At 37.9% G+C, this 144,179-nt stretch overlaps 3 protein-coding genes across 3 annotated transcripts in view; 1 reads left to right on the top strand and 2 right to left on the bottom strand.

The window, feature by feature from the left end:
- Window positions 1-8,140: 8,140 nt before the first annotated feature.
- On the bottom strand, window positions 8,141-27,431 carry LOC139745295 (uncharacterized). Its single transcript, XM_071655693.1, has 5 exons — window positions 26,163-27,431; window positions 21,802-21,844; window positions 10,603-10,801; window positions 9,346-9,599; window positions 8,141-8,658 (listed from the first exon to the last, which is right to left on the bottom strand). The coding sequence occupies exons 1-5, from the start codon at window positions 27,110-27,112 to the stop codon at window positions 8,425-8,427; spliced, it is 1,680 nt and encodes a 559-aa protein (XP_071511794.1). The 5' UTR covers window positions 27,113-27,431; the 3' UTR covers window positions 8,141-8,424.
- A 15,320-nt stretch (window positions 27,432-42,751) lies between these two features.
- LOC139745302 (vinculin-like) lies at window positions 42,752-124,599 on the top strand. Its single transcript, XM_071655699.1, has 23 exons — window positions 42,752-42,943; window positions 70,501-70,608; window positions 72,106-72,277; window positions 82,943-83,088; window positions 85,138-85,309; window positions 87,332-87,556; window positions 88,763-88,908; window positions 91,374-91,566; window positions 92,536-92,681; window positions 93,452-93,544; window positions 94,874-94,943; window positions 95,879-96,096; window positions 98,145-98,256; window positions 100,250-100,447; window positions 101,247-101,338; window positions 101,793-101,915; window positions 111,007-111,138; window positions 114,197-114,293; window positions 115,232-115,350; window positions 116,013-116,128; window positions 117,176-117,299; window positions 123,368-123,458; window positions 124,359-124,599. Exons 1-23 carry the CDS (start codon window positions 42,887-42,889, stop codon window positions 124,526-124,528), a joined length of 3,120 nt encoding a protein of 1,039 aa, XP_071511800.1. The 5' UTR covers window positions 42,752-42,886; the 3' UTR covers window positions 124,529-124,599.
- Window positions 124,600-133,900: 9,301 nt separating this feature from the next.
- Window positions 133,901-144,179, bottom strand: part of LOC139745294 (recombining binding protein suppressor of hairless-like) — a 23,955-nt gene continuing 13,676 nt past the window's right edge. Inside the window, exons 5-11 of the mRNA XM_071655692.1 lie at window positions 143,268-143,442; window positions 142,244-142,381; window positions 140,430-140,542; window positions 139,489-139,629; window positions 137,555-137,710; window positions 136,770-136,873; window positions 133,901-134,950 (exon numbers count right to left, since the gene is read on the bottom strand). Of these exons, the coding sequence (XP_071511793.1) occupies window positions 134,632-134,950; window positions 136,770-136,873; window positions 137,555-137,710; window positions 139,489-139,629; window positions 140,430-140,542; window positions 142,244-142,381; window positions 143,268-143,442 (1,146 nt within the window). The 3' untranslated portion in view covers window positions 133,901-134,631. The remainder of the gene's footprint in view (window positions 134,951-136,769; window positions 136,874-137,554; window positions 137,711-139,488; window positions 139,630-140,429; window positions 140,543-142,243; window positions 142,382-143,267; window positions 143,443-144,179) is intronic.

The following is a 144,179-nucleotide window of genomic DNA, read 5'->3' as shown; positions in this document are numbered from 1 at the left end:
ATAGCCCAGTCTTTTTAGGGTTAAGGAATGGTATACATTTATCAAAACATCCATTTGAAATGCAGTCTTATAGGCAATTCCTCTTCTGTTTAAATCGTATGTGACCCGCTACAACGAAAGGATCCGAAAGTCGGGGGAGGGCAATTTTCTGAAAATGACATGACATTATTTCCTTACTCTTCCACTTTAATTTCATGTATAGCACAACTCATAAAAGTACTCGGTTGCGGAGATATTGATGATTTTATTAAATAAGTGCATGTCAAGTAGTTGAGGAAATCAGTTTCAAGAAAAACGCCTTGAAAGTTTTCCTTCCGACACTTACATTATCAAGGGGAGGTGAGACAGTTTTCACCGCTTGACATTAGAAGATATGCTCCTAGCAACCTCCACGATGTTCATTCAAGCTTTGCGCCAGCGGTCTAGACACAACCAATCAAAAATCAGGATGCCACCCACGGACCAATAAGATACTCCCTCGTTGCTAATTGCAGAGTCTAGTTGCAGCGCTAAATCCAAATCTTCTGACACATTTCTGTTACATTCTGTTACGCAGATGATAGACAAAACATCAGACTACAAAATTATGCCAAAAACAGATATCCTATTGTTTTGACCAGTTTTGATGATGTGACTGTAAAGTCGATTTTTTTCGGCTCAGCCGTCAGCGACTTTAGGATCCTTTTGTTGTAGCGGGTCACATACGATTTAAACAGAAGAGGAATTCATGCCTATAAGACTGCATTTCAAATGGATGTTTTGATAAATGTATACCATTCCTTAAGTCTAACAAGCATGTGAAGAATTGACAAAAGTGTGTTTATTTTATTACCTGCTCTCCCAGTTTGACCGTGGTTCTCTTCTACTTAGACTCAATGTAATCATGCAAAAGCATAAAAAATACAGAACAACTTTAATGTGAAAGACAGAATACAGCTATGAATGACCTGTAGCAGGAATAAAATGACTTTGTAGTTTTCTCTGACTACAATGATGGCTTAGATTTGAGCACTCACATACAAAAGGCTTTGTTTTCAGTCCCCTTTTTTTGACAGAAGTTGATTTCTTCTGAAGGTCACTTGTTGGGGTGTATCTTTGATGTAACTGACTTAGGCATTCCTCTTACATCACTCCACCAGGCACACTGAAGGGGCGCCCTCTTTGTTGGCTTGGACTGTTGATAACTCACCTCAGTGCTCTGTCTCTGGTGAACTTTTTATTTCAAAAATGTTTTATATCAAACATTGTGAATACTGTAAATAATGTTTCTATTGTAAAAAATAGTGATGTGAATATTTTACCAATAAATTATGGCTGCTTTATGTGTTATAAGAGTATTGGTTTGATTTTGATGAGATAAAAACATGCCATGTACCAGTATGTTTGGGTTGATAAAAGAGCAACATGAGCCGGTTCATAGATGTGATTTGTGCATGGATGATGTGCGAAACAAAAGGTCATTTGAAAATGACTGTGAAATTGCCATCAACTTCTAAAATGGAAAGAGTCCTCAAGCAAGTTCTATCTAGAATGTTATGTTATGTTTCACATTTCTTTGAATATACAATGTACAGCGCGCTTCTGTTATAGCAAACACGGTTATAACAAACTTCCGGTTACAACGAAGTAGAAATTCAGGCGTCAGCATTAATCGCTCTATGTTTTTATTGTTTATTTGTTCGGTTGTAGCAAAATTTCGCTATAACCTAAGAAAACTGCCTGTCCCAAGAACTTCATTATAACAGGAGTCCACTGTACGTAAGGGTGAAAGTGATTCATCTGCAATGTGTAAACAAAAGTGCTCCATACATTTCACTGACAATGGGTGCGTTTATCAACTCCTTTTCTCGGCAGAAACAGGTTATCCAAACAGCTTTCAAGGAATTTTTACGAGTTGATAAACGCAAAGCTGTTTTGATAGCCCTTTAGGAAAGCCTTTTACGAAAGGGTGCGTTTATCAACTCTCCTTTCTCGGCAGAAACAGGTTATCCAAACAGCTTTCAAGGAATTTTCACGAGTTGATAAACGCAAAGCTGTTTTGATAGCCCTTTAGGAAAGCCTTTTCGATAGCCCAAAATTTGTGACGATCCAAACAGGTTTCCTAAACAGGTTATCAGATACCTGTTTGTAAAAGCCTTTCGAGTTGATAAACGCAAAGCTGTTTTGAAAGCCCTTTAGATCGCCCTATCACTGCGGTTACGCAACCATGCGTTTCGGGTTTCTGAAAAGACGCGCGCCACGTAAAGTGCACACAAGTACGTGTACACAGGTGTATACATACAGCTGTGTGTAATGCACGCATATGCTTGGAACAAGGTGTTTCTCTCACCAACAAGGTTTGAGAAATAGAGTAACAACAGTCTCATTCCCTTCGATCCCATGTCTCATGCCGCCACTCAGAAATATTTGAAGTATGTGCTAAACAGGAGCTTCCTAACAGATAGGACGACAATTGATTCATGTGGCATTGTATCATGACTCGTCACTCTCAAAGGAAGATATGTCTTTATGATGGTAATTACTTTCGCCGTCCCGTCTGAGAAAACAAGCGGCACATTAATAGTACAGGCAGTCAGGGCTTTGGAAAGGGCTCTCGAAAGGGCTATGGAAAGGGCTATCGAAAGGGCTATCAAAAGTTGATAAACGCAGCCGACGAAAACAAGCGGCATATCAATAGTACAGGGAGTGGACAGGGCTTTCGAAAGGGCTATGGAAAGGGCTATGGAAAGGGCTTTCGAAAGGGCTTTCGAAAGTCGTTTAAACTGGGGAAAGTTGATAAACACAGCCAATGATTACAAAGACGCTATTTGAGTGCTTCGTGACAAGGCCTTTCCATGTTATTTGAAAGTCTGTGGTTCAGGGATCGTTTGGGACATGCACTAACCATACATTGGCTTGTTGAAAAAGTTGTGATGTTTGATTATGTGGCTGAGAACTTGAGAGTGTAAGATGTCTACTGGAAATGTATCAATCACACTGATTTGAAAACTGTTTGCAGATGAATAAAATGGCTCGTAATAAATGTATAAACACACACACACACACACACACACCATTGAGGGAATTGGTATTAATTACCCACATTAGGTATTTTTGGAACAGTCTTTGGACTGATTCAAAGGTAGTACATGTATAGGTTATTTGTATTACTAAATCCCAAACAAAATAAATTGTAATGTGTATTATCGATACAGAATCCAAGACTGATTCTAAACAGATACATGCACACAGAAACAGACACTGAATACAATTATTTCAGTATTTTGTCATTTTTTTTATTATCAAAGCTTGTTTTCTCTTACTGTTGTTTATGATGACAAAAACCATGAAATTCAAATATTTGATAATATCCAAGGCAGAGAGATCCATACACTCATTATGTTGAGTTCTTCAATGTACAATATGAATATACAATATTTGACAGCGGTCTAACCCAAACCATTCATTCTGTACAGAGGTAACACTTCTCTGGTTCAATTCATTCGTTACGGAGACAAACATCGCAGGAACATCATTAGAGGCATCGTATTTCATCGTAATTAAAGGGTGACTGTTAGAAAAGGTAGTCAACAAATCTGAATTATCATTAGAACTACGGCAATTTCTATCAAATGATCATAACTTGTCTCCTCAAATTCCAAACAGTCATAATGACTTTGTAATTTTAATGGAAATATGCCTCTGGCCACGATAGGGTTCAAATAAAGCTGAATTTCATTTCATTGATCAGGGCAAAACTGATGACTTAGAGAATCACCTTACAAACCTAAAAGCTGCTCATATTCAATACATTTTCAAATTCCATTTAGAAATGATGTTAACTTTCAAGTTTTACAGACGAGAGATCCCACCAAGAATCTTCTCACTCCCAAATCAAGAGTTGACACTTAACACAAGACAATGCTGGCAGCAACGATGATGGTTGGCACAAAACTTGTCACACAGTGACAATTTTTCTTGCCAAAAATTCTCGGGCTCGTCAAGGAAAATATGACAAGTCTGACCAGTCTCTGAAAACTGACCAATAGAGACAGACCATTGCAGGGACATTGGTCCTAATGGAGGCTGCTGACCCAAACACACACACACACACATACACACATCCACTCTGAATATAACTAAGCATTTGTACAATTTCAGATGTCCTGTGAAGTCACAATATCTATTATGACATCACAATGTCTTATGACATCACAATATGCAGCCGTATGAAAATATGCGAACACCTAGACAGAATTATTGCTTGATGACGTAATACTGTGACTGTACAGCTGATAGCAGTGCTTTAGAGAAATAGACATCTACTTTGATAGGCACTTTGTTTCTCCCTGGAACTTGATAAATTTGACTCATTTTACCCCGTTTTTGGCATCTCACCATGAGCGGTAATGTGTAGGACACTGCAAGCAATAGCATGATTCAACATAGCTGGATTTGTCTCGCAATTTTACAACAGCATTTTTTCCGACGGATCCAAATTTAAAAGGGGAGGAATACACGATTAGTGACAGACAGTGACTAATAATCTGACACCATCCAGTATGTGTGTGTGTCTCTCTGTAGAATGAAATAACCTCCAAGCCAACACAATTCAAAATTAAAATATTTTGAAATGTTTGGTTATTAAGTGTAGCAACACTTCAAGAGTAATAACTGAACACATGACATAGAAAGTGGGTCAAAGGTGACAAGTCTGCTCAATATTCATGATAGAATTGTAAAAAAATCTCACTCCCTTACAAAATCAATTTCTAGGACATGGTTGTGGGAAATTAAATTATTTCCAGAATTCTCTGACAATCCAAATTCAATACGCCTCATACAAAGCAATTATCAAAGACAATAAGTGTCGGCTTACTGAAGATTAAAAAATTACCCAATAATACAAAGTTTAAAAATTACCTAATAATCTGTGGACAAATCATAGTGCCTTAATACAGACCAGGAAAACAATTAAGAGCTGGTACTCCTAATCACAAAACAGAATTCATATACACAGATTCTCATAGAGAAAAATAATATTGGTACCTTTGAATTCATTTCATGGTTCTACACAGCATGAGTTTGATGTTCACTGAGATACTTTACAGCCATTAAATTGAGGTACAGGGGAACCTCGTTATAAAGAGGTCGAATAAAACAAAACCCTCTTATATCTATTGATTTTGAAGGTCTCATACCTTTCTCTGTGTTTGCACTCTGATAAAGAGAGAAGCCTGATATAACAAGGTAATTGTCATGTTTTGGGTCCTTGTTATAACAAGACTTCCCTGTACACTGGAATCTTGTTTTAAAGAGGCCATATCAAAACCTTACAAGGTGATTTTCTACGTCCAAAATCATTCTCCTTCTTTGTTTTTGTACCCAGATACTGTGACAAACCAGAAATAACTATAAGGTAACAGGGTTACGTTTTTCAGGTCCTTGTTATAATGGGTGCATGTAACGAGCATACAGGTGCACAAGTTATACAGCTCATGAGTTCGACACTAAGCTAACAAGGCCCATGAGACTGACACATTAAGCCCCGTGTTGTATCTGTCGAACTCGTGGGCTGTTTTTACCTAGTATCGAACTCATGGGCTTTATTTGCCTAGTGTCAAACTATTGGGCTGTATGACTTGTGGGTGTCGGGTCTCGTGGAATGACCCTGTTATAAAAGGTCCCCTGGTACATTCTACCATTGTAAAGTTGAGACAACCTCCAGACTAAATTCACTGCCAATATTCCTTCAGTCCCTATCCTGAGTGACATGGAACAAGGCACTTTTTCAATCTTCACCTTTCATAATCTCATCTATAGCGATTTTGCTTTTTCTACAACATTAACCAAATGGCCAAGATACTGTACGAGCTGAAATTTTCGCAGTGGTTTTATTTTCACGAATTTCGCGAATCGCCTTTGAACCGCGAAAATAACAACGCACGAATAAGTAAGTTCAGTTAGACCCTCGCAACCGCGAAATTAACACCATGCAAAAATATCCTTCAAGTAGCAATTCGCAAAAATATTTGTACGCGAAAATTTCAGCTTGTACAGTACATGTACATTGACAGTACAGATATGAGGTGTTGATTTACTAGTATAATTATTATTATAACCATTATTATTTCTTTAATTTAGAGTTTCTTTTTGCAGTTACATCATTGACAGCTTAGACTGGAAACTAAACAGATACAATAATTGTATGCCTTCCTTATAGTATCATGGAAAGTACAAAAACATCAAAACCTAAATTTACTTTGCAAATTCAAAAAATAGTGCACCATGGGATATTCTTACAAAACTAACTGTGTTTTAATCAGTCTTCTTTTCAGACATTTGTAAGCTCTGTGAATTGTATAACTGAAGTATCCAAAATGAATCAAGAAGAAGGTTGAGAAGAGGAATATAAAAAGAAATGGGTTTATTAGAATGATCATTGTAATTTACGCTTTATTTATAACATTCCTCATAGGAATTCTGCAGGGGGGTAGCAAAAAGACGTAAACAGTCAATAACAAGTTGAATATTACATTTGTAAAAGCTGTTTTAAATATGGATTGATTAATATAACCCTCAGAAATTTCGTCCCGCATGAGATGATTGCTAGACCAAACAGCTGACATGTATCTCTCTCTCTTTCCTAGTTGAAATGTTTACATAACTGGCAATTTGTACACAAAAATGTCGAATGAAATAATGAGGATGTACACTATACAAAGGAAAAAGAAGATTGGTAATTATGTTATCTTGGTTCAATCTCTGACAAGAATTCATCGTTAAATAAGGGTGAAATACCTGAAATTGAGCAAATACAATTGTAGTTGAATGTCATCATAAATGTCGATAATATCAAATGCATTATTCAATGAACTGATGGCAGAAATATCCTGGAGCCATGACTCTGACTGAAACAATCACGACATTCTTTGCATTCTTTGCATTCTTTGCATTCTCTGAACATGAAAACTCTCGACTCGTCCCTTGGGTTAAACGTGACAAAAAAACGCTGGACACAAAACAAACAGATTTGCACAAATTTGGCACCCTTATTAAATGCACACATCACACTAGAATCCAAGGCCCAAGTCTCGTCTCAAATAACGGGTCAAATGAGACGACGGAATTCTCAAGTTTGCAAACTGACTCATTTCACTCTCTCCCTTCCATTGCAAGAAAAACAGCTTTGAATGACTTTTGACTGCGTAATATTTGCTACACACCCATGGCTAAGTATAGTTATCTCATCAGTAATATATCAAAACCTGTACAAATGTTTTTGTATTCAATGTGAAAATATGCAAAACAAACAGATCTTATGTACACATAAAGTTCATAAACAGTTAAATCAGGTAAATCATGATAGATCATTAAAATATGAATCTTCTTTTCCATGATTGAGTCAGACAAGTGGTGTTTAAAGCATGAGACAAGTCCAACATTTAAATCTGTCCTGTTAGAGTTCTGTTAGAGGAACTCAGATTTCTGCTTTCCTTATATGACAATGCTGCCAGACCCACTTTGGCTCATGCAGGAATTGTGTTGAAAGAGCGCCCTCTGCTGGTCAGAGCACTGTAGCCAATACCAAGTTTAATTCATGAGTTTGTAATGTTCATTGAGATGAGGAGACACTGTAGTCTTTCCACCAATGATGGCGCTCTCCAAAAACATGATGGACAGTCAAGATCTCCCCCTTTGCATCCATTGGCGCGATGAGTTTCGGCTGAGTGTGATAAAAGGCTTGCACTGAAACTTAAACATATGGAAGATGTCACCTAGAGACGGCAGTAGCTTTGTGAGGACATGATTTCCCTGTGGGAAGTCTACACACATCACACTGTACTGCAGAATGCGACTCCTGACCGCTGGGTTTGATGCATTGTAAGACTGTGAGATGAGCAACTGAGTGAAGGAAACACCAATGGAGATGTACTAATGGGAGCAGCCATACTCTGTCCTGATGGATCAGCACTCCACCAACAGAGATGTAATAATGGGAGCAGCCACACTCTGTCCTGATGGATTAGCACTCCACCAACAGAGATGTAATAATGGGAGCAGCCACACTCTGTCCTGATGGATTAGCACTCCACCGGTGAAATCTGAGAAATGATGAAACAGTTGTGAGATTTGTGTACACCAACTCCTCTGAGAATCCAACGGAATACTCTCTTGATTTAAAACATTCTTTCCAGTGAGTCCATATGAAATCTGACTATTCAAAAAATGCCGAATCTTGACTTGACTTGCTTCCGGGCACTCAATGATAACATTCCAGGCTGGACTCCCAATGTGGCAAACTGTAACATCATATAGTCTCTCTTCATGCATTTCATTAAAAAAACACATACACATGATCCATCTCTATGTGGTTTGATAATTAGTAATCTAGATAAAACTCTTAGAAACATCTGTATCTAGGAGTCCAGCCCTCTGTGATTGTCACATAAAGGCAGTGACTTGTGGAGTTCTGGTCGGGCTGCAGAACTGAAGGGCCGAGGAGCCAACAGCCTGGGGGGAGTCCAGGGGGAGGAGAGAGGTGGTCACTGTATGGCCAGAGTCCTTGACCGGTGACGTGTCCAGTATGGAGCCACTCAGACTAAAGGTGGTCAGGGGAGATGTTGTCATGGGAACGTCCAAGCTGCTCAGGTCATTGAAGGTATCCAGGAGATTGTCCTGTATAAGAAGAAGAAAAAATGATTTTTTGAAAATTAATTTTTGTGTTGAGTTGTTTTCATCACATCTGAGTGACAAATCACCCTTTATCGATGGAAATACACACCAATAATTCAGTGGTTAGTGTAATAACCATAGTAGCAATCATAAAGAATGTGAAATGAAGTTGTGAGAAACTTATCTCATATTACTGTAAACATGGAAATACAGCTGTGTTAATTGATACATTAATTTTTGCAGATTTTGCATATTACTTTTGGTTAGCACAAATTGAATACATGTGAAAATATCTTCCAGATTTTTCTAAGCACATTTTTAATGGGTTGGATTGTGCACTTTGTCTGTAATTATGGTACACGGTAGTAGGTGTGACTGCATGAGTGCGTGTGTAAATGTGTACTAGTATTTCTAACAGTATTATTGAGCATGTGTGCATATAATTATGCTAATATTTTGTGCAGGCCGTACATTGAAATGGATCGTCCCCCTTCGAAACATCACTTGCTAGTTAAATTCATGTTTAAATTTTACGGCACTCTGGTCGTACATCGCTTTTCACAAATCAGAATATAAATTCACATTTGACAACTGCATAGCCCAAATTTAAAAGCCCACAAATTGGTAATTTTTGGAGCTGCTCGGTGCGACAAATTATTCACTAGAAGATGAGATTTACAAAAATAGTACCTGTAAGCCCAAATCCCCATCGAGCTGAGTCAGGGTAGGATCCAGCATGTTGAGGGAGGTGTTAAAGTAATACTGCTCCGTCAGTCCGCTGCTGGAGTCCTCCGCCTTGATATCGGATGATGTCAAGGTGGTGGTGGTTGCCGTGGTGATGATACTCTGGAGTGGAGGCGGAGCTTGGGGTGGAGATGATGGTTTGGGAGAAGGTTTGGGAGATGACGAACACCTCGAGAGAGCCTCAATCTTGTCAAACTCTTCTGCAGAGAGAAAGGATCACAGAAAGTTTGAATAAAAAACTCCACAATAACTGAGCAGCATAATTGATGTCGGGACATCACCTTAAGGGAACAAAAAGAAGTGAAAAGTTTGAAGTCCAGTTAATTCACCCCTTTTGGTTCTTACTAACATATCAAATCCTAGTTCTATTGGTGCACACGATGATAGCTAGGCAGGTTTCTTATCTTGGCATGTTTTAATCAATACTCAGGGGATATTACGGGGCATATTACCATCAACAAAATTACCCAGGAGGTTATTCATCATAACAAGTTAGTACATCTGTATAGTAGAAACATAAGGCATTATTTTCTTCTTTTGTTCTCTTTCACAGCTAAAGAGATTAATGGAGTAAAATCAAGTCTTCATCCATCCTGCCACCAGACCCCATTGCCATCACAATATGGACAGACAAAGAAAGCACAAATACCAATTGAAAACAGAGAAGACAATGATAGGAGACTTCATAGCCTTCAAGTCTTTTTGACACCAATTAAAGAAACTGAATATTTTGTTGGTAAAAATAGAAAAAAAAAACCTTTCTGTTCATTTCAGAAAATGAAAATTTGACTTGTAAGCCTTTTGGTTTTCTAGTACTCTTACTACTTACCCTGTATTACTCCAGCTACAAGTATTACACGTATGATGCTTTGAATGAACATTGTGAAACATTATCATCTCAAAACTGATTTTTTTTTTTTTTTTTTTTTTAATCATGAACTTGTTGTTTATGCTTACGATATTGTCCTAAAGGACCATAATGTCACTTGCGCCTGGACCCTCCCCCCCCCCTTTTTTAACTTTTCAATATCGTACCCTTTTTTCTTCTTTCTTTTCTCCCCCCTTTTTTTTATGGTATTATTATGGAGTACTGTGATTTTTGATCGTATTCATTTTTGTTCTACAATTGTTATGAAAATCAGTAAAGATTAAAAATAAATACAAAGAAGGAAATTCTGACCACTGAAGTGACCTCTAACTGACCTGGTTTGGCCATGCTCCTCTTGATTCCCAGGGGGTCTTTCTTGGTCCACTTACAGACCTCTTCCTCCATCTTGGCCTGTTTCTCAGGATTCAAGGCCCACAGACATCCCTTCCTGGTGGAGCCGTTGCCATTGGTGGGTGTAGGCTTCTCTATCTTGGCAAAACACTTGTTGAGTGACAGGTTGTGTCTGACTGAATTCTAGCGGGGAGAAAATAAACAGAACAAATGTGGAAAATTTTCATTTAGTGCTCATTGCTATACTGTAAAACATGATATATTCGCGGCATGAAATTTTCGTGAATTGGAGCCGACAGCCCTTTTCGTGGCATGAAATTTTCACGAATTGCCACTGGTGTTCAATGCATGTAGTGTAGACAAAAACTTTCGCGTGCATTTTAATTTCGCGAATTTTGGCGCTCGCGAAATTCGCGAAATTAAAATGCACGCGAAAATTCCTCGTTTTACAGTATATCAGTCAGTGTATGTGATGTGCCATATCAGAAACAAAGACAAAATCTTAAACTTAATGGAAGGTACATAATACAATGGACATATTACCTTGGGTACATGTACATATATGTTTTTCAAAATGATTATTTTCAACACCCAATCAATCAATTACAATGTAAATCAAAAAAAGAAAAAGAAATAAAAACAAATCAGCAATGTTTAAAGAACACTGAAACTACAAACATGTATGTGACACAAGTATTATTTTCTTTTTTTTCACAAGATTATGTAATGTCAAAGAAATGGAACTTCACTTCTTTGCTTATTGAACATTTTTTGTTGGTTACAGCATTTCCAAGAATGGTTTACAGAGAGAGAAAAAAAGATATGCAAGAATCTTGAAGCTTTTTTTACCCCTGTTCCACACATGTAGTCAAGATCAGATGGTTGATTTGTTTATTTTATAGAAAGAGTGCATCAGAATGAACTGTGAGACTCAAACCAAGCAGGCAGTAGGGAACCAGTGAAAATCAGTTTTATGACTCAAGGGGATTGTGCATTGTTAAACCAGAATTGACATGATAAAGAATATTACAGGATTAATATTTTCTCATACTTAGCATTCACAATTATATGGGATCCATACAGAAAACTTTGATAGTCAGATTCAACATTTTTACTTCAACTGCATATCCCATTTCTGCAAAAATTCTTGTTATCTGCAGGGTGTAATATAACCCCTGCACAGTATGTGTAATATACATTTGGGCAAAGTTCAGTATTCTCACCTAATCTTGTAAGAAGTCAAGTGTAAAATCAACACAAAAGACTGTGAGAGAAGAGACTAGAATCGACCAGGGTTGAATACAATGTTTAATCAGGGCCACCTGTCCCTATACAATGTACAATCACTCCTATTGGTTGAATGAACCCACCTAGCCAGGTGCCTGGTAATACATGTTATGCACTTAACAATGGGCTGAAAGGTCTATGAGGTTACTACCATACCACTGGATACCTTCAATCCTGGCCTGAATAGGATCAAGAGATTAATGGCGTTAAGCCTCTAATTGAATACAGATCTGTCACATTCTTTGCTTCAAGACATTCTCAACTCTATGAATTGTGTGGCCTAGGGTAATCTGCTTTGTGTCAATGATATTATGGTCGAGTTAACCCAGAGACTTGGAAAACTACAAGCCCCTCCCCCTCTCATGAATGGAACAGTCCACTACTGTTTACAATGTCTTTACAACCAGGCACAATGGAAAATGACTTGTACTTTGGACTAGGCAGAAGGGAAGTTGACACAAATAGCAATTGAAATCCTGACAGGTAAGAAGTAACTCCATTTCCAAACTCAAAATGTGAATAAAGCACCAATCGCATTTTGGCATTTTATCATCTGTGGACTTTGCTTTCTACTGATGTGTAGCATACAAATGTAGGTATGTTGGTATTGGTATAACAAATGATATGTTACACTGTCTTTAGTGGAACTAAACAGCTTGGAGATGTGCCATTTACCAGGGAATATAAGGTGTGCTTTAGCATGCTTGGTTTGTGAGTAAAGAGACAAAATCAGGCTTTGGCATGAAAAATGAATGAATGTTAGATACACGGTATTTGTGTATCACTTTTTGATACTATTAGAAGCGTCATTCTGGTGTCCATGTGCAATGGATGAAATCTAAGGACACAAATTTCAGATATTTTTGTTTTTGTTGGATGTGGGTACACCCTGTGTCTTTACTGTATTGTAGTGCATGTTGCACAATGCGAATTTTTAGAGCAATGCTGAACACTAGCAGCAGTCTGACGGTCCCAGACCGGTAAAAATCACTGGAAGGCCAGTAAACTTTTCAGGGATTGCCAAATTTACTGGTCCGAAATGACCAGTAAAACAAGCAAGCAAGCAAACAACAACAAATAAATAAAAGAATAAACAAATGACATAATTGTTGGGCTGATTAAAAAAGATCAGGACTATTTTATTCTTTTTAACTGACTGATTATAAACTGCCCTAAATCAACATAAATATGCAGCAAATTAAATCACTGTTAATCAACTCAATGTCACAAGAATTTCATGAAGTTGAGGGACAAATAATTTTAGGTTTGGACCAGTAAAAAATGGAAGACTGGTTATCTTCTGGTCACACTGAGACCAGCTTGACCGGTAGGAAAAAAAGGGGGGGGGGTAGTGTGCAGGTATTTGGTTAGAGTAATTCAATTTAGTTTCGTCATTTGTAGATTTCTTTTTCACAATAGTTATCTATGATACAGTAGCTTCCCTTGTATAGATCTACAATGTATTGTGTATTATGAGTTACATGGTTTAAATGGAAGTAGGGCACTCCTTGCCCCCCCCCCCCAAAAAAAAACAAAACAACAACAACAACAACACACACACACACACAAACAAACAAACAAACAAGCACTAGGACAGAAGCTCTGGAATAAATGCTGAAAAAGTTTATTTGGTTTTTTTTTACATTTTGTGCTGCTTGCAGAGTACCAACTGTGAGTACCGGTACCAACTTCATTAAAGGGAAAGGCTACAGTTGTAGTAACTGATCAGTGGGAATCAGTGGAAATGCTGGGAGATGATTGTTCAAATCCTTATGGGATTCATTCAAGAGTTCATTGTATATCTATTGTTGTGTGAAAATGATTTGCTTCAGAATGGTCTCATATTCAAGTAATGTGCAGTTATGGGCAAGTCCAAGATATCGCGCACCTTACGTATGGGACATTCAGAGATTTCAAACCTCTGAAAAGTAATGAAGGAGCACTTGGATTTTACTGTTTATCATCAGGAGGACTGGTAGCCTTGAGAAGAATATTGTGTTTAAGTTTGATGTCATTTGACCTTGGGTTGATTATTTTATTAAGAAAAATATGGCAACTTACGTATGGGACCAGAGAAAAACTGGATTTTTCAAAATAAAGTTTGAATTGAAAATTCTCTGAAAGTACCTTACTGATCACGTTCTGTTTAATAGTGAAGAAAGGTACAATACTGAAGTATCTTTCAGCAAAGTTTCACTGCAAAAGAATGGCGCATATTTTCATGAAGTTGGTTTAATTAACGAAAGTACACCTTACGTATGGGACATGGCTCAACTTACGTATGGGACATTTGTCTTTAGTGTACAAGTGTATTCATGGGAATAACATTAAATTTCCCCATAGTGTCATATTCAGTTCCACAAATCATACTACTACATGTAACAAATGAAATAGACTTCTAAGTGGGTACTTTCCCAGTTCAGATACGTAACAAAAGCTAAAATAAGACAAATAAAAGTAATTACCAATTTACAATTTAATGTCTTAGTTTGGATTCCATCAGGCATTAACACTGTCCTCATGATGTCTACACATACAGATACAGTATATCTGACACTCTATTTCTAGCCCATTTGTAATACTCTGGTCAATATTTTTTATCAAATGAAAAAAAAAAAAGTGCAAATTCTAGCTTGCGACCTTGATGTAGCATATTAATATGCACATGTACCATGACTAATTTGTAGTTTTGATAATTTCAACTGTAAAATCAAATGTCATGTACAGTGTAATTTGCAAATACAGTTTGAAGTGGGTACTTTCAGTAGTTCTAGGCTTACCTTGCCAATTGTCCAAGTTTTTACAGAGCTTTGTAATTGTTTGAAATGCAGCACAAAACACGACAACAACAAGAGTAATTCATTTTGCTCTGTAATCATCATGTTTTGTGAATGTGAATTATAGCTTCTGCAAAATCAATCAAATTTTAATGAAACTTTTAGATTTTAAAAGCCGTGGTAGAACAAAGAGATATAAGAATGTATGGGCATTTCCACGGTAACTCACGTTACATTTTGAACTCAAAATTAGGTCGTTGAGATCAATATCCTTAAAACCTAATTAGTGATATGAGTTACTATATGTAAATGAGTATCATGCACCTCCATCCTACCTCACAGCAACATTACATCCACAGACTCTTACGAGAACTATGAGAAAAAACACTACAAATGTCGGTAACTCACGTTACATAATTTGGACATGCAAAAATTTGGCATGTCTTATATTCAAAAGTTTCCTCAAACAAGAAACAGAGAGATTTTAAAGTCTATTGTGTCAAAGTCATGGACTAACAACATACATCATCGAGTATGGTAAAGATTCAAATTGTCTTACATTCTCCAGGTATCGTCATGTGAAGCGGTAACTCACGTTACGGTAACTCACGTTACAGTTTGTCCACATGATCACAAGACGATTTTTTGTCTTAATAATCCAAGAAAACTTACCAAGACAACTTTTTTTCCCAAACAAACTCCATGAATAAAGAATCTAAATTGATTTGAACATTGATCTGACAGTAATTAATCCCATTTTATCCATGAGATTACCAAAAGGCAGGAAACTTTACATTTAGAATACCAACTTGAAGATAAATTTCGTTTTTAATTGAGTCATTTTCCAAGCTTTCATTTGTACTGAGACAAAAATTGTATTCAACAAAATGATATGAAACAGAGTCTATTACATTAAATTACTCTCTTTTCCAGTTAACAAATGCATCAGAAATTGAGGATTTAAGTGAGAATTTGATTTGATTGTTTTTTTCATTTTACTAGATTTAAATGGATTTCAGGCTATCTAGATAAAACAAGTCATCCATAAACTATTCCATTTAATACACTGAGTCATGAGACTAGAGACCTGTACATGTAGTCTGTGGAGAGTTTAAAGGTTCAGAAATGAATATTTCAATAAATCTTTTAACTTTTAAACAATGCAATTTATATTCCAATTATTTGATAATTGTTTGAATTACTCAATGTGAATAATCAATTGTTTGTATGTTTGATTTGTTTACAAATTCTTATACTAAACTGGTACAGAAATTAGACATGAATTACAGAAACTGCAGATAAATTTTAGTTATCTGCTACCAGTATTGATCAGTTTAATAAAACATGTTCATAAATGTTTTTAAAGCCTTAAAAAACAATGGCTTTGGTCTATGAAATGTCAAGTAGCCATTATTTAAATTGTACATACATGTAAAAAGTATACCAGTACTTTCTAGAGTAATCAAGCAGACTGAAGCAGTAAATCCCAATGAAAAACATGAATAGTAAATATTTTGTGATCAGGAGGCTAACTATTAATATCACAAAATGTTAATAGTTTGCTTTAAGGTACATGACTGTCCAGCTCTTAAAGAAAATTTCTGATAATGAGGTTCACATTCAACAAGTTTTTGGTAATAGATCAGCATGTAAAGTAAATTATAGTAAACATCGAAAAGTTTCATTGTAGGATTTTGCAACAATAAAGCTAAAACCTCAGAGTAGAATAGTATAAAACACATAAGCGTGTCAAATTCACAATGTTCAGTTCGCAAAAATCTCAGAAAAAAACAGCAGGAAGCGAGCTCCAATCTTAAAATTCTGTTCACATGTAAATGTTTCAGCCTCATAAACAATGGCTTTGGTCTATACAGGTAGGTATAAACTATGAAATGTCAAATAGAAATCACTTGAATTACAAAAACAAGAACTTTTCAAGAGTAATCATGCAGTGATTATCCCAATCAGGAGGCTATTAATAGTTATCACAGAATTTTGATAATTTGCTGGAACAAGGTCCATGCAGCTTTAGAGGAAATGCCTTTTAACAACTTTCGTAACAGATCAGTATACATGCACTGTAATATTAAATAGTAAATATGGAACCTGTTGAAGCACATGTGATGAACATGTGTAATTAATACATTGTACATATAGACCAGTTGGTTTGGTGATAGAGAGAGACCAAGAGAATAACAATCTACTGGAAATAGAATCTTAATACAAGAGTTCAGTAATCATGTACTCATTGGTTACTTACAATCACAACCTTCATATCATTTCTTGGTATTAAAGAAAAATCATGTCGGTAACTCACGTTACATTGTGGTAAGTCACGTTACATGGTAACTCACGTTACAATTTTAAGACCTCTGTTTTGAGAATTTGAAGCAAAGACTATAAGTCCCATCATATTTCTTGGATGTGTGCTGCATAGTTATTTGATAATCCACAATACCATGTCTCAGTTGGGCATAGTAAAATTGCTAGGTTAAAAAGTTCATGTTTCGGTAACTCACGTTACAGCAGCTTCTTGAGCTATGTAAGAGCACGCTGGTGTCCAAAGTACATATCTTATATCGAGGTCTCCACTTTATTTAGTGCTAGATTAATATATTTTTGATTTGTAAAACCAAACAAAGTTTGATTTGAGCCTCAAATATAAAAAATAATCACAAAGAGCAACAAAAATGCATTTTTAGGGATTTTTAGGTCAAAAAATGCTTTCTGGTTTCAAAAGGTATAATAATGCACAAAAGGGAACTTTTCTTAAAGGTAAAGTTTGTTTCACACACTTCAAACTATGGCTAACAAAGCAAGATTATCAGTTGTCCTGAAATATGCGGGTAAAATTTTGGTGGTCATGTCGCACAACTCACGGAAATGCCCGTATACATGTGCCAATGCTGGTTTTTTTTTTTAATTGCTTGGTTTCAGGTCTATGAAACCAAAGACGACAAAATTTATGTTTATACTTTGTACATAAATATTGTACATATTGTGTAGTGATACAGGAAAGATTATCATTTGTACATTCAAATCTTTGAAAATGTAATTCTAGATTTGAAACATTTAGTAACTCAGTGATCTGAAACTTACAATTTTGATAAATTCTAATAACCTGATTTGATCATACACTACCAGATTGTAATGCATCATGTTGATAACTGTGTAGATGTGGGGTACAAAGTAAGTACATTGTATGAGTTGATGAAGGTGTCTCAGAGCACATCTGTCTCTTCAAACACAATATAGAAAAGAAAATTGAATTCCCTATTTGTTTGTGTAATTTGTGTTTTTAGCACTCCAACCACAGAACCAGTATTGATATTGTGGTTCACGGCAAATGTAAACTATAGTCTTCATTTTACAGGATTTACAGAAATCATGTTCATGACCTTGATACATAAAAGTCATGACTTATTCTGAAGGTGTGCAGTTGAAATATTATACATCATATCAAAATAAAAAGTATTCTCATAGGGTTTTTCCTTTGCTATCAACTCAAGTAATGACAAAGTTACCTGCTGTCACCTTCAGTGATTTTTCTTTTCAGTAAGACCTGTAATGTTGTCATTGATGAGCACCCTGCACCACAAGCACAATTGTTTTGATTTTCCTTTTGAGGCTGTACAGCCTGTAGTACATGCTGAACAGTGTACTGCACCTAAAATGACACTCAGAGAATCCCATTCTCTAGGACAAAGTAATTTTGTACAGAGGTAGAGTTGAAAATGATAACTGAATTAAGAAAATGTCCAATATCAAAATGTTAAAAGGAGGAATGTTAATTGAAGACCAGCTGCACAGCCTGTAATGAAAATAAGAAATTATAAATATTCTTTATTTTCCTTTCTTAATCATAGAATGACTCAATAATGTTGTTTTTACACTCTCCCTGAGGTCAACTAAGTAAGAGAGGTAGATATAGAACATATCCTTCAGAGTAGGTGCAAAGATAACCATTAACCAAACAAATGTAAGGACATATAGCGTCCATATCAAAAGGCGGTTTTCCCATTCACTTTGCATGTAATGTCCCATACGTAAGGCATTTGTCCCATACGTAAGCAAACTTTAATTAGTTATAAGATGAAGGACTAATTAAATTTCCACATTTAGTTTTGCTAATCTGGAGTTAAAATGAATAAATTAGAACTTCTTAAAGTATGATTGGTCAATGTTAGAAATCTTCAGAATAAACTTAAAAAAACATACTCAAATCCTTACGTATGGGACACTCCATTCTGGGAAAGAGCATAATTTGCATAATTAATGTGCTGACCTTGTCTTACCAATTGGAAATTATACTAGCTCATACAGGGGTCATGTCCATAAAGGAACTAGGTCAAGGACAAATTCAACTGATTTTAGATGAATATTTTTAATTTGTCCCATACGTAAGGTTTGTTTTTAATTTATGCAAATTAAGGCCATATTTCTTGTGTAAATTTGCATAATTAAATATTTTCTTTGCTGGAAATATATAATTTAACTCTTTGGCTACAACATGATATGAATAACTTTTTGATTAAATCAAGATGAATTTTGAGCATCTGAGGGGACATTATCTTGGACTTGCCCTTTAATGCTTCCAGGTTAGCGTCCCTGGTCAGTGACAGAGCATTAATCTGCACATTACTTGAATATGAGACCGTTCTGAAGCAAATAATTTTCACACAACAATAGATATACAATGAACTCTTAAATGAATCCCACAAGAATTGGAACAATCATCTCCCAGCATTCCCACTGATTCCCACTGATCAGTCACTAGCCTTCCCCTTTAAACTGCTGCTAACCTCTATGGTGGTTCTTTTACAGGAAATAATTGCATAGTGATTATACATGACCCTGAAAATGAAGGGATCAATTAGAATGCTTTCATCAATATTTTAAACTAACAGCTCCCCATGTATTCAGTATCAGCCCAGCTCTTGTTGATTGACTTTTCATATTAAAGAGGCAATGCATACACTTGTACCTTTAAACACTATCCCATCGTTCCCATTGCTCAATACACAATGTGCTCTGCATGAGTGAACACACATTTCTATCCACCTGTAACAACAAATTGCCCCTTATCATAAGCCTACCACTATACCCCAATCTCGTGATGAAATGCAGACCGTGTTAAAGTAGGGCATACAGGGCAGGGTCATTGGGGGCTGGTGTGGGATGTGGGTGTGGTCTTGACTCATGATGACATTGATTGGTTGCTAGGAGGAGCCTCAAGATAGTGAACCCCTCCCTCTTCCTATGTACCTCACATGTACACTCACAAACAAACACAAATCCAGCATAACATGAACATCTTAATTGTGAATTACGTGTAATTGTACAAATGCATTTTATACGTGAAAAAATGTCTATCTTTCATAATAACCATTTAAAATGTTTCAAAATAATACAGTAAATGGAAACAGACAGTGAATATCACACTATTCTCAAGGCACCAACTCAATACAGCCAAATTCACTTTAAACTTGGTTCATGGATGAAAATATGCATGACATTGGCATGAAGGCGCATATACCCCGGTCACACAGCACTCCACGTCTAAATCACGTACAAAAAGTTGTGAAAATTTGGTGGACGTGGTCGTAAGTGGTAATTTTTTGGTCAATTTTGGTTTTGCTGTGCTTTGTACGGGGTATGGCCGTTGGTGGCTGTTCCACTGCTGAAGCATTGCCTAAGCACGGCTAACCACGTCCAGCCACGTGTACATGTATGTACGCAGAAAAATCAATTTGTCAGTGATAAGCTGCTAAACACATGCTATTTCCAGTGATATCAACGCCTAACATGTGTCAGATGACCATGCTCTGCCCGCTAAATTTTTGCGTCTTACCACGTCTCCCCAAGTTTTAGTCACTGCCGAACACGGATTATCACGCGTGTTTCACGAGTGTTGCACGTCTTTATGTGTGCCACCCATGGTCGTCCGCAGAGTAAAATTTTGAGCAGTTCAAAACTTTCTACCGCGTCCGACGCCGTTCCCATTTTTCCCCACGTCCTGCCACGTCTATAAATCGACCGTAATTGTAGCTCGTCTTAAACTCGACATCAACGCGAACAACATCCTCTGCTTCACGGGAGACCACTTTTAGACGGGTTTTGGCCATGATTAAGCCGTACAGCGCTGTGTGACCGGGGCTTTAGATGTACAGTGTACATAAATTGTAGCATTATGCATTCACCATTAAATGTACAATGTATGTTCCCAAACAGATCCCATAGATCGGGCACACAACTAGAAAAGCACTCTGAGAGCACAGACCTCCGCTAAACAGCTCAGTACCACCCATACACGCATGATCCCAGTTGCTACGAATGTAGGCCATGTGTTTACCTTATCGGCTTCCTGCTATGCGGCGTCTCATGCAGAGCACGCGCTTAAGTGAGCGTATGCAAGCCTCAAATACGCGCAGCTTGAACTCCAAATTCACTGACCCTATTTGCCAAAGATCAAAGAAAAATCCTAAAGTTAAAAAAAAATTATGTGATAACTACCAAAATCCATCACCTGTTCCTTGTGTTTCATGAAAATGTGTTTCCACATATTTTTAGTTACTTACAAGCATACAGACAAACGCAAACATACAAACCAATGCCCACAGACATTTAACCTCTTTGGTGGAGGTTATGGTGTAAGATGTCAGATTTGTATACAATATTAAACCTAAAGACTAAACCAAGTGGACTGTTTCCTTTGACGATTCTTGCTACATGATATGGCAGATGAAAGGCAACAAAATTGTAAGTGAGGCCTTTGTTACTCAGTGAGTAGGCATTTACACATATGGTTGAGCTCCACCTCACTTTTTATCAATACAGTGTCAGGTCTGCATTATGTAAATCAGCCCCCTGTTACATCCAATCATCACAGGGAAGCAACTTCATTCTGTGAGAGAAATATTACTCACTTTGAATGAAAACCTTCCATAGGTCTGAAACATAGACTAGCTAATGACTCTTACATCCAAACACTATTGTAGCTGTGTGTCTGCTGATTGTCCCACTTGAGTTCAGTGATGATGGGATGTGATGTAAACACACCAAAGCCATATATGATTTTATACAAGTTTGCTCTATGATTACAAATGAACAAAGTCTTACCTTCCACCCATCAGGAGCTGTCTTGAAGTATGGAAAGTATTCGCTGTAATAGAAGAGAAAGAAAGAAAAACAGGGATGTTTAGAAGTGAAAATAAAGTGCATTGCATACAATTGTAGGTACAATGGCAAATTTGGCTGGGGGGGGGGTGGCAATGAGATCTTTGTTCTGCATATTAAAAGAAATAACTGAGTAAAGTGTTTATTACAGTAGGGAAATTGAATGAGCTACAGTAGGTTACAAAGAGACATCGTGCGTACGCATGCATCATTATGATGAAAATTTCCATTATACTGTACTGTACTTCAGTGAAATTCTGTTGGTAACCCGTTGAGGACAGTTTGATTTTGCTACAAGTACAACACACATTTCCCATTGGATGCTTGCCCGAGTATACTCTGGACTCGTCCTCAACAGGTTATTAATACAATATGGGGGTGTGTCAGTCAGACCTACAATTGTACCAGTACCGACAACAGAATGATTTCCTCAATACTTGAAACCATTTCTCCAGTGACTAAATTCCAACTCATTGTCTAAGGAGGACATCAGCTGGTATTTGGGGAGAAAAAGTGACTTACTATGAGTAAGCCAGGCCACACCCCCTTGGCTAGCTACCAAGGTAGGGAGTCATTCATAGACTGAGCCTACTCTCAGCTGCTTACTCAATGGTCAATACTTAGTCTTCAACCTAGACTCCATGTGAAGACACATAACTTAGTGACAATGCAGAGTAAAACATCTTTGCAGTGCTGCACACTGGCACTGGTCCAACAGTCCCTGCTTCCCTGACCAGTAAAAATCACCATCAGGACCGGTTACATTTTCAGGAATGGACCAGTAACAATGGAAAAATTGGCTTACTACTGGTCCAACAGACACGTCAGACAAGTAGGAAAAAAATAGTTGCGTGCAGCCCTGATCAATGTCTGAACTGTTCTACAAGAAAACAATTGTCACAGTGAAACCTGTGCATGTCGAAACTCTTTGCAAGAGAAAAGCATATTAGCTTGTACTTGATAAACTTGAGTAGACTGTACACTGTACCTTACAACTACAGTGTACGTACACTGTAGCTAGACAACAGTCTGAGTATGTAAAAAAGAAAGAAAAAAATGGCTTATCAAAGCAAAGTTTAAACACATGTTGTGTCTTTCAGAGTGAGGCCTAGCTGATAGTGCACTAAATTGATTTGACCTGTTATCATTTGAATAGTACAGCTACATGATACATTGTATATTGATAGATTTAATAAACACTACATTTTTTGTACATCATCTCATTCAGTTTGGATTTAACAAAAGACAAAATTTGGCAAAGATAGATAGAGTTAGAGAGAGTTAAGGTTGATAGGTGAGGTTTACCACAGAATTAAAACTGAACTGGGTTGAAAACAGCAGTGAATAAAAGTTTTTTCCTAAATAAAGTTAAATTTTATCAAGATACCAAATCCTCTTCACTCTAACCACAAAAAAAAGAAAATCAAGAAAATCAAGAAGAAAATCTATTCAAACAGTATAAGACACTCAAGAAAGATCAGCTTGGTGAAATCATGTTGCGAATCAGAAACAGAAATGGCAAAAATATAAAGATTATGGGAACAAACATGAAACCAGTCCTATCCTCAAAATTCTTCTTTTTGATATATGTGGATGAAGTGTATCAAATATTTTCATAAAGACTTAATGAGTGAAACTTTAATGTACATCATTGTATGACTGTGTTAATTCAAAAGTGCTCAGCTGGAAACTTTGTTGAACAATGTCTTAACTGATCTTCTTCTTTTACTGTCCAAAACCCAGGCTAAGAAGGGGCCAACCTGACAGCAGGGACAAAACATGATATGGGTATCTTCCTCTAAGGCCTAGAAACAAAGACTAGTCCTTACATGGTTCACTTCTCTCAACAAACAGACTGAACTCCTTTCTTGTTATTTCAAACCACACTACAACAAAGGATGAGATCCTGTTCCCCTGACTGGGTGTATTGATTGGGAGTGGTTTCTTTGAAGTGACAAACGCCTTCAGTGTTATGTAATGAACAATGCACTTGTCCGGCCAGCCAGGACAAAGAGGGCAGGTGGACCGGACTCAGCTATGACAGAAATCCAGAAAATGACCAAACAATGCTCCTAGCAGCTTTTGTACAATCTCAACTTTTCTACTCAAAGCCTAGCTGGGAGTGCAAAAGTGGGCATTAACTCTTAACGTGCCATGGTCGCCGAACGGCGACCTTAGTCCTGACGTGCCATGGTCGCCGATCGGCGACTAAAAAGAGCAAGAAAAGCATTGATCATTTAAGTTCTTGTGGTACTGTAATGTGTTACACCAAGCAACTGCCAATGATATGTACTGGTAGCTGATTAGTATAGCCATCGTTTTTACTAAAAATATGAGCATGCTTATATTGGAAAGTTTTGAGTAAATACACGATTTTTCAGCTAGTTGTATTTTTTTCACGTCGGGAAAATCCGCAGCGGGCGCACCCTCTGCGAGATGTGTATGGGTCAAAAGTCTCATAGGTAAACCACGCATGTGTATGCTATTGAATCTGCGTGTATTGTCTATGCGGTTCCACTCGCATTGTTCCGCTTGGACGCTGTCCTGCGGGAAGCTGCTTTGATTTTGTCCCTCACAGAGGGTCAGCTTAGGTTCGTCGGTCAAGTCTTTCATCCTTTTGTTTTGGTGAATGTAACTAATTGTCCCCACACTAGCAAAGGAATTGCGCGTGGACAAAGGCCTGCCGATTTCAATAGAGTACGCCCGCCCGCAGTCCGCTTAGACAAAAGGAGGATTAGCAGGTTCTTCCTTCTCAGGTGGACAAAAGACACTATTCCAGGGCCCGGGACTATTGCTTTAGTTGCAAATACAGGATCTGGGACTAAAGGACTCAGATTTGGGAATGAATTACTGAGGCAAAAAGAGAAATTGCCAAGACAAAATAAACTGTTAGTATCTTTGGAATCATACAATTCTAGAAGACAATTCTGTTATCATTTGAAAGAGGAGATGTTGCTCTAAAACTTTCTCACAGAGTCAAGGGAGCGTTCCATTGAAGAAAAAACACGACTGACTCTTTTTTTCCATACTACACGAAAATCTTCAATAATTTTTTTTGATGTATCAATTATTTCTGCAATATTTCAGGTTCAGATAGATATTGTGGCAAACTGACTGCATGACACGAAAGAACAAACATTTCTTGATTATGTTGTGTAGAACTCAATTCAAAAAAGTCAATAGTTTCAGAGATATGGCGGTTTTAAATTCCATTGTTAGTCCAGTTTCGAAACGTTCTGGCGTTAGGTAAAAACCTCTGGCACGTTAGGGGTTTTGGGCCTGGCACATTAAGAGTTAAGTTAATTATGCAATTCAGCGGAAGGATTGTAATAAAGCATTGTATTACGTTTGTAAGTTATTTGCATTTCCTAGTTGCAGTAATTCATGGTGCTGTATCTTGTACATCGCAAAAGCAGAAGTGGCTTGTCCTACAACTTGTATAATGTAATATTTTCCATACAATAACAATAATCCATATGTGGTGTGTGCACCCTGTCTTTGAAATCGTACAATTTGTACAATTTAGTTTTCCATTTGTTGATCCATTTGTTTGTATTCTTACATAAATGATGAATGAATTCCAAGATTAATGTTCACCACTTCTACTCAGAAAACAAAGGAAACCTCTGGGATGAGTTCTGTTGTTCGGTCAAATAAGGTAGTGTCAAAACAAAGACAAAAAAAAGTTGGAAACTTTTTACATGATGTACCTGACTCCATGGCAATTGATGTAAGAAAATTGCATAAAAAATATTACTATCAAAAAACAGAGACACATTTTAGATTATGTAGTTTATATCTTGATGGTTAAAAGTTTATCTAGATGATGGAATTACTTTCAATAACAAAATGAAGATTCTGTATATAGAACTCTAAAGATACACTGTACAAACTACAATGTGAAGGTGGGACACTGTAGGCCTACCAAAGATTTTTTCTTTGACAGGAAGTTCATGAAGTAACTTACTCTTTGAAAATGAAATTCTTCTTCACATGTTTTCCTTTTTTGTGTGTTTTGCAAGATGTGGATGTCAGAAAACCAATCTGGGTTTTATACAATTGTAAAGAACACGCACTGCTAGTATAAAGTCTAAAAGATGCAATCTGTGATGACAGGAGGTTCCTGGTTAGTTTCAGTCACAAAAGAGCCATTGCAGTCACATTCAAGTACACGTAAGAATTACCACAAAAATCCACAAGAGTAGAAGGAGGTAGACTTCGTACTTCTTGACATTGTATAAGATCACATTACAGAAGTAAAGAAAACATGTTGGAATGAATTGAATTTGTTTGTAGGAACTTACCACATGAACTGATAAATCTCACTGACAGGCAAACAGCCTGTCTGACTGTTCTTCAAAGCCATCGTGATGAGGCAGCTGTAAGAGTAGGCAGGTTTAGGGTAGATCTTCTCCGTCTTAGTTTTTGGGCTTGCTGGCTCAGCGTCGCTCTTTTTCACCTTCAGCGCTGAATTAAGACTTGACAGTGAGCCTGTTTGCACATTACCGTTGGCGAGGTGCAACTGCTGTTGCTGGAGTTGTGTGATGAAAGTTTGAGTGGCAAGCTCGTTAAAGTTTGACAGATTGATTTGTTGAAGGTCAGATTGCTGCAACGTTCCATTCTGGAAGGTGAGATTCTGGTTGTCAGATGTTGCTGTCGAAAGGATGAGAGGCGACTCCTGGTGCAGTTGTTGCTGTTGCGTATTGAGAGACAAAATGGGAGCTTGGGAAATGATGTTGCCTATATTGGCAAGACCCAAGTTCTCAGCGGAGGACGAGGCAATCTGGGCCTGAAGCTCTGGCAGGCTGTTTACGATCATCTGGAGACTTGCCTGTGCAGAGTTCGGGTCGAGCTGCAGATGAGTGGTCGTCGAAACAGGCAGTCCCGTTTGCGGATCGACAAGCAGATCTAAGCTGTTTACTTGATTATCTACACTATCCATGGCTGAAATTTGACTCAAGTCCACAGTGTTCGACGTCATTGTCAAGACGGACGTCGAGTTAATGTCCTGCGCAGTCGTTTGAACTCCCTGCTCTTGGAAGTAGTTTGGGAGTGATCCCAGGTCCGCGAAGTCGGTCGAGTCCGCTAAACCCGTTGACTGCTGAACGAGGTCTGTCCGTGGCTGCGGAGAAAATCGTGCGGAATCTGAGCGCAGTATCTCTGCCATTTCGCTCTGTACCTCGCTCTCAAAAACATCGTTCACCGACAGGTCGGTCACAGAAGAATTGCAATGCCAAAAGTCAATATCTGCCATATTTGAACATTTAAATAGACCAAACGCAATTACAACATGTCCGATATAACATCCACAATGACGACAGCTACAGATCACGATCGGAGCGAGAGTAGAAAATGTCGTGTAGTCCGACCTATTAGAAATTCATACAATAACAACCCTATAACGACATACAAACTGTACATACGTTACGTGTGCGCATAGGTTGTTGTAGTCCCACACGGAAGATAAGAATTCACCTGTAGAAAACCACTGTATAACAGCGAAACAGACCTTTTTCAGCTCGCAAAATATTACTGATCCAAGGAATAAACTGTTTTTCACGCGAATAAATTATATCCAGTGAAAGATATGGAGCCTTCTTGATGCAATGAGCTGTAATTAGCACTCAAAACAAATCGCCTTGGACTCCGGAGGATGGGCCCGTAGTAAGTTGTAGTAGAATTCCGTTGACTGAGCCTTGAACAAAGACGGATGGGAATTTAAATAGCCTCGCGCTGATTGGTCAGATAGGTACCACGTGATAGAGCTCATAAATGGCGCGCGCTGATAGGTCAATGTTCCTCGTCGTCAAAGCAAGCATTATGCATGCAGATAAAAATTTCCGAAACTCTTCTACGAAATAGTTGTTAGGATACTAAATTTAAATCGTTATAATGCCTTTGCAAATTACATTCCGTGTCATTTTGTTGATGATATGCTTAGTTTTAGGCGTAATACATATACACTGTGTAAATCAACAGCTGTCTGCTCCTTAGTAGAGAGGGTTTTGCAAATAAGTTGGGTTGTTTTTTTCTATAGTGCCGAAGATAAAATCACCCCTTTGTTGAATGTGGACGATCTCTTTGTCCTGACGTTGGACGTGTGGGGTGTGGTTATTTGTCCAGTGGATGTTACGTTGTGCCAAGACTACGTTCAAATGTGTGGTCTCGGTTTTTATAGGACACGACTCGGTGTTCCATTGACGGGATTAGCCCAGGGTTGAGCGGGCGAGCGAGACTCGGCGTGTCAGCTGATCTTCACAAACACACGTGTCTAGTCTAGACGAAAGAAACGTCAGAATAGTTGAGAACAAAATCAAGTCGTTTATGAATTGTGCCATTGAAGAGCATGTATTGTAGTGTGCAATGTCAGTGTACCAATTTACAGTTTTTGAGGTGGATAGTTTCTTTCTTTATTCATCAAGATTGCACTATACCGACGATAAAAAGCGAGTAACCGCAAGAAGAGAGAAAAAAAACAACAACTAAAGTTTTAATTTTTGCAAACCTTGTTCAAAGGAGAAACAACTCTATGTCTGTTCATCTTTTCAAAACGATATGTTTCCTTTCTCATCATTATATGTCTCTTTCGTTGTTCACCCTTTATGAATATCTTGTTTATGTCAATCTCCTTCTTGGTTGCTGTATCACCTGTTGACGTCTGGTCATTTCGATATATTTCAGTCTCTTTGGATGAGTGTGGGCCTATGAAGTATGATGGTTGTTGTTGGGTGTTTTTTTTTTTTTGTGCCACTGGTAGGGCTTACTCAAAGTGACACTGGCTTAGATTAAACCTCTATGTTTTGGATATTTTCAGTCCTTTTATTCCCCATGTTCTTTTTAATATAGTATATAGGTCTACCAGGTGTCTATGCAATTATATATCTGCACAGATATAGATCGGTCAACAAATAGGTAGACATTTGTTCGTCTATATAGGCCTATACACTAATTCTCATGCAAACATAGGATGCTTTTAACCACCTGTTAAGAAAAAAGTTTCTATGTGACACCCACAAACAAGAAAAAGAACAATATCTACCGAATATGGAATATCTCCTCCGTTAAAAGCTATGCAAACACATTTCCTTTCTTTTCGCTCGCTCCCTTCTTCATTTTTTTTATTTCTTTTAGAATGTTATTGACATCTTTATCATTAGGGCCTATGTCAGCATCATTACTATGCACGGTTATTTTCCTTATCACTGTAAACCATTGCCTTAACTAGCCCTATTTTTTCCCATTGTACAAAGACAAGAAGCTTGTGAAAAAAAAAGAGAGAAGATATTAATTATCTCGTCCAAACTGATCTAGCGTCACGTAGGGGCCTATGTGATGATGTCACAATGCAATTTGCGTGTAGCAGGTGTTGAACTTGACTTTGATAGTACAAGTTGACCCTCACGATTGAAGTGTAGGTAATTAGCCTATACTGGACACTCAGGCCTACTCCTTTTGTTGCGTGGTAGTATAGCGCCTACTTACATCATCATCATCTTCTTCTTCTTCTTTTTTTTTTTTTTGCTTATTTCGATTATCATGCTTCACTACTAATATGCAGCACACGGGCTCTATCCTGCACAATTCTAATTGTCGAAACGAAAAAGTCTTTCTCTTTATGACGGGTTCATTAGTGTGTAGTTTTTGACCAGGATGGTAATGGTCAATCAGTGGTGTCGCGCCGTTGGTTGGCATTTACAGAATATTTCTAGGTACCAGTAATACATCTAAAAGAAAACAGCAAATTTCGCTAGTAATGTCAGGAATTCTTAGTTGCTCGTCGGTGATTATGAATGTGCGGTCTTTCCCGCAGACTAGCCGAGACGGATTGTTGTGACGGGGTACCTGGGTGACGGAGCGGCGAGCTGGCCGGCTGAATGAAGTGACGTGATGGTCGCGTGGCTCGTCAGCTGGCCGGCCCCGCCTCCCACACGTGGCTTCATACATAGCTGGAAAAAGGCGGGAAAATGGATCTCGATGAATCTTTGGAGGGCCGTTAACGTTTGTCTCAGGAATTTATGCTAAATTAATGAAAGTAGAACTAGAGTCATAAAAATAACAAAGCGGGTGTTCAATTCAACTGCTATTTCTGACTGTTTAATGACGGTGAATAGTTTAAACAAAACAGACGTGAAATGAAATAGAAAGAGTACAGATCCGCGAGTGAAAGATTATTTTGATAACAGCAACCCTGGATACAGTAAGTCGTCGGTGTGCGAGTAAGGCAATTGGCGTGAGACCAAGGCGAAATCCTGTGCACAGTCTTATGATTGCAAATGATAGTATTTATACTCATTCATTAAGGGTCTCTATTAACCATTATCATCAGGCCTATATTTCAGGCATACCGGTATTCATTAGTGTTAATCCACGACCCTGAGTGAAATTCAACAATGCATTCTATAATTAGCCTATGTATCGTAACAAACCAATAGACCACCAGACACATACATACACCATGCCATTAGAAATGTGCATGGGCCTGTATTCAAAGAACTTTTTATACGAAAACACAGGTATCCATTTTATCAATTCGAGATATTGAGATTTTATATCATGAAAATCACTATAAGATGATAATAAAAATAGGGTGGTACTGAGGTATAGGCCCTATATTCATGCATCTTCAAAATATTATCAACGGGTGAAGAGTTATCAAAAAAAAATGATATTTTTGATGAAGACTTTACTTGAGAAAAAATGAAAATGGCGTTTGTCTGTTTTTGCTTATGATTGTCATTAAAATTGTTCATGTTTGTGCAGTATACAGGTATTCCCATAACCACTGAGGAAGAGCTGTGATTATGCTATATGTTCACTTTCCACTAAATCATCAAATTATGTTCATGTTTGCGGAGTCAACTAGCAGTCATAATTGGCACCTATATTCAAACATGATCATTATTCATGAGTTTTGTGCCCTTTCGAATTCTTCATCACAAATGTTCATCTCAGATTTTGATTTGAGATATGTTTTTTTTTTCTTCTGATAAACATAAAGTTTTTTGATATTGGCCTAAAAGATATGTTTTATTTATGTTGAAGGATGAGCTGTCATGATGATAATTGTTTTAAAAAAAGAAAGAAATATTGTTCATTTTATTGAAAATTGACACATGTGATTAATGTGAAGTGCAGGTGTGATTTTTTTTTTTTGGTTTAGATCAAAATTAATATGTAGGTGATAGTATCGGCATTTTTTTAATGGCTAGCTGTGTAATGACATGTTAACAGTGAATTTTCCCTCTTTTCCTCATTTCTTCTCTTTTCGTTTTCTTTTCTTTTGATAAAGTAATCTGAGTATTGATGGGCTGGTACCCTCACTGATTTTATTATCAGTTGTAACAGTTATGATTTTTCATTAAGTGTTGAGTAGTATTGCCATGTTGACAGGATATTTTTCATTCCTCCTTTTTTTTTTCGTTTTTTTTTAAAGCAATTTCAGAATTGATTGAGCTGGTACCCTCATAGATTGATCACTTCTTGTGATTTACCACATGGATTGTGACCACTGTAATATTACATTTTGCTCTTTCTGGATTATCAAGTCTTTATATCATTGTTTGTACAGAGCACCGAAATAATCTGTCTGTTTTTATAACTATCCATGATTGTAAAACATGTGCAATTCAGCCTTTGGCTGCCAGGCATGATTTTTGATAAAACCTTTTCAATTCAATTCAATTCAATTCAATTCCTCCCAATTTCCATTTCTCCTTCCAGGCATCACTTTACCGTGGTAACAATTTCGTCTATACTTTTGATGTGGTAATGTATAAGACACTGTTTTTTCTGAATTAAGGAAAATGAATAACTGAATAACAAAACGTAATACTTTATCCTTTTATGTAACTGAATCCACAACACATATTACTGCTCGTACCTTCCTAATATTGGGATCGTATACATTTCGTGATTTTTTTTTTCTTTTTACCCTATAGGCTATATACAAACGGCAAACGAAAGAAAGAGAAAATTAGCGGGAATTGTCGACGTAGGTCCTATACATATAAAAACACGTCCTTTTCGACGCAATTGGACCAAGATGCAGTGAACATTTTCACACTTGAAGGAGAGAATATAAAAAAGAGTGAATTTAGAATGAAATTGGAGTGCATTTTGAGTGAAAATGTACATTTTCACTCGTTTTAGAGTGACGTCATTGATCACTCCAAAATCTTCGAGTGATCCCTGAGGTCACTCCAAAATGAGTGAAAATGAAAATTTTCACTCGAAATTCACTCTTTTTTGTATTCACTCCTTCAAGAGTGAATATTTTCACTCGATTTTTTTAGAGAGTATATGTACCAAGCCGTAACTGGAGAGCAACCCTCACTACCTGATCCAGAGGGGGCACAACGATGGGCGCGCGCCCACTCTTTGGTTTCGTTAAAACAAAAGAAATAAAAAGAAAAATGGGAATGCATGCGCCCCCCTTTGCAAAGGCACGTCCCCTTTCCTGATCCCCACGGAATTTCTGGATACGCCCCTGACGCCCTTGTGAATCGATATCTAGGACATTCTCCGATCCGTGCAAAACATTCTCCACTAACCAAGACATTTCCTGAATGGCATACTAGTATAGTTTATATCGGATATTCTAAAAAACCACATTCCCTGATACAGGACAAGACGTACCATCACAACCCCGGACGCGTCCAACCCTGGAAGTTCAGTCGACATGACACTGTAGTCGACCCATTGGCGCTCACATAGCTGAATGTTTAGGAACAAAACAAACAAAATGTTATCTCACACAAAATAAGAACTATATATAAGCACACACACACACACACACACACAAACATAACAAAAATGTGAACAAGACCAAAAACAAGATAGGATTTCACATCGGGATGCGAATTATCCGCGTCATTTTACGTGATCAGACCGAATTAGTACGAGTGTTGTTTGTTTGTTCTGACCAAGGCTACTATAGCGATATCAGATGCATGGATTGTGTTCAACCTTTGATCTCAGCGGCTGTGGCAGGAATTGAGTATATGAATATAAGAACGACCCAAGTCCAATTTTTTGCCAAATTCAGTTTGACATGGGAAATTGTAGCTTATATATGCATGGACTCATCTTGTGTGTAAATGATAAGTCCTAATTACCCCCGGAAGTGCCTGAAATAAATGAGTTAAATCTTATATGAATGTAAGAATGAAGGACTTGGGTCATTCTTACATTCATATTATAGCGCCCTCTCTCGTCCTTCTCTCATCTCTATAGCAGAATATCATGTATATGAATCAAAGAACGACCCAAGTCCATATGAATCAAAGAACGACCCAAGTCCATCACACAAAATGGCGTCTCCACAATTAATGTTAATGTTAATTGTCATAATAATGTATGTTCTAATTTGTATATACAATGTTGCCTTCCCATCACAGTTAAATAGAATATTATTGGAAAAACAAAAAAAAAAAGATATGAAGTTTTTTTTTAGTTTACTCGAAATGGTCTTCCATGGACTTGGGTCGTTCTTATATTCACATACTCAAATATCTATGAAATGACTTTCACTGTGGGCCCTCAACATATTTTATCCATCTCTTTCACTTTCATGATGTCTTTACAACATAATACAGAAGTTTAGATGACATTTTAACATTGATGGAAGGGCCACCGGAAAAGAAAAAAAAACACGATCAAAACGGTTGCTAAATAAATAAAATTGATGTATTTCGTGTATTCCTTTCTATCGTATTATATTCCTTTTCTAATGTGATTTACTTTTATTTCTCGCCCATGCCCTTTAGTATTGTAACACCTTTATTCTGTAGTGGTGATGTTATTCTTCGATGGCGTACGATAGGCGGTGTTACATTGGTAAAGTTTCTCGACACTCGACGACAGCACACAGATGAGACCAAGAGACCAGTTCTTATTACAAAGTATACAATTCCGGGCTCTTTATTTAGTCACAGGAATAATATTCCAGGCGAGGATACAAGATTCAATATTTGGTATAATAGGTGCTCCCTATCCGACGGCCATATATTGCCCCTAAAGAGGGATGGCAAGGGAGACCAACGCTTTGTGTCTTTACCCGAAGAGGGTGAAAGAGAGAACTCCTTTCCAAAAGCACATGGTCACTTTTATAGTACATCTATACTCAAAGGAGGGGCTTAATCTAGATAATATTCAAATATTCAAAACAGAGGGATTCAGATTATAATAAAACAAAGGTGTAGGTTGATAATGACCACTGTCAATCCATGGGTCACTGACACCAGTGACTCACATTTTACATGATGGGGATGATGGAAGAGAAACTTAGCACCGATAGACAGTGGGGAGACAAGTTATCCAGAAATGTTTATGGGAGAGGTTAGGCTCCTAGGGAGGTAGGGCGTGTGGACTGACCACAGGATGTGATGACCAGTCGGGTTGGACAAAATTCTGGGAATAACAATGAAGGAGTTTTCCCTCATGTCTGTAGTGGTTGAAGCTCGGGTTTGTAGCAACAACACTCCTACATTTGATATATTACAGTATGTATAAGGCCCTATATATCAGTTTCTCTCTGTAGCCTATGGATACATTTCATACAACATGGAGGGGGGGGGGGGGGTGTTACAGTGAAAAATACCGGTATAGGCAACATTGGGTTTATTGCAAATCAATGAATGATCAGGCACTCACACACCACCGCTGTCGCACACACACACAAACACACACGCAACATATCCTGTCATTATTATGTGTACGGGGCCGCGCAACGAGGGAGGGGGGGGGGGGGTAAAAAGGGAGAAATCAAAAATATAATGAGAAATTACAACAAAACCCATGATAAACCCAAAATTATGTCCAGAGAAACATTTTGATGCAAACTTAAGTAAGTCGTCAAAAAAAAAAGGACAAAAATGGCAAAAAATAATATAATGTATGGGAAAAACAAAACAACTCGTGGGCCAAATTAAAAAAAAAAAAATCTCTTCACGGATTTCAATCTGTTCATGTATCACTGAACTCAACTGCAAAACATTATTCATAATGGGGATTATATAGGTTGCAACTTATTTGGATGGTTTTCAATTCACGTACATAGGCTTAGACGACACGGTTGCTTCGAATGTCACTCTCTCCTTGTGGTGTAATGAATGAAACTGCTCCCCTGATTTTAAGTCACGCGGTTTGTGCATTGAGGAATGCCCATGAAAGCGAATAGAATTGCCATGTAACTGAGAGAGACAAAAAAAAATCGAAAACAAAGACAAAAACCGACGACAATCATAATATGTTACGTCACGACTTCACTACTCTTTGAACACAATCATCAATGCATGATTATCGAAGTTCAAACTGGTACACAAACAATCAGCCATAGTTGGCATGTTTATATTATCAGAACAACCTCTGTTTAAAAAAAAAATGTGGTTTGTTGTTTTGAGGATAATTGATATATATATATATATATATATATATATATATATATATATGATAAAAACCTAAAATGGCATTAGACTGAATTAGGTTTTTATCAATATCCTCAAAACGTAAATCATTGTGTTATAAGGAAAACTTGTGACTGATCAGTAGTTTTTAATGTTTATATCTTGTCAGTGACAACCAGGCTAGTCCACAAAGGTGACAGAAATTATCTTGCACCCTATTAAACTTTGTAATCCTCCATTTTATTAAGTGAGGAGTTTGTTTGCAAAAACCGATAAGTCCATATTTGCCAAATGGAGATATTTGCGATTAAAGGTCAAGAAAAATAAAGAGAATAATAAGAAATTTTTTGCTTCTTTTGACCATAACTTCAAAAATATACCTTTATAAGTAACGACCAATATATCATTTAAAAGGTATTATTTTGTACTTTATGACAGAGATCGTACTTTAAAATCTTCAAAAATGGACTTATCGGTTTTTGCAAACAAACCCTTCATTATATACAGGGCTCGACACTAACGGTGGCCCGGTGGCCCTGGGCCACCAAAATTGAAAGTCGGGCCACCAAATTTTTCTTTGAAAAGTACGTCAATTAATTCGTAACTTCTTGCGCCGGAAATTAGCAGTTATATTTGATTAAAGGATGGATGAAAAGGACTGAATGAGTGCCTGAGAGTGAGTGTTGCGAGTTTGTTGAGGTTTATTTATGAGTAGATGTATGTCCAACTTCCAATATTCTTACTATGACTGGATAAAACTTAGATATTTGACTCATTAAAAAAAAACAGGACTTTTAATGTTTTTTTATTGTTTTTTTTCCGGGGCCACCAAATTTTTCTCTCGGACCACCAAAAATTTGAAATTGAGGATTTTGGTGGCCCCATTGGGCCACCAAGCAAAAAAGTTAGTGTCGAGCCCTGATATATATATATATATATATATATATATATATATATATATATATATGAAGGGTTTGTTTGCAAAAACCGATAAGTCAATTTTTGAAGATTTTATAGTACGATTTCTGTCATAAAGTACAAAATAATACCTTTTAAATGATATATTGGTCACTACATATAAAGGTATATTTTTGAAGTTATGGTCAAAAGAAGCAAACATTTTCTTATTATTCTCTTTATTTTTCTTGACCTTTAATCGCAAATATCTCCATTTGGCAAATATGGACTTATCGGTTTTTGCAAACAAACTCTTCATATATATATATATATATATATATATATATATATATATATATATATAATTCATACTTAAAAAGGAGATATCTCCTTTGATAGGACTGTCAACAGCAAGTTGCATTCAAAAGTGTTGGACCTCTACAAGCTCCCAACAGTAAGGATTTACTAAATGAATCCTCCTCTCCCCTGGCACATTTTTAAACTCTCAGAAGGTGGTAATTCTGTGTGCTGTTATACACTTTGTAGACTTTTGTTAATGCATTGTCTCTTTCTCTCTCTCTCTCTCTGTTTACCCGAGTTAGACTTTGAATATTGAGCACTAGTCTCACCGCAAGATGGCGTCATGAATACTGATATTTGGAATCGTCATGACGATCAGCAAAGTGACTGATTTCATTATGAAATCAATAAGAAACGGCGACAAGGCTGTAATGGTTCCGTCGCAAGATGGCGCTAGAGCGCATGCAGCTCTGTGCAGAATGTGCAGTCTTTGGAACTACTAGTATAGACCATATACCGCAGATTTTGTACCTTCGTCAAGAATGTAATAAGGTTCGTTATACTCCGAAGATTCGTTATTCCGAAACGCACAAATAATCCCTGCAACTATAAGTGTTCGTTAATCCGAAAATTTAATATAACCAGTTGTTTCAATCTCTTTTGTAGTGTTGTTCCAAAGGCTCATTAATTCGAAAAATGAAATAAGGCTGAGTCGTGTGAAAGTGAAAAGAAGCTTAAAGGACAAGTTCACCTTCATAAACATAAGGATTGAGAAAATGCAACAATATTAGTAGAACACATCAGTGAAAGTTTGAGGAAAATTGGACAATCGATGCAAAAGTTATGAATTTTTAAAATTTTTGAGTTGGAACCGCTGGATGAGGAGACTACTACAGCTTGTGAGTCATATGCGTACAACAGGATAAAGAAAATGTAAAGAAAATTCAACATATTTTCACTTTTTTTCGCATAATAAAAGAGCACTTGACTTGTCTCTTTCTAAAAGCAGGGGGAATAATATTACCCCTAACATATGTCGGTAACGAGTCAAGGGAGTATGTACTTTTTTCAAAAGATGGAATTTTGTGAAATTCTCTTTATATTTTCCTTATATTGTTGTACGCATGTGACATCTAAGTTATTCATACACTGCAGTAGTCTTCTCATCCAGCGGGTACTACACAAAAACTTCAAAAATTCATAACTTTTGAACGGGTTGTCCGATTTTCCTCAAACTTTCAATGACGTGTTCTCCTAATATTGCTACATTCTCTCAATCCTTATGTTTATGAGGGTAAACTTGTCCTTTAATAATGAACATTACTGTAACCCAGCAAGTTTTTTTTTTGTGTTGATGTTTTGCGTTTATATAAGAATGACTGACCAAAAAAAAAAAGCCTTAAATGAAATGATCGTGTAACGTGGAGGGAGTTAATGCAGCAAAACATCTAACAATCTAAAACAATCGGCAATCAAACAATCCATTCCGAAGTTGTGGGTGTTTAATTGCTGCCATTGCAGCACGATTTAACAAAGACAATGACGTATGAAGAAAATCAAAGAAATTATTTTCATTTTCTAGCATAATGACAGAGCACTTGAATTGCCTCTTTCAAAAAGCGGGAGGAATAACTTTCCCCTTAACATAATGTTAGTGGTAAGTCGTGAACCCTGGTTGTTGTTGTTGTTGTTTTTTTGTTTCATTGTGGCATTATAGTTACTTCTTTATCAGACAAGCAAAATAGTATTGGCGTCACCAATAATGAGAACTGCTGCTGCTGCTGCTGCTGCAGGTACGTGATAGACTTGGTTCTGGATGATGTACGGGCCAGGGATAGAACAAACAGAGTAATGGTCTCAATTTGAAGAGTTTGTTCGCAAAAACCGATAAGTCCATATTTTGTCAAATGGGGATATTTGCGATTAAAGGTCAAGAAAAATAAAGAGAATAATAAAAAAATGTTTGCTTCTTTCGACCATAACTTCAAAAATGTACCTTTATAGAGTGACCAATATTATTATCATTTGAAAGGTATTATTTTGTACTTTAGATAGAAACCGTATTTCAAAGTCTTCAAAAATGGACTTATCGGTTTTTGCGAACAAACTCTTCATTTGCTTGTTTGCTATACAGGACATCCCTGTATGGGTGTCACCAGCGATGAGAGTGATTTATAATTCAGAATGTGCAGTCATTAACAAACTTGGTTACAATACCAGAATTACATATAGTAAAAGGTGTTTTATGGCCTCCTCTTGCTGTGTACGCCTATACACTGATCACAAGTTTGAGAAGCAGAATTTTCATTATTTTGTGAGTGCGGCAAGGAATTCCGTTGAACACTAGATTGTCGAGTGAAACCTACACGAAAGAATTCACCTTTTGTTATAATAATTGAGCATGAATTAGTGTAAGTTCAATCTGCCGAGTTTTTGGACGAAAACCAAACTGCTCTTTGGTAATCAAGCCATTGATTATAGGACCCCTACTAAATATATACCATAATTTTGATCACCAAAGACTCCGGCGATTTCAGCAGTGTGCACGAAGGGGATTAATTTGGGCGATCTTAAAGGACAAGTTCACCTTCATAAACATATAAGGATTGAGAGAATGTAGCAATATTAGTAGAACACATCATTGAAAGTTTGAGGAAAATCAGACAATCCGTTCAAAAGTTATGAATTTTTGAAGTTTTTGTGCAGTACCCGCTGGATGAGAAGACTACTGCAGTATATGAATAACTTAGATGTCACATGCGTACAACAATATAAGGAAAATATAAAGAGAATTTCACAAAATTCCATCTTTTGAAAAAAGTACACACTCCCCTGACTCGTTACCGATAAATGTTATGGGTAATATTATTCCCCCTGCCTTTAGAAAGAGGCAAGTCAATTGCTCTTTTATTATGCGAAAAAAGTGAAAATATGTTGAATTTTCTTTTATATTTTCTTTATACTGTTGTACGCATATGACTCACAAGCTGTAGTAGTCTCCTCATCCAGCGGTTCCAACACAAAAATTTAAAAAATTCATAACTTTTGCATCGATTGTCCAATTTTCCTAAAACTTTCACTGATGTGTTCTATACTAATATTGTTGCATTTTCTCAATCCTTATGTTTATGAAGGTGAACTTGTCCTTTAATATCAATTTTTGTATAACGCAGTTTGGATCACCACTTCTGGAGTAGGTAATATCAGTATCTCTGGAAAAGATCCATTTGAGAAACGTGTCATTCCCATTATCAAACGAGACTTTATCAACTTAACTTGTATATGAAATGCAGGCCCTAAAACTCAGAATTCCATTCTCGCCAGCAGGTTCTTTTGAAGAAGGCATGCTTGATTCACCCCACAGTGTAACTTAATGACGTGTGTGATAAGTGAAATGTATAGGCTATATTATTATGTGTACTATAGTACATGGTAAAGCCTTACGGGAAATTTCATATCCAATGTATATACTACTAGTATGATAAATTTCAAATCATCAAAATGATTGGCATTGTCAATGTTATTTTTGTATCATGTTATACGGGATATGATGGCAAAATGACTGATTTTTTTCCCCCCAGTCATATTATTCAAAGAACACTCCATGATTTTCAGATCATAATATTCAAAGTTGCTGGCAATTCATCTGCTATATAATCAATTCTTTTTCGAAGTTCTCTGTGTAAATATGACAGGTTTAAGTTGGTAACTTCCGTGTTTTATATTTCATCATCCATTAGGCCAGTTGCTTTGCGGTATAAAATATGGCAAATAATTATGATTTATATTGTTGTTGTTCATTTTCCATCTGTGAAGATGGCTGGATAGCCCATATTCAGCTACACTAAGCTGGTATTCCATGGGGTCCAGTTGGATGTGGGGTGGGACCACTTCACCGGGTTAGACACCCTGCTCTTTGCGATGAATGAATGAAGCGGGATCTTTTACATGCATGAGCTGTGACTCTCTCATATACACGGGACCTCCATTTTATGTCCTATCCGAGGGACAACAGGATAACTGTTAATAATGTTAAACAGGACAACAGGATAATAAAATGATGAGTTGTTTTTCCTTTTGCGGACGGCAATTTCCCTTTACTGTCAATAACAGAAACCCGGAAAATGATCTGATATTACGGTGTGATATCAGGGCATGGGATCTGATGGCATTCGGCAAGAATCAATCTATGAGGAGTGTGATATGACACACGGACATGGTTCTTCCTCATTCGTTATCAATAGGGGAGAACACACACACACACACACACACACACACACACACTAGATGAATATAGAAAGCTCTCCGCCCTATATATAACGTGTGTTGATTAAATAAAATTTCTAATTTCTGATAAAAATGATTATATTTGGTATAGATTTCATTTAAGTAAGGGTATAAATGTTTGCAAGTGAATCCATGAAGTCATTTGGGTTGAAATTTGCAGGATTGTCGATAAACCCAGCTACACGTATATCGTTTTTATGGTCCTTTTGCATAATTTCACATGCAGAATATGGAGTTAATATCTAATGAAAGATATGCATAATTTCTGCTTTTCTACATAACATTGAATGTCATAATGGTCCATAGCTGTATACGGCAGACAAATCTGTAAAAAAAAACCCCAACTAACAACCAATAACCAATTAGTTAATTAGCATCGTCAGACCCCCAAGATTCTCTGACTATACTGTGGATTTATGATCTGCTACCTCTACATCTTTCTGCATTATTTTTCAAACTTGTTGGCCAGCGATAGGTTCTACAATTTAAGCTATTCAAATTATAGTATACTGACAACATTTTGCATTGTAAGAATATACTACAGGGGCGGATCCAGGAATTCTGTAAAAGGGGGGGGGGGGCGTGACTAATATTTCTGGTGCCACTTCCGGGTTTCATTTCATTGTTTTTCTTTTTATTTCTTTTGTTTTTTTAACGAAAAATAAAGGGGGGGGGGGGGCGTGCGCCGGTTGCGCCCCCCTCTGGATCCGCCACAGTACTACAACAACATAATCATCTGAATCACGTTCGGGAGGTAAGAAGAAAAATCTGCAGGTAAAGAGGAAGAAAAAGTTAACAGATTTTCACTTTGAGCTGTATAACATATTTTGTTTTACATTTTTTTAATCATAATTTCTGAAAAAAAAGAATGATTCTAGATTTCTACTGATGATGATAACGAACTAGGCCCTACTTCTATAAAGTGCACATTAAGAATTTAAGTGCGCATATTATCTATGGGCTTTGGGAAGGGAATAGGATAGATGAGAGATGACAGTTTGGTTGTCAACAATATTAATTTCAATTTATTTTTCACAAATCATTCACATACATGTAACACAAACCCCTTGTAGGGACAATTACCAACAATCATTCGATAACCGTAAATCATTGTGTTATAAGGAAAACTTGTGACTGATCAGTAGTTTTTAATGTTTATATCTTGTCAGTGACAACCAGGCTAGTCCACAAAGGTGACAGAAATTATCTTGCACCCTATTAAACTTTGTAATCCTCCATTTTATTAAGTGAGGAGTTTGTTAAAAAAACCCGATAAGTCCATATTTGCCAAATGGAGATATTTGCGATTAAAGGTCAAGAAAAATAAAGAGAATAATAAGAAAATTTTTGCTTCTTTTGACCATAACTTCAAAAATGTACCTTTATATGTAGTGACCAACATATCATTTAAAAGGTTTAATTTTGTACTTTATGACAGAGACCGTACTTCAAAATCTTCAAAAATTGACTAATATGTTTTTGCGAACAAACTCTTCAACTTCTAATTTGCACTCATATGCAGTGTCTACAGAGTTTAAGTGCAACTATGCATCATAAAAAGTAATAGCACATGTATTCACCTAGAGATATTAAAACTGAAATGAAAGTTGAAAGAAAGGAAAGAAATCATTAAAGAAAGAATCAATGACAGGCAGAATGGAGTAGGTAGGCAAGGAGAAGAATGAGTCTGTTAAAAAGACTAGCAAAGGTCTATTGGGTGCAATAGGAGGGTGGGGTTTTGGAATGTGGGCACTGCGGGGTCAGTACAGCATTACAGTGTGTGCATCCCGCATCTATCTAGGCGTGCACCAGATATTGGGAGGTCGTTACACAAACTGTGCGTAGCTCGGGCGCCGCGCGGAGCATGTGTGTGTACTAGCATGGAGGTAGCTTCTACCTCCATGGTACTAGTGTGTGTGTAATAGTACAGTGTATGCAGTGTATACAGTGCATAAACTTCTTCATCTTACTGCATCAGCGCTTGGCCGTTTCTATGTCCGTGGTGTGAGGTGGAGGAGGCATAAAATAAGTGGATTGTCTGCTGTTGATTTTCGTGAACGTTTTTACCACCGTGCTTGCAGTCACATTTGTGAAAATCCTCGGAATATTTCATCCCGTTTGGTGCATTCCTGGTGACTGCCATGCCTGTGTTCCACACAAAAACCATCGAGGCTATTCTAGATCCTGTGGCCCAGCAGGTAAAGTGTGAAGTTATTTTTGTGACTCACCAAGTGTGTGTGCTCACCCTACCCCGGAGTGTTCCCGTGTGTGAACAGGGGACGACCGTCGTCTAGTCCTATGGAGGAGAGCAACACTCTTTGACTTCACATTCAAATATTGAAATATTGCCATTTAGGCTACATTGGGTTCAAATTCATTTTTCTCCAGTCCTTTTCCTGTTTGGCAAATTGACAAAAATAAAGATCATGCACATACCGGTATATATCAAGTTTTTACTATTCTAGATCTAGAAAATCTAGATCTAGATACGGTGTAGTAGATGAATTGCTCTTTTGACCAGATGAAATGGTGTTTAATTTGTCATTGAATTTAGACATGATACTTTGCAATGCTGAGAAAATGAATTGAATAGATTGAAGTATATTAATGATTCTTGTCTTTTTTTAACGACGATGCATCAAGTTGTGTTGTCTCATTGCCAAACAAAGTCCAGAAAGAAAGGAGCAAAACACAGTGAAGAAACAAACAAAAACATCCAATCCCATGATAGACTGTCAGCCCTCCATACCCGTGTATGTTCTCTAGTATTGTTAGAGTCTTGTGATAGACGATCAACAGTAATTATGGACCTCCGCCAGGGGAGAAGGTTATGTTTTCGTTACTTTTGGTTTGTTTGTTTGTTTGTCCGTGTGCAAAATACATATATGTACTTGTAATTAAACTCGAAAAGTAGTTGACAGGTTTGGATGAAACTTACAGGAAAGGTTGAGAATGGCACAAGTACCAGTAACATAAACGATTAACTTTCGGTAGTGATCCGAGAATTTTGGTGGAATTTATGAAGGATTTTTGATATTTTGACGGGTAGGGTCAATGAACTTGGGAGTTGAAGCTGCGCATTTTTGGGTTTTTCAAACGCGCACTAAAGTGCTTGCTCTAGTTTCTGCTAGGGCTATGTGCGCCGTGCTGGTGAGGGTTTATGACATAACAAAGGCTTCTATTTTGGGAAATTGGGCGATTTGTCAGCATCTATACAATTTTACCTAGATGGATAGAAATCGCTGATCTCTATGGAAGAGCCCAAAGAACTTTCCCCCAGTGGAAGAGAGAAGGAAAATCTCTTTGGGAAGAGCCAGATCATCAGTGGAAAGTTATAGCTGCTTGGCAGAGGTCTGCGCACTAAGTCAGAGTGCTTTTCTAGTTTATAAATGTATAAAAAGTGATTTGTATACCAAGACCGACAAGGGTCAATGTTACGTTCACCCATATCCATGGAAACATACCTTTGCGGAAATTAAATTCCACTGTAAGCTTGTCTAAAAGTTGGAACTCCTCTCCTGGTCTTTTGCAAAGGAGAAGAATAACAAACAAACAAACAAACAAACAAACAACAACTACACAAAAACAAAGAAACTTATGTGGTCCCAACTGTGAGAGTTTTGCAATGTGCTACTACAAAATTGTACTACCATTTAATGTGTAGTGTGCGGAGCTACCAAGTCTCACGCATTCTGCGTTAGACTCAAGCATTTAGGGGCAATCTCACGAACTCACACATCGGGCCAAGTCTGCAACTTGGGCCTATAATTATGAGTATAGCTCAAAAGATTAAAGTGATAGTTGCAAATGAAGGTACATGTATATTTCCCTTTTGTCTTTCAAAATACGGTAAGTAGAAAATAGTCACGTAAGTACGCACCTGATCGCACCATTAAGAGCTAAAAATTAAAAAAGCTCCCTACCGTGGGAGGCCACAGGGGGGAAAAACCCCTCCCACACCCTCGCTCGCGCGCACGTTCGCGTGCCAAGATGCCGAGTCATGAAAATCTCACTCATAAATTTTTTTTGAACTTGGCATCCCTGAGTGTGCACTATACTCTACTACTCAGCGCAGGACAAGTTGAAAGTGACACTGCAGTGGTAGTCACTTTGAGCAAGTTTACAAAAGTACTTGTGATTTTGGTTGTAGAAATTGCGCAGAGATGTAGGCCTATGTATAGGCATGAAATGCAAAATTTTGCAATTTGGCAAGTATAGGTATAAAGGTACAATTGTATCACAGATATTTCCTTATAATTTCTTTGTTCAATTTTCTTAAGGATCAACAAAACTCACTTTCAAAATGTTAGCTCTGCATAGAATAGTTTCACTTTTTAGTTTGAAGACTCATGTCTGTTTTGCCTATTCAATCATTGAAAGTATTTGGAAATTTAATTTCGATTCATCCATAAATGTACCACAAATATCATGTTACAAAGATAGAAAGAAAAAGTGATAGCTGCAGTTTTGTGGTTTACGCCAACGATGGCATGATAGTTGATACTAACTTGAAAACAACCCAATTAGTGCTGTGGACTTTCCAGAAGTGAAATAACTTCTAAAGAGGTTGTGACATGAACTACTTTGTATAACTTGTTCTGACACACTGTTTCCCATTCAACCGGACACAACTCAGTTGAGACTAGATAGGTTGTCATGGTAAGCAATCATCTTTGTGGTGGATCCAGAGCGGGGGGCACTGGGCGCACACCCCCTCTTTATTGTTAAAACAAACGAAATGAAAAGGAAAAAAAAAGTGGGGGGGGGGGGGGAGAGTGCTCCTGCGCCCCCCTTTAGTTTTGTAAAGGCGCCTCCCCTGTACGGAAATCCTGGATCCGCCCCTGCATCTCCTACTTCTGCGGTTTAGATTTAATTCTATGTCATTTTCATTTTGTTTTTTCTGTTTCATGCAAGCTGTGACAAAGAAACGAGGAAAAAATCAACATGCTTGACACTACAAACATGCCGTCCAAGGGAAAATATTGACGAGTTTGGTTTGCTCACTGAGTGGAATGATCTACCAAGCTGTGTAGCTCATTATAAACTCGGTCAAGAAAAGTCCAATTTCCCCTTTGAATAGGATATTTCTCAACAGCCTCTGAGTAGGGCCACACACTGTATGACTCAAAGCAAACACACTGGTCGATTTTGTCTTTGGGATAAGTTGCATGCCATATCCCTTTGATAAGAAAGAAGGAGAAGAAGGATAAGATATATTCTTGTTTGATACCTCTAAGATTTATGAAATATGTTTGATACGTCTGTATTGTCTGGGGCAAATTGTCTGTTGTATAGGACCCCATATTTTTTCTCTCTTCTTTCTTTAAAGTATGAGAAGAAGAAGAAGAAGAAGTAGAAAAGAAGATCTTTATCAAAAGGGACATGCCACATACTTGAGTTCCTAAAAGAATCCCATTTTCTTTGATACCTTTTATGGCTATAGATACCTTCATTGATAACATTGTTCCATTAATTAGATGTGACTATTAGTCTTCATAGTGCTTCAAAAGTTCAACTACTCTGAAACCAAAACACTTTCTGTCAGCTCTTTACTCAAGGACTCATTTCAAAGGATGCGAGAGAGAGAGAGAGAGAGAGAGAGAGGAAGTGTGGTTTTGAAAAGCTTTTGAAACCTTGTTCATAAAGTTGTTGTCCCCGCCGAACGAGTTTTAGCAGGGGACTATGAAACGGGCTCCGTACGTGTGTGTGTCCGTCTGTCCGTCTGTCCGTCCGTCCGTCTGTGTGTCTGTGTGTGCGTCCGTGTGTGATCAAAATGTTCAAAATGCTACTCCTTCGCCATTTCTAACCCGATTTTGATTCCGTTTGCTTTATATGATAGCACTACATGGGAGCTTTGAAACTTATATACAGAATTTCAGTTGTGACCTTTGACCTTTACCTTTGACCTATATTGTACATTTTGCTTCAAAATGCTACTCCTTCGCCATTTCTAACCCGATTTTGATTCCGTTTGCTTTATATGATGGCACTAGGTGAGGGCTTCAAAACTTGTACACAGAATTTTGACCTTTGACTTCTTTGACCTTTGACCTTGATTTTTGACCTATTATTGTACATTGCCTACCAAATGCTACTCCTTCGCCATTTCTAACCCGATTTTGATTCCGTTTGCTTTATGTGATGGCACTAGGTGAGGGCTTCAAAACATCTACACAGAATTTTGACCTTTGACTTCTTTGACCTTTGACCTTGATTTTTGACCTACATTGTATATTGTACATTGCCTACCAAATGCTAGTACTCCTTCGCCATTTCTAACCCGATTTTGATTCAGTTTGCTTTATGTGATGGCACTAGGTGAGGGCTTCAAAACTTCTACACAGAATTTTGACCTTTGACTTCTTTGACCTTTGACCTTGATTTTTGACCTGTATTGTACATTTTGCTACAAAATGCTACTCCTTCGCCATTTGTAACCCAATTTCAATTCTGTTTGCTTTCAGTGATGGCACTAGGTGAGGGCTTCAAAACTTCTACACAGAATTTTGACCTTGGACTTCTTTGACCTCTGACCTTGATTTTTGACCTGTATTGTACATTTTGCTACCAAATGCTACTCCTTCGCCATTTCTAACCCGATTTCGATTCCGTTTGCTTTATGTGTCAATGGCACTAGGTGAGGGCTTCTAAACTTCTACACAGAATTTTGACCTTTGACTTCTTTGACCTTTGACCTTGATTTTTTACCTATATTGTACATTGGCTACAAAATGCTACTCCTTCGCCATTTCTAACCTGATTTCGATTCCGTTTGCTTTATGTGATGGCACGAGGTGAGGGCTTCAAAACTTCTACATAGAATTTTGACCTTTGACTTCTTTGACCTTTGACCTTGATCTTTTTACCTATATTGTACATTTTGCTACTAAATGCTACTTCCGGCGGGGACATATATTACGCACCGCGTAATTTCTACTTTTCCTTGTTGTCTGTAGTACAAGGAAAAAGTTTTCTGCCTCATCTTGCTGACTTCTCTCTCTCTCTCTCTCTCTCAGAAAGCATGAGACAGAAAGAAGAATGGCTATTGATACAAACATGACCACAATAAAGGACACACTCCGTGTGGCAAACAACAAATCAATTTGTATAATAATTGAGTCTGTAGTGTAATTTTTTAGTTCAGTTTTCAGACATTTTTATAGTCATGTATCCTTTTCATTTACATCCAAGCCTCACCCTCACATCTCATTATGGTAGCAAAAAATTAATGGTAAAAAAAAAAGCACTTTCAAACCTCTCTGAGATGCAGAATTTATGAAAATTTTGATGGTTGCCATCAACTAAGTAAAGTTATTAACTTATGGTGCTAAAGACCAGTTCTGAATTAAAAACTCTCAAGAAAAATGGTTGCAGCTCATTGTGTCATTAATACCTTTTGGTGCAGATTGTACACAGTGTTTTGGATTTATTGATAGACAATGCAGGCCAGAGTTTGTAAATAGGCCAGAGTTAGCTGATGCCATTTGAATGAAACATTATCTGCATACATTGTAGCTTTATTCCCAGCAAAGCACCTCGACTGATGGTGTGTGTGACCTGTATAGATGCAATCACTATTCTCAGCACCAGGTCGAGATATGATATTATGTCGTTGGCATAGTGTGTGACATTAAATCAATGTAATCTCTACTCTTATGGATAAATGCCAGGTTGTGACACATTACACTGGTGTAGTGTGTATGACCTGGTCTAAAGATGTAGTCTCTACTCTATACACCAGGATGTGATATTATATTACTCTAGTCTCTCTCTCTACTCTCATGCCAGCCTTTTATAGCTTATTTTTAAAAAGCCAGCTAGCTTTGGGAGACTGTGTATACACGTACATCGCCAAGGTTGCTGTGACTTGCATTACTAAGTATACATATCGACTATGATGAATTTGGGAATCCCTCTAACAAATCGTGTACATATGTGACCCTGCACCTCAAAACAAACAAAAAGTCGCCAGACATGAATTTTTAGTTAAGACCATATTCTGAAAGAGCAGACTTTAAGCTTTAAAATGATGTATAACTCAAATCAAATGGACTCTCCAAACCTATCTAAATATTGGAAAGGAAGCTCAAACTCAGGAAAAGTGTGAACTGAGAAAAGAGGCTCTTAAGTACAATGTCTATTCAAGCGCTTAATCTTTACCAAACCGTGCTGGCTGTGCGATGAATGGGACAAAAAACAGGAAGTAAACCACCAGAGTAACAACAATGAAGGGATTATCAGATTAAACTGAAATTAAGCATGCCTCATAAACACATTCTGTCCATAATTAACGCCAACTTTCAAAGCAGTAGCACTATCATTTCAAAAGTTATTAGAGTTGAAAGTGAAGAGGGTGGACAAGGTTTTTCAGAAATGAAAAAGGGATTCTAAAGACACACCTAATCACACTATTCTACGAAAAATATTCGAGATAAACTGCTAAAAAGACACACTTACTCTGCCCGTTTTATGATGCCAAATTTTAGCATAATGTAAAAGAAGACCCGCTCTTTCAGAAAATATGAAAAAGTCAAGTTCGGCTAGGTTGACCCATTTCACTTATTTTCAGTCCTCACGCAAAATCAGTGTGTGCGACTTTATGTTCGTTTTGAGGTGCACAGTCACATACTCTTTATACACAGCACACACACAGCCGAATTTAATCTCAACATGAGTTGAACATTACCGGATATTGTAAACTGCTTTCCCGAGCACATTTTTGCTGAGTGATAGGCAATGTGTTCTAGCAGGCTACAGATAGTGCTACAGTTGCAGTTTTCGAATGTATCCCGTTGGACAGCAAATGAAGATCAGTTCGCTTGGGCCAATGTTCTTACCCCTTGCTTCTGGGCCTTTAATCATGGAGGTACAGTACCTCCATGCTTCCCCGTTCCATTCTGAATTCTGAAAAACCCATAGACTTTATACACAGGCCACCAGGTTCCCGTATGGAACGGGATAGTATTGCTGTGTGCTACTACAACTTATGTAGTCTTTGCTACCAGTCTTTGGCATGATGAGTCAGTGTTGAGAATGCCATGGAGGCTTGGTGTTTGTTATTATTGCATTCTTAGAATGGATGCCAAGCCAGGGATTTAGTGGTGTTCTCTATCTATTAAACCAGAGGTCACAGCGTGGGTTGGAATGAGAGCAGTGTATAAACTTGACAGTACAAAAATTTGTAGTTGTGGTCCTGGATGCATTTTTGCACCTGGTAGGTGATTCCTGTTGTGATGAAGTCCTTGGGACCAGCAGTTTTCTCTCGTTATGTCAAAATTTCATTATAGCCAAATTTCAATACAGCCAAGCAGTTTTAAAGTATGTGAAAAGACACAGATTATCATTTTGGGGACCAGAATTCTTACTTCTTTTTTGCCTTGCAGCAAGTCTGTTAAATGAGGAATGTTCGCCTGCATTTTAATTTCCCAAATTTTGCAAGAGCCAAGATTCCCCAAATTAAAATGCACATACGGAGAGTTCTTGTCTACGCTATACCCCTTGAATGTTAGAGCAAACTCGCGAAAATTTCATGCCGCATAAAAGGCCTTCGGCTCGAATTCACGAAAATTTCATTCCGCGCCGTATCGTGTTTTGCAGTATCATTTTTTTTTTTGTTTAAAAGTTATAAAAGCAGGCTACTGTGTGAAGTACAGAATAAACTGCCCTCATAGCTCCTGACTACTGAGCGAAAACCCAGAGTTGCACCTTTGAGTCTGCCAAACTTTTCAACAAGACAAAGTTGTCTTAATTTATCCAAGCAGGAACAGTGAACCAGCTCATTAGTCACCCTCCATGTTTATCACACAGCCATAGAGCCATCTGGTAGAGGATTTTATACCCAGCCCCTTGGGTTGCCGGTAGGTGCATTCACATCCCAATTAGGGCCTGAAGTATTGAATACCATGTTAAATTGTTAGCACCAGTCTCATTTGTTAAAGTTACATTGTACCATGGTGATAGGTAACACAACAATTCACATGACAATGCAGTTTTTCTTCATGGAATACTGTGGTATTTCGGGCCTGAAAGTATACCTTTCCGAGGTAATCACCACTCACACACATGTACAGCATCTGTATACTATACATCTCCTATAGAGAAAAGACAGAGAGTGTGTTAAAATGTCACAATAATTGAGAAATACAGCACAGAATGAACTATGATATTGTGTGATGTGATTCGCACTCAAATCTCTTACAATGCATAATATTTGTGCGAAGTTTGAATAACCACCCTAATTGTGCACTGTGGTACTGTGCAGCACTTGTTTGTGCATACATTACAAAATACCACCACAAGAAATAATGCAGTGTTTGAATGTCAGTGTGAACAGGGCTGGTACGTAACAACAGCAGAGGATATCCTGTGTGTTAGCAGCAGACTCTAGAGCTGAAGTTACTTGTTCCTTCGGTCTTACCTTTCCTGTCGGGTTGACTGGGTCTTTCATGGTCTTACTTTCAGAAAGTTCCAAAGAATAAATCTGTGTTTTAGGATGTCATCAATCTAATGGAGAAAGAAAAATGATTCTTCCTGTTATTCTAAATCTGATCACTTGTTTGTTCATGCTTAAGTCTTCTGACTTACAACATTCTTTATGTCTGTAGAAAGTAATAACCTAGAAGGTTGAAGCTATGGAGTCTGTTATTAAAGGGAAACTCATTCTTGTCAGAATATTATTTCCTAACACTTTCTATGCCAGGGGCTTTAGACCTGTTTGTATGCCCTGTGGACAGGAGATTAATTCCCTATGTTTGCCCGGTTAATATTGGATTATCTAGTCCCCTGTAATCCTGTGGACAAAGGTTGATCTAATCCTCTGTATGATTCGCCATCTGTGGACAAGAGAATATTTAACCAAGAACTGTAGAAGTGGAATTTTTTCACGCATTTTGCGCAACCAGAAATAAGTACAAAACAGAAAGCAAACTATTATTTTTGCTTGCCATATGTTCCCATACTTACTGTCTCGATTCCGCGGAATGAAAAACGTGCGAAACTCTTACCGGGTTGAATGTGAAAAATAAGTTGTGCGAAAATATCCACTTTTACAGTAGTCCCCTGTATGCTGTGCTGTTTGCAGAGCATACATTGTATGTCAGGGACTTCACTGTAGGCTGTGTTGTGGTGCCAAGAAGGTTTCAAAGGATTTTGGTACCATTCGGGGGGGGGGGGGGGGGGGGGGGGGGAGGGGGGAGGGGGGGGGAATCGGTGAAGATGATCCTAGAAAGTTTGTTTGTTTGTTCATTTCCATCTGAGAGATGGCTGGATAGCCCATATTTACGTTGGGGTAAAGCTGGTCTTCCATGGGGTCCAGTTGGATGTGAGATGGACCATTTCACCGGTTTAAACACCCTGCTCTTTGCGATGAATGAATGAAGCGGGATCTTTTACGTGCATGAGTTGTTACTCTCTCATACACGGTACCTCCATTTTATGTTGTATCTGAGGGACAGAGAGTTTTGCCTCTTGCTAGAGGGGACGGTATGCTTACACACAACATTGCTCAGTCCAGACTCGGGTTCGAACCCGGGCCGCGTGATCGTGAGGCAGACGCGCTACCGACTGAGCCAACTCAACGCCCTGCAGTAGGATCTTGGATGAGATATCAGTCTAGTGTATTTCAAGTCATTGGAAAAATGACATAATTTTTTATACACGGTCAAATCTTCTTATGAAAAATACTGAAGGAATTGTATTGGTGGAGGTGAGGATAGGGCTTTTAACTTTTTGCAAGATTCAAGAAATCACTTCATACTTTGTAGGAAATAGTACAAAATAGGTCCATTCTGAGAGGAATCCAAAGTTCTGTTGGATGAAAATTGATCTTGGAATGGCTGAGACATCAGAAAACAAGATAAAACAAAGCGATTGTAATGAAAGGTAATAAAAAGGAGGCTCCCACTTTTTTATCAGGATTGTACTATTTTGGATATCTCATCCATTTGAAAACTAATTTTCATAAAATAAACCATGAAATCATCTTTGGAATGCACACTCTTTCTTAGTTTATGAGAGGTTTTTCATTATCTCACCAAAAAAAAAATTAGGCGTATACACCTTCATGTCTCTACAAAAACTAGTAATGTGACCGTTATAAATTGCATTTGAACAGATTGGTGTTATCCTGATAGACTTGAAGAATATGAGATGATTTGTTGAATGCTTACATCCCAAGAGCTCTATTCGTACTAAAGTGTATGACATCCATGGAGCTATTAAAGGACAAGTTCACCTTCATAAACATAAGGATTGAGAGAATGCAGCAATATTAGTAGAACACATCAGTGAAAGTTTGAGGAAAATTGGACAATCGATGCAAAAGTTATGAATTTTTAAAATGTTTGTGTTGGAACCGCTGGATGAGGAGACTACTACAGCTTGTGGTTTCATATGCGTACAACAGTATAAAGAAAATGTAAAGAAAATTCAACATATTTTCACTTTTTTCGCATAATAAAAGAGCACACTTGACTTGCCTCTTTCTAAAGGCAGGGGGAATAATATTACCCGTAACATATGTCAGTAATGAGTCAGGGGAATGTGTACTTTTTTCAAAAGATGGAATTTTGTGAAATTCTCTTTATATTTTCCTTATATTGTTGTATGCATGTGACATCTAAGTTATTCATACACTGCAGTAGTCTTCTCATCCAGCGGTTACTGCACAAAAACTTCAAAAATTCATAACTTTTGAACGGATTCTCCGATTTTCCTCAAACTTTCAATGATGTGTTCTACTAATATTGCCACATTCTCTCAATCCTTATGTTTATGAAGGTGAACTTGTCCTTTAAAGCTGGAAGAAGCATTCATTGGCTGATGTCTGTCCTGTCTTCTTTGCTAACCTTTGACCTCACTCCACCTGTCATTGTATGTCATCTCAAGTCAGCCATTGTGAAGGTCTGCCTTCTTGAAGGGCAAGTTCACTTTCATAACATCAGGATTGAGTGAATGCAGCAATAGTGGTAGAACACATCAGGGAAATTTTGAGGAAAATTGGACAGTCCATTTGAAAGTTATAAATTTTGAAAGTCTCTGCACTGCAGGTCACTGCTGGATGAGAAGCCTGCTACAGTGTATGTTGTCACATGCACAGAATGATATAAAGGAAAATATAGAGAGAATTCCACAAAATTACTTTGTTTTGAAAAAGTACTCATTGCTATTGACGTATTCATGTTTAAAGATCATCATTCCATCGGCCTTCAGAAAGAGGCAAATCAAGTGCTCGTACTTGTACATATTCTTTTTATGCAAGAAAAGTGAAGATATGTTGATTATTGTTATTTTTTTTTAATGTTATTGTTCTACGCATGCACCATCGCAAGCTGTGGTAGTCTTCTGGTCCAATGATGGCAGTACTGAAACTTTATCAATTCTTAACTTATGAAGAGACTGTCTGATTTTCCTCAAACTTTCACTGATGTAATTCTACCAATACTGCTGCATTCACTCAATCCATGTGTCTATAAGAACGTGGACTCAAGTCCTTTAACTTCTCATATGAAGTTGCCCAGCCCAGACTGATGTTTGCCACCAAACATGATCTTGGCTGTAAATCTCACAGCCAGAGCTCTGAGTCATTTCCACTTCTTGAAAAGAGAAGTCTTTGTGTGAAAGAGTTTTATCACATTAACATTGTCTGGGTGAATCCCAAAACAAGTCTCTGCAGGATTCCTGACTGTGATTCTCTTGATTTCATTGGACAGCTGCATCCAGGCAAGGAGCTTCAGAAGCCTTGATCCAGGTAAAGGTGTAAAGAAATCAACTGCAGAATCATAGCAAAACTCTTACATTTTTAGCCTTATATTATAGATTTGTTGATTTACTTTTGGGGTTCAATATGATATTTTATGTTTATTTGTTTATTCATTTATTTTTTCATTAATCTATTCATTTTACTTATTTCTGAATTGATGTATTTATTCAAAATATTTTCATTTTTTCATTTTTTTTTTCTCATTGGAAGGATAGGGCTGATGAGTTTTACAAGTTCATAATCCATGAAGCAGACCATTGTTGAGGTTAAAGCACTCGTCTATGCTCCCCTGCCTGGTTTAGCCTTAAAAACATGCAAAATTCATCTTACAATGTAGGCCTATACCTGCCAAGTGCAGAAAATTACTCACGTGAAAATATCCACTTTTGAAGTGTGTGTACTTGTCAAATAGGCCCTACACTGTATTGACTGACGATGGTATGTTACTAGACATTACAGGGTGTCAGATACTGAGATCGAGATTATGATGTGGTTCAATTTATGGAATTAAATTTCTTTCTCTATCACACAGTTGGCAAACAATTCATTGAGACAGCCCCAAATGACTACATGGGTATACAATGGAACAATTCTATATCAGATTTTATCACACAATGTTCAGGTTGTAAAGATCTGTACATGTAGCTGTCTACCAAGCTGCTATTCATTGTAGTGTCCGCTGTCCCATACTGTGCAAAGGGCACATTGTAATAATAAAATGTCTACATCCGTACAAGCGCCAGACTACAAATGACCCAAAACTTGTGGAGCCTGCTAATAATGGTTATTGGGAAAACAGGACTATGCAATCAAACCTTTACTGAGATGACTGGCAGGCCAGGGTAGGATAAGCCCTGAGAGGATTTGTGGAGGATATGAGAATATACATGTAGTATTGCAAAACTGCATTATAAATAAGGCAGTTCGTAGTTTTAGGTCATGTGCACGAAGATACTTAGAATAACCTTTCTTTTTTCTCAGTTGGTTAGGTACACTGTTGTACTTATTCCTCATTTTCTAAGCAATAAATATGCAGTTAAGCTTGCTTGATAAACCAATCTATGGAATCATCAGTCATGTCAAACAAAGAATGAACTTGCATAGACAAGCTGATTAAGATGGTCCATCAATCAACGCTTGGAGAAGCATCCATTTTATCATCTTGCATTGAATACAGTAACAACCTTTTTCTAGTACCCGTGATATTGCCAAATGCGGGGCTTGCAGTCAGGTGGATGTACCAACAAGCACCATTTTAGGGATAACATGGATATCATATCATGCTTATAATCTATACAAAGTGAATTTAAAAAAACCCATCATGACTGTTACAAATGACTCTTCGGCTGACATGCAAAGTGTTTTACAAACTGGCTCATAATATCATCATGAGATAGTGAGAGTCCTGTGAGATGAGACAAAGGAAGAGATCTGTCTCGTCTCCTAGCTGTGCTGTAGATAGACTGCTGGGAGGTTTGAGGTCACTTCAGGTCAAAGGTAGGAATGTGAAGAAATGCTGGAATCTGTCTAGCCGTGTTTTTCCTCATCAAATGTCAAGATTTCCAGACAATATTACCTTTCTCTCTCTCCCTGTAAAGCACTGTGTAAACTTGTCAAAGGTCAAGTTCTCGTATTCTTCATGTCATAAAGTTTGGTGATTCGGCTCTGAGGTGATTTGGCTCAAGCTGTAGCGTTGTCTGCCTCCAAACTTATATGACTGGGATTCAATTCCTGAGTCTAGCTCAGCAATGTTGTGTGTAATCATATCGTTCCTCTAGTAAAGAGACGAAACACTCTGTCCCTCGGATAGGACATATTAAAATGGAGGTCCCGTGTGTGAGAAAGTCACAACTCATGCACGTTTAAGATCTTGCTTGGTGCAATCTGCATTTAACCTGGTGAAGTGGTCCCACCAAAGGGGCATTCCGGACGATTTTCATAATTTCACATCATGAAGTACATAAATCAACAGCTCCATGTATAGATTCGTGGAATTTATTGTGGTCCTTGAGCAGAGAAACCAATAAATTGAAAATCTTAAACAAATTACACTGAACAGTGTTGATGACATCAGAGCCTCATATATTTCATAAATGTAGCAGTGTAATTCCATGACAATACTACTTGCTCAACAAGTTCACCTGTGAAAAATCTATGCATGCCTATTTCTTCTGTTCTGCTTCCTTGAGCCCCAACTCATGCATTCTTATCATGCTTATGGTGAGGCTGGCATGTCATCATCCTTGTTCATTGCAATTTGTTATAAATTTTGAAAACATTCTCATTCCTTATCCCAATCACTATAAATTCTGAAACTCTGTACTCAGTTTAACTGATTTATAGCTGTTCAAATCTAAAAGTCTGAAAATCATCCGGAGGTCCCCTTTAATACAAATGTACAAAATTGTACATCCAATTGTACCCCATGAAGGACCAGCTATTGTAGCTGAATATGAGCTATCCAGCCATCTTCTCGATGAAAAATGAAACAAGCAAACAAACAAACAAACAAACAAACAAATCTAGACGTACATTTTGTATGCTAAGCTGTGCAGAGAGCCATTCAGATACATGTAGGCCTACATAGTCGAATTCAGCGCCAGGCTTGGTGTGGGTGAAAAAAGTTGTCCCTGTAGCCTGCCTGTCTTTATAGCTTCCTGGCATACTTTGGGTCTGGTGAAAATGGTTCCATGACATTTGCTCTTGCAACAATTGCTCTTGGGCATTAAATGCCTGCACACTGAAGCCACATATTAAACCTTAGCACAAACAAAACCTCAACCCTAATCCCAATCCTCACATCAAACTTAACCTAAAACCCTATCACAACCCTAACCCTAACCCTAAACCCTAAACCCTATTTTCAAACCCTGAAAATATCAAAGGCACACTACTTTTTACCAAATTTATACAATTGTATGACCAGTCAGTGAAAGCCTGTATAATGACATGCCGCAGGAAATATGATTTATTGTAGGTTAGAAGGAATGTTGCCTGTTATATCAATGGCTTTTCCATACATAAACTTTTGCTCCCCTTGGGTCAAATGTCATACCCACAAAGGTGCCAGTATATTGATAATATATGCTTTACAGTTACCGAACATCTCATATTTTTTACCATTGCCAGATATATAGATGTTGTATTTTGCATCTTAACGTGGCATGCATGCTTCGGTAGAAAATATTGTCTTGAGGGGAAAATATATTACTCCCATTGGACTGTGTAATATCATGATAGACAATGCAATGCTCATTTGTGAAATATTATATACCCTGGTATTTCTGATAAGCATTGCGTATAGTATGCATATTTCTGACAGGAAAAGACAAAAAATGTGTGAGATGATGTCTGAAAAGAAATGTATAATGTCTCTGTACGACTGATGGTATTCTGTGACACAATTTACACTCAAATCTGGCATACATTTTTCATGCAAAATTTTGAGTTAATACCCTATTAATACCATTTCGTTAGTAGGCCTATATTTTACAGTGTATTTTGTAGTGCATTTGCATTACAAAGGACAGTGCAAATCACAGCAGTACTTCACAACTAATATGAACCTAGTGATCCCTAGAGCTACTTTCTTTTGCTACAAAATATTCATAAAGAAGACTTGGTAAATAATGTGTAGTCATCCCTTTCAAAGGATGGTATAGTTTTGGTTGAGGTGAGGATTCAGTCTTTAACTTTTTGCATGATACATACATGTAGAAACAACTATATGAAATGTTAAAAGAGTGTACTGATATAAAATTCTCAAGAGGACTTCAAAGTTTATTTGATGAAAATCAGTTTTGAAATCACAGAGATATCCAAAAACGAAGTTAAACAAAGAGATCCTAATAAAAGGTGCATCCCACTTTTATTAGGATTGCTTTGTTTTGGACTATATACATGTACAGCTGTATCAGCCATTTCAAGGCCAATTTTCATCTTGATATAAAATATTGAATTCCTCTATATCCTCTTTCATATTTCATTTAGACTTTTCTCATTACCTAAAAAAAAAGAAAAATCACTATCAAAAGATGTCGGAAACTTGTAGCCCCATCTCAACGGAAACTGTACCATCCCTTTGATACAGCTGTCTGAGTTCCTGTTATTGTAGACTTTACAGCCAATCCTTAACAGGCCCTGTTTGCCTACACGTCACTCTGTACACAGCTTCCTAAGGCTAACTCCCACAGTTTGTGATCAAAGATTTCAAGTTAATCGGATTGAAGGAGCTGCTCTAGACTGGGTTTTTTTTTTTGTTATATTAAAAAAGGAAATTTGATGTTTTGAATCACAGTGTAAAATCTACAATTTGTTTGTAGGCCTGTGCATGATTGATGACAAAAATCTTGGACTTGATTGATGATCCTTAAATGTCAAAAGAAATACTGACATGTATTTGATTCCATTGAATTCACTTTTAGCATTTGTTTTTTTATGCCTCCGCCACGAAGTGGTGCCGGAGGCATTATGTTTTCGGGTTGTCCGTCCGTCCGTCCGTCCGTAATGAATTTTGTGGACAAGGTAACTATCAAAACCTGTTGAGGTATCCTAATGAAACTTGGCATGTATGTGTATTAGGGGGTGAAGTTGTGCTTATCAACTTTTGGGTGCACATGCTCAAGGTCAAAGGTCAAAAGGTCAAGGTCAAATACATAAAATTTCACTATTTCCACCATATCTATTGAATGCCTGAAGATATTTTCTTGAAACTTAGTGTATACATGTATTACCCAATTAAAATTCTCTGGTGAAAGTTTGGGTCATGAGGTCAAAGGTCAAAGGTCAAAAGGTCAGGGTCAAATACATAAAATTTCACTATTTCCACCATATCTATTGAGTGCCTGAAGATATTTTCTTGAAACTTAGTGTATACATGTATTACCCAATTAAGATTCTCTGGTCAAGGTTTGGGTCATGAGGTCAAAGGTCAAAGGTCAAAAGGTCAGGGTCAAATACATAAAATTTCACTATTTCCACCATATCTATTGAATGCCTGAAGATATTTTCTTGAAACTGAGTGTATACATGTATTACCCAATTAAAATTCTCTGGTGAAAGTTTGGGTCATGAGGTCAAAGGTCAAAGGTCAAAAGGTCAAGTAAAAATATTAAAACTTCTTTTTTTTCTCCGTACCTTGGAAAATTGTTCAAGGTATCTTCATCGAACATAGTATATACATGTACTGACTGGAATTTATTATCTAGAGAATGTAGGGTTCATGGGGTCAAAGGTCAGGGGTCAAAGGTCAAGTGCAACACTTCAAAATGTTACTATTTCCCTCATATTTATGTAATGCCAGCAGGGTTATTTTTTTTTTTTACACTTGGTGTATGCATGTGTAACCTAATAGAAATTCTCTGGAAAGTTTTTTTTTTTCTTCTTTCTTTGCCTCAAAGGTCAAAAGGTCAAAAATCAAGTGAAAGTGCTGAACTAACTTTTTCCTCCATATCTCGGAAGTGGCTCAAGTTATCTTGAAACTTAGTACATATTATGCATGTTCTACCTGAAAGTGATTATCTTATGAATTTTAGGGTCAAGGGCCAGATGAAAATGGTAACAATTTACTATTCAATTCAGAAATTCACACCAAAATGTATGAATGGGTTAAAGTCAAATTAAAGTCCTTAAATCCCTAGATACATGCTCTCCTATTCATCCAATTAAACCTAGGTCAAGGAAGGTGAACATTCAACACATTTGTGACAAATTTGTTATTTCGATATTTTGCCAATTTTGTGAAAATGTAATCACACATTGTCCACATGTACTATCTAGACCTATTGGGAAAATCATGCATTATGGCGGAGGCATACCAGTCGCCAAAGCGACATTTCTAGTTACACTTTTTTTTTATTCAACCTGTTTTTTCAGATGACATGTCAGTCTGGATACCAGAGTCAGATTTGGGCCTCACCTTGTTTTACCCCCCCCCCCCCCCCCCCCATAAAAGAGCTCGATAAAGCAGAATCATACATTGGTTTGCACATATTTAAATACATACAGTGTAGGAGTAACAAACTTGGTCTGATTGAGTGTTGTCACTGCTTAATTGCACTGGGGCTTCTTCATAAATGTTGGAAAGTTGCTGAAATGAATGTAAAGTGTGTATCTGTGGGCTTCTGAATGGTAGACTTTGTGGGTTTGTTGTGGGGAATATTAAAATGAAAAAAGGTGGCTTTATTTTGCTTGCCCAATTTGGGCAAGTGTTTGTTCTCATTATTCAAAAACACTCACCCAAATTTGATTTTTACTTGCTCCAGGCAATCAGGCTAGTGCTTACATGGCAACCTGTATAGTTAGAGGCTGCGTTGTTAGTATCTCCCTTTAATATTACACTCCCTTGTAAGATGCGCTCCCTTACTAAGGGGTGAGGATTGTACGTATCTCAGCCTGCTTTCACTTTGATTTCTGACTAGTCACATAGACACCATTCCTAGCTACTGACACATACATAAAATTGTAGTGTAGTCACTGACTGACCAGAATTTCACATTGCCAGTCATATCACAGAGTCCTATAATGTATAGGCCTATAAATTGGTTTTCATGCCTTTGATATTCATTTTGTTTCAAGCTTCTGGTGATTTCTTACTCTTTACCCAAAGCTAGATAATAATGTTTCGTTTCCCTTGGAGAGGACGTCCATAGTGTGAATTCAGGCGCACAACATGGTAGCCTACATTTAATGAGGCGAGTCTGCATGGGGTGTGGATCCTAGACCATGTCAAGCTCTCTATGAGTCAGGGGTGCACTGTCCTAGTCTGCTCATTCAGACATTTACTGCCTACAAATTTCTTGTCCAGGGTCCCATTTCATAAAAGATGTTAGGATAGCAACTCTTGCTGGAATGGCATTTTCCCATAGCAACAGCCAATCAGGAAGCTGGATAACCATCATTACCATGACAATTGCCACTCCAGCAAGAGTTGCTAAATTGTATCAACTTTTTATGAAATGAGGTCGAAAGTAGTTCTATTTTATACCAGAGATTTGCATATTCTAAACACCTGTCAAACTACAAACCTGCTGTTCATTCAAGCTGATCACTGGGAGTTTTGAACAGAAAAGAGTAAATTTATCTGAAATATGATTCATCAAGTTAACACTGAAAGTACCACATTACTCATGGTATGGTTATTGAGAAAAATTTAGTCTTCAAACCTTCAAACACTCCCAGGGTAGTGAGAAGAAAATGTGAGGAGTTCATTTTTTTTTTCTTTTTGGTTTATGCACATGCTGGGAAATGGCTTTTTGTAGCATTGACACAATGTTTGTATTTGAATACTTAAAGGCATAATTAACCACTTGCTGATGAAACAAAACCCAGCATTAGTGCTTCAAAATAGTTTTAAAATGTGAGTTAGGGATAGAAACAGCCAATGTAAAAATTTGAACAAGTATAATTAACGTTAAGTATTGTTAAATATACAAAATGTGAACAATGGTTCTGAAATAATAAAAAAATTTCCAGACTAAACCGTCTACAATTATGGTTTGAAGAGAAAAATAGTGATATCTCCTTATATTTTTGGCTTTATTGCCAAAAGTTTACACTGTAGGATGTTTTGTGATACGGATGACCTACACATATGCATCAAAAGTGCTATCTTGAAGATTTTTTAAATCACTGCTCCCAAAGGTAAACAGGGCCTTTAAGAGTGAAGACCATAGATCTAGGGTACATATCATCAGCTTACAGCTGTAGGACTAGAAGGGCGCTATCTTGTTCTAAGATTTGTGTGTAAATGAAAATGAAACAAACAGTTTCCATGGAATAAAAAGCTTGTTTGATCAAAAGTGGATAGATTTGTAAGCATTGTTCCAAATATCATGTAAAAAGCATCTATGTGGTTTTGATTTTTACCATTTTACCAAAAATGAAAACAATTTATAATTGACACCATGATATAGAGGAGATAAACCTATACATTGTGATACCTGCAAAATCTCACAAAATTGTAATTACGCCCTTCTAGTTTGTAGCCAACAATACCATTTTTCATGTCAATTGGAAGAGCTAAATAAGGCACTTTGTAGCTTTTTCCTATCTTAGGATTAATAACCTGCATTTACAAAGTTAGTTTAAATAAAAAAAAAATTGTTTGAATTTAGTCCATGGATTAAAGACAAACGTGAAATAGGCATACAGTGCACTCCAGTTATAGCGAACAGGGTTATAACGAGCTTCCGGTTGCAACGAAGTACAAAGGTGTATAATTTCAGGCTTCAACATTATCAGCTTTATGTTTTATATTGTTTATTTTTTTGGTTATAACGAAATTTTCATATAACCAAAGAAAACTGCCGGTCCGGAGGACTTCGTTATACCGGGTGTCCACTGTACAGTACTTTGCATGTGCATGTAACAGTGTGTGTTCATTACTGGTTGCAGTAGTGTACATGATTTGTCATATAATTATGCATTTATATGATCTGAATTTGCATTTTTTCACTGCCTTTATGAATTTTGGCCAATGTTTGAAGTACCACTAGAAATTGCAAGAAATTATTTGGAATAATTTCTTGCTTTCTATGAAATTTTAATAGTGATATTTTACTATTTTTTGAATTTTTAGTTGTTTGAAAATGAAAGGTAGATGAGTGGAAAGGTTTTTGTTATGAAATAATTGTCAAACCTCCTGGCACTGGAGACTACAAGACAGAAGATTGAAGAAGTATGACCTCACTTGACCTCACTCTGGAGGTCAATGTCCTCTCAAAATTCATGATGTACCATCCAGACTGTGATGCATGACTATAACCTTTGAGCAGGTCACTTTCTGTATGTTTGGATTGCAATGTTGATGTGTTTTCAAAGAGGTCAACTAAAATGGGTTTCTGTCTTGTCTCTGGGCCCAAGCTGGGTGCGGGATGGGTAACATGGTCAAGGGGGGAGGGGGTGACCACAGGGAGATGACTTGTCATATAAACTCCGTTTGAGCTCCTCTGTGTGATGTGTGGACGTGTTCTCCATGAGCTCTTTGTTTGAGGCATTTATTACAATGAGTTCCCTCGTGGAGACAGTTTATTAGCAAAGGTTTGGAAATAAACCAGTTTGATTCAGTACTGTTTGATCATTTTGATATCAGTATTCTTACTGGGCAAATAATTCTCAATAGGGTCCACCCCTTTATGAAAGCAACAACAACAAAATCCCAAGGATTTCATTATGTATATTTGAATGTTTAGTTAAAAACAAATCTTTATGCGTCACCAGACCCTGTTACAAGTAGTCAAGGGATGAGATGTGGAACGTAGCGTCAGCAGAGACGTGGGCATTGTGTCAAGAGGTCTGTGGGAGTAGACTAAGTGTAAGCCCAGCAGACAACAGTGGCAAGAACTCACTGCATTCCATAACCTCATATGGAATGAGTGATTACAGTCAACACCCCCGCTATCCGGGACACTCCTTTGCTTCGTTCATACTGGGATGGGTAAAGTAGAGCTGGTCAGTGACTTTAACCCTTCCTCAGCGGTCAGCAGTCAGTCCTTGACCATGTATGCTAGCCTCATCAATATTAGGAAACATAGGCATGTATAAAGGTCTTGTATTTGTAAAGAGACTGTGTTATCATGATCAGCTGAGATCATTGCTATTTTTTAATATTGTATGGTATGTGCTGCTACTCTGCTACTGCCTCTGTGTGGCAGATGCATAAGAGATTGAGTACAATACCTTGCCAGATATCTCTGTCTGTCATAAGTATTTGCATATCAGCTTATTCATTCTCAACATCTTGTGCAATGGATACCTTTATACATGTACTGTATGTAGTTCAGAGGTCTTTGTAAATTGTATGGGCAACATCGTCTTTAGGACAGGGAAGGCAAGGAAAAATGTAAAGTTTTATTCATGAATAAACAAAAAAAAAATCCTTTTAGTTGTAGGCCTACATAATGAAGATGGAATAATTTGTACGGTTACTGATACATTAATATGGGTTTGAGGGAGTCTGTTATTGTTAGTGAATACATCACAAATATGATGTAGGAATCCTTTTGATCAATAGATTAAATACGGTCAATTTGACCCTATCCAGTGACCATTGATAACCACACAATGAAACACTCTGACAGTAGGATTGTGGGTTTTGACTTGATTGGATTTCTGGCATGGCACTTATGGAATTTACTTGGTTAAACCCTCTGGCCACTCATGAGTGTCTATATAGCTCTTGTAAAATCCTGATTAACTTCTCAAAAAAATAAAATAAAAGCTCATCCACTGTATAGTAGGGTTACCTACCTTTAAAGTCAAGCACAATATAATGACAACAAAACATAAGAAAACATTTACACAAAATTTGATGAATTTATAACAAACAGAAATCAGATGTACATGTGTAGATATATCAATTCTTGAATCAAGTTATTTCTGTTGCACCTAAAATTGACAAATTGCCCATCATTGACATGAACACACATTATTCACTTTATTAGCCATGATGAAAATCTTTGGTATGCAGTCTCAGGAGCCTGTGATTTTTATCATTGCTGTTGTACTCAGAACTCTGAATAATTTGTTTTTATTGACATTGCTGATGGGAAATTTGTCAATTGTGATTTTGATAACGTACGCTGTACTTGAACAGATATAAATTTGTTATTGATTATCCAGTAAAATTAACATCTTGTGGTTACCTTTAATTTAGTATTCTTTCCACATTTAGAAGTATTGGAAAAGTAGATTTATAGTGTACACATTTTTGTGAAGCCCATTTTGTGCTAACATTAAAAAACTAGTGTGAAAATAAAAGTGAGCAAATATTTATGTTTGAAATATGCAATAATGCTTTGTATGTTTTATTTTGCTGATAATGAAAATGTGACATTTATTTCACTTGACTGTGCATGTAGAAATTACACAGAAAATGTCCCCTTTTACGGTAGTCTGGTAGTTTACATCGTATGTAGATCATCTGATTGTATGAACCAAAGAACATCTTGGAAAGGTGGATAATACCACATTTCATCAAACTTTGCCTCTGTGTACCATAATCATGGTTGGTGCTCAAGATTGGCTGATTCATCTGAATGTTTTCACAGCAAAAGGAGACTGGTTTTCCTCATGGGGTAACCCTTCCCTTTATGAAGATCTGATAGCGTTTACAAGGGCAGGATATTGGTCTGACTATTATTGGTCATCTTTCACTGCCTCAGTGCCTGCCAGGATATATCCAGGGAGGTGGGTATCCCTGGTTATCTGAAAACCAAGACTGGGGTAAAGCGAGCTGGAATCAAATTTCCCCCTTGGCGAATCGTGCATTGGAGCGTATGTCCATCGCTATTGTTCAGTTCTAGTCGAGCTTTGTTGACTGTCTGTTTACTGACAGTTGTAGAAAGAGAGCAGTAATAAAGCTGTACTCAGTGAGATTCCCAAATACCCAGTTGGATTCCCAAATAATCCTAGTCGAACCTGCCCACCCATCGCATGGTACCCCTCTACTACCAGGTTTTTAAATCCAAAGTAAACAGTATATTTTTGGCTTTGCAGGATGTTGGTTTTAGATTTCTCTGAACAGCACCAGCATAAAATCCAAAGATTGCATGACACTGAGCCAGTCGGTGTGATGTCGGGTTAGTGATATCATATCATAGGATTGAAAGTCATGGCATACTTGGTACCCTTTAAATGCAAACAGTCGCAGCTGGTTGATGTGTAATTTGATTCATTTAGGTCAGGGAGAAAGCTGGGGGAGGGGGGAGGGGAGTGGAAGGGGGTGGGGAATGGAAGGGGTGGGGAATGAGGAAAGGGGAAAGGTTGATGGGGGGGGGACGGGATGAGGAGGACAAAATGGGGCGGGGAAGGCAAAAGTTGATGGGATAGGAAGAATGTGGGTGGGGAGGTAAAATGGGGGGGGGGGCAAAGCAGATTTGGGGGTGGGGAAGGAAGAAAGGAAGATGAGGAATGAAGCAAGAAGGGGTAGGGGTGGGAAAGAATGATGGGAGAGGATAGGGGAGATGGGATGGGGTGTGGCAGGAAGCAACAGGATGGGAATGTTGAAGGAGGGGGGGGGGGGTGCGGCAGGGAAGGCTGTGGGGCTGGGGTGGGATATATGATGGGGAGGGGGAGTAGGAAAGGCGGCATTGGGGTAGGAAGGAAGAAGATGTCAGTAGGGAATATTCGTGGCGAAGGTGGAACAGAGTTTAGGGAATGGGAGGGGGAGGGGAGGGCTTGTGCTGTGGATACAGAATGTATATCTTCCTGTGTCCTCTATGGGATGGACATTGGCCATATGAAACTTTGAATACTTTGTCAGTGAATGGAGATAACAGACAGCCGTGATGACATTACCACCCAGGGTCTCAGCTTTAGCTTGTGTCTATTAGTTTTAATTGAAAGTACTTAGCTCACTAATATACAGACACATAGCTAGCCTGGTGCAAGCATTAGACTGCCATGCCGTGGACTGCTCGTAACAAATCCTGCTTAACATGGCAGACCAAACACTGTATACCACACACACAGGATCAAACTATGTTATGATGTGCACCCTGACCAAGCCACATCTGTATCATACAATGTACGCTAAGGTCATACACTGTGTTTGCTTAACATTCTGTAAATTTGCTCCATGGAAAGTGTGCATAACTTACTGTAAGACCTTGTACAGTTTTTATATCCTTTATAGGCTGAGCATTATGACAAAGTGCAACTTCACATTTTTGACCCATGTCACTTGATGTAGCATTATTATTATGCTTGTGGTTAGAACTGATTCAATATGTTAGGAGAGTACAATATTGTTATGTTTTGTAACAACATGAGTCAACAATGATATGATCAGTGGATAAAACAGACAGTTTGATAAATGTAATTCTCAGTAGGCTACGTCTTATTCCAAAGGTCAAACATTGAAATTGCAGAGATGCCAAGTTCCAAAAATTTTTATGCGTGAGATTATCATGACTTGGCATCCTTGGCGCAAGCGCACGCAGCACGCGAGCAAGGGAGCGAAGCGACCGAGCAGGGGGATCATGCAGGAGCACGGTACGCAGCTTTTTCAATTTCTAGCTCTTATGTCTTAATGGTGCGATCTGGTGCATACTTAAGTGACTATTTTTTACTTATTTTGAAAGACAAAAGGGATATATACCTTTAATTACAACGATCATGTTAACAGGGTTCAAAATTGGCGATGGTCCGCTGGCCATTGGCCACCCAAAATCATGTCGGACTAGCTAAAAATCATAAAATTCTGAAGTAACTAGTCCGTCTGGCTAGCCAAAATATTGCTTCAGTGTAAAAATTGATTCTAAGTAGTCCGCCTGGCTAGTTAAAAAAAAAGTTAAGTGTGACCCCTGGTTAATCCTTTGACCTATGCTCTCGATGTGTGAGAAAAATGGGTGCCATGCGTGAAATCATGAGACGGACCCTAAATGTGTGGGTCTCACGGAGAATGCGTGAGACTTGGTAGCTCTGAAATTATGTCATGACATCTTGAAACCAAAGATCACACATCCGAGGCAAGTTGGCAGACTGTGAAATTTGGTGTCAGTGAATAAAAGTAATATCAGAGACTCTAACCCCACTTATCTCCTGTAGGACAATTAAGTTCACCAAAATTGGGATTGAGTGAATGCAGCAATAATAGTAGGAGAAAGCAGTGAAAGTTTGAGGAAAATTGGACAATCTTTTATGGCAGCTCTTGATGGATAAAAAGACTACAGTAGTTTGTGACTCATTGCAGGACAATGAATAAAAGAAAATGTAAACAAAATTCAACATATTTTCATATTCTAGCAAAATGAAAGAACACTTGACTTCAATCTTTCTGTAACAAGTTGAGGGAATGTGCACTTTTCATTAAAAAAAAATAAATTTGGTTGAATTCTCAATATTTTTGTCCTGTAGTGATGTCGCAAACTGTAGTAGTCTTCTCATCCTGCGATGGCGGCATGAAACTTTCAGAATTCACCATTTTGAACAGATTGTCTGATTCTACTCAAACTTCACTGATGTGTTATACTAGCATTGCTGCAATCACCCAATCCACGCATGTATTTGGGTGATCTTGTCCTTTAAATAGGACATTCTCCTGCCCGACAAGCAAACGTCAGAGACTCCCACCCAAAGCACCTTCTGATCTAGAGATTCTCCCGCCTGAAACCCCTAGCAAACTCCAAGTTGATGTGTGCGAAGTGCAAAGTTCCTAGGGTTCTAGATGCTCTCTGGTGCTATAAAGGCTTATTTTTTTTTTCAACATACAATAGCAATAAGTAAGAAATCCTTTCCAACGGGAGACACAGAGCCAGGGCGGGAGAAATTAAATCTCAAGCGGGAGAACGGGAGATTTTGCCAAAATGGGTTTTCGGCGGGAGATCTTCCGTCGAAAACGGGAGGGTTGGAGTCTCTGAAAAGTACCTCAGGAGCGCAAAGTATGAAGTCCCTTCCAGCCATGATCTGAAAGCTCTAGGGCTGTACAATGTATGCTCTCTGGTGATATCTTACCCTTATCTTTGAACGTTACGGCAAAAATGAGGTTTGTCGGGGGAAAGCTAAATATTTTTTTTTTAAGGAGGGAAGAATAATTATTATACATCTTAAGCGAGAGACACATAGTTAGAGCCGGAGAAACGCAAGCTTGAAAGTGGGAGATGTTGAATAGAACATGGCCTCAAGCGGAAGATCTCCCACCAAAAGCTGGAGAGATGGAGTCTGTAATATATCTTCTTTTTTTGTGTAGTGGAGGAAAGTCCCTTCAGAATGCTTACTTTGATTTCTTTGAAAGGAATTCATGTGATGTGATGTAAAATGAAAAATTGCACTGTTTGCTTTCTTTCATGTCAATATTCTATGTTGCTTTACTCCGTGCATACATCAAACACTCCATTCCTACTTTATAAAAATCTATCCTCCCTCTCGAGAGCATGTTGTGTGTGAAGATTGCATCCAGACTTGAAATATCCTAAATCCAGCTGACATAAAGATAGTGTTCCGTGCCAGGACTGTCAAATGAATGTTGGCTGAGTTTGATGGGATGGGAGAGTGAGGCTGACAAGCAGAGTAGGTATGGAGTGAGTTTGGTGAGGATATCTAGGATGGAGAATGTTTTCTGGGGTCAAAAGGTCATTACTATGGTAATGGATACTACTTGGGGTCAAAGAATAGTAAATTTGATATTGTGATAGGTTATAAATAGAATTGTCAGTTGGATAGCTGAGAATAATGAATGTTTCATTTTTTTAAATGAATTTACTTTGAATACTTTATAACAATGAATGGTTGTATTCAATTGAAAGTTTGGATTTTTATTATAAGAAATGGTAGGGATATTCTGGAGAGTTGTAATTCATAATACGTGTTGTTAGAATGGATCGTTGGAGAGTTGATAATAATGAATGTTTTTCTAATGTATAGTTTGGATTATATATTTCTCTACCAAGTTGTCTCAGCTAGTGATACTGACTTACATGGTTTTCTAATGGATAGTTACTGGATAACCTTTTCTCTGTAGGTTTCCCAGCTAGTGATAAAGAATGGTTTTGTAATGGATAGTTCGGATATCTTTCACCCCCAAGGTGTTGCAGATAGAAATACTGAATGGTTTTCTAATGGATAGTTTGGATATCTTTCTCTCCCTTATAAGTGTCTCAGCTAGTTGATAATGAATGGTTTTCTAATGGATAGTTTGGATATCTTTCTCTCCCTTATAAGTGTCTCAGCTAGTTGATAATGAATGGTTTTCTAATGGATAGTTTGGATATCTTTCTCTCCCTTATAAGTGTCTCAGCTAGTTGATAATGAATGGTTTTCTAATGGATAGTTTGGATATCTTTCTCTCCCTTATAAGTGTCTCAGCTAGTTGATAATGAATGGTTTTCTAATGGATTGTTTGGATATCTTTCTCTCCCTTATAAGTGTCTCAGCTAGTTGATAATGAATTGTTTTCTAATGGATAGTTTGGATATCTTTCTCTCCCTTATAAGTGTCTCAGCTAGTTGATAATGAATGGTTTTCTAATTTGGATAGTTTGGATATCTCTTTCTCCAGGTTTCTCAGCTAGTGATCCTACATGAAGAAGCCCAAGATGGCAACGCTATGCCGGATCTCTCCAGACCAGTCATGGCTGTCAGTGCTGCTGTACAGAATCTTGTCAAGGTTAGTATATATCCTCATAACACTACACTAACACTATGTACAGTCATAACACTACACTAGCACTCCATACATAATACTACACAACACTACAGACATAAAATTCACTAACAGTTGTGCAGATAACACTGCACTATCACTATGTACAATCATAACACTACACTAACACTCCATGCATATGCTACACAACACTACAGACATGATACTTCTCTGACAATTATGCAGATACCACTACACGAACACAATGTACAAACATAACACTACACTAGCACTCCATACATAATATTACACAAAACTACAGACATAATACTTCACTAACAGTTATGCAGATAACTCTACACTAACACTATGTGTACAATTCTATACAACAATCTCTACATAATACTACATACATACATCTACACTAGCACTGATCCATAATACTACACAACACCACAGACAATAGTTCACTTTGAACAGTTATGCAGATAACACTACACTAACATTACATTAGTATACAAGTCTACACAACACTCTATACATAATACAACACAACATTACACTAACAATGCATACATAACACTACACTATTAAACACTATAAAATGTGACGCTGCACTACCACTATGTACAAACACTACACTAAAACTATAAGAAAAATTGTATCTAAATCATTACTAAAAGGTTACTTGAATGGAACTACAACTTATTCAAAGAAAGTTTTGACATCCTTCAATGTTGTTTGTATGTCAACCTTGACATATAATTTGTATACATGTTTCTGTCATTTTAAGAAAGACTGTAGTATGAGACATTTGTATGTCAAGCTGTCAATACTAATCTTTAAACCTTTTTGAATTCCGATGTACAAATCTAAAGTAAAATCTGATGGTCCGTGTAACATGAATACGATTTTATGCTGAGATATGATTCTTTGCTCATTTCCTTCTGGTGTAGTGAAAGTAAAGTTGTGTTTAAAATATAACATTAAAGAGTGAAAGGTTAATGGTTTGCAAAAGAAATTTGTGTTTAGGATGACCAAGATTAAATAGCTTAAAATCGTTCTAAATAATTAGTCCACTGCAGTAAGTATCATGATGATGATGATGACTGAACTTCTACGATGACAGTTAATACATTTACTGTCACCTACAGGTATGACCTCTTGCTGATAGTTTGGAGAAATTTGCAAACTTGTTCTCTGTTCACAAACCAAACTGGTGATACTAGTAAGCTAGAAATGTTTTATTTGAAATTACTGTAAAACCAGAATGTGTTTGTGAAAATCCAGAAATAACAAAAAGCCCCAAATTGTCATGTTTTTAAGAACACTATATCTAAATCATTACTAAAAGGTTGCTGCTCAATGCATGAAACTTTTATACTGTGATAGAGGCCATTGGCTCCAATGTGTGAAAATTTTGTGCCACAATATATTTCTTGATTTACAGTCTAAAAAGTACAGCAAAGACTTTGGTATCTCTCATTGTCATGGTAACATCTGTTTGTTTTGTGTGTCTAGGTTGGCAAGGATACAGCAGAGTCCACTCAAGACAAGATTCTGAGGCAAGAGATGCCTCCAGCCTTCCAAAAAGTGGAGGAGTCCGCCCATCAGCTCTCCCAGGCTGCCTTGACCCTCAAGAGTGATCCATTCAGCTCTGAAGCCAGGAAGATTCTTATCGATGGGGCGAGGGGTAGGTTGAGTGACTTTAGTTCCGTTCACACGCAATTCCTAAACTTTTAAGTTCAGGTCAAAAACTTAACTCTCAATGATTAGCTTGTAGTTTAGCACCTTGTGGACGCACTTGAAAGAACAAGCAATCTTAAAGGGACTGTACAGTACTGGCTGAGGTAGGGATTCATGTTTTGAACATTCCTAAGTGAGATAATGAGAAACCTCTTATGAAATATGAAAGAGCATGTAATTTTAAGAAGGATTCAATGTTCATTTGATGAAAATTGTTTTCAAATGGCTGAGATATCCAAAAAAGTGATAATAATAAAAGGCGACCGGCCATACCTTTTATTACGATCTCCCTGTTTCACCTTGTTGGATATCTCAGCCATTTCAAAACAGATTCTCATCAAATAAACTTTTGATACCCCTTAGAATTTAATGCTCTTTGACATCACATAGAGTAGTTTCTGAATATTTCACAAAATGTTAAAAGCTAAATCCTCACCTCAACCAGAACTGTACACACCCTTTGAAGTTTAGTTGATGATTATGGAAACCAAGACACATCTTAGGGTGCGTTTATAAGATTTTGCGGGTCTAGAATCACTGTTTTGAAACACTGTTTTGAAACACTGTTTCAAATCACACTTTCGTCGGGAGAGCGTTTATAAGATTTTTTCTCCGAGCGTGTTGGGGCCATTTTGGTTGGGGCTCTCGCTCAGTCTGTGCCATTGCGCAACTCACTCTGCGTAGTTTTTCCTCGGCAAAAGGTCTAACAGGGTGCGCGCAAGGCATTGTGACGTCACATAAACAGTGTTTGCGATCGCGGTTGCGTTTATAAGATTTTTGAAACACTGATTCTACAGAAACACTGTTTGTAAACGCACTATTTTGTGCGTTTACAAACAGTGTTTCAAAACACTGTTTCAAATCACGGCAAGCGTTTATAAGAATTTTTTTCGAGCTAGAATCACTGTTTGGCCAGAAACAGTGTTTCAAAACACTGTTTCTGGCCAGAAGAAAAATCTTATAAACGCACCCTTAGGGTTTACGCTCTCTCTATGAGTCAGAGGGGTATCCACTTGTAGTTTTTGCTCCATGTGGACACAATAGTCGATGAGCTTGTGAGTTAGCAAGAACCTTGAGTCTCGTTCGCTGCACTATTTTGTAGGGGCACAAAGTCATCTAGCAAAGACTCTGCACTTCTGTTATAATCATCGAGTTGGGCTCGCTCGTAAGCTGTAACTTAAGGTTTAGGTGTGCTTGAGAACGCACGTCTAGAATTTACGAGTGGAGCTAATCATCGACAGTTAAGTTTTCAACCTAGACTTCGAGTTTGGCAACTGTGTGTGAACATAACTACTCTTAACTTGTTGAAGACCAGTCGCCCAGAGTATACTCTTGCAGGTATCTGGGGGAAATTTGTGCTATGGAAAAATCAGCTCATTCTCAAGGGGTTAATGGAACTTTGGTTTTCTGGTGGGAAACAAATTCATGGAAGAAAGTTTTATTTCACATGATTGGAGATGCGAAGCAACTTATCCTGTATTGCGACATACTTTCAACTGATTAAATGAATGAATAAATGAATGAATAAATGAATAAATAAATAAATAAATAGATAGATAAAAAATAGATAGATAAATGAATAAATAAATACATACATGTAGATAAATAAACCTGGAACAACAGGCATTCAGGGGATACCGTCAAACTTGATTAAAAAGCAGAACCCATAAAAAGAGGCATTTAATGGAGGGTGGTGATAAGAACCAGTAAAACTAGATTTAGAAGTAGAACCTTGCACAAAAAAAAAAAGGAAAGAAAAAAGAAGTGAAGCAGTTTAAAGATGATAGTGATACCAATCAGTAGAACTTGATTTCATCTTCTCTCCACTGAGATGCCCATTGCACATCTCAAGGGATGCGGAGGCCGGGTATTTTTCTCTGTTGCTCGTTGCCTAGGGAACTCCCTCCATGATGATCTTTTCTCTGTGAAATTGCCACTCTGGATCACTTCAAAACCTCTCACTCAAGGCTCACATTTTTTACCAGGCATTCAATTGGTAACTCTCTTTGAGAAGTCTGCACCTTTGAAATGTTTCTATAACAGATATATGGTGCTCTACAAATGCTGTGGGTCATCATCATCATCATTTAAAAGAACCTTTTCAAGGAACATTGCCAGGAGGGTGGTAATATAGGAAACAGAAAAACCTGATTTAGAATTGAGAACCTCAGAATATAAGCCATTGTGAGGAAATTTATAGTGATTTGACCCTGTGAATCATTGAGAGTTAAATGAGATTTAGGAACACAAAAATGTTTGCTAAAGATTGCTTAAAAATCCAATAATAGCAAACCAGGGGAGTAAGCTTCAGTCAAAAGGGGCCTGAGCGTTTTATCCTAGCAGGATCTTCATCAGAGGCAAAATGACAAACATAAAAAGCAAACAAACACTTAATAAAAGTATTGAGTGCAGATGAACAACAACAAGACACTCTACATTTTGGTTGGGCTGGGGAGAGATGGAAGAATGAAAACAAAAAGGACAGGTAGGGTTTCTTTAGCAGGGAGATGGTCAGATTGAGAAGGGGGATAAAAGTAATGGGGTGAGCAAACACCAAGGGAAGGTCATTTAACCCTGACTTACCGGGGGGGGGGGGGGGGGGGGGGGGGTCCATTATGACCATTCTGGCGCGCAAAATTTTTTGACCGCGCCGCTCGCTGACTTTTTACTTTCAAGTCTCGGGCAACTTTTGAAACCAAATTTGTCGCACCCGGGCATACTGTTCCGAAGCCACGCCCCTTCAAAAAGTTTTCGTCAACTCCAAACTTGCTCAAAAACGTTATTTTGTGTACAAAGTCAATACAAATTGTGTTTTTTCAATTCATTCATATAAAGATTCATATTTGGCCTCCCCCCCTCAACAAATTCCACGACCATTCTGCCGCGCAAAATCTTTTGACCGCACCACTCGCTGACTTTTTACTTTCAAGTCTCGGGCAGCTTTTGAAACCAAATTTGTCGCGCCTGGGCATACCGTTCCGAAGCCACGCCCCTTCAAAAAGTTTTTGTCAACCCCAAAATTGCTCAAAAACGTGATTTTGTGTACAAAGTCAATACAAATTGTGTTTTTTCAATTAATTCATATAAAGATTCATATTTTTAATTCTAATTGCTGAAATCAATTTATTTTAGTATAATTATGCTTCAAAAAATGTGTATGACAAATTCTGCTGAAAAAAACAAAAACAAAAGTAAAAAAAACAAAGAAATACATAAAAAAATAAAAAAAACATTAAAAAACATAAGAAATTAATTTTGATACTGAATTTTTTTTTAACGCACAAATGTTCAGAATCTCACTAGGAATATTTACACCAAATATCAGCATTCCATAAGCTTTTATTAGCCAATTACAGATGAAAATTAGGTTTTTTGCATATATTTGCATGTTTAATTAATTTAAAATGGAAAATGCAAATTTTTTGAAAATTTAACTTAATAGTCTTGTAGATTACATCCAGCTTTATGTTCATGCAAAATTGGATGAGCAAGTCTAACTTTGAAACTGTTTTAGACTGTACCAAAGTTAAACGAGAGCATCCAATTCTCACTGATCCACGAAATAGGCCTGTGCAGCACTTGTGTTATAAAAAGAGCCCGTAAATTCATGAAATACAACCATTTTCCTCATTATACATCCGGTTCACCTACAACACTATACAAGACTTGAGCCATGCGTTTGGATTGTACTTGACGCATGACTCAGTGTGGATCATTAAAAATCGATGCATGATAATTGACCAGTCGGACGTCATAGAGAGCGTCATAGAGAGCTGACCATTTTACTGATCATAATACAGCTATTTTTGCCAAGTCCATTTCTTCATTTTCTTCACAAGTGTTGTATATCATAGTGCAGTGTTATTTTTTGACGAAAGAACCAAACATTCCATGGAGGAAATGCCGACTTTGTGAAAAATACTTGCACGTTCAAGCGGATCCAGAGAGTGACCACTATGATTTGTGCCACCCCGTAGTCCCACCTGGCGCAGCGTACGTCCACTTCTCATCCCACACTTGAACTATATACTACGACCATATTCTGTTCCAAGGTTGATTATCTAGAGAAGGTACTGTATCATTGCTGCAATATTTTATTCCTTATTGAATCATTCCCTCTCATATTTGAACTATGTGGTAAACATCGGTCGATCTCTTCGCGAAATGTATCATCTTGGACATGTTGTGGTAACGGTCGGCGTGAAATATGATACTTGTGAATTACCGTGATTACCAAATTTGCAATGACGCAGAATGAAACCCACACATTTCACTTATTGTTATTTTGACTGACCCTCTGCTTGTCTGATTATCTGCTTCTTCATCATCATATCTTGAAATATTTTGTATTCTTCTTCTTGGAACATCGCCTAACATGGCTTCGACTAGATCCCAAGCCAACATAGAGGCTATCGCTGTACATGCCATGCAAGAGTACTTGCAAAGCGATGCATTCTTTGAAGCCATTGAAAAGGCCCTTGAAAAGGGAATCAACAAACAATTGGGGAAATTTGCTGACCGATTAGCGAGCTTAGAGAAACGCAATGTGGAAATAATGACGAGGCTGGAGAAGAGTGAAAGTGCCACAATGGAGAACGAAGTCGCCATTCAGGCCAAGGCAAGTGAGATTGATCGCCTGAATAGCCAGCTCGCTTCGCAGGCAGATTCCATCCACAACCTCCAGCTCTCCATCAACGAAATGGAACAATACTCTAGACGAAATTGCCTGAAGTTCTACGGTGTTCCTGAGGGCAACAATGAAAGCACCGACGATCTTATCTGCAATTTGGTATCCCAGCGACTGAAGGTGCCTTTGTCTGTGACCGACTTGGACCGATCTCACCGAATCGCTCCGAGACACACTCAGCCTGGTGCCAAATCTTCATCGTCCACCGCAGATGGCGCTAAACCAAGGGCACGTCCGCGTGTCATCATCGCCAAGTTCCACTCGTACAAAACACGAACGGCAGTGCTGCGCGCACGGAAGAAGCTTGCGGGCACAGGCATGGGGATCGACGAGGCACTCACGGCACAGAACCAGCAGCTACTGTGGGACGCGAAAAAACACACGAAAGTGAAGGAGGCTTGGGCCTCAGACAGGCGCATTGTCGTACTCTTGCCCGCCACAAATGGGAAGTCAGTGAAGAAGGTGATTAGGGGCAGGGACGAATTGGTCAAATTATGAATTACACTAAAAAAAAGTACATGCCAAGTGATATATATATTGCGATTTGTCATTGGTCAATTTTTGATAGCTTTCTCTTTGTTTTGCTAAACTACATTGTGACAATTTGATGATTATTTTTTCACATTTATATGTACATGCTCTGTTGTCTTTTTGCTCTGTTTCAGTGATTACAATTTTGATATATTGATCTTCGTCTGTTGTTGATGTTGTTTGTTCTAACGTTTTGAGGTATTGTTTCTGTATGTCACACTCAGTAAGTACATTACAATCTGATTTTTTTGGCTCTGACGAAACAAGTACTGGTTATGTAGAAAATGATAATTCATTTAATAATTTACCTTTTTTTGGCGTCAGCGATGAGGAGTTTGTAAATTTCGATAAGCACGCAGAAAAGGAAACGGATTATCTCAATCTGGGAAGCAGATTTCAGTTTAACTTATATGATGGTGATGATAATTTGATTCATGATGTAAGAAGTGTAGATTATGTAACTGATGCTGAATTTAATGTTAAAGTAAATAAAGTAGATGTAAATTTAAGTTTTATACATATAAATGCACGAAGTTTATTACGCAACTTTGATAAAGTTTGCGGTTTTCTTGCGTGCCTTGATTTTTCTTTTTCTATAATAGGCATATCTGAAACATGGATATCTCCTGGCTTGCCGCTTTCTTTTGATATTGACGGGTATGATTTTATACATTCTGACAGGTCTTCAGGTAGAGGAGGGGGCGTTGCAATGTTCATCAGGAAAGATTTGAAATATAGAGTCTGTATTAAACCAATGCAAGAATGTGAAGGGCTTGAATCTCTTTGTATTGAATTATTATCTGGAATTTGTAAGCATAATATTGTTCAAGTTTTGTACCGTCAGCCGAAATGTAATGTGCAATCATTTATTGCTTATTTTGAAACATTTTTAAATCATGAATTTATTAAAGATAAATCTGTATTTATTATGGGAGATTTCAATATCAACATACTTAATGCGTATAATATTTCTTATGTAAGTGATTTTGTTAATTTGTTGTTTTCAGCCGGTGTGTATCCATTAGTAGATAAGCCTACCCGTATTCAAGGAAACTCTGCTTCTCTTATAGATAATATAATGACAAATGTTGTAAATAAATCTATTCATTCTGGAATTTTTTTGACTGATATGACAGATCATTTTCCAATTTATAGCATAATATATCCCTCACATGGTAAAGACACTGAAAAAGTAAACTTGTTCATATTTCGAGAGATTAACCCAATTAATATTTTGAAATTTAATAATATTTTACAGTCGATTGATTGGTCATTTGTATACAGTGAAAGTGATGCAAATGATGCATATAATGTTTTTCTTGAATTTTTCTGTGCGGAGTATGACAAATGTATTCCTAGGGTGAAAAAAAGTAAACGGAAATGTATTATAAAGAAACCATGGGTTACATTTGCTATTTTGAAAGATATACGAAAGAAAAATAAGCTTTTTAAAGGATATATGAAAAATCCGTCTGAAAAAAACAAAGTAATGTATCAAAAATGTCGTAATGAATTGAACTCGTGTTTACGTCGAGCGAAAAGATCTTATTATCATAAAAAGTTTTCATATGTAAAGAATAACTTAAAAAAGACATGGTTGTTAATAAATGATGTACTTGGACGTAAACAGGGTAAGCAAACTTTATGTAATTCATTTAAGATAGATGATAATACTATATACGAACCTGATATTATAGCAAATAATTTTAATGAATATTTTGTTGATATTGGTTTGAAAATGAATGAGAATTTTTCTGAAAATGAATATGCTTTCTCTGAATATATGAATACACCCATAAATGAAAGTTTGTTTTTGAAACCTGTAACAAAAAAGGAAATCCTGGATATATGTGCAGAAATAAGATCCGGGAAAAGTTCAGGATTTGATGATATTGATGGTGAAGTAGTTGAAGGGGTAATCGATGCAATAATTGAACCATTAATTTATGTTTTGAATTTGTCTTTTTCTAACGGTATTGTACCTGATAAGTTGAAAATAGCCAAAGTGATTCCTGTTTTTAAAAAAGGTGACTCTCAAGTTTTTAGTAATTATCGACCCATTTCAATTCTACCTTGTTTTTCTAAAATCCTCGAAAGAATAATGTATAATAGATTTTATAAGTTTTTATTGTCCAAAAATGTTTTATATCCGAGTCAGTATGGTTTCCGAAAATGTTTTTCAACTGAAATGGCTATTACTGAAATACAAGACCGAATAATCAATGAAATAAATGTTAATAAAAATGTAATAGGAATATTTATGGATCTTTCAAAGGCTTTCGATTCTCTTTCCCATTTTATTTTATTAAAGAAATTAGAGTATTATGGTATCAGAGGTATTTGTTTGAAGTGGTTTAAGTCTTATCTCTCTGGTAGAATGCAATATACTGTCTTTGATTCTGTTTCTTCTGATTTTAAAACGATTTGCACCGGGGTCCCACAGGGGTCGATTTTAGGTCCTTTGCTTTTTTTTGCTTTATATCAATGATATTGTTAATTCTTGCCCTGATTTTGATTTCATTTTGTATGCTGATGACACCACTATTCTTGCTTCACATAGTAATATAGATATTTTATATGATATTGTAAATAAAAATGTGTTTAAAATTGTGAAATGGTTTCAGTGCAACAAACTGTCATTAAATGTAGATAAAACTAATTATATGTTATTTCATAAGAAGAAGGGAAATGTGCAATTCACAAATGACATAAAAATATATGGAAAGCCAATAACTCGATGTAAATCAGTTCAGTTTTTAGGTATTATTCTGGATGAAAATATTGACTGGCGTGAACACATAGAAAATGTATGCAGAAAAGTTGCGCAGTTTGTAGGTGTTTTAAATCGTTTGAAGTTTGAATTGCCATCTTTTGTTTTATTTTCTCTTTACAATTCTTTTATATTGCCTCATTTGTTGTATTGTAATGTCGTATGGGGAAACACTTTTAATTCCAGACTTGATAAGTTATTCAAATTACAAAAGAAAGCAATTCGTAATGTTACAAAATCTCCATATTTAGCTCACACTTCTCAGTTATTTAAACGATTGAATACACTTAAGCTGCACGATATAAATAAACTTCAAATAATTTCTTTCATGCAACGCTTCCACACAGATACACTCTCTCCTTAGATCATTAATATGTTTACATTAAATTCAAATATACACACTCATAACACACGGAGCTGCAATAAAGTTCATCAATGGAAATGTCGTAGTACGAAATTAAAACAAACTCTTCGTCATACAGGACCAGTTTTTTGGAATGCAATTATTAAGCCAGATAATTATAATAAGCAACATAATAATTTATTCAAGAAGCAGTATAAAAGACATCTTTTATCTTTTTATTAAGATAGCATTGATGTATCTAACAATTCTTTCTACGTTCATTTCGTTTTTTGTTGTTTTTTTGTGTCTGATGTTCGTTTGTGTATCTTCTGTATAAAACTGATTTATGGTTTTTGAAAACAACTTTGATTCCAATTCTACACGATTTGTAACAACGGTGTATGCGCGCCTACAGGCCTTATTGGCTTTTTATGTGTACACCATTTTCCATTTTACTTGTTGCCTTTTATATTCTGGAATTCATGACTGTAATTCTGATGTTGTTGTGGTTTCTTTTACATGTCATTGTTGTTTATGTTCATCTGTAACACCGAATGCTTCATGTTGTTTTATTGTGATTGAAATGGAAATAAACGAATTGAATTGAATTGAAAAAAAAAAAAAAAAAAAAAATCAGATTGCAGAGATTCTAAAGCCCATTTTATAATATACATGGCTCACAACCAATGAGATGACAGAAGTTTCTCAACCTGTTCTACAAAACTATATGATGTGTGATGTATACTATATGTCGGATTTTGCTCAGGGAAACAAATGGCATGAAACACGTCCCACTTGGATATTGTTAATCAATTAATTCATGTGTCACTTTTGGACAAGCAGTTTTTTGCAGCTTTTTTTTTTTCTTTTCCTGCAATTAATTCATCAAACACACTTTGTGTATAAAATGCAAAATGCCATTTGTGCAATAGGCTTGTCTATACAACTGTATTTACGTACAAACACATTCTTGAAAAATAGCGGTGAGATATAAGATAGAAATAAATAGCAATGCCTTCATATTGCGCCATGTATCGAGTAAAACTATTACAAGGTGTATTGTGCCGCAGGAGGAGGAGAAGGAATCTGATACACTATAGGCAATATAACAATCTTGGGTCAACCAGGCACTTTATGCTGGATGTTTATATTCCTTGTAAACTGGAAGCCAAGCTGTTTGTATGCTTTAAACCTCAAGCTGTGTATCAAGTGCTTGATAGTGAATGTAAGAGGATTCCTAAGAGTTTTAATTTCATAAGTAGGCACATCCTGAAAGTGATATGGACTCTCAGTAAAGTTTAAAAATACAGTTCCAGGAATAGATCTGATGATTTTTTTTCTTTCATTATAAATGGAACCAGGCAGTCAATAGAGCAGCCCAGTCTACACTTGAAAGGAAATTATTTTGATGTCAAAAATTCACAATGAGATAGAGGGAGAATTTAAGGATGAAGGGGTTTTTGTTGTACATGTATTTCTTTTTTATTTCTGTTTTGCTTTGCAGAGAGATAGTAGTTACAGAGAGATTTTTTGTTTTGTTTGAATTTTGTTTTGCTGTTATTCTCCTTGAGAAAGATTGTACACTCAATCTGTATTAGAACACCAAGTGACAAAGAGGGAAGTAGCCTTGGATTTAAATCCTTGGTTTCACTTGGTGTTTACTTGGTGTTCATTTGGTGTTTACTTGGTGTTCATTTGGTGTTTACTTGGTGTTCATGATACTACAGATCTATCAAATGACCCTATTCATGGAGAGTAACAGCAAAAAAGAAAAAAACATTGAAACAGAAAGTAGTGACGTGACCCGAGTCCTGATTCACTAAGCTCTAGAATCCTCAGTTTGATTCCACTAAGCCATTTAGGATCAGTTGGTCTTCAGAAGTAAGGGACTGTTTCATTTTGCCATTTGGGAACAATATCTCGCACTTATCTTCCCATGTTTTATAATACACCTTGAATTTCATGATTCACTAAGCTCAAGAATCAATCCTCAGTTTGATTACACTTGTCTGTTTAAAATCATTCAGTCATCAGAATCTGATTAAAATCATTTAGTCGTCAGAAGTAAGGAACCGTTTCATTTTGCCATTTGGGAACAATATCTTCGACCCAACTTCTCATGTTTTAAAATACATCTTCAATGTCTGTGAATATCCTTATTAGATTTGATCTGAATCTGTCCCAACTTTATTTTCATGATTAGGCTCAATGTTGTTCACATGTTGGTGAAATAAGGCCCTGATGTGAATACAGATTTTATTTCTTGTGTTCCTTATGGCAGGAATTCTGGGAGGGACGTCAGACCTGCTGCTCTGCTTCGACCAATCAGAAGTGAGGAAGATCCTGGCTGTGGCCAAGGGTGTCATGGAGTATTTGGCTGTCTCTGAGGTCGTTGACATCTTGGAGGACCTGGTCACCTTCGTCAAGGTCAGATATGAATAGATGAGTTTTAGTGTTTCCATGGTAATGTGATGCACAAATTACGCCTACCCTCAAGTTTTGACAGTGATTTGGTGCAGTCAGTACTGCATCTGCCTCTCAGTCCAAATGACAAGGGTTTGATTCCAGAGTCTACCCTCTGGTACATGGCAAAAAATGCTCTGTTCCTCTGATATGGAGGTCCCCTGTGTGAGCTGTTAACGACTCATGCACGTAAAAGATCTCACTTTATTTATTCATCAAAAAGAGCAGTGTGCTATTAAAGTGGGTGAAGTGGTCCACCTATCTGTAATGTACCTGTAAAAGAAAATGTGTGAAAGATGCTTCTCGTGGTTTTCCCCAGGGCCCTATTTCATAAAAGGTGTTAGTAAAGCAACTCTTGCTGGAATGACAACTTCCAATAGCAACAGCCAATCAGGAAGAGGGATTCTTGTTGTTACCATGACATTTGCCACTCCAACAAGAGTTGCTATCATATCAGCTTTTTATGAAATAGAACCCTGATGATTTGCAGTAGTCAGCAAATGGTAACAACCAGGCACTTTGGGAATCAGGTGCCTCTGAATGTTCTTTGCAGTTATACTCTGCCGTATACTGTAAAAGTGGTTTCTTTCGCGTGCAGATACTCTTGCGGTTTCCATTGGTGCCGACTTTTTTGCGCATTTTTAAATTCGCGGTTGGCAAAATCTGTGAATTCACAATCGGCAAAAACTGTTTTATTTTGCACATGAAAACCCAAACTATAATCCAATTATTATTTTATTTATCAAATAGAAATTAAACTTAAATGCAGGCTTACCTGAAACCCCGTCTCTCAAGTACTTTATAACATGCGTGTACCTACATTGCGCAGTATCGCTGTGTGTGTTGACCATCAATACACTCAATGTGCAGAATCTTCGTGTGTGCATGTGCGCAATAGTGTTGTAACAAGTGGCGAGTTCAAATCATTTCCTTGCGTGGTTGATTTCGCGCGCGACTTCAAAACATTTTCGCGTGATGTTAAATTCGCGGTTCAACCTCAAAGCGCGAAAAGTGCGAAGATAAAATCAAAAGAGAAAACCGAAAGAAACCACTTTTACAGTACTGTCCATCATGATTATCATCGTCACGTTGTTTGTATTTCTTTAAGTAGCCAATTACAACGTACTGTATGATAAAAAACAAAACCCTCCCCAATGATATTCTTCATGGTTTCAATCTTGTAATACTTTCATCATTTGGACTGGCTAGGTCTCTATCTTAAAGGACAAGTTCACCTTCATAAACATAAGGATTGAGAGAATGTAGCAATATTAGTAGAACACATCATTGAAAGTTTGAGGAAAATCAGACAATCCGCTCAAAAGTTATGAATTTTTGAAGTTTTTGTGCGGTACCCGCTGGATGAGAAGACTACTGCAGTGTATGAATAACTTAGATGTCACATGCGTACAACAATATAAGGAAAATATAAAGAGAATTTCACAAAATTCCATCTTTTGAAAAAAGTACACATTCCCCTGACTCGTTACCGATAAATGTTATGGGTAATATTATTCCCCCTGCCTTTAGAAAGAGGCAAGTCAAGTGCTCTTTTATTATGCAAAAAAAGTGAAAGTATGTTGAATTTTCTTTTATATTTTCTTTATACTGTTGTACGCATATGACTCACAAGCTGTAGTAGTCTCCTCATCCAGCGGTTCCAACACAAAAATTTAAAAAATTCATAACTTTTGCATTGACTGTCCAATTTTCCTCAAACTTTCACTGATGTGTTCTACTAATATTGTTGCATTTTCTCAATCCTTATGTTTATGAAGGTGAACTTGTCCTTTAACTCTGAGAAGACTCGTCCTGAGTGTACTCGGGCAAGTGTCTGTAGGAAATGCTTGTTATATGATCAAAATCAGCTTGTCTTCAATGGGTTAAGAGTACAAAATGTATGATGTCATGACACACTTAGACAAAGTAGAAATGTCAGAGCAATGAATGAAGGAGTCAAGTGGTCATTAATGTCTGACCTTTCAGTGATTTTTAACTGACCTTTCATCCTAGAACCTGACCCCTGGGTTGACCAACCTTGCTCAGAAGGTGACAGCCAGGAGTAAGGAGCTGACCCATGTTGCCCATGCCAACGGTCTCATCAACCACACAGAGAGTTTGAAGAGGACCACACCCATCTTGATTTCTTCCATGAAGATTTATGTCACTACACTTCAGAAAGGAGGTGAGAAGAGGCTGTTTGAGAGTGCCCAGTGTTCAGTGTTCAGTGTTCAGTGTATGAGTTTGGTGTAAAAGAGGACCATGCCCATCTTGAATTCTTCCATGAAGATCTATGTCACTACACTTCAAAAAGGAGGTGAGAGGATGCTGTTTGGCAGTGCCCAGTGCCCAGTGTTCAGTGTTCAGTGTATGAGTTTGGTGTAATGTGTCCAATGGCTGGTGTCCGCTATGTTGCCCACGCCAACGGTGTCATAAACCACACAGAGAGTTTGAAGAGGACCACACCCATCCTGATATCTTCAGTGAAGATCTATGTCGCCACTGTTCAGAAAGGAGGTGAGAAGAGGTCGCTTGGCCGTGTCCAGTGTTCAGTGTTCAGTGTATGAGTTTAGTGTATTGTGTCCAATGGCTGGTGTCTATGTTGCCCACGCAATAGTCTCATAAACCACATGGAGAGTTTGAAGATGACCACACCCATCTGGATTTCATCCATGAAGATCTGTGTCACTATGCTCCAGAAAGGAGGTGAGAAGACATGTTCAGTGTTCAGTGTATAAGTTTGGTGTATTGTGTCCAATGGCTGGTGTCAGCTAGCTGGTGTCTGCTGACTGTGTCAAGCTTTGCTTCTGATTGCAGTCCTCTGCAGTTTCTCTCATTACCTCCGCCAAGGGGGGAGGTTACGTTGGTTTGTTTGTTAGTTGGTTTCTTCGTTTGTCCGTGTGCAAAATAACTCAAAAAGTAGTGAACGGATTTTAATGAAACTTGCAGGAAAGGTTGAGAATGACACAAGTACCAAACGATTAACTTTTGGTAGTGATCCGAGAATTTTTGGGTAATTTATGAAGGATTTTTGATATTTTGGCAGGTAGGGTCAATGAACTAGGGAGTTCAGGCTGCGCGTATTTGAGGTTTGCATGCGCGCACTAAAGCGCGTGCTCTAGTTTCTGCTAGGGCGAGGCGCGCTGTGCAGCTGAGCTAGGTTTATGACGTAACAAAGGCTTCTATATTGCGAAATCAGGCGGCTTTCTGTACTTGGGTGGAAATCACTGATCTCAAACAAGATCAGTGCGGGTTGAAATGGGCTGCGTGCTTGGCGGAGGTCTGCACTCTCGGAGTGCTTTTCTAGTTTTCATATTCTATTGAACTGAAGATTTTTGTGCAAGTAATTTTTCTTGCTTAGGTGTGTAAGGTGATATTTGTAGACCTTTTTGAAGGAGAAGTAATTTCAATTAGTATGTAAAGGATAAACTGACAACTTGTAAACATCGACATTACAAGTTCAGAAAAAAAAGTATTATGAAAAAAACACGTACTGCCTGGTTATGTATGTTTTCACAAAAGCCATTTTTGGAAAATGGAGTCATTTGTATCCTTCAGCCTTCGTAATGAATAAAATGAAATGAAATAAATTGTATACCTTGTTAAAAAACATAGATTAAAGGGATAGTACAGTATTGGTGGAGATGAGAATTGGGCTTTTAACTTTTTGCGAGATACAACTGTACCAAGAAAACACTTATGATATAGTACAGAGCATACCATTTTAAGAGGAATTCAAAGTTTATTTGATGAAAATCGGGTTTGGAATGACTGAAACATCCAAAAACAAAGTAAAACAAAGCAATCGTAATAAAGTGTGGGTCCCACACTTTATTAGAATTGCTCTTTTTTGGATATCTCAGCCATTTGAAAACCAATTTTCATCAAATAAACGTTGAATCCTTCTTAAAATTACATGCTCTTTCATATTTCATAAGAGGTTTCTCATTATCTCACTTAGGAATGTTCAAAACATGAACCCCCTCCTCAACCAGTACTGTACAGTCCCTTTAAGGTAATTTCACCTGAATAAAGTGCTACATTCTTCTGTAAATCATATTAAGCATCATACTTATTGATATTAAGCATCATACCTATTGATATTAAGCATCATTCATAGTAATGTTAAGCATAGAGGCTGTAGTTGTAGACCTATTTGTGATATTGACATATAATCAAATTAAAGATGACTGAAATATGTTTCCAGGGCGGGGACGAGAAGAGGCGCAGCAGAACCGGACTTTCATCGTCGGCCGAATGTCGCATGAGATCACGGAGATCATGCGCATTTTGAAACTAACGTCAGCGGACGAAGACGATTGGTCGATGGACGACATCCAAATCATGAAGAAGGCGGCGTTCAACATCAACAACCAGCTTCAGTCGGCCAAGACTTGGCTGAGTAATCCAGATGGAGAACCTGGTGGTTTGGGTGAGTAGACATCAAATCACTCCAACAGGATTTCATGTTTATGCCTCCGCCACAAAATGTTGCTTGCCAACCCTTACTGTATACGCTGAATATTTCGCAAGGTTGTTATTTTTGCGAATTTCACGATTCGGGTGCTATTTGTGAAATTAAAGACACGCGAAAAATAATGACTCTGATCCAGATATGAATGTGATGCACGTATACTTTTTCCGTTCAGTACAGTACTCCACGACAGTGAATTTAACCACTTGTGAAGTCGTCGGAAAGTCCCGATTCGTGAAAATTTAGACTCCCTAAGTATATGGCCTATACAGTATGTTTTTTGGTCGTCTGTCCCTCTGTCTGTCATTCCATCCTTCTGTCCTTCCATCTGCAATCAATTTTGTGAACAGTGTTAAACTAAAAAACCGCTTGAGGTATCCTAATGAAACTTGGCACATTGAGTGTGTGGACGAAGTTTTGCACATCAACCATGCATTATGGTAGAGGCATACCAGTTGCCACAGTGACATTTATAGTTACTTCGTGATTTCATTGTAAAATACAGGGTGAACATGTCACTCGGACTTAATTTCATTTCTACAACTTGATATTATTCGTATGTGCAGGTGAAATGTTATACTCCAACTTGATTTCATTCTTACATAGAGCTTTAACATGTCACTTTGACTTGATTTCATTCTTACAACCTGAATTTATACCTAAATATAGGTTAAGCATGTCGGTTCAACTTGACTTAGTAATCCTGTTTATGTCGTGTATGGTGTAGTTTTGTAACACTGTGTACTGAGTGGTGTAGTTTTTTAACCTACATTTGTGCTAGATATTGTAAGGTGGTAACACTGTATTGAATGATGTTATTTTGTAACACTGCACTGAGAGGTGTAATTTTGTAATTAACCTACCTAGATATTGTAAATATGTAACACTGTATGCTGAATAGTGTAAGTTTATAACACTGTGTACTGAATCATGTAATTTTTTAACACTGCACTGAGAGGTGTAATTTTGTAATTAAGCTATTTAGATATTAGAAGTATGTAACACTGTATTCTGAATGGTGTAAGTTTATAACACTGTGTACTGAATGGTGTAAGTTACACTGTGCACTGAATGGTATGGTACTGAATGGTGTATGTTACACTGACTGTGTACTGATTAGTGTAAGTTTGTAACACTGTGTATGTGTGTGTTGTTCTATGGCAGGTGAGAAGGCAGTGAGAGACATCTTGAAGGATGCCAGGAGAGTGGCTGACCGCACCGAGGGGGCGGAGAGAGAACGTCTCCTAGCAACCATCAATGAGGTGGAAACCATGATGGATCAGCTCTGTGCTCTCAGGGCCAGGGGTCAGGTGAGTTCACAGCAGGTCAAAGGTCAACTCGTGACCTTTAAGGTCTCTAACCTTTGTAAATCCCTGTTTCGTATGGGTCGCCTGCACTTTTTTTCCTTTTTTTTAGTACTTATAAATTTGTGGTTTAAATTCAGTTTTGATGATTGCTCTGACTCCCACTTTCTGGCACTGAATTTCTACTTTCTCCTATTGGCCTGAAGCCCGCAGCCTGTATACTCATACGTCATTGAAACCACCATTATTTTGTACAACATTTCTTCGTTGTTTTGCTGCAAAACTACTTTGCTGTATCAATGCCTCTGGAGTTTTCCCGAATCATTGATGTGATGTTCAGAGCTCTATAATATTAACACTGTATATTAGTTTTTTTTCTTTCTCTAGAAATAATGATACAGCTGTAGTAATGTTCCCTATTTTGTAAATATTATCATTGTATGTGTGCCTTATGTAAAATCAATACTGTATATTATTTTGGGTTGACCCCTGAGATTTCTATGTGTGTATACGTGTTTGAGTGTGTGCACGTTGGTGAGTTTGTGTGCAGTACACGCGCGTGTATATTATATAGTCATTTGAGTTTGCGTGAAGAATATGAGGTATAAAGGTCATCAATATCATAATATGAGCTCCCTCGTGGAGACTTAATGAGCTCCTTTGTGGAGACGTACATTATGAGCTTCCTCATGGAGACAATATGAGCTCCCTCGTGGAGACAATATGAGCTCCCTTGTGGAGACTTGGTATATCTAATATTCTTGTTTACATCTCTAAGATTTATAGTGTTTTGGTATATGTTAGTGTTGCCTTGGGTAAATTATTTGTATAGGACCCCATTTTCTCTATCTCTTCATTCTTCCTTTAAAACAACAGCAACTTTAAGGGAGACTTTTTAAAGTGATACTTTTTAAGGTTTTCACAGACGGCGATTTTTATAAAACAAATAATGATGAAGTAGAAATCATTATCTTAGTACTGATGTTAATGGTACTGTGAAATAAAGTAAAATGAAATTGTAATAATATCAAGAGAAAGTAAGGAATAGCGAGTCAAAGCAATATTCACAGTCAGTACTAATGTGAGGGTGGTTATGGTACAATATGCAATGACTGGTGTCAGTTTAATGGCAAAGTTCATCTTGGAGACTATGATATTCATAGTAAGTGAAAGAATTTTGTGTTATTTGAGCAAGTAGCATCACTTGATCTGTAATGGTGGAATAAGTAAGTGTTTGTGAGGCATATTTAGTTTCACTTTCGATTCATTGCATTTAAAGAGTTTGCAAGGTTTGGTTGTTTCTATAGTATCCCCTCTGTTGTAGAAAATACTTTTGGAAGAGATGGATAGATAGAAAGAACAAAATGGATATTAAAGAGATGAAGAGACAGAGAGATAGATCACTGAGGTAGAAAGATATATAGATGGATAGATAGATGTATAGATGGATAGATAGATATATAGATGGATAGATAGATATATAGATGGATAGATAGATATATAGATGGATAGATAGATGTATAGATGGATAGATAGATGGATAGATAGATATATAGATGTATAGATGGATAGATAGATGTATAGATGGATAGATATAGATATATAGATGGATAGATAGATGTATAGATCGATAGATGTATAGATGGATAGATAGATATATAGATGGATAGATAGATTTATAGATGGATAGATAGATGTATAGATGGATAGATAGATATATAGATGGATAGATAGATATATAGATGGATAGATAGATATATAGATGGATAGATAGCAGATGGATAGATAGATGGATAGATAGATATATAGCTGGATAGATAGATTGACAGATAGATAGATAGATTGATATATAAATCTGATAGAGTAAGAGAGGGAGAAAAAGAGGGTGGGTCACTTCTGCACATGCCGTCATATTTCTGTCAGTCACAACTACTCATACTGATCTTATGAAGTGATGGTATAAGTTTTAAGTACAATGCCTTATTGTTTTTTTTTTTGTATAAAAAAAATGAAAATGTTGTTTAGGTTGATAATTTAGCAACCATATGTCCTACCCCCTTTCAAAAGTTATCTTTATGCTGAGGTACACATGTATTTTTCTAGCCAAATAGTTTCCTAGAGTGTGGGCCTAGAGTGTACATTTTTATCTTTGTGAAAACAGCATGATGAGTTTTCACCAAACTTGGCAAGTAGCATTCCTAAGGAGATAGGATCTCATTTGTTTGAGTGGGCATTGTAATCCCCTGGGGACCGTTTAAACAATGCCAAGTATGTGGTGTTTTGCTGTCATTACACTGAATGTTTGGTGTTTGTGATTATCAGGGCAATTTAGTCTATACCATTTACGTGGTGTTACACTGGTATTACACTGAATATTTAGTGTCTGTTACTATCAGGGAAATTTAATCAACGCCAAGTATGTGGTGTTATGCTGTCATTACACTGAATGTTTTGGTGTTTGTGATTATCAGGGCAATTCACCAGAAGCCTTGCAGCTTGCTCGTCAGATAGCAGCCAAACTGGACTACCTTCAGAAGCAGGTGGATGACTCGGTCAAGAGGGCAATGGTCAGTGGAGTGACCAAGACTGCCTACACCCTGGCTGGCAAAGTGGAACAGGCCCAGAAGTGGCTTCGAAACCCTACACCGAATGACATGGATGTCGGTGAGTCCACTCTGTCACAGGGAGGTTGAATGAAATAGAGAGGGAGGGACAGTCTGATACTAGCTCGGAGCCAACAAGAAGGTTTTGCGATACTTTATTATCTGTGTAATCCCTCCCCTTTGTAGGCAGTTGTACAATTTTTCATGAAAATGGTTGTTACACAAAGTTGAGAAAAATGAGGATAGATACTTGTTGCTGTAAAATCTTGTATTGTATGAGCTGATTTTTTTTTTTTTTTTGCAGTGGTCTTATTTTTATAGATTTTTTGGATGATCTTCGAGCCACAAAAATGATATTGCATGAAAACAATGATGTGTATCATTTTTAAAGAAATTCGAGCCATGTCAAGTCAATCTTGGATTACGTGTATGTGCAACTAGAACTATAATGGTAGGTCTAGCATGCTGCCTTGGCTGAGACATAGCAATATTTGGACATAATAGCACACTAGCGCAGTGCTTCGAATGAAGAACACACTCTTTGATTTTGTTCAGGAAATCACCTAGTAAAATCAATCAGTACTAGTATTGTCACATGTTACTCTCATTCTCATTTTATTGTATGAAATTGAAGTTACAATTAGCAGACCCTCACAACAGGGAAATTAGCATCTCACAAAAAATATCTGACACAAACTAATCACCTGGACCCCATGGAAGACCAGCTTAGCATAGCTGAGTATGAGCTATCCAGACATCTTGTCTAAAGGAAAATGAACAAACAAACAAACAAACAAACAAACAGCATTTGCAGTTTAAGTTATCACTCACAATCAGATTGCAAGGATATTGCCATAAAAAAATGATGGAAGAAGTACACTGTATTATGCTAGTAGACATTGTTCAGAGACAAAAAGCGGTAAAAGGAAATGTAACATTTTACTAGAATTGTTTTCCCTGTAAGAGGATCAGTTCATGAAATAATGTGATGATTAATTTCGATCTTATTTTCCTGTTTGATTGGCTGAAGCTAACCGGGCCATCGCTGGCATCGTGTCTCAGGGCCGTAAAGTGGCTGAAAACATGAGTGGGCCAGAGAGAGCAGAACTTCTCCAGAAGTGTGCTGAGGTGGAACAACTCGCTAAGCAGATAACAGACCTGGTGAAACGAGGCATGGTTAGTGTCTTAGTCCCACATATTAAGTTTCATGAAAGGACATCTGTTCTCACAGACCTGGTGAAACGAGGCATGGTTAATCCCTTAGTCCCAATAATAATTGTATCGATATGGGGCTTTATACTGGTGTTTCTAAGCACACAAATACCAAAGCTATGTAGACAAGGTGTGCTGTGTACACTGATGTAACATTTTTGAATCATCAAAAGTTAAGTTCTTGTGTGAGTTGTTTTATTTTGCTACATAACTGTGATGACTGTATGTGGGAAGTGAATAATGTATAGTGAAGGCTTGTGAAGTCTGTCAGTCCAAGCCGGAGAAAGTTCACACTTCTCTATAACTTGATGAACTCAGTGTAGGGACATATCACCATCTAAGGTTGAAGTTATATCTTGATAGGTGTGTCCAATATCTGTCATCAACAAATCTTTCTTTTTGTCAAAATCACGATACGCAAATAGTCTTCTGTAATTTTTTTCTAAGCTGTGTAGACCTTAAAATATATGCAACCACGATTCGGTATCACCCGCTACTTTTCCTCTTATTAAGTGTCTTTAGGGTTTCATTTTTTGTCATCTTATTCTCGGAACACTGCAAGCCTAAATGTGACGAATTTCTCTCTTTGAGTCTGGTGAAGTGTAATGCTAACCAAGCTACTTTCAAACTCATTGAAGACTAGCTCCAAGTTTACTCAGCAGGTGTCTATGGGAAACACAGCAAAATGAGCTTGTCCAAGCCACTCATCTCTCTTTGTTCATCTCTCTCACAAGGGGAACTCCCCAGAGGCTGAGAGGGTCGCTAGGCTCCTTGCAGAGAAACTCCCAGCCCTCCAGAAGATGATAGAGAATGCACTGGTGAAGGAGGTGAGTGATGAGGGGTTTACCCTTTGTACGATCTTGAGTCTGGTTACCTCTTGTGTAGTGTGTATGTGATGTATTGACACTTTGTGTATGGTGTGTTGGTCCCTGGTGTTTGGTGTATTGATTCTCTTTTGTGGTGTATATGCACTGGTCAAGGAGATGGGTGATGAGGATTTCCCTTTCATACAGTTTTGAGTCTGGTTACCTTTGGTGTATAAATTATGTGGTACAGTGTAATTAGACAATTTGTGTATAGTGTATTGGTCTCTGGTGTGTGTGTTTGTGGTTTTTTTTTTTGTGTGTGTGTGGTATATACACACTGGTCAGAAAGGTAGGTGATGAGGGGTTCCCCTTCATAACTAGTCTTCAGTCTGGTTACCTTGTGTGTAGTATGTGGTGTATTGGTACTTTGTGTATGGTATACTGGTCTCTGGTGTTTGGTGTTTGATTTTTGTGTGTGGTGTATATGTACTGGTCAAGGAAGTGGGTGATGAGGAGTTTCCCTTTATGTGGTGTGTATGTGGTATATTGATCCTTTGTGTATGGTGTATTGGTCTTTGGTGTTTGGTGTATTGATTCCTTTTTTGTGGTGTATATGCACTGGTCAAGGAGGTGGATGATATAAAGGGGTTTTAGTGTGGTTACATCTTGTGTAGTGTGTATGTGGTGTATTGACACTTTGTGTATAGTGTAATGTCTCTGGTGTTTGGTGTATTGATTTTTGTGTGTGGTGTATATGCACTGGTCAAGTAGGTGGGTGATGAGGATTTCCCTTTCATGCAGTCCTGAGTCTGGTTACTTCTTGTGTAGTATGTGGTGTGTATATGGTGTATTGATACCTTGTGTGTGGTATATTGGTTTCTTGTGTGTGGTGTACACTGTATAGTGTACTAGTGTCTAAAACATATAGTTCTGGTATTCTGTGTGACTGAACTGCATTTAATTTGGTCCAAAAATATCATCTTGATCTGCGTTTGAAGTGATGTGTGAAGAAACAGGCATAAGAAAGAAACAAAACAAGACAAAACAACAAATTTCCCAATGTTATGTTTGGAAACAGGCAGAGCGAAATCATTGTTGTTGTTGTTCATGTTTTGCTTTAGTGTAATATGATAAATCTTTTGTCAATAATGCTCATTTTACTGTAAGATATAATAAGACATGGAATTTGAACATGCTGTTATAATGCAAGGGCATGATCTGTCATGTACGGCACTTGATTTCTTGTTATGCCTTCCATGCATTTTGACCATGCCATTCTGTACATATGTTAACACTGTATCTACATGGTGTATGTAACATGACATTAATGTCATGTTAATTTTTTTGTAGGTGGTTGATGCCTTCATGGATACTACCACACCAATCAAACAACTGGAGAAGGCAGCAAAAGCCCCCATTGGTAAGACACCTGTTAGCCTTGATATTTCTTGTGGTATGGCATGAGATGATATATGCTGCAACTGATTGACAGGGTACCCTTTATCAGTGTAGATAAGCAATTTCAGCAATGGGAAGTGAAATAAGATGATATATTACGTGCTTAGCAAGTACATGTGTAACTCAAGCTGTATCAATTAATTGAACAATTTACATATTTATGATTTTTTTTTAAAGTAATTGCCCTTTAGTTTAGGAAATATGTTAGTTTGTCAGGCTGTATGGGTTTCTCATAATATTTTTGCAAGTAGAATTATCAAAATTCTTTATCATCTTTTGCATCCATTCAATTTTGTTGTATTTTGTTTGGTTTGCTGAAGCAAAACAATAGAAGATATTTATACCCGCATTCAACAATAGCACATTAACAAGTCGATCATACATGCACACTCTATTAATGTACAGTGTATAATTGATCACATTGAATAGCAATTGTAAACATACAGAAATACTTGATATTTCCATTCCCGTTGACCTTCGAGTAACCTTGCATTGACTTCTAATTTGCTAATGACCTCATGAACGCATTATGAGTGTAAACTCCAGGTCTATCTGTAGATATTTCACAAATGCAGAGTCTGTAAAAGCAGCACAGTTTGGTGTAAGAGCAAGAGTAAGAGAGACTTTTGAGGGGAGGAGCCTGAGATTTTGTAGTGGCATGCTGTTAGAGTATGTAATGCTGCAATTATCATTGCTGTTGTATTATTCAATGTTGGAGGTCATGTCTGTTGCGTACTGTGGTCATTCGTATTCCATGTAATATCTTACATTGATCTTTTCAAAACAAACGTAAAATACACCAGATAAAGATAGTGTGTGCTAGTACAGAATTTGATACATAGATGAAGGAAGTGAGCATAAACTGAAGTCAAAGGTCAAATGTTTGACTTCCTGTAGATGTTCCAGACCGGGAGCCAACCTATACCTCTAGGGCTACCATCTTCCTGAGACACGCTAATACCATCACTGATACGGCCAAGGCTGTGGCAGCGGCTGGTAACAGCAATGACAGGCAGCTGGTGGAGGAACTCAATGGCAGGGCACAGGAAGTGAGGGACCTGGCACCTCAGGTGGTGGCTGCTGGGAAGGTTCTTCTCCTCAATCCTGGAGAACAGGTAGGAGCACAGTGTATTAGTGTGAATGATTCTTGGTTGACCTTTGTACTCTTTTTCATGTGAAATGACCCTTGGATGACCTTTGAACTCTGTAATTTGAAATGACTCATAGTTGAACTTTGCACTCTTTAATTTGAAGTGACCCTCGGTTGAGGAAGCATTACAAACTAGCTGTAAAGTATAGCTTTGAGTGACATGTGTTATCATCTGACTTTTAATGTATGTTAAAGGTACTGTTTACCTTTGGGAGCAGTGATTTAAAGGGATAGTACAGTATTGGTGGAGATGAGAATTGGGCTTTTAACTTTTTGCGAGATACCAAGAAAACACTTATGATATAGTACTGAGCATACCATTTAAAGAGGAATTCAAAGTTTATTTGATGAAAATCGGGTTTGGAATGACAGAAACATCTAAAAACAAAGTAAAACAAAGCGATCGTGATAAAGTGTGGGTCCCACACTTTATTAGAATCGCCCTTTTTGGATATCTCAGCCATTTCAAAACCAATTTTCATCAAATAAACGTTGAATTCCTCATAGAATTACATGCTCTTTCATATTTCATAAGAGGTTTCTCATTATCTCACCAAAAAATGTTAGAAACCTGAAATTAGGTCTCAACCAAAACTGTACGATCCCTTTAAAAATGTTCAAGATATCACATTTGATGCATATGTGTTGGTCAGTTGTATCACAAAACATCCTACCATATGAAATTTTTGCAACAAAGCCTAACATTTAAGGAGATATCACTATTTTTCTTAATAAACCGTAACTGTATACGGTTTAGTCTGGAAATTTTTTTATTATAACTATAGTTCACATTTTGTTTATTCAACAATACTTAAAGGACAAGTCTACCTTCATATACATGTGGATTGTGTGAATGCAACAATATCAGTTGAACACATCAATGAAAGTTTCGGGAAAATCGGACAATCCGTTCCAAAGTTATGAATTTTTAAACTATCTGCGCAGTCACTGCTGGATGAGAAAACTACTACAGTGTATGATGTCATATGCATGCAACGATATAAAGAAAATAAAAAGAGAATTTCACAAAATTTCACTTTTTGAATAAAGTACACATTTCTTCGACTTGTTACTGACATATGTTAAGGGTAATATTATACCCTCCTGCCTTCTGAAAGAGAGAAGTCAAGTGTTCTTTTGTTATGCGAGAAAAGGGAAAATATGTTGAATTTTCTTTATTTTTTCTTTATACTGTTGTACTCATGTGACATCACAAGCCATTGTAGTCTTCTCAGCCAGCCTTGAGTGAGCAGAAACTTCAAAAATTCATAACTTTTGAACGTATTGTCCGATTTTCCTCAAACTCTCACTGATGTGTTCTACTAATATTGCTGCATTCACTCTACCCACATGTCTATGAAGGTGAACTTGTCCTTTAACATCGATTATACTAATTCAAATTTTATCATTGGTTGTTTCTACTCTAAGTCACATTTTAGAACTATTCCGAAGCACTAATGCTGATTTTATGTTTCATTTGCAAATGGTAAATCATATGCCTTTAAGAGTGGATCCATTCTGAACCCCTTTCATCTCCATCAAACAGTGTAGGTGGGACTAAGGGATCAAACAGATGTTTGCTTGGTGTCTTCTTGAGCCAGTATCATAGGGACCCTGTGAGGTGGAAAGGCTGGCCTGACTCATATACAGGATATTTAGGAATCCAAATAATGAATGTGTATAGCTCTATACGCAGCACATACGCAGTACATAACATTCCTGTGATACTCAGCATGCATTTGCAGTAGTCCAAACAGAGTGACACACTGTTCAGTGATCATGTGCATAAATTGTAACCATACTCCTTTTGCACATGAAGGGGTAGGTTGTTACAGAGGACGGTCTTCTGTGTGTCTGTTAAAACAGTACCCCTCAATCTCTCCTGGGGTTTCATTGCCGGAGGCGACGAATTTTGTTCTCTGGACGTTGTCAGAATAAGGTCTGTTAAAACAGGGCTGTGGTCATAAGTCTCCAAACTTCTAATCTGTCCTTTTTGTGTGTGTGTGTGAACAGATGGCAGACTCTCACTTTGCTGAGCTCAAGAAGGAATACATAGGCAAGGTGGAAGGCTTGACCGACCTGGTTGACCAGGCTACGGACACTGTCCAGTTTGTCAAGGCTTCAGGTAAGAGCTAGTTAGCTGTCTGTCATCTAGTTTGGGTTATGGTTAAGATTAAAATTAATCCAAACCCTTACCTAGTTACCTAGTTAGGGGTCATGCTTCCTTTTCTTCTTCCGTTTGCCTTTTTCGTAACATAAAATGTTTGTTGCTGTAATTGTTACACAGATTTTCTAGTTTACTACTATTCTCTGTGATTAAGATCCTATGCTAGTGCAAGGATATTGTCATGTATCTTTATGAGCACCAAGTGATTAAGAAAGAACTAACCCAGGCTAGATCCTTTTTCACTTGTTTTTCATGATAATACAAATCAAGCTTATGAGCATTTTCATGGAAAAGAAGAGCAAAATATAAAACTTTAGCCACACTCTCTCCTCAAAACAACAAAAAGGTCACTTCATTATGTTTTGATTGTTATGTTTAAGTTGTCCATCATTGATACAGGATTTTGATTATTTCTGTGACTTTTCAGCATGACATGGAGTCTGCCGGTTGGTTTCTTAAAATCCAACAATCTGGTGCACACATGTGGTGGAATATTGTAATCTTTTGGACAATTTTGCAGATACAAATTCTATAAAAAATCCTTATCATATGGAAAAGTAAGAATATAAAGTTTACCGGTATTTATTTCTTTGCCTGTTGTTGAGTGAAGCATGACTTACATACACTTGTACGTAAAGTCTGATAACTTCAGAGGGATGTCATGTGACACATGATGATACCACCTGATAGTTACTCTGTAATGTCACATGACACTAAGGCCAAAAAAAAAGAAGGTTGTATTGGCGTAACATGAGATTTTCAAATAGGGTCGGTCGGGCGGATTTTTATTTATTTATTTTTTTTTTGCTACCTGCATTTTACGTGTAAAACTCGTGCTCAGTAAACAGTTACAACTGCTGCACCGTATGTGCTGTGTTCATCTATTCTACAAATCATTTATGAGGCCGATATTACTCGAATTATACCCCTTCACAGAATTACAAGATGCTGAAATCCCTATCCTGAATGTTTTCACTTCATATTTTACTATTTTGACTTAGATAAGATAGATGCAAATTGACCCATATGTACGATCTTTTCATCGCACACGGCGATCTCTATTACAGTCCCACATATACAGATTCGTGTAAGTTCTCCACACAAGAAACCTATGGCAAAACTGTGCACAATACATTGCAGTCTGAATGCTAAGTATACACTGTATAAATCTTGATAGAGTACGCGTCCGTGTTGGAAACAGATGACGTACTGATCAAGCGAGGCTATGCGAGGCGCTGGCGAGATCTCTCCGGAGCTCCCTCGTACATCCGATATCCCCAGAGCCGTTTCCACTTCCGGGTTTTTTGCGATCGCGATCGCAGTCAACAAGATACTTGATATCGATAGCAAAAAAAAATAATAAAAAAACATAGGGTCGGCGGAATTTTTAGGGTCGGGCGGGTTACGCCAATACAACAATTTTTTTTTTTTGGCCTAATGACAGTATGTGTGGTCACCTGACACATATATATGACAACCTGTGCTGTCACCTGACATCAACATATATTGTCACATGACAGAAATAACAACATGTCTGGCCACCTGAAGCTAATGACAACATGTTGTGGTCTCCCGACCTTTCTGACAATACGTGTGGTCACCCAACACATATATACACATCAACATATGAAGAGTTTGTTTGCAAAAAACGGTAAGTCCATATTTGCCAAATGGAGATATTTGTGATTAAAGGTCAAGAAAAATAAAGAGAATAATAAGAAAATTTTTGCTTCTTTTGACCATATCTTCAATAATGTACCTTTATGTAGTGACCAATATATCATTTAAAAGGTATTATTTTGTACTTTATGACAGAGACCGTACTTCAAAATCTTCAAAAATGGACTTATCGGTTTTTGCAAACAAACTCTTCATATATTGTCACCTGACAGTAATGACAACATGTTGTGGTCACCTGACACTAATATGTAGCCATGTTGTCACCTGATAGAGGAGGCCATCAAGCGAGACAGTGAAGCCGTGTCTGCTGGTATCCAGCAACAAAACCCAAACGTCATCATTGAGAAGGCCTCAAACATCGCCAGGCGGGCCAAGCGGGTCGCTGACGTAGCATCAAAGGAAGCAGCCAACTCCGAGGACCCTGAGTTTGTCGCCAAGGTTACTGCAGCTGCTGAGCAGCTGTCAAATGGTGAGTCAAAGGTCAAAGTTCTCTCAGTCACAGATAACAAGCAGATACAGTCTATTTTTTTGAGATTGACCTTATGGTTTGAGATCCCCTAATGAAAGTATGAAAGTAGTTCAAACTCTTTTTCATAATGTTATAGTGATCTACCTTATGAACTTAGGATGTAGAATCTGTGGTTCACCTTGTGTATAGACCTTAAAAGGTTTGGCAGAGAAAATAAGGAAGAGGATTTAAAAGTAAGGAAAACCAGAAAGAGAGATTTAAGAAAGAAAGAAATAAAAGTGGAGGGAAGGACAAGAGTAGAGGTAGTCAATAAAGATTAAAAGTATTTTTTCTTGAAGAGTCCTTAATGAGGGGTACAGTGAAAGAGAGAAAGTGTACAGAAAGATGTTTTTACGTTTTGACAGGCTGACTGTCAAGTCTTCTAGAGTAAAGTGGAGGAAGTGTGAGGAAGATTAAGGATTAAAGATAAGATTGAGGACGAGTCCCGAGTATACTCGGGCAAGCATATGGTATATGGGAAATGCGTTTTGTAGCAAAATCAAACCGTCCTCAACGGGTTAAAAAAAGTTAGTGGGTGCATTGGAAGGGGAAAGTGGCTGTTTGGTGGTGGTGTGTAATGGAAGCAGTGGAGGCCACTGTGGCGCTGTTCTCTTGGTGATGTTGTGTGCATGACACCATGAAGAAAGGAACAACAGCAGAGCCACACCCAACATCACTAAGAAAACACACCTCGTAGCTCACCGCTTTCAACACACCCCTACACCCCGATGACCTTTATTGACCCTTGACCTTATTCCAGACATATCGCCCACGGTGACGGCGGCTAAATCACTAGCAATGAACCCAGGCCACAAGCCCGCTGAAGCTGATTGGATGGCTGCTAATACCAAGGTAAGACCACTCCCACTTTTCTCTTTTTCACATCATCACCATGGTTACTCATCTCCATGGTTACTCATTGCTTTCCCAGCATCTTGTTTTTCTTTTTCTTATAAAGATTGTATACAGCATCACAGGAAACTAAAATTAAGTCATAACTCGGTAATAATGTGCACCTTTGTTTCTAAGTCAACATTTTCTGTATTTGGTGATAACGGAAATGTATAGGCCTACTATCTTTGTTCATGAGAGAATTTCTGTGTTTCTTAATTTTGCTTAGCAGGATGTATTCAATGTGTTTTATTTGCAGTGATTTCTTGTTTTTATGCTCCACCCCCTACTTAACATTTCATAAAATGTTATGAATGCAGCACTGTAAGTTTTAAGATGGGTTCAGTGAGTAAAAATGGCGGCCTCCAGGCAGGCACAGTATATTTTGGTCTAACCAAGTCTCTCCTCTATCTAGTTGGTGAAGTCTGTGGCTGCCGTCCGTCTTCCTCTCACCGTGGAGATCCCATCGGAACAAGATTTCCCTCCGCCGCCCCCACTCCCCCCTCTGGGAGCAATGGAACAGCCCACTGCGCCTCAGGTTGTCTTATGCTCATATGCAAATTACATGCAAATGAGTCCTAAAGTTTTGTCCAATCGCAAACTAACAATGGTCCCACTCTTTTTTCCCAGCTCCATTTAGCAGCAGACAAAAGGCTAAAGCATACATACTTTGTAGCCATGTGCAAATATATGTGTGTATGTGTAGCTTTCGTGTTCACTCCTTGTAAATAAACACTACATTGTATGTTGTCCCCATATTTTTCCCTTTTTGTCAGCATGCCTGTGGATTCATTACACAAGTGAAAACCTGAATGCGACTTCATGTAGCAGTGATGTCTCTAAGTAGGTGCATTCACACTTACGGTGAAATATCGCAGCATTTTGTGCAGCATTTGGTAATATGAATGCAAAAACATTGCAAAATGCTCAGTAAATTACATCATGAAATATCATGGTACTTGTACACATGGGATTTAGGGTGGAAATTCAAGCTTGGCGCAAAACCAGCATTTGAGATTTGAGTGTGAATTGGGTCTTGAATACCACCCACCGTACAGCATTGTCTTTCTCTCATGATCTGACACACGCTGTATGTTTTCTCCACATAGGAGATGTGTGTATGCAAAGTGCTTACCTTGGAGAGGTGTGCACTTGAGTCAGAAATACAATGGTAGTTTATGAATGTGAATTGTACCAACTAAAATACTGCAGCGTTTGCGGTTATTTCACCAACAAATTACCATGATATTTAAAACCGCTGTAATTTAAATGTGAATGCACCTTGTGTTGTGTGTGTGATCTAACAAGCTCCTTTCCTTCTCCCCACATAGTGACCCGCTTCAGACTCATCACAGATCCATGGCTGTCCTGATGAATATTTACATCAAATCAGCCAATCAGCTAACAGCATGCAAATGAGTATGTAAATATCCTGCTCATTGTATAGACACCAGCAATCACATAGAATTAGTCCATCAGAGAAGTTTGTGTATGATGTCAGAGAATTTGGTTTTCTATCTGTTATAGAGTGCCGAAGTGATTATATCCTGGTCTCTTGGAATAGCCATTCTTTTTTGTAGCTTGGTTGAAAACTGTGATTCAGTCCCACACATGTAAAGATTAACCCATTCAGGATGAACCGATTTTGCTGCAATACTTATTTCTCATAAACACCTGCCTATTTAAAGTATACCGGTAGTCTTCAACAGGTAGAAGATACTGTTACAGCTCTCTGCCTTGATACAAACTTGGTGGTATATCTCCCACAATTCTGGGGAACCATTTTTATCATGATGGAGACCTGAAGAACTTCTGAAAGTTGAATCATCAAACATTAATATATCAAGGTATCATTATAGTTGTTATATAGATTTTGGGCTGACACTTCACACCCCTGAGTCGATGAGAAATCAATGCCTTGATTGTGGGGGCACTGTGGTATAGTGGATAAGACTTTCAACTCCCGATCAGAGGATCCAAGTTCGAATCCCGCCCAGTGCTTACGTCCTTGGACAAGATGTTTTTACCCACAATGTCCCTCTCGACCCAGGTGTATAAATGGGTACCTGGCAATGCTAGGGTAATAATAATATCAGGGCCCTGTGGTAGAGCAGTGGCAACTGAAGAGGCTACCCTGGGTAAATAAGACCTTATTTTTATTATTAATATTATTATCATTATCATTTTGTCAAAATAGTCAAAAACCTTATGAGAGAAAAACTGGGTACTAGTAACCATAGTAGGTGTGGCAGATGTGAAAAAAAAAAGTTCTCACTGATCAGCTGGTGCATGTAAGCAGCATTGACGGCTAAACTTGACTGAAGGGGTGTTGCAAGAAAACAGGTGCAATTGATTGCAATTTTCATTCAAGGCCCCCTAAATAGACTCTGAGGACAAAACACGTCACATTTCACCACAGCACTCATTGCCAATCACAGTCACTCAGAATCCACAAGTCTTGCATGCATAAAACCCAGTGGGTTTGTTCAGAGGATTTAGCATGAGCTGCACATCCGGTTCAAAGGATTTTTTTTTTTCTCCTGTAGATAATGCCTTCTTGCATGAACTTCACATATCCCCTTCTTGCACAAACTTGAGATAAGTCCTTCTTGCACAAACTTCACAAACATTGTTTAGTCGGTTTTGCACAGACTTTGAACGTCCCCGTGTTGACTCATCTGACGTAGCCTATGGTAAGATCCATGTTTCGCTAATGCCTGCTGATTTGACATTGTATTAAAAGCCAAGTGTTACTATTTCATTTTTTGAAGGAGAGTTATGCTGTTGAGCTCATGATATATCTGGTAGTCTTGACTGATTGATACTTTATCTTTTATTCTCTTCAAGTTTATAGAGAAGACAGAAGTGAGTGTGTTTACATGACCTCCGCTAGTGTATTTTTTTTTCTATAAGGATAAAGGTTGTTTCAGAAATGCTACTCATTCACATTATTTAGAAATATTTCTTGATGGTGTATGTTCTACTCCATCATAAAAGACAAGGTTGTCATTGAAATTGTCTGTCCTAAATTACATTCACATGATGTTGATGCATATATTTCTAAAGTTATAGAATTGTAACATCTTAGGAGTGATATGCTTTCTGTTGATAGTTAGATGTATTACAAGGCTTATTTACCTTGTTGATTTCTTGCTTTACCTAATTACACGCTAGCAATTAAATAAGGCAAATCCTTGTGAGCTTGCTTTAGAATTCAAATTGTTCATTTTATTAGCCATGGGTAATATCTTTCGCCATTTCAAAGGATAATCAGTATTCACCTTGTATGAAATTCTTTCCATATTTGTAGAAAGTAGCTGGTAAGTAAACCTACTTTATGTGAGAGATGTACTGACATTATTCTGTCCATAGAGGGCGCTATACCACGATCCACTTCAAGTCTCATCAGATTTCACCACTGAGAGTGCAGCGCCTCTTCCTCCTCCCCCTCCTCCAAGCTCCGCCTACTCCAAACAGGCCACACCTCCTACACAGGTTCAACTCATTTCCCTCTTTCTGTGGCTCATCATATGAGCATTCTGGGTTTACTTTTGTCACTCAGGAAACTTAGATTCACCTTTCATGGATACAGTACCTAGATGAAGTCTTGCCATGCCATGTTCAAATTGAATAGAATAGAATTGATTCAAAATGAAAAGAGTAGAATCATACAAAACTTTGTTTTCTGGGATCGTGATTATTTTGACCAAAATCCTGACTCCCCCCATCCCTAATTGTCACAACCACACCCCTCTTCCTTCTTATCTGTAAAACCCTATCCTAACTCACCCAACCGACACTTACCTGTCAGATAACTCCGCCCACTGCTTGCTCTTTTCATTCTTCCTCACCTCTGATTGGTCCTCCTGTAACCATGACAACTATAATCTTAATCAGTGTTCTGATATATCCTAAGGTTAGACCACAAGAGAGTGCTCAGTCCTCCTACAATATGGATGTCCTGGAACCAACTTTCTCAAAGGATGGTAGGATAGCAAGTCTTGCTAGAATATTCACTCCCGATGGCAACAGCCAATCAGGAAGCATGGTTCTTGTCGTTACCGTGGCACTTGCCATTGCAGCAAGAGTTGTTACCATGGCAACTATTTTGTGAAATATGACCCAGGTACCCTTCGGGTGCAATCATCTTTTTGCATTGAAATATTAAGCTACTATCTGGAATGCTACAAAGAATGTTTTTCATGATGGATACCACATGTAAGGTGACTTTAGGTAACTTTGGTTCTTTTTTTTTCATTTTCACTGATATATATGTAAATGATTGATTATCTTTTTGGTATCATATTGTAAAATTTAATAGTGTTGTATTGTTTTATCAGAAAATGAGATGAACAAACGAATTGAATAACTTGTGATTTTACTTAGATTAAGAAAAGAAATAACAAATATTCAAGAAATAAGAGGAGTGTTGAGGGAAATAACAAAATGTAAAGTTTCTAAGAATTCTTCAGAGATGTACTTTACCAGGGAGGTGGGAATCCCACCTCCCTGACCTTACAAACACTGAGATGCTAATTTCATTGTGGGATTCACACACATTGTCATGTCATTGTGTGTAAACTCTGCAATGAAGTTTAGTATCACATATTTGATTTAAAAGGCAACAAGTTGAAATTGAAAATGAGCACAGCCTGATTTAATCTGGTGATTGTAAGTCCTCTCAAGTTTGTCAAATAGACATGTACATTAAACTGTTAAAAAAAACCCACCTATTTTTAGTCTTTCGTAGTCCCTTTAATCACACCTTTCTTTGTATCCTATTGATTGTAGTGTTGTCTTGTATTACTTCTGTGTTATGTTTAATCAAATTTGTGTTAGTTTGTATCAATTTGTCTTGCCTTGTATCAGTCCTGTGTCGTCTTGTGTCTATTTGTGTTATATTAGTTCTGTGTTGTCTAACCCTTTACGTTTCTGTGTTTTTTCTCTAACAGACACAATCTTCCCATCACCCACAACCTTCTCACTCTCAAGCTTCCTCACCTCATCACCCTGATCTTTCACCTTTCACCCGTCCTGACCCTCAGCCATCTTCACTTCCTGGTGATACTCCTATCCCAGCATGCAACCCGGCACACTTTATTTCTACTTCCTCACTCAATCTGACCCCTTCACCTCACGCTGACCCTGCAACGACCTCTTCATCTCCTGGTGACCCCTCCATGACCTCTTTTGACCCCAACGTTGCCATAGAAACTGGTAGTGAGAATGAGGTGATCATGTGATATGAAATTTTACCTCAAGCTTAATGCTTTCTATCAAATGGTATCATGGAAAGTAAGAAGAACGGAGATTCAAGAATGAGTGGTATAACACTAACCATTGTTAAGGGTCAGTCATGAAAGGCAATGATCCTGGTACCCATCTCTTTCTCTCTCTCTCTCTCTCTGTCTCTCTCTTCATCTTTTTATCTTTTCTGTCTCTCCCTCCCTCTCCCGTATATATTTCTTTCTCTTTCTCTCTCTGTCCCTCTCTTTATCTTTTTATCTTTTCTATCTCTCCCTCCCTCTCCCGTATATATTTCTTTCTCTTTCTCTCTCTGTCCCTCTCTTTATCTTTTTATCTCTTCTATCTCTCCCTCCCTCTCTCATATATAATTCTCTCTTTCTTTCTCTCCCTCAAATTTGTAGAGTGATCTACTGTCAGGAAATTTTTGCTTTTCTCTTCAAACAATCTGAATATTTGTATCAGCCTTTCAGTACTTATCACTGTATCCAATATTACCTCTTAGATTATCGATTGCAAAGTTTTCTCTTTTTCTTTGTAACATTTCAACTTGCTGCATTTCTTAGCCATCACTTTAAAAATGCGAAGATGAAAATATGCGAAAATACTGAGAAGAAAAAAAAAACAACAAACAAACAGGAGACTGGTGTTATGGTAGTGATCCCTAGAAATTCAGCGTTTTTAGATAAGGGAATCAGAGTTAACAATGTAGTAAATAGTTACTATATAGACCGAGAAATAGGAAAGGGGAAAATAGACACACACATACAGTAGTTTCTCATAAAAATCACTCAGCTATTGAGAAGAAAAATGAGTTTCTACATGATGGTTAGAAAATGATTTTTTAGATTCTCATGCACTTAACTGACAGTGAAAACATGGCTAAAAGTACACTGTCTGCTCAGCTTCAGAATCATCAGTATTTTATTATTATTTTTTTTTTTTTAGATAGATGCGTGGAAAGATAGAAAGAGCGAGAGAGAGTGTGAGAGAAAAAAACTTGAGAAGAAAATAGTTTCATTTGTTTTTTGGATGGTTTTCCACATGTTTTTACTGGATTCTCCATTCACATGCCTGTTTTTACCCATCAAAATTAACCTTGTGTTATACAGTGGTATGTACAAGTTTGTGTCACTTTAAACTGATTGACGACAGTGTAGGGAGAGGGTGTGGTTAGGTAATGAGACAAAGAATATTTGGAGTAAGAGGTATTAGAAGGGGGCCACTTGGTAGGCAACACCCACAGGACACAACCCTAGGCCACACCTTAGGCCACACCCATAGCCCACACCCAGGCTAGATCAAGGCCTGAGGGATGTAGATGTCTCCTGGTTCAATCCACTGAGATTGACCTTTTTTACCTCACCCACCCTTCCTCTCTCCCCATCAGCCTCGTGGTACGTCCCGTAATCTTCAGATTGGCCCAGGATCCTCACCCAAAAGGATGCCCTCTAGTGCCAGCCACCAGCCAGCATCTCGCGGCCAGGGCCCTTCGTTTGACTTGCCGGAAGAGGTGTCATCTTCAATCCAAGATTTCTCTTTCATGTTACTTACTGCCGTTTGCATCCAAATGTCTTTAATTTGATTTCTGCACACTAACCCCACAGTCATCTACAGAGGACCAGCAGTGCACCAATGGCAGCGCTCCTTTCATTTAGCACTTTACTCTAATCATGTGAGAAAGCATCTGATTGGCTGCTGACTCCTGTGAGTGTTGTGGATAATAATTCTGTATATTTCATTGTGGAGTGAATCACAGTCATATGTAAATGGCTGAATGTTTTCTGTGAACCTCTGACTGTGTCATGTGATCTCTCATGTGATTGATCAGCTGACTGTCTGTCAGTGCCTGCTTGCTCTCTTGTGAAGTTTATTATTTCAAAACATTTACAATTTGTATTGTGTGTTTGTTGTTTGTTGTGAGCTAAAGTCAAACTTTTGATAAAAAGAGAAAATGTGAAGAAAATGTAACTTAGTCAGCGTCATTTTGTGATGTGTGTTACAATGTGTCTCTCATCCTATTGGATGTTTGTGCTTTGTGGCACTCAACAATTCTTTGAGGATGAATAAGGAGAAAGATGAAGGGTTAAGAGTATAAAGTAAGAAAAGAGTTGTGGCTGAAGGAGAGTCTCAAAGTGGTTTAAACTGACCTCAAACTGGTCCCAAACTGGTTTCAAGCTGGTAGAATGACATTCAGGTTTAAAGTTAGAAATTGAAAAATGATGGTTTAAAAGTAAATACCAGTGGAAAAAGGGTTATTACAGATTATTATTATTTTTTTTCCAAATGCATAATACTGAATGGATGTGGACAATCATAGAGACATTCCACAAATTCATTATGGACCTAATGGCATGCCTGAGGTACACTGTAAAATATGAAATATTTGTCTAGTTTATCAGGATTAATAGGTTCATAGATAATGTACATCTTTTGTATCTCATTATGATGACATAACAGGTACATAACTTTTATAATGCCTGTTGCCATAGTTACATTAAACAGGTGCTTACACCATAATTACGCTAGAAGTCTGCATGTGACTCTCTGTGTAGAGTAGATCAATGTAGACATGAGTCATCAGTCCCAAATATGCTATTATGTACCAAAGCATTCACACTAACCTAACACTTGAAGTATTTAAATTCGTAGTATTTATGGTGATGCTCTAAATAGTGCAGAAATTGAAGCAACCTTGATTTAGATCACTGGTGTGAAGCAGTTGTAGCTTCCTAATGTGTACTTTATGAAGCTAAGTGTATCCTGCTTTAGTCGAGTGTTTGGGCTGATATGTTGTGTGCCCCATCTACACCTCCCCCTGCAATGTGTCAAGTGTTAGTGTAATTGTGTTTGGTGTATGTCATGTAAAACGGCAGTTCTTGCTATCCTGCCAAACCCTGCAATGCATCGATTCTCAGTGTAACTGTGTTTGGTGTACATGGTGTGTTAGTCATTGTGTAAAAAGAATAGTTGGTGTTATTCTGCCAATCTCTGCAATGTATCAGGTCTCAGTGTAAGTGTAATTGTGTTTGGTGTATATCATTGTGTAAAAAAAAAAGGTCAGTTGGTGTTATATTCTATAACACCGTGTCATCTACCACGTGTTTGGTCACTCTCTGCATGGCTTAAGGCTCACTCTGCTGGTATTATTGCTTCTATCCTTTTAGTTGCAGCACATAGAAGAAAAAATGTTTTCTTCCTTTGAATGCCAATCCTTGCCATCAATGTCTAGTCACTTTATTATTATGTTTTCCCTCATGTATATATCAAGGTAGATACAGTAGGTGTGTATGATTGTAAAACTCATGAATGAAATGAAGCAAAAGTCACAATGCAGTCTTGTGAATCATCAGCTATGCCATTCACTGACCTCAGTCTATCTGATGGTCAGTTGTGTGCTGGTCAATTACATAAAGCATGATACTTGGCGCGTCATCACAAGAAATCACTGGATTATTATGTTATGTTACAGCAGTGAGTGTAACATGGATTTCTACACCATACAGTAGTGAGTGTAACACAGAATGTACACCACACAGTAATAGCTTCATCAAACTGTTCATATGCAAGATTGTAGAGCACACTTTTCATTTATAGCAAAGCTTGCTACGTACTGTGCTTGATTATGTCATTGATTGTAAGATCATATGTATCCAGTGCTTCAAAGCTAGCCACTGATGTGATATGGTAATCAAAGACTTGATAGTGTGGGGATATAATGTCATGGAAAGGTTGGCCCGACTTGGATGTAATAAATTTGGGAATCCCTGTAATAAATTCTGGGAGGTGTTCCATAAAGCCGTTCTTAAAGTTACAAACGACTTACGAACAACTGGAACACGTTCTGATGTGCTATACTTATCAGAATTTCAATAATTCAGCACAAGAACTGATCACCAGTCATTCTTAAGCCGTTCGTAACTTTAAGAAAACAGCTTAATGAAACACCCCCCCTGGACAGGTTATTGCTGATCTCTGTGTAACAACACACACAGCCGAAGAATCTTGACTGGAATGGAACATTGCCGATGAGCGTATGCTTGGACATGTTCTCTGACATTCAATTTTATTCTAGTAGGCCTGTGCTAGTCTTGTTTTTCGAGTGTATCCTGGTTGGCAGCAAATAAAGATTGATTTAGTCTGGTCAACCTCCTCACTCCATGCTACTGGGTCTTTAAATAGTGACTGCTCAATATGTCCGTATGTGTGTAGTAGTCAAATGTATTAGAATCTACCATGTATCTTTGTAGTCGTCATGCCTTCACTGCAGAATGTGTAGAGAAGTATGAATCTCATCGGTCACCAAACAGTCAATATTCATCAGTCACCAAGCAGTGAAAACAAGGCATTAACCATTCATGTTTGCTTGCACATCGTTACTATAGCTACAAGATGACTTGGAGGCGGTCCTGAGAACGTTCCCTAATTACCCCAGCACTCCATCTATTGAGACTCCTACATATGCCCCGCCCCCTCCACGTGCTGCTCCGCCTTCTACAGCTCCCAGGCCAAGAAAGGTTGACCAATCACAGCATCCCATTTGTAGCCTGTTGAATTATTCATGAGTGGACTTGCAAGTCACTGACTGTCCTGACCAATCACAGCATCCTGTTTTGTAGCCTGTTGAATTATTCATGAGTGGTTGCACTGTGTAGTTTGTTTGACAGACCAGATCAAGTACCTGCTGGTCACGTGGTTTGTGTACCAAGTGGTACACTATCTTTGAGATCCAGCCTGCGATTTAATGTTTAGTCCCACCGATTTCTAATGGTGTGTGCATGAAGAGAATGTATGTGCAAATTTCGTGGCCATTTATTGTGCGGTGCGGTTATTGATGAACCTGTTATGTAAATCCAGTTTCTAAACATTTTTCATCCCCTTTACAATAAAAAAAGAAATAAAAAATAATGCTATGAACAACTCTGTACTATATTTTTTTCCCATCGAATTTCACTTTATGGACCCCCAGTATATTTATTAAAATGCTTGGGTGTGTCTTAGTATTTTAGGAGTAAAACTCCACTTCTCTTATTATTTCCTTTTACTTTGGGCACCTACTGCTACAAAAACAGACTGCCAAAGAAACAAACCCTGTTTATGATAACTAATAGACTACATTTTGTGAAGTTTTTCATGAAGTCATACTGGACTGTTTCCAGAAAATACTTATGACTGATTCCCCCCTGGGCCTGTTTTGTTGCCATTTTCGGGATTTTCTTTGCTTACTGATTGTTCCATCTCACAAATGTACTGTGTATCATTATTATGTGTTAGACATGTGATCAGCCTCATACAGCAGTGGGATCATTTGTTTGGAAAATCATTGCAAGCCAACGATGTGACATTGTCGTTGATGGTCATCTCTGTCCAGTTTAGTGGTCATCTCTGTGATCACCGGGCTTTACAGTGGGAACAATTCTCATCAAATGTTGGAAATGATGTTTTCATGGTTCTTATTATTCAGCATGCATGATATGTGTTACAACCAATTCTGATATGTTTTTGTGTTTTTCTCCCTTGCTTCCACTGTCCAAGTTTTACCTCACTAACATTGCTGTGACAAATTTTGCCCATCACTGTAAGATATGAAGTTACCAGGTACAAACCTGTGTACATGTATTTCAGAACTAACGCCTTGTTCCTTCCATCATATTGTATTGTAAGCTAACACATCTCTGTTCCGCAGACAGGAATATAGATCCTGGACCATGTACAGCATTGAATAGTTTTGTGTTCCATTAATAGAGCAGTAATTATAATGACTGATGTAAGTAGTTTGCTGCCCTCTGTTGGTGGCAGATAGTTAAAGTGGAATCATTGTTGGAGTGCTTGGTAGTATGTTGGGTGAAGATGATACAGGAATCTTGCTGCCAACATTGATCACTGAAATCTACACTTAATCTCATGATTTACTCAATTATGAGCAGAAGTTTTGAATTTGTTGATCAATTTTAACTAAATTCATTTCAGCATTTAATTTTAGTTTTCAATGGACTGGCTATATCTCTATTCAATCACAATCTCTACAGGACATTCCCCCCCCCCCCCCCCCCAATGTATATATGCCAAAAGCTTTTAGCAAATTTAGAGATTCTCCATGCTTCTAAATTATGCTATAAATGAATATATAGTTTGTTTATGTTTAAATGTTTCAATTTATTGGTGATATTTTCCAATAAACTCCCATAGTATGATATAGGCAGTGTGGGCAATGTTCTCATTTTATGCTTTTTACTTGGCCTTGATAGAGATGGTGAAGACTGATGAAATCTGAATAAAAACTGTGGAGTTACGACCTTCTGCATTTCCTTCAAGACATTTTTTGATAGTACAGATTGTCACATATATGTCTTTCTACAAATCAGTTTCGTATCATCTTGTTTATGGGCCTACCCCAAGGATACATATGTCTATGTGTGTAGAAGTGGTTTTCTGTTCAAACCATGTTTTACTGTGATGCAAGATTTTAATGTGTGTTTCATGAAATGCATGAAATGACATTCCACTAACACCACCATGAAAGGCACAATTGTGATGTTCCTCATCAAAAGTTTCATAAATGTCATTACTGGTAGTTAGTACAAGGTTCATCAATTCAGGCATGAAATGTTGCTGGATTTACAGCAAAATGAGACTCCATGCAATGTGCTGTACGTTATTACATTTCACCAGCCACACTGCCATGTGAAGTGCAGAGAGAGGGAGAGAAAAATATAATGTGTTTTGTTCTCATTGACAGCTATGTTTTCATGAAGACGGTTCGCTCCGATTTTTATTACTCGTATTACATATGATTGTATTCCATGAAATTAAATGCTTGCCAATCCCTGATTTGATGTTGCATACTTACATTGTACCTTCAAATAACTGCCCAGATTTATATTTCTAATTCTGCAGCTAGCTGAAAGAAATTGTATTTCGTAACCATTATTTGCTTTGTAATTTTGTCATGTCAACTTGTCATTTTTAGGCCATTATTTGCTTGCCGACAAACAATCATTTCTGTGAGTGAACTAGAGATTACAAGAATTAATTTATTCAGATGAACAACAGATACTTACTAGAGCAGAACAAAGTATGCAGAATTAACTCCAGGAATATTGCTGGTATGGTATTGCAATTTGTCATACATTTTTCTTGTATACCACTGCTATACAAGATATCTTTTGTGCAGCTGGTTTCTTCCTTAAAAGTGTACAGGATACCATTTGAAATAGTATTTATCAGCTGAATTTGCTAATCAAGTTTGAGTTTGAAAATTATTCTCTGAACAGCACACTTTTGTCTCTCTGAATAATCTTGTTAAAATGTGACAGGTTTCTAAACATCCTGTTTATAGATATTTCTCCTACAAGATAGAAATGTATCAGACACAGTGATTTTGTGTTGTCTAATAAGCTACGTAGAATGCACGTTTAGCGCCTAACTTTACTGAGAAAAGTTAGCAGAAAGTCTTTCTGTCTTTGAGACATGGTTGTGTGCCTTGTGGAAACTAGCCTTTCTCACCAGACTCTTGTATACGATGATTGATAGAGACTAGTCTTTCTTACCAGTCACTTGCTTGTATGCTGACAGATCCAATCTGATGTAGTAGATGTGAGGAAAGCTTTGGTTGTCAACCAGGAACCAATCCTGCCTCCCCCTCCTGACCTCAGCCAACTTCAACTGGAAGGTCAGTAACCTCCATCATTGACCTTTGACCTTTACTCAGGTCATTGACCATGTTTCGGATAAATTTTCAGGTTATGGTGACAGCTTTGCTTCAGTAGTCTGTGCGCTATATGCGACACCAGTATTGTCTTCTTGTTATTCCTCAAGTCAACTTATTTGTTCAATACCTTGTACAGTGTATCTTTTCAGTACAAGGAAAATGTCATTTGGATAACACTTCTACTGTAGACCTTTGTATTTTCATTTTCATCGTATCCCCCTTTTTTAATTGTCTATTTGACATCTTGCCAGAGTGTTAAGTGACATGATGATAACATTTCCAAATATTCCATTATGAGACTGCAGAAGGTCGAGTGTCTCAGATTCCAGTAGTGTTGGGATACCAGTGGGAAGGTTTGCCTGACTTGGATACTTTCGGGAATTCTCATAACAAATTGTGTACAGCTTTATCACTGATCTCTATGTAAGTAAGCACACAGCTGAAGAATTTTGACTGAAGTCGAATGTTACCGATGAGTGGACTCTTTCATGCGCATAATCGCTGAATGGCAATTCTATTCTAGCAGGCCTAGTCATGCTTTTTAACCCATTCCATACTGAATTCTGAAATGCCCACAGACTTAATACACAGGCCACCAGGTTCTTGTGCGGAACGGGTTAAAATTACCTCGATGGACAGTGAATGACGATCAATTCAATCAGGCCAACCTTATCTCTTTGATATTTGGTCTTTGGATATCAAAGTAGGAATACATGATGTACTTCAGAGAGATGTGACCTGTGAAATGACCTTTGCAGAAGAATGCAGTGTCAGGCTGTAAGACTAATGGAAACCCGTTTTGAGACTATTTGTGAGAATAAACACACACACTTGCAACTGAGTAGTTGAAAGTGACCTGTTGTAAATGTATGTCTTCATGGTTGGTTTGAATCTCACAGAAACTGAGGCCGCCCCTCCCCGCCCTCCCCTCCCAGGGGATGTGCCCCCACCCCGCCCACCACCCCCAGAGGATACATCCCTCCCAGTGCCAGTGCAGGGATCCCAGCAACCTATTATGGTGAGTAGGAAGGACCACAGTGTGAGAGGGACAACAGTGTGTGGCAGATACTGAATGTGTGGGAGGGACCAAAGTGTGTAGCTACAGATACAGCATGGGGGGAAAAAACAATATGGGAGAGACTGCAGTGTGTGACCAGGGATACAGTGTGGGTGAAGAATCACAGTGTGGGAAGGATCAGTCTCACAGTGTGGGCATGACCTCAGTTAGTGACCAGGAATGTTAGAGGGACATCTGTGTGACCAGATATACAGTGTGTGGGATAAACCACAGTGTGTGGCCATTGATGTAGTGTGTTGGAGGGACCATGGTGTATGGCCAGGGATGCTGTCTGTGATCAGGTATACAGTGTGCATAGGATGGTACCACAGTGTGTAAGCAGGAATACAGTGTGTAGAATTGACCACAGTGAATGGCATGGGAACACAATTAGTGCGGAACTTTATGCATTTAGGTGTATATCCAGCACTTGATTTATTTTTTTTTTCTTTCATTTTATAAGATTTATATGTATTTAATGATAATTTGAAATCAAAAGGCTAGATCCAATAAGGCATTCACATGCTGACTCTGTTTGCAGAATATTTTGTTCAGTGGACTACAGGTGTAGCTTTGTCAAGTTTTGATTATCCAGCAATGTCTCCCTCTATTGTCCAATGCAGCAAGCTGCTTACGATCTCCACGTTGAGACTGCCCAGTGGTCCAGTAAGGACAATGACCTCATCGCAGCAGCAAAGCGAATGGCACAACTTATGGCTGCAATGAGCAAACATGTCAGGTATGTTGTCAGTGGCTGATGATGATATTACAACTCATGTACACCACTTTTAGCACTCTTCAGATGTAATCTTTGCACAGTACATGTACCTCAATAATCTCTCTGTAAAACTTAAACTATCAAACAAGGCTACCTGAAGTTATAGCAATTTCCATCTTATCAAAAGTCACTAACTGGCAATGATTACATGCCTTTTTATTTTCCATTTCACTTCTCCAGAATTCTGTTATTCTTTATCCTATTGTTTTGAGTTGGAGCATATTTTTATATGTTCAAATTTTGAGAAAACGATTCATTTGTATACTTATACTGGAATTGATGAAAACAAATTTTCCCAGGCTAATCCATCTCTTCGCACAGTGAGATAGACCATGTCTTTTTTTGACATTTTAAGTTGCTTCTTTGCCCTTCTGTGTGTGACCTCCTCTGTCCTAACCTTCGACCTTTGACACATGACCTTAGTGGAGAGGGCGGAAACAAAAAGGATTTGATCGATACAGCCAAGGAGATAGTAAAGGTTGCTGCCCTGGTTACCCGCCTGACAAGAGAGATAGCCAACCAGTGCACTGATATCAGGATGAGAGTGGTGAGTATGGGCGGGGCCTCGACAAGACACTCCCACCGCCTGTTACCATGGAAACACATCATGTGGCAATGTGTGTGTGTGTGTGTGATGTCATATGTGTGAAGAGATCAGTCAAGGGAAGAAGAAATTACTTGATTTTACCAAAAAGATGGTCAAAACTGATCTGGTGGCTTTGCTACATTGGTTGAAGATTTGAAAAAAAAAAAGAAAGAAAAAATAATCTGAAAAAATGTTCTGCAGGTGGTTTGGAAATCTTCGATCTTAATGCTAAACTGCATTCACACACACACACAAAAGATGTACTTTGCCTCTCTAGTGTGAAAAGGGTTTTTTTCTACCTTGACTGGTCTACACAGTGTGAGGCATGTGGGCACCAGGTGGTGTGTTCAGACTGGGGGATTTTGACATCAATGTGAACAGACTCTCATAAGATTTGTCTTCTTTTTCCATCTTATGTCTAGCGGTGAGAACACCTCCAAGAAAGACTTGATTGAGGTTGCCAAGAAGATTGCCGCGGCGTCGTTGGAAGTTGTTAGGCTCGCCTCAGAGATAGCAAATCAGTGTACTGATAAACGCATGAAAAACGTGAGCATGTACCACTCCCCCTGTGGGTGTGTGTTCGGTGTTTTAACTTTTGTTCTGCTTGCTTGCTTTGCTTGACTAGTGCAACCACTGACCATGTACATACTACCATCTAATGAAGGCATACTCTCTAGTGTGAACGAATCATGGATCACTTTTTTTTCGGCAGCCATCTTCCTACCACCTGTCTACCATCATTTCTCCTCTGTCTTTCTACTGACAAACTTCATATCATCCTTTTCTCCTCATAAATTGTTGGCAATTTGTTCAAATTAATGATTCTTGCATAGAGTTGTTTTTATTGCAACTTGTTGAAAGATTGACATGCATCAATATAAATAAGAACTGATTATTCAGTGATTTAGTAGCAGCCATGATTAAAAAAAAAAATCGTGACAAACATACTCGAGTTGGACTCAAACCAACAATCTTGTGTTTACCTAGACCCAGCCAGAGAGAGCCCGGTCTGAGTATGTATACCTATGATATCTAACCCTACTACTAAAACACATAATAATTGGCAATCTGTTTTGAACTTACCTCAATTGTATTTTCTTTGGTTGAATGGTCCACATTCCTATCAATATGCCTCACCTTCAAGCATTCTCACCAAAAAACACATCAAACTGTCTTAGCACTATACTTCTCAAGCTATTCTACACCCACCTCTTCATGCTGTGATTACACCTTACACTGACACCTCTACACCTTACACCTTACACTTTTTGATCATCATGCAGCTATCATATTTTTGTTTCCTAAATTCCCCAGACCAGTTCAACCCCACCCCTTCACCAGCTTACACCCCCTGCACCTGTTTAACTCCACCCCTGCATCAGTGTATGCCAGCTGGACTCTTTGTCATACAGACTCTGGCAGTGATTGTAACTTACAGTAATTATGACTGCCATTACAACAAGCATAGTGCTCCTTAGTAATTGGGAAACTGTAGCTGAGTACTATAAAACATGATATATTCACGGCATGAAATGTTCGCGTATTTGAACCAACGGCCTTTTTCGTGACATGAAATTTTCGTGAATTGCCACTGGCGTTTAATGCATATAGTGTAGACAAAAACTTTCGCATGCATCTCAATTTCGCTAATCTAGGTGCTCGCGAAATTTGCAAAATTAAAATGCATGTGAACATTCCTTGTTTTGCTTTTATGGCAGTTAAATAGTTATTGTAAGTTGCTGTTATTGTAGGAGCTGTATGAAAAAGAAAGGATCAGTGTTAATCACTATTTGTGCATCCTTTTTGCTCTCTGTTTCAATGTCACAAGTTATTTGCATGGTGAATGCTGGCTAACCTGACAAGTCAGAAGGGCGTAAGTGCTCTGCATAGATAAAAGACATGCAACCTTTTGACTCTCAACTTTCATAGCTCATGTCTGAAGCATGTTTACCTTTCATCTCAGTTTTATTTTTCCAGCTTGAAGGCATTATTTACCATTTGCAGATGAAACAAAAACCCAACTTTTAGTGCTTCAAAATAGTTTTAAAATGTGAGTTAGGCATAGAAACAACCATGATGGTAACAAATTTAATCAGGATAATCAGTGTTAAGTATTGTTAGATATACAAAATGTGAACTATAGAACTAAAGAATTGTTTCTAGATTTAACCATCTACAGTAAACTGTTATGGTTTGATGAGAAAAGCAGTGATATCTCCGTATATTGAAGGTTTTATTGCAATTTTTTTAAATGGTATGATATTTTGTGATACAACTTACCTACACATATTAATCAAATGTGATTACTCAAAAATTTTTTAACCCACTGCTCCCAAAGGTAAAGTGTACAAGAAACGTATTGTAGCTCAGAATGCAATTATTTCATTCATCAAGATAGTATAATACAAGTCTCACCATCTTGCAACATAAAAAAGAACGGAAAAGAATAAAGAAAAGAAAAAAGAAGAGTTTTTACCTGTTGAAATAGTTTTTTGAGAACTGTTGAATGATTTTTTCTTTTATTTTGACTTATGCTATTAGGGCTTTTATAATACACTGTTAGGAGCAGTTGTTATCGAAAATGCTGCAAGAATTACTTCTTTTCTGTTTGAATCATTAATGAGCTTTGCATGAGGACAAGTCCTGAGAATACTCAGGCAGGTGTCTATGGGAAATGCATGTTATAGCAAAATCTGTCTGATCTCAACGGGTTTAAAAATGAGCTTTGCATGAAGGGCTGTAAGGACTTTACTCATGCCTCTCTTTGTTTTCTTGTTTGTTTTCTGGGCTTGGTTTGTGTGATGCATCATGTATCTTATTTCTGTTGTCTGTGATTAAAACACAAATTAAAATCATTTCTACCACTAGATGTACAAGCATGTCAATCTTTTGAATGTAGATAGTCACCAGAGCACAAAGGGAGTGTGAAATACCACGGAATTCGAAGTTTGAATTTCCACGTTATTCAAAGCAAACAAATCCATGACATAAATACTTTCCTCTCTTTTGGCAGGAGAGAACAATATTTCATTTTGTCAACTAAATTGTTTCAAATCAAGACGAGTTGTGAGTAATTGAGAGTATGTGTACAATTTGTAAGTAGACTGTCCCTAAAAAAAGACTAAACATCACACTAGCAAATTGATATGAACAGACCTTTTCTTTTTGACTGAGATAGGGTTTTGTGTCCTATTAATTATTTACATGTCATTATATGAGATATACACCATGTGACTAGGTTCCATTATTACAATCATTGGCATTACAAATTCTTCACAATTGTATCAAGTGTGGGTTGTATGTTTGTGTGTGTGTCTTTTGTTTGTGTGTGATTTGTATGCATGTGCTTTGTGTGTATGTGTGTGCTTGTGGTTTGTGTGGATATATGTTTTTAGTGTTTTTACAATATGTGTGTATGAGTTGTGTATGCATGTGTGTATATGCATGTTTGTGTGTTTTATGTTGGTCTGTCTGTGTGTCTGCATGTGTGTAGAAGGCAAAGTGTCTCGTGTCAGTCCACGAAATCCAGTCTCCTTCTCTTCTTTTGTCTGTCTGTACCCGTAATACTAGTCCTTGTATCAGTCTTCCTAGACAAGCTCCTTTATAGACATGTAATCCCATTGTATCCATTCTTGTTGTAAGCAATGACATCTACTCTTCCCATCGTAGTATATTGGCCATGTCAGTCTGCAGTGGAGACTAATATCTCCGCCCTCCGTAGACTCCTTGCCAGGTGTTTCAAGCATGTATTTGGTCATGACTATCATGAATACCACATCAGCCAGTGCATTCTAGTGAGATATTTCCTGGATATGCAGTCTGTGCGTTCTTCCCAACTAACCCATACGTCAGTGCGCTAGCTGCTGCGTCCTTAAGTAGAAAAGAAAAGAAGGAAGCAAGAAAAAAAAAATAAAGCAAGCAAAAATGAAAAGATAGAGCTGAAAATAGAAAGTGCAAGCTGATTAGTAAATCCTTTGCCAATAATGCAGGAGGCAAACACAGCTTGGTCTGCTGCATAGAATTCAGGAGGTTGTCTGTCAGTGAAGTCTAGTTCCTGGCTAGGTTGAGAGCCGAAGTCTGTAGAAGGAGCTAGTCTTGTTGCTGCCTCTAGCCATCAGAGATTTGTGATGTAGTGGCTGTTGTCACAATCTCCAACAGAATGGAGCCAAGACTTGTTTGCAGAATTGGTAGTGGGGGACGGTGATGACAAATGGATTTTTAAAAACTCTCTGCATAATCAGTTCAAAACGAAAGTGGACACACAGTAATGATATAATGTGATTATCTGGGATATTTTTTTTTTCTACATAAGTAGTTCAGTACTAAATGTCTACTGGCATGCCGTTAAACCCCCGTTTGAGGCGAGACCCCATCGCCAAACGAAGCTGATGGGGTGCTATACCCCCCTAACGATTCCTGTTTGAGAAGTAGGAGTAGATGTATTTGCCCACTGCAAGATAAATTTCTACTCAGGCGTGGCAAACCTGGAGGCCAAGCCAGGGTTTAATGATCGCAACAGCTGTCATATTACGTAAGAGCATGATAAGGATATCTGCCTGTGGCAGACCATTCAAAGTGCACTCAATTTTCTCTATTCTTTCTCAAGTTTTAGATTTTATATTCTATTGAGAAATTCTATAGTCATCCCTTTTGAATTTCGAACGAAAAAAATTGACCCTTGAATAACGAAAATACAGGAATAAGGAGGAGAGCATTGTAGAAGTTTGTCGACACACACACGCACCATGGAGCTACATAGCCCATGCCAAAGCCAAAATAATCTCCTCCTCTCGCGGGTGCCCCCCCCCCCCCCCCAAGAAACAGGTGTTTTATATCTTTGGTTTTTAAGTCCTTGATTGCCAAGATATACACTGGCATCGTCTACAGGGGTGTAGCTTCTTCAAACGAGAGATTTGCCTCATGGATGACCAGAGAATGGTTGATCGTATGTGCTAGCATACAGTTTAACCATAAAAAAATTTTTATCTCATGTACCAAGAATGTAGAAAATCTAGATTGTGTCGACAGACAGAAAATCTCGATTCTGTCAAGAGAAGATCTTTAAAGATCAGTTCTTGTAACTTTGATTGTAAGACAGGTGCATCACATTTTGGAGATGCTTCAAGATGATGGGCAGATAGAGAAGAAAATGATTAATTGCTCAAGTCAGGAGGGAATAAAAGTATTTGTTGTCATGGCAACCATTTGATGAGGCCTGCCACCACTGGAATGAGCCACACCCAGTGATGCGGTCTTTGCTACCGGTGTCAAGGTCTCTGTGTCATGGAGACCGTCTCCTTGACAACCACAGAAAGGATTGATTCTCCTCTACATTGTGTCTGATTTGAGATTAATAGAGCCAAGATGTGTTATGGTGTAGAGTGTATGTAACTTGGAGACACATGGTTTGTATCATGGTGTTTGGTGTTTGGTGTTCAGTGTTTTACTATGTATTGTGGATGGAAAGATGATGAAGAGAGAGAGAGAGAGAGAGAGAGAGAGAGAGAGAGAGAGAGAGAGAGAGGGAGAGAGAGGCAGAATAAGCCAGTTCACAGTTAGCACTAGTCTGCAATGACCTCTCCAACCACAGATTTTGCGAAACATGGAATAGTCCTCAAGAAGAGCAGTTGAAAAGCAATGCAGGAAGTGGGAATTAACATGTCAGTGCTGCATGAATGGCTTTTGTCAATGTTGCTGAAAAGAATGCACATTCACCTGTAAATACCAATCTACACCTGGTCCATTTACAACACAGTTGTCAAGAAGCCCTATCTAGGTTTTGAATACCTCAGTTGCAAATCCATTTCAAGAGAAGGTCTGCAATGACCTTTTATCTGCACATGCTCAGATTGTAACTGTGAACTGGCTTATAGTGATGATGAAAATAAAATCATGTGGAACTTATGAAGAGCTTGTTTGATGCCATAATTTTTAATACTTTAAATAAAACTAATCAAATAACCCTGGAAATGAGGGAATATAAATATATATCAATATGTATAAATATATATCTTTTTTTTCCCATAGAAACGCACATTATATCGACAACATCTGCAAGTTTGTGAATTAGACTGAGAATAATATATCATCACATTAACATCACATAACCATTACATGAACATCCTCCTTGAATTCATGGAGAAACGTTTGTTATATAAAACTTTATTGAAAGAAATATCACATTGTATTGATATTCCAATGAAAATTAGAGACCCCTTGATATGTCATAAATGTTAGCCTCATTTCAGATAACTTTTATCACCTTGTCTTATACTGAAAGAAATTTTGACCTTATTACAAGATAATTTATCAACATGCATGCTACTAGCATGATGCAAGTGAGATTAGAATTTTATTTTTATAAACCAGACTCTCTGAAGAATACATTGTGACTCTTTAAACATCAATATCACTTTAGCATAAACTAAAAAATGGTTGGTAAAAAGTCCCAAATCACTTCATTTAGCACAAGTTTGAGTGTTTCATGTTTCCAGTACCAGCTGATCATAGCTACAGTGGTTTGGGTCACAATGTATGAGATCAGTGGAGGTATGGTTGAAATGTCTTCATCTTTACCACTCGGCTAAGATTCTTACTTCTTGATGCTTCCTTAGAACCTTCTTCAAGTCTGTGAGAGAATCCCAACCATCAGCACCCAACTCAAGATCCTCTCCACAGTCAAGGCAGTCATGCTTGGAGCTCAAGGTAAGTAGCTTGTCTTTCTTACCGTCTAACTTACTGCTCTTTGACTCAGACTGGACTAGACTGACCTGAGACTGGACTGTACTGACTCAGACTGGACTAAACTGACTCCAATTCAACTGTACTGACTCAAACAGGACTAAACTGATTCACACTGGACTGTTCTGACTAAGACTATGTTGGGCTTACTTAGACTGGACTGTGCTGACTGACTGGACTAAACTGACTCAAACTGGACTATTCTGATTGAGACTATACTGTGCTGACTTCGAATGGACTAAACTGACTCAAACTGGACTATTTTGACTGAGACTATACTGTGCTGACTCCGACTGGACTAAACTGACTCAAACTGGACTGTTCTGACTGAGACTATACTGTGCTGACTCCGACTGGACTAAACTGACTCAAACTGGACTGTTCTGACTGAGACTATACTGTGCTGACTCAGACTGGACAAAAGTGATGCAGATGAAACTCTGCTGACTCAGAGTGGACTAAACTAACTTAGACTAGACTGTACTTGCTGAAACTTGAGCGTACCGACTGAGATGGGATTGTCGTACTGACTCAGACAGAGCTGTGCTTAAATTAGACTGTAAAAACCTCAATTATGTGAATTCTATAAAAAGGTCTACATTTTTCTCAGTTCTTGTGGAACCCTTCAGGCCAGTCAATAAGTTGACATATTATCTGTGGACAGATTTTTACTGCAGTCTTCTTAACACTGGAGTACAATGCAGAAACGTTCATAAAGGTAAATCAGCATAATTCATGAAATCATTCAGGTCTCTGCCTTGGTTTGACTTTCCAAAGTGGAGACAAATCTCTTCCCTTCTCTCTCAAATCTCCGAGAATCCTCTCCTCTCCTCAACCTCTGACATGAATCTCTTGTTTCCATAGAAACGGAGGAGGACCAGGAGGCGACCGAGATGCTGGTAGGAAACGCCCAGAACCTGATGAGAGCTGTGAAGGAGACGGTGCGAGCCGCCAAGGCAGCATCCATCAAGATCAGGACTGACGCTGGCTACAAGATGAGATGGGAACGCCAGAGGCCTTGGTACCAGTATTAAAGATTGGACAGCAGAGGGCGCCCCTCGTAGCACAGTGGCTGTAGAGTGTCAAGCAATGCCAGGTTGGGGTCACCACTGGGTCTTGGTTAATGGGTGTAGTAGGAGGAGGAGTGACATGTTAGAAGATTATGCATCATGCCAAATAGACTGCCTGTGGAATGCTAAAGCTTAATGCGCTAAATAAATCAAAGAGGAGAATATTACTCTTTATTTTTTGTTTTTTTGTTTCAATTGTGGGAGGTGATGGATGGTGTACCTGATAATGTATGATTGGAAAAATGTAAATTGAGTAAGAACTAGGGCCTGCCATATAAAGCTTAGCACCAAAGGCTTATCACAGCATACTTGTTGAGAGTGTCTGGTTTCAATTGATAATATTGTAGGTATGGTATAATAACTCTGTGAAATATGGATTTATAGCAAAAATGTACAATTTTTATCAGTACAGGATCACCTTGCATGAATCAAATAGTGATAAATAGTATGCTATGTTCAATGCTTGCTGAGAAACCTGCCTAGTTAGAAATCAGGGTTGAAATGTAGAAATCTTTCTATTATCATGACAGCTCAAAGCAATTGATGAGCACAATTCATAAAAAAACTTTTTTGCTGAATTTTTTATACAGCTGTATGTTTATATCAATTATAGAGACATTCGCTATAGTTATTGGGAAATTTATATTCGAGAAAGTCCTTCAGCTTTTGTTGGTTTCTCCAGAAAGACGAACACTGCTTCACTTATTGTAAGAGAGGACATTTCAAGATGCAATGAATGAAAAGGTTTTGTATACATGTAGATAGATGCCTTCCTTCAAACCAGTTTAAAATTTCTTTTCAGCCAGCTGTCAGCTTATGCCTAGTCTTGGTCGAAGTCTTTAGCTTTTTATCAAGATCTCAGAACAGCAATCTTGACTTTGTTAGTTTGTGAACTTTGGTGATGCATTTGTATTTTTAAATCAGTTTTGCAGGACCTGGTTGCAAAATGAATGACACTGGACTCATTTATTATATCTCTCTTCATTGCACTGCAAATTTAGATAAGAAATGTGTACTTTTCTTTTTTGTCTTCCTGAATTCTTTCATGCAAATTATTTGAATTTCCTTAGAATGCCATGCTGGGGACATTTTAGCTTTGAATGATTAACAAGTTAAGGTTGTGTTATTGTATACTGTGTGTAGAATTATAAGATATAGATACTTACAGTTTATCATTGCTACTCTAAGAATTGATGTTAGATTTGTTGGTTAGTGATATTGATCACTGTACCAAGTAAAAACTAGCCTAAAGGCATGGTGCTATTGGTCAGTAAATCTAAAGTTTTCTTGATATCAGTCACTTTTACAAGTCATAAACCTTATATGGTCTTAAACGCTCTGCACTCATCCAAAACCAGTAGCAGCCATTGATGTTTTATACTGTAAAGATTATTTGACACAACCAAATGAAAATTATTTCCCCTGCATTGTTTCAAAACTGCATGCATTGAATATTTAAAGGAGTTAACTAATGTCTGAGAAATATTTTGATATTGTGTAAAACTTTGACTGAGTCAAGGTCGATACGAGACTCCCAGTCTATTCAAACAGTAGAGGAACCATCCCACAGAATCTACTGTTACCATTGCAAAAACCATACCTTTGAAATTAACTGGATTAAGGTTATTTCTTACGATGCATCAGAGCATGTAAACAACAAGAGTACTCTTGTAATCAGACTATAGCTCAAATCAATGTAGCACAAATGATGAGCCTTGAATTGAGACTAGCATTAACTGCCAGTAGATTAACAGGGTTGCAAAATGGATCTTTCTAAATCAAATTTGTCTTTTCTTAAATGCAGATTAAACTCTTGATGAGTAAATCTGTAGTGACTACTAGTGGTTAGATCGGGACTGGTAGTCCTTGTCAATTGTCTTTTTGGAATATGATTGATTTTGCTTTGAGGGAAAGAAGACTTTCTTACACTTCTAAGAGTAGTCTTGGTTTTAGCTCTCTACCTTAATTTGTTTAGACTCCACGATTTCCTTCAGCTTTCTAGATGAAATGCACCACCACACAAAACTTGGTTTCTACATTGGCTATATACCCTGAACCCATAGAGGGCGTTTTCTGGATACTTCCTAAAGGTCATAAGGAGACTATCATGGTTTAGCTCCTTGATTTGTTAAAATCAATTGGAAGTAATAGAATCATTACACTTGTACTTTGTGTTTATCATTTGGAATATTGCAAATGGTTTGTGACTTATACAATGTTAATATTCTATGTTAGATTGTGTTTGCATGAATAGTTTTTGAAAATGTGAATGACGTTTATCTCAAGTTTGCATGAATTATATAATTATTATTTATTAATAAGGTTTATGAATCAGAGAGATATCTGTATTAGTGCTGAGTACTTACTTGCTGGTCTAACCAATGGATGAATACTCCTCAGTTATTTTTGTGTGTAGTTAGATATTACTGTCCTTGATCTATCTAAGACCAGACAGATGTCCAGTAATCGGTGGAGGCCCCGTATTTAAAGGCCTGGTAGCATGGGGACTCCATGTATTGGGAAGGTTGGCCCAATTACGATAATCCATTACAGTCCAGAATCCCTGTAAAGAATTGTGTGATACTTGTAGTTCTATCACTGATCTCTATGCAAAAGCACACACACAGCCGAAAAAATATCGATTGGAGTTGAGTTGGATGTTACCAATGAGCACACATTTTGGTGTACATAGGCCTACATGTATTCGCCAGTGAGCAGTTCTATTCTGGCAGGCCTGCACTAGCTGTAAATTTAAAATGTACCTCCTGGATGGTGTTTCACCAAGTTGTTCTTAGGCTATGAACAACTTTAAAGAACGACTGGTGATCAATTCTTGTGCTGAATTATTGAAATTACGATAAGCATAGCTTTAAATATCAGAATGTGTTCCAGTCGTTAAGTCATAAGTAACTTTAAGAACAGCTTTGTGAAACACCCCCCAGTTTGGCTTGGAATGAAGATGGATTCATTTGGGTCACCCATGTCTCCCAAACGCTACTGGGTCTTTAAGTACTGCTGGTTGGTGTCATCTCCATCTTTAAGGAGAGCGGGGAAACTCATGAAAGTCAGAGACTTTTTTCCCCATTTTGATTGTGGCTGGATAGACATAGTGTAATGTAATGTGTGCAGGATTTTCCTTTTTAACTGGTGTCGTAGATCATTTTTTTTTTCCTTTGGTGGTGTATGATCTTTTCATTCATTTTTCCTTCGAAAAAAAAAGAGAAAAAAAAAGAAGAGAAAAATTCCTAATGAGATTGCAATGAGTGTACATTTTTCCCTGTCAAATAATCAGTCATAGCAAAATTAATTTTCCAAGACTTTGGGACTTCAGCAATTTTGAGGTAACTCTCACTCCTCAGTCATACAGAATACATTGTATGGTGATATGGTAATGCATTAACCTAATACAAATGTTTAATATTGAAGTACATCATTGTAAAGTGACTTGATTGAGTAGACAATAGAGCAATAATTCTCCATGTAAGGAATGCCTGCGTAATCCTTGCTAGACGTGCCCAGATTGTGCATTTTCTTGGCAAGGTTTATCAAATATTTATATGGATAAAGGATGATTAAATCCATTTTTAAAAATTAATGTATCCTCTTATTTTATTCCAGTCATCCATAATGTGTTTGTTTGCTTTTTTATTTTGCTGGTGAAAAGAAAAAAAAAAGGTGAAATGTAATTGATCTGTGTCAAATTAGTCTGAGTTCTCTCTCTCTCTCTCTCTTTCTCTGTCACATACATATGCACACATGTAAATACATTACTTATACTTGTACTTTTCTCCAATTAAATACGTGGGGCCCGTTTCATAAAACTTGTCATCAGTGACAAGTTATGTGACAAGCTACTGAAATCCTTGCATCTGATTGGCTGAGAGCAAATTTGTCATAGAAATGTGACAGTTGTCACTGATAACAAGTTTTATGAAACGGGGCCCCAGATATAAAAATGACCCAAGTCCATTGCAGAAAATTTTGAAGAATTAGAAATTATTAAATAGTCTCCTAATGGTTTTAGTGTTTTTTTTTTGTTTTGTTTTTTTTAGTGAGTGGAATGTTCACTATATCAATTTACATGTAAAACATTCATTTCACTGATTATCTATCTTTGCATGACTTTGTAAAGGGTCTCCAAAGATGATAGCCAAATTTGGACTTGTGTCATTTTTATATTGTATTCAGGTACTCAATTGCAAATCACATTACATTTGTGAAAATCAGACCTTAGAAGATATGTTTCATAAAAATGTACTTTTATTGTTGCATCTAAAAGGCAAAAGGGCATCATATAGTATAAAAGATTTCACTAGAAGCACAGAACAAAACATGACTCAGAACAGCAGAGATAATCTATTCTGAGATCATTACTGTCTTGGCTGAGACATAGAGGGCAGCAGACAGCCTGTCACGGTGACCACTGCCAACCTACACAGGTTTCAACATCATAAAAATTTTTTACGACCACAAATGACATGCTATGAACAGACAAAAAATGTTTGTAATTATACATTTCTTAATGTAAGTTTGCAGGTAGATCATTTTCCCCAAGATTTGGTGTTTGGGAGAGTACTCTTGGTTGCACAGGAGATATCAAGAATTCACTATCCAGCTGTGGATATTACAGGGGGAGAAATCTTGATGTAACCTGAACAGATTTCCAATAATTAGATACAGTTAACCTTGCTTAAGTCGACCTTGCATACGTCAAATAAACGCCCAAGTCGAAGGTCTTTTCAAGTCCTCATTATATTCTCGATTGTGAACTTAACCCCCCTTTCTCTACTTGAAAGTCAAAGCTATTTCTTCACTCCAAATACATTTGACATGGCCAAGGTTGACTGTACAGTGTGAATTTATGAACAGAAAGAAATGAAACTACAAACAATGACCTGATTATTCCATCATTTGTACTTAAAATGAGATCAGATGGATCATGCAAAGATTCAATATTGTCATACATATATCTCTTGTAAAAGACAACTGTTTTATTGTCTTCATGAAGAATGAAGTTGGATTGAAAATTCACAGACTCAGTAACGTAAATCAATGTCGTGTGATGAGCCCTAGAACACACCCTCGTACACCTGCTGCTAGAAACATTGTACCACACTGTACTTAAATTTTCTTTTGTAAGTATTGGCAGACTTTCACTGGTCCCAAGAACTGATTCCCAGAAAGAATTGATTTCCAGAAACGAAAGAATTTTCGATACTATTCGTGTTGCTTTTTTCATACAGATGTTAAGAGCAGTCCAGTAGAGGGCGCCCTATAGTACGTTATTGCTGATGATCAAAGAGAAGAGTGAGATGAATGACTGGTGACATCAGTCAGTGCATATAAAGAGAGTCTGGCTAACTCGGTTTTCGGCCTATGAGTTCTAAAGCCTGTGATTGGTCAGAAGTGGTCCTGTGATCTTTGCGGAGCCATGTCGTTACCAAAGTGCGCTCATATGCAGTGCCCACTGTTCACTATCCCCTTATTTGGCTTGCTTTTATTAGTACATCTGAGCATACACGCTGACCCTGTACCACATTATGCGCTGGGCAACGATGTGGCGTTCAATTTAGTAGTTGGCTAGACTCTCCTTATATACAGCACTGGTTTCAGCCATTCAACTTAGCTCCTCCTCCCACTCTTAGCTCCTCCTTCCACTCTTAGCTCCTTCTCCCACCCTTAGCTCCTCCCACTCTTAGCTCCTCCTTCCACTCTTAGCTCCTCCTCCCACCCTTAGCTCCTCCTACCACTTAGCTCCTCCTTCCACTCTAAGCTCCTCCTAACTCTAGGATTTGTACCACCATCCCTCATGCCAGCTGCATTAAATCATTTTCTCTGGATTCAAAGAATTATGAAGACTTTAAAAGTCTCACTGGTATATCCTTTCGCCCTACAAAGGACTCAAAAGGTGAGAAATTACCTAGAAAGTGAGTTGTGCATTACACCCAACCTACCTTACACCAAGCTCCACCCAGTCTGCAGTGGATGGGTTGCTATAGAAACACTGCCACAGCATAGCAGAGGTCTGCTAAATGTTATGAGGCAGATGTATCTACTACTAGTACGTAATACAAATACCACAGACATTGATGCTGGCATGAAACCAAGATAATCTAATAACCCCTTGCTAGCCAGCAGGGGGGCAGATAAAAACACATTAAGTGGTATTGGTAGACCCACACTGCAAAGGAAAGTGATAGGAAAGGAAGGGGGCTGGCATGCAGCTTTCTAAGTTGTAGAAAACGTCTGGCTGTGGACTTACATTGTAGCTGTGTCTGACGAGAGTTTTCAAAGGGTGGTCTGGATGAGAGGCTGATTTCAGCGAGTTTGGAGAGTGTTTTTTTACAAGTTTAGTTTGTGGTCTTTCTTTTTCCCTCAGCAGTAATGACATTCTTGCATACAAAATTCTCCTATCAACACAGGTGAAGGGTAAAATGTTCCACACATTTACATTTCTTCAGCTACTGTGGTGATACATTCTGTATAACATAATAATAAGAACATCGCACTACTTACTGATGTACACCTGAAAAAAAAATAGAAGCTAGGCATAAATGAAATACATGTACAATACATAAAAATAATATTTAGTACTCGGCTTCAACAAACTTTTGAACTATAGTAAAGTTTGATGCATTGACATAATGTATACTTTGGCCACTGCCTGTAACCATGCATTGTCCTTGTGGCGGGCTACGCAATTCAGAATCGGCAGTACGACAATCACTGATAAGGCTCAATCAACTACTAGTATTTGTATGTGTACAGTTTGGCCCCACCCACTGTTAGCATGTACACACTTTAGCTCCACCCACTGTAGTACACATACACTTTGGCCCCACCCACTGCAGCTTGTATACAATTTGGCCCCGCCCCCTCTAGAATGTATTCAATGTGGCCCCACCCACTGCAACATGTATACACTTTGGCCCCACCTACTCTAGTCTGTACAATACATTGTATGAGTCAGTCGCATCTATGTTTGTACAGAGCTGAAGGCCAGAGTGACAAAAGTATTTCAGAAAGTAAAAAGGTACTCTAGAGAGATGTCTATGGGAAACGCGTGCTGTAGCAAAATCAAAAAGCCCTTAACAGGTTAATATCATCAGCCATGGGAGTACAATATTATTCTGCTCCAGTTTGATTTTCTACTTCAAAGAACTGGCGCCCCCAGTAAAAATGGTTACTGCTCGTTATTCCGAAGGCTCTTTATTCCTAAGATTCGTCATTCCAAAGGTTCATTGCTCCGAATTTCATTTTCGGATTAACCAATCTTCGGAATAACGAACCTTTGGAATAACGCCACAAATTTTCGGATTAATGGAACCCTTTTTCATCTTCGGATTAACGAACCTGTAGGTATAGGGAATTTGCGTGTTTCGGATTAACGACCCTTCGGAATAACGAACCTTTGGAATAGCGGACCTTCGGAATAACGAACAGCACCCGTAATAACAAGCTCGCTTATAACAAAACTGCCGCTATTAGTGAGGTAAATTCGCGGGCCTGATTTTGCTATTACTGTATTCAGTTGGTCTCTTTTTTCAGTACCTTTATCATGATGTACAAGCTATAACAAGGTAAAATTGCCTGGACTTGTTATCACAGATTTTTCTTGTAATGTGAAAAAGATTCTGGAAGGATTGAAGCTCAGGCCCCTTTTGTAAAACAATCAATTCAATTCAGTAGCGAAGAAAAAATGTTATGCGAAATTGAATGACATTTAACACAACCAACAAGTGAGGGAAAAATCAAGCAATTTACTGCAGTAATGACACTGCCAAGAAAACTCTTCCCACAGGTACAATTAATGATCCTATAGTGACTACAGTTACGTTCAGACGACAAGCCTTAATCTCGAGGTTAGGAAACCTCGAGGTTAGAGCATGTAGTTAGGGACCGTGAAGACGCACTCGTAGGTTGTTAAGAGCTACAAGAAATATTATGGTTAGTGCTCTAACCACGAGCCGCAGGGGGTCCCACTTGTAGTTAAGCACCGTGTGGACACAAAAATCAACGTACTCAAAGGGGCAGAAGCTTAACCTCGAGGTTAACATTCGTTGTGTGGAAGCAGGTCGTAGTTAGGGGGCAAGAGCTTAACCTCGAGGTTTACTAACCTTGAGGTAAGGGGTTTGTGGTCTGAACGTAACTATTAGCTCTAAAATATTTACTCATCTGGGCTCTGTTTCATAAAAGTTGGAATTAAATGGAGATAAAGAATCAAATTCAGGGGGTAACACCCCAATGGGGCAACATACAATATTATATTGACTGCTGGAGTGTTATATTGACTGCTAGAGTGTTATATTGACTGCTACAGTGTTATATTGACTGTTACAGTGCTATACTGACTGGTACAGCATCACATGTTCTAATAACTCTAGAATCAGGGGACATATTCTGCCTGCTGGACCAAGTAGGGAAACAAAGCAGGTGTAACCATGAGTAACTCATAAAAAATGAGTTGAATACCCTTTCAGATGGCAGAAAAATCTCTTCTGTAATCATGACTATAATCTCGATTAGAAGAATCGTGATTGCAATCGAGATATTTCTTGCAACTGAAAGCAAATTATTGTAATCATGAGTCTAGAATCTTGATTGACAAACGGAGGACAGGAACCTTATGAGATATCATCACAAGTCATTCAAATGATGAGACAGATTTTTATTTCTTTTGAATCATCTGAATTTGTTGTTGTTGTTGTTGAGAATTTGAGTGTCTGAAATGTGTGCAACTCCAAACACGGTTACAATAATGATACACAAGGATGATTTACAGGAGAGATTTTTCAGTCGTCTGAAAGATCTCTCAAACTAACAGTGTGACATCTCTGACCAATGGTTGGTCTGTACGAGGTCATTAGCAGACATATTGGATTGGAGAGCAAAGTCATGTACACATAACATATCAAGATACAGGCAGAAAGTAACATGTAACAATCTTTACAATTTGGCATACACAAACCAAGATGTGACTCTTTCACATTTTGTCGATCTAAAACGAGCATAAATGATGATCAAATCATGGCGAAATAAATATATAGTAGATATACTCAACATGGCCCAAAACTCTACTCTGTGATTGGTACAATGCAGTCACGTGACCTTTAATATATGCATGGCATTTGACCTTTATATGCATGACATTTGACCTCAGGGTCACTGAGAGACTTTGGAAGGCACATACACCAAAAGTCATTGAACATTTCATTGACCTGTCACAAACTCGTAAGAGTAGTCCAGGTTAATACCTCACAAAGGACTATTCTCAGGACATGGTGAAGATGGCACATGGTTGTCACAATCTGCTGCATTCAGGTTTCAGCAAAAATTTGCCAAAGACCCCTTGCTGAGTTGCACAATATTGTAGAGGAAGTACAATAAAAATCTACAAGTTTTTATAAAAATAGATCATCTTTCCAGTGTACTGGCAGTGAAGATTACAAAAGGGAAAGAACGTGTCCATCATTTGGAAGAGAAGAAGAGTTGAAAGGATTCTCATCTTTGACACTTGAAACATGCTTGAGGCTGATAACACCTGTTGGAGTGTACAGTGTAGAGTGTAACACCAGATGTTTTGACACCATGCAGTCACTCCTGATAGGTTCTGCTCCATCACTGGACTCCAAATTGAGATCTCTTGATCCGGGACCAAGAACTCGAGACACGAGACTAGTTTCAGACTCAGCTTACAGTCAGAGTCCATGTGAATGCCATGGGGATTCATCTAACAGATTCATCAGAATTGCAGGAGTCTTGCTCGGTGTTTCTGCAACCTTCCAAGGCTGTTACACTGGTGTAGTACACTGTTTAATGCAATTAGAAGGTGAGTACCTTGGTGTAGTACCCTGAGCAGTGTAGCTGCCTTGTGCAGCACACTGAACTGATACACTATGCAGTGTAGTATTTGGAAAGTACACTGAAGTAGTACACTTTGCATTATAAACAAGCAGAGTACACTGGTGTAGTACCTTATGTTGTGTAGTCACTACACAGAGAGTACACTGATATGGCACACCATACATGTAGGAGACTAGTCCAGTACACCGATTCATACACCAAGCCTAGTCTAACATGCCACCGGTGTATGCCATCATGCCATTCAGGGAGCCCCCAATAGCTCCCTGCACGGCCTGCATCGTCTCAGGTTGCATGATGGGAAGGCCCTGGTCGTGACGCCGATTCCTGACGACGCTTTCCGCCACAGGGCAGTGCTGCGGGGGGCAAGGCTCCGGTGTGTAGGTGAAGACACGCCCAGTGGGGTATATGATACCATCCTGACGGACCAGCATGATGTTGACTTGTGTGGGACGGTGGACGTACCTCCATTCTCCAACCAGTGCCGAGATATCTGGGACTACACACAGCAGACAGTCTGTGTTCCTACACAGAAAGAAATGCATGGGACTATACGTCACTGCAAGCTTGATGGTTTTCTAGATTCATTGACTGATTTCTGCCTTTCAGCTTGATTTCTTTCCATTACATCATGCTGGTTTGCTAAGGCACACCATTTCTCCTCATATAGCCTCTCTATGCATAGCGATGCCACTTGGCTGCAACTGCCAATTTTTAGTAACTGCATGTTCCAAACAAATTTGATTAAATACTGTAAATACATAAAAGGCAACATGAACACAAATATAGAATTAAATGGGAAATTTCTCTACACATTTTTAAGCAGTGTACAAGAATATAATTATGAACATACATGTAGGTTTTGAGCTTTATAAATTGACATCATCATTAACATGGATTTTATTTTTTTAATTTTTATCAATTCTGTGTCCCTTCTCTGTACATAGGAACAGTTCAGGAGTTCATAGCAGTAGAACAATACAAAGAAAATATAGTCTACACATTTCACAAATTTTACTGCCATTATGCCACATAGACTTTGTGGAGGCCTGATATGGAGAAAAGGGACTGTACAGTAATGGTCAGAGACTCCAACCCCCAGCACCTTCTGATCTGGAGATTCTCCCGCCCGAGACCCCTAGCAAACGGGAGACTCCAAGTTGATGTGTGCGAAGCGCGAAGTTCCTAGGGTTCTAGATGTTCTCTGGTGCTATCTAAGGCTTATTTTTTCAACATACGATAAGTAATAAGTAAGAAATCCTTTCCACCGGGAGACACAGAGCAAGGGGCGGGAGAAATCAAATCTCAAGCGGGAGAACGGGAGATTTTGCAAAAATGGGATTTCGGCGGGAGATCTCCCATCGAAAACGGGAGAGTTGGAGTCTCTGAATGGTTGAGGTGAGGATTCAGCTTGTAAAGTTTTGCTAGATAATAAACCACTCTATGAAATTTTAAAGAGCATACAATTCTAAGGGGTATCAAAAGTTTATGTGATGAAAATTGGTTTTGAAATGGCTGAGATATGAATGTAAAACAAAGAGATCCGAATAAAAGTAGTGGCCTGTTAATTTCATCAGGATCGCTTTTTTTTTTGTTGAATATCTCTGCCATTTCGAGGCCAATTTTCATCAAATAAATGTAGAATCTTCCTTGAAATTACATGCTCTTTATCATTTCATAAGAGGTTTCTCATTATCACACCGAAAAATTTTATAAACTTGAATCCTTACCTCAACCAGAAATGTTTAGTCCCTTTAAGGCAAACATTGTTCTCCATACTTTCTGGAGGAGCTGGATCATGGGATCTTTTGACATTATAGAGAAAGAAACATTTGAATAGCAGTACAGTGCAGTCCTGGTACAATAAGTACAGTTTGAGCAAAACTCTTGCTACACCAAAGGGCAGGGGTTCTGAGAGAGAGAGAGAGAGAGAGAGAGAGATGGGGGGGGGGGAGAATGGATGAATTTGAGATTTACTTCTCATTTCTTTATTGCAGGTGAAGCAGGGATGGAGAGAGGGGGGGGGGGGGGGTGGAGGGTGAAGTGGGATGAATTTTAGATTCATTCATTCAACACCTTATTTCTTCAGTCCTGTGGGTTGTTTCACGAAGCTGTTCTTAAAGTTACGAAGAACTTAATGACTGGTGATCAGTTCTTATGTGCTATACTTATCAGACTCTCAATAATTCAGCACAAGACCTGATCACCAGTCGTTCTTAAGTCCTTCGTAACTTTAAGAATAGCTTTGTGAAACACCGCCCCCCCCCCCCCCCTTCAGATGGAATAAATTTGAGTTTCATTCGTTTGACATCTCATTTCTTCATTTCCAGCAAACTTTCCTTACCTGTACATGGTTTCTGCCTCCACACATCCAAACCACACCTTGAGTTCTGGGGTGAGGTTTTCCCCTCTTAGCTCCAGCATGGCAACATCTCCTCCACCATTCAGCTGTCAAGATGAGTCAAATAAAAACATCATGGTACTTACTACTTTCTAGGAAACCGTTGTCATATCTCTACTAGTTATGTTGAAAATATAACCTATTCATCTAAGGACCTATGTGATGCAAGGTATGCAAGTTGACTTCTGTTGATCTATAATACCCTCAACATCACTAATGTAGCCAAATGAATGTCTAAATATGTGCTCTACATCTTATTACAAAGTCTATAATATCTTCTTCAGATTATTTGGAACCCACCAAAATTCTTCCAAACCAAAGTTCTGTCAATTACATCATTTATCAATCACTGCCAAAGTACTGATATCTGTAACAAAATACAATATAATACACCTTCCTTAGCCAGACTGACCATAACCTTGGTATTTCTGTTTAATTAATAAGATTAACATAAAATATTGCACTGAATGACTGATTTTCATCAAAGCGAGAATGATGTCCATTGACTAATGTCTCTCATGATAAGGTATAGTATCCATGAAGGTAAAGTTGGTATTCATGAAGGTCAAAATGATATCCACAGGGATGTTGGTAACCATCGAGTTTGTCTGCAGAATTTCCTGTGTCACTCATTCTGTGCCAGAGAAGGAATGTTAGTCTTTTATATGTGAACTTGAATAACCTGAAAGCCATGTTTGGTGTTTGGTGTTAAGATAAGAGAAACTCACATGGAGATCAGAGACGAGTGGTACAGGAGTGACGGGAGACTTCACTGGTCCCATGCCTTCATAAAACTTGTACTCAGCTCGGTCTGTACTTATGATTGTCCAAGAGGCACCGTCATTGATGATTTCTTTCTTGGCGTCTTTTGGGGAAGGTGTAGCCTGTGTCAACATAAACACATCAGGTGTCATGTGTTACTTGAAGGTTGGCATGGTGAAGTAAATGAGGGAGAGAGTGCATTGCAAACTGTCATTACCTACAATACATCCTCAGTACAACAAGAAACTTACATCAAATTTAGAATGGTACTACTAAAACACTATGCTACCTGCACTTCCAGTAAGAGTTGCACCGTGTTAGCTGTCCTAGACTCCATGAACAGTTACAATGTGTCACATGTCTTACACTCAAGTTAGAGTTACACTGTGTCATCTGTTCTAGACTCAAGTAATAGTTACACCATGTCAGCTATCCTAGACTCTAATAATAACGACACCATGTCATCATAGACTCCAATAATAGTTACACCGCTTCATCTGTCCTAGACCCCAGTATGAGTTACACTGCGTCGCCTGTGCTAGACTCCTGTGAGAATAACACCGTGTCATGTCTTACACTCCAGCAATAGTTACACCGTGTCATGTCTTACACTCCAGAAACAGTTACATCGTGTCATGTCTTACACTCCAGCAATAGTTACATCGTGTCATGTCTTACACTCCAGCAATAGTTACATCGTGTCATGTCTTACACTCCAGCAATAGTTACACCGTGTCATGTCTTACACTCCAGAAATAGTTACATCGTGTCATGTCTTACACTCCAGCAATAGTTACATCGTGTCATGTCTTACACTCCAGCAATAGTTACACCGTGTCATGTCTTACACTCCAGAAATAGTTACATCGTGTCATGTCTTACACTCCAGCAATAGTTACACCGTGTCATGTCTTACACTCCAGAAATAGTTACATCGTGTCATGTCTTACACTCCAGCAATAGTTACATCGTGTCATGTCTTACACTCCAGCAATAGTTACATCGTGTCATGTCTTACACTCCAGCAATAGTTACATCGTGTCATGTCTTACACTCCAGAAATAGTTACATCGTGTCATGTCTTACACTCCAGAAATAGTTACATCGTGTCATGTCTTACACTCCAGAAATAGTTACATCGTGTCATGTCTTACACTCCAGCAATAGTTACATCGTGTCATGTCTTACACTCCAGCAATAGTTACATCGTGTCATGTCTTACACTCCAGAAATAGTTACATCGTGTCATGTCTTACACTCCAGCAATAGTTACATCGTGTCACCTATCCCAGATTCCAGTATACAAATAATGACTGCTATGAGGGGCACAGTTAAAATTATGGGCCCACGGTGATGTGAAAACTGTAACTACGCCCGAAGCGAAGCTGAGGGCATGGTTATGGTTTTCACATCACCGAGGGCCTACATGATTTTAACTGTACCCCGAATATCAAGCAGTCATTATTTGTTTTATATACCGAAAATATAGATTCTAGTCTCTTTTACAGCACTCGTAATCAATGCTGATCGACAGCGCGGTGGTCGTATCATTGGTGCGTACATGAGTGATCATCTATGTGTACAGTGTACGCGGGGTTCGACTGTCTCCAAACCAGTCCGCTAGTCTCTTTTACAGCACGCTCATCGAATGCGCGGCGGTCGTGTCATTGGTGCGTACATTATGAGCGATCTATGTGTACGGGGTCGCGACTGTCTCCAAACCTATTTACTAACTGTGCCCGGGCCCCGGTCACAGTAACTCAAAAATAGGGCACAACTATTTTCATGACTCCCCTTTTAACCAATCCGATGAGAAGATTCTAGAAATGAGGTATATAATAAGAGTTACACCATGTCATCTGTCTCAGACTCTAGTTACACCTTGTGTCACACAGTTCACCTGAAACTGAATGATCCTCTCCTGTGAGAGACATAGGTACATCTTGTCGGTGTCTTTCATGTAGAAGGCACATTTGTGGAGTTGAGAGACAGGATCGTCGGCATCTAACAGTGCCATCTGTTTGTCCACCTTACGGATGATCTGAATAGAACAAGAGAAAATGGGGGAGAAAATTGAAGTATTGAATGAATCAATGACTGCTATAACAAATCTACTGATTCAAGAAAAACAAAGAACTAAAGCACTATTTTTGTATTTTTTTTAAATTTATTTATTTACCAGTAGTGGGATGGATAGCCTTTTCAGTAAATTGCTGTTTTTGGAGGGGGTGCTATCATTGTTCTTAAGACGTGGAAGAGTGTAACACACCCAAGTCATCAAGTAGTCTGCTACAAATTTGTTAAAATCAGCTAAGAACTATTAAAAAAGAGATATCAGACAGCAAGGAAAATCTCTCACAATTTGTCACACACTGTATTTTGGAGTATGTTTCACACTTCCACATTCAATCTTTGTGAATTTTGCAAGTCGAGTATTTTTGTGAAATCAACAAGTTAGGAAAACTTTATAAAGCACAAAGTCTTCACTGAAATAAAACACTCAGCTTAAACACATCTCCTTTAAAAAAAAAAAAATCATGTAAACAACTGAATCCAATATTTTGTTCCAAAGGTTGGTTAGCCTCATAAGAATCTGTCTAAGATTGCTGACGCTAGCAAGAAGTAGGCTGGTAAGACAAGCTCTCCAAAGGTTAAAGCTCTGACATAATCTGACCTAGGTCAAAAGTCACAAATAAACTCCAAAGAAATGACTCGTCCAATGTTAAAGTTCTGACACAATCTGACCTAGGTTAAAGGTAACAAATTAACTTCAGCAAAGTGTTGTATCAAAGGTTAAAGTTCTGACACAATCTGACCTCTAGAGGTCAAAAGGTCACTCACCAGTCTAGGGAGGGCCATGCCAGTAATGGTGTCCACAAGTTTGATGGTGGAGCCGTAGTGGATGTAACCTTCACGCACAGTGAACTCTTCACTCTCTGACTCATCATCATCCACTGTGGAGAGAAATCACACAAACATGGCTTTTATTATCTCCATCATTTAAGCTGATCATGACTCAAGAAGTATCAAACTCCCTTAACACATGGCTGTCAGTCACACTCAACTTAGTGCATTTAAACAGTTCCAAAGTTAAAGGGATGGTACAGTATTGGTGGAGATGAGAATTGGGCTTTTAACTTTTTACGATATACCGAGAAAACACTTATGAAATAGTACAGAGCATACCATTTTAAGAGGAATTCAAAGTTTATTTGATGAAAATCGGGTTTGGAATGACTGAAACATCCAAAAACAAAGTAAAACAAAATGATCGTAATAAAGCGTGGGTCCCACACTTTATTAGAATTGCTCTTTTTTGGATATCTCAGCCATTTCAAAACCAATTTTCGCCAAATAAACATTGAATTCCTCATAGAATTACATGTTCTTTCATATTTCATTAGAAGTTTTTTTCATTATGTCACCAAAAAATGTTAGAAACCTGAAATTAGGTCTCAACCAAAACTGTACGATCCCTTTAAGCTGATCATGACTCAACAAGTATTAAACTCCCCTAATACATGGCTGTCAGTCACAACCAACTCAGTGCATTTAAACAGTTCCAAAGTTAAACTTGCGCATCCAATTCTCACAGATCCACTCTGTCCTGTGCATCATTTGTATACTGTATGACATATATCTGGTTACTGACGTTGGGCCTGATATTGAATGTTGTCTGCTGAACTGAGGTCCACTATTCTTAGCAGCAATTTACATGTTTTTTACCTAATGGCTAACACCAGCCTCACAGGATTATCCAAGTTTGTCAGTTCAAGTACAGTATTGGTGTTGTCCTTGCTATTAGAAACTTGAGTGCAGCACTAACACTAATGCACGCCAGGCTGTGCATTATTTGTATATATTACATACCTCATTTCTCGATTCTGATTGGTTAAAGGTACAGTCACTATTTTTTGCTACAATGCCTGGCAGTTGACTAGTGGTTTTTTGAGATAAGTGTAAGCATATCTTGTGTGCGTATCTACATTTGTGCATTTTGAGATTATACTCTATTCATTATCTCTGACTGGTATCAAGACAAATTTTGTGTCAATGCCCTAATTTAGAATAGATATCTTAAATTGAGTTGGATGCGGCATACAAAATAAATATTGAATGCTGCTTTCGGGTCACGGTTAAAACTCTTTGGCCTTGGTAGTTTCTCAATAGTGCATAGCACTATTGAGAAATTACATCTGGACTTATACAGTCAATCTTGCATAAGTCGAATCTACTTGGACTGAAGAAATAGCTTTAACTTAGAGAAAATGAGACTAATGAGGAATTAAAATCATTAGACTATAGAGAGACGAGGACTTGGAAAGACTTTATCGGCAATCATTGAACTTGTGCGAAGATGAATAATTGCCGTTGACTGTAGTTTTGACCATGTCCCTCAAAGCAGTCAATATTCGTAATTTTACTGTATGATATTGTACCAAACAAATTGTTAAACACAATACATGTATGTCAAATATATACTTTGTAAGATGTATTGCCATTGCTTGATGGAAATAAAGTATAACAGAATTGAAATGAACTGAAATGAATTGCATTACATGGAACTGAATTGAATCTAGATGAATTGAATTGAAATGATTTAAATAGAAATAAGTTGAAATAATAGGAATTAAAGTGAATAGACTTGAACTCACAGAGGTGGATGGTGAAGGCTCCCCACTGCTGTGAACTTGCTCTGAAGTTATTATCTTCCACATGGAGGTAGCGAGTACTCACTGTCTGGGATCGTAGTCTGTTAAACAGCGCCACCGTCGATCCAGACTGGATGCACACTGGTCATATCACACAAGGGAGTCAGTTTGGGGAAGAAGAGAATATAAAGACTGAAATCAAAAAGTGTCTAAAATGAACCATAAAATGAGTCGCCATGGAAAGGGAGACACCTTGGTGCTGTTACATAGACTACAGTAACTTCACAATTAATTGTAACTCAGTTATACCCAGTGGTAACAGCCACACACATAGATACACTATTTCATAGCCAAGATTTTATACAATAAAGTGAAGAAATCACTGATGGTAAGCATTGATAAGTTGGCTAACATTAGTTGTAAAAATAGCACAGTTTTGTGCATGGAGCTCTGACAAGTCAAGAAAATAGACTGTCAGAGAAGTTGTTACATGGTTAACTGGTTTGAAGAGATAGGGAGAATTGTCTTCAATTCTATGCATAGCTGTGTACACAGTTGTAATATAAAAAAATATGCAAGATGTAATATTATGACAATTCTAACATCATTCTCAATATGTGTAATATTACAAGACACATTTTAATGTCAATCCTAATATGTCAATCAATGAACATGCCAAATTACTAGGCAACAGTCCATTTGTGTACATTTTAAGGAATGTCAAATACAGGTCATGGCATTATAATATTTTTCATTTGTTGATGTGATTTCATCTTGATGAAGATCTCAAACTACTGTATACACCATATATCTTTGTGAATTGGGACTTCCTAACGATTTTGCAAGTGGTTATATTTGCGATCGTGGAGAAATATATACGTGTGCGTCACATTCATATCGAGATCAGAGTCATTGTTTTGGCGTGTCTATAATTTCGCGAAAAGCACCTGACTCATGAAATTTGCGAAAAACAAAAAACTCGCAAAATATTCGGCGTATACAGCATGGCTTTGCGAGACAAACTTACAGTCTGCATTCTTAAGGGATTGCTTCTTCTTGGAAGGCTTAGAAATGACTTTGATCCTCTTGCTGTTGAAGACTCCGATGTCGTCTCCATTCCCGTAGAACATTTTGACAGTGAGGAAGAAGTGTTTCCTTTTGTCCGAGTCTGAAATGTACAGCGTCTTGGCTGCACAGTAGTCCTGATAGGAAAATCAGAAATAGAATAGAAATAGAATAACAGCCAAAATGTCAAGATGGACTGGTTCATTTCATTTCACTTCATTTTATTTCAACATTAAAAACAACGATCATTACACTTTCAAGTTATAGTATAAACTATAGAGCACAAACGGTATACAATCAAAACAGCCTGAAGAAGGAAAAGAGTAAAGGGTAAAATACTGGCAGAATATACAAAATTATGTTCCTGTCTGAAGCCTAAAGGTTGCTATTCAGAGAGCTGTTTTCTCAAAGAAGAAAAGAAAGTTATAAATCTTTATGACGTGAAATGTAAACTTCAATCAAAATCACACCTCTCTTCTATCACTGTTTTTTTCTTATCTTCCCTTCCATCAACTGGGCATTTTGTTCTTAATTGTTCAATAGAATGAAGAAGAAGACCTTCAGAGCATCACTTTAACCCATTGAGGATGGACTGATTTTGCTACAACACATATTTCCCATAGACACCTGCCTGAGTATACGCATTATTGTCTTCAACAGGTTAGGAGAGATCAACTCTTGACCAATGATTCTTGAAAACCTTCAATCTCCACATTTTTTGTTCCCTAAGAAATGTTGCTTTTTTAATTTGTGTACAGTACATGTATACTACTGTGCCTTGGATATAACAACCTTCAATTACCCTTCTAAATCCTTCTGCACAAATCACCAATCTACACACAAGCAACACCCTTCTACACGCAACACCCATCTA

This window comes from Diadema antillarum, unplaced genomic scaffold (genome assembly GCF_040938485.1).
Source record: "Diadema antillarum isolate AM-2024a unplaced genomic scaffold, OU_Dant_1.0 seq00001250_RagTag, whole genome shotgun sequence".
Lineage (NCBI taxonomy): Eukaryota > Metazoa > Echinodermata > Echinoidea > Diadematoida > Diadematidae > Diadema > Diadema antillarum.
Note: the sequence above shows the minus strand (reverse complement) of the source record. Positions and strands in the feature narration are given on the sequence as shown.

Coding starts and splice junctions, on each gene's coding strand:
- LOC139745295 (XM_071655693.1), bottom strand. CDS start 27,112: ATGGCAGATATTGACTTTTGGCATTGCAATTCTTCTGTGACCGACCTG. Junction 10,802..21,801: donor CAGCTCCTGATGGGTGGAAG/GTAAGACTTTGT, acceptor TCTCCCCGCTAG/AATTCAGTCAGACACAACCT. Junction 9,600..10,602: donor GAGGAGCATGGCCAAACCAG/GTCAGTTAGAGG, acceptor TTCTCTCTGCAG/AAGAGTTTGACAAGATTGAG.
- LOC139745302 (XM_071655699.1), top strand. CDS start 42,887: ATGCCTGTGTTCCACACAAAAACCATCGAGGCTATTCTAGATCCTGTG. Junction 88,909..91,373: donor CTCTCAGGGCCAGGGGTCAG/GTGAGTTCACAG, acceptor TGTGATTATCAG/GGCAATTCACCAGAAGCCTT. Junction 116,129..117,175: donor GCAATGAGCAAACATGTCAG/GTATGTTGTCAG, acceptor TCTTATGTCTAG/CGGTGAGAACACCTCCAAGA.